The 121,896-nt window shown below is 42.9% G+C and overlaps 1 protein-coding gene and 1 non-coding gene across 2 annotated transcripts; one reads left to right on the top strand and one right to left on the bottom strand.

Moving 5' to 3' along the window:
* Positions 1–61,211: 61,211 nt before the first annotated feature.
* On the bottom strand, positions 61,212–121,462 carry IRS1 (insulin receptor substrate 1). Its single transcript, XM_006181755.3, has 2 exons — positions 116,630–121,462; positions 61,212–65,950 (listed from the first exon to the last, which is right to left on the bottom strand). The coding sequence occupies exon 1, from the start codon at positions 120,371–120,373 to the stop codon at positions 116,651–116,653; it is 3,723 nt and encodes a 1,240-aa protein (XP_006181817.2). The 5' UTR covers positions 120,374–121,462; the 3' UTR covers positions 61,212–65,950; positions 116,630–116,650.
* On the top strand, positions 85,162–85,233 carry TRNAA-GGC. The gene has a single exon. It is a non-coding gene; the product is annotated as a tRNA-Ala (tRNA).
* Positions 121,463–121,896: the final 434 nt, after the last annotated feature.

Here is a 121,896-nt window from a genome sequence, read left to right on the forward strand (position 1 = left end):
CAAAGATCCTGTGAGATAAGGATTGCTAGCCCCACTTTGCAGAGAGGTTAAGTAACTGGCCTGGTATCACACAGCCAGCTAAGAGGCAGAGGTGGGCTTCAGACCCACATTCATCTGACTTTAAAACCTGGAAGAATCTCATGAGAAGAATAACGGATTTGAAAGCTTAAGGAACAGAACAACACTGTCTGTAGCACATAATAAATTCTCTATTTCTAGGTTTACTAGGACTGTTATTATTATTACTGTTGTTCCACCAGTGCTGGTACTTTGTTACCATTATGTGAATACTCTGACCCTCCAAGCGTAACTTCCATGACTTAGAAAGAGCTATACTGTGTAGCACAGGGAATTATATTCAATATCTTGTAATAACTTATGGTGAAAAAGAACATGAAAATGAATATACGTATGTTCCTATATGACTGAAGCACTGGGCTGTACACCAGAAACTGACACAACATTGTAAACTGACTACACTTCAATAAATATATATGTTAAAGAAATAGCTATACTGTTAAAATTAGAAGTAAAACATTAAATGCCTTAAACTAGTAACAGTAAGTAAGATGACAAGTTGATAAACACATTATCAACATGTAGACTAAATAAATGAACTTTTTTTTTAAGGATCCTGCTCTCAGCTTGGTATTTTTAGGGGGCAAGGAATGTCTGCAAGGATCAAGCAGGGAAGTCACTGTGTGAAGCCCTCAGGGGCCCATCACAGTGTGGGCACTGGGGCCTGCCCGGCCCAGCGAAAAATGAAAGCAAACAACGAAAGATCAGAATTCACTAAAAGCATCAGTGCTTTCTACTTACTGCCTCATCTGGGAGCCATCACAGGCTTGGGAAATAGGAATATTATTTTTACTTTGTGGTTAAGGAAATGGAGGTTTTTGTTTTTGTTTTTGTTTTGTTGTTGTTGTTTTTTAATTGAAGTACAGTCAGTTACAATGTGTCAATCTCTGGTGTACAACACAGTGTCCCAGTCATGCATATACATACACATACTCGTTTCATTAAATAAATGAATTTAAATAACAACGATCTCTAAAGAGTTCACAGTTATTCATGTAATTTCACCTCCTTAATCAATTTTTCCATGAGCTATCTAGATGAGAAGTGTATTTATTCCCATTTAACAGAAAGTGTTGAAGATGGATAATTGTATGATGAAGGCATGGTAAAGGCACACTGGTAACTTTATGGCAACATGGAAGCAACCTAAATGTCATTGACAGATGACAGAGTAAAGAAGATGTGAGATACACACACACACACACACACACACATATATACATGCAATGGAATACTACTCAGCCATAAAAAAGAATAAAATAATGCCATTTACAGCAACATGGATGGACCTGGAGATTGTCATTCTAAGTGAAGTTAAGCCAGAAAGAGAAAGAAAAATACCATATGAGATCGCTCATATGTGGAGTCTAAAAAAAAAAAGACACAAAAGAACTTATTTACAAAACAGAAACAGACTCACAGACATAGAAAATAAACTTATGGTTACCAGGGAGAAAAGGGGGTGGGAAGGGGTAAATTGGGAGTTTGAGATTTGCAGATACTAGCTACTATATATAAAATATATAAACAACAAGTTTCTACTGTATAGCACAAGGAACTATATTCAATATCTTGTAGTAACCTATAATGACTATGAAACAGAATATATGTATGCTCATATATGACTGAAGCATGATGCTGTACAAAATTGACACAACATTGTAAGCTGACTATACTTCAATTTTTAAAAAAAGTTTATGGCACATAAGGGACAAAAGTTTCTTATTGTGCAAATCAAAGACCATATTCCAGCTTCATGACTGACATCCAAAGTTGATGTTTACATCAAAATGGCAAGAAGAACGGTAAGGAAGTCAATCTCAGCAAACTATTAAACACTGCGTCACTTTACCTAGAAAGACTGTCATTTTCCTTCCCTAAAAGTGTAGTTTCCAACCTACAAACAATCTGTTTTCCAAAAACGGGTCAGATGCTTGGTGTTCTGTCACTCAGAATGCTCTTTCCCACAGGGTGTGGTCGGGTCCTGGAGCTGATCCACAGAAGACCGTCACGCGCTTGACATAGCTGAAGCGCAGGGCTGTCACAGCAACCTGCACGTGAGGGGCAACGGCGGGAAGTGCTGCTGGGAGTCCAGCCCAGCGCAGCAAGAATACATGTCCCAACCCACGTCCCTGGTGCCAGGTGGCAGCCACCTTTCACCCCTTCCCTGCTAACCAGGAAGTAAGAGCTGAGGTCCACAGGACCTCTGGAGCCTGGGATGGTGGCTCTGGTGGAGAAAAGATCAGAGTGGGGGTGAAGGGCTCCTGCAGGGTTCCTGATGCCCACAGCCAGGAAAGGCTTGGAAATCCCTGGGGACCCCTCCTATTCTGAGTGGGTTCCTCAGCCCAGGTCCCCAGGGCTTCCTTCATCCAAGGGCTTCAGATGGGGTTCCCTCCTCCCCTTGCACATGGAGAACAGACTCAATTTCCCCATCTTTCTTTGAGATTCTCAAAGGACTTTCCCAATGTGTCTTACTACATCTGATGTTTCTCAAAATGTGAGCCGCAGGCACTGAGATGGAAGCTCTAGAACACAGTATGAGGACGGAGACAGTTAACTCAAGCCTGGCGTAAATGACAACTGTCTGGTAATGGGTTTCCTGTCATCCCCTCCCCCTGCTTTAGGTTATACCCAGTTGTTTGTGGGAACCCTCCCTCCCCATTGGAGGGACTTATGAATAAAGGTATCTCGCTCTGCCCTGGCCAAGGAGTGGAACTGAGATCCAAGCCTGACGTAATCCTTCCTTGAGACATTGGTTCTTCCGCAGATGATACAGAATGAGGAAAAAAAAAAAGCGGCTCCCTGTTCAAACGATGAGAAATTAATTCATTTATGCCAGCATTTATTCAGTCACTAATACTGAGCACCATTCCAGGAACTAGGGATTTGGGAGTGAACAAATCAGACCAAAGTCCCTACTCTTATGATGCTTACATTCTAGTTGGTGGGGGCTGGGGGAAGATGTCAACCAGTAAAAAGTAAATAAATAAAATACGTAGCAGTGCAATAAGTACTGTAAAAAATAAATAAAAAGCACTGTAAGAAAAATAGACAGAGGAAGGGAGGCAGGGAGGGAAAATGAATAAGGCTGCAATAGCAAACTGACATTTGAGTGAAAACCCGAAGGCAGTGGGGGAGCGAACCAGAAGACTAGCTCTCAAAGGAAATAAATGCAAAGGCCTGGGTGGAAGTGAGCTTGACCAGGTCAAGGACCAGGGCACCTGGAGTGCAGCGAGTTAGTTGTAGGGAAGAGGTCAGAGCTATCATGAGGACAGAACGAGCAGAGCCTTGTACCGTGTACCATTGGAAGTACTTTGGCTTTGCTCCTGAGCCCGTCTCAATCAGCTGTGTTTGGAAAGAAACAACCAGACTCTCAGTGACATGCTTTAAGCATTTAATTAATTCAATCACTTACCCACTGGTCAGCTTAGAACCAGCCCAGTCTAGGCTGGGCTCACCTGGACCACACGAAGTGGCAGGTTGAGCCTGTGTCTACTCCAAGTGACCCTCATCCTTTTTTGAACAACTGGACTAGCCACAGTGTGTTCTCACAGCGAGAGCAGGGTACAGAGAGCAAGTGCAAACACATGACGACTGTTGCCTCTGCACACCTCTCCTCGCTTCTGTCTACTTGCCCAGAGCAAGTCCATGGCCAAGCCCAAGTCAAAGAGGGGGCAGCAAACTTCCCCTGGAGTGAGAGCGACTGCGACTTCATACGGCAAAAGAGACGGGGAGTCGGGACTAATCACTCAGCCTAGCGTACAGCCATGGAAGGTTCTAAGCAGATGAGTGACCCGATCTTTCCTTTAACAACACCACTCTGGTTGGTATGTTAAAAATACACTGTAAGAGAGCCCGGAAGAGATCTGGGAGGCCGGTTGGAAGCTATGGCACTAGCTTCTAACACCCTGATTGCACAGCACAAAGTGATAGCAAATGCCTTAGTGAGAAGTGGTCAGTTCTGGAACTATTTTGAAACTAGAGTCAAAAGTTTCAAATTGATGGATTGACTGTAAAACACAAATCAAAGTCTTTGAGTTAAACAACGGTAAGTATTGAGTTGTCATTTTTTCATAAAATGGGTACAGGAAAACTGAGCTGGGAGAAGGGAAGATGGGGAGCCCCACTGGGGACATGTTAAATGTGCCAGGTCTATTAGACGTCCAAGTAGAGATGCTCCATAGGTGGCTGGATGTGAGACTGAAGTTCAGGAGAAAGAGCTGGACCAGAAATATAAATTTTAGAGTCATCCGCATGTAGATGGTATATATTTATTTTCTATTGTCCCATAACAAATGACCACAGACTGAGCAGCTTAAAACAATATCAAATTATTATCTCAACAGTCCAGACACAGTGTGGCTAAATAAGCTCCTTGGGCTCCCACAGGCTGAAATCAAGGTGTCAGCTGGGGCTGAAGGGAGGCTTTCGTCCTCTTCCAACATGGCTTGACGGCAGAATTCAGCTCCTTGCAACCATAGGACTGAGGACCCACTTTCTGGCAGGCTATTCCTCAGTGTCACTCTCAGCTCCTGGAGGTACCCACAGCTCCCTGCCATGTGGCCATGTCCAAGGCAGTTTTCAGCTTCAAGGTCAGCAAGAGACTCTCTTTCTCATCGAATCTCTCACTCCAGAGAGGGCTCAGCCCTCTTTTAAGAGCTCGTTGATTTGATCAGACAAAACCAAGGAGAGTCCTCTCCTCTGATGAACTTAAAGTCAACTGATTAGTCATCTGATCCTGGCAGTAACATCTCATCATATTCATAATCTCACCCGCAGTCAAAGGGAGAGGATAACACAGGTTTGTAGACCAGGGTGTGATGGCAAAATTTTTGTGTCCACTTGACCGTGCTAAGGGACGCCCAGAGAGCTGGCAGAACATTACCTGTGGGTGTAACTGTGACAGTATTTCCAGGAGAGATTAGCACTTGCATGGTAGACTGAGTAAAGAAGATGGCTCTCATTACTGCTGTTGCAGAAAAACGTGTTACAGCTCAGTGTTACAGGTCCATGTTACAGCTCAGTTGTGACAGCAACCTGGATCCGGGCAAGAGACCAAGCAGCACTCGGAGAGTTGGAGAACTCACGTTTATTACGCCAGCGGGACCAGAGGAGTTAACACTCCAAGCTCTAGACCCCGTCTGTAGGTTTACACAGGCTTTTATAGGCTGCCAGTTTACACTTTGCAACATCATATGCAAATAAAGTATAACAAAAGTTGACTAATTAGGAACAGGCTTGTAGAAATGGACCAATCAGGGGGGGAGAGAAATAACCAATCAAGAGTGAGGGAAATGGACCAATCAGGAGTGAGCTCCACTTTCCTAAAAGTTAGCTGTTTCAGAGGTAAAAAGTGAGATAAAGCCACTGGGCCAGGGAACCAGATGGTGCTGGCAGGAGAGTAGTGGTCCTGCCTGGGGGTCCTGCCAGTCTTTTTTATGGGGCTTCCCACCTCACTGCAAGCAGGCATCATGCAACCTGCTGAGTGCCTGAATAGAACAAAAAGGCTGAGGAGGGGTGAATTTGGTCTCTGTCTTGAGCTGGGATATGGGTGCTCCTGGTTTTTAAGACTTTGAGTTTGGACTAGAATTGCATCACTGGCTTTCTGGAGACTCCAGCCTGCAAATAGCAGACAGTGTGACTTCTCAGCTTCCCAATCATGTGACCCAATCTCTCATAATAAATCTCTTTGTGTGTGTGTGTATATATATATATATATATATAGATAGATAGATAGAAAGATAGATTCTGGGTACTTTTGCTATAAGTATCTTTGCTGTAGGTATCTTTGCCGCGAGCATTTTTGCTACAAATATTTTCACCACATAACTAATTGGCTGTAAGAAAATTATGCCATAGAAGATAAAATAACAAAAAAGTAAAAGAGGGAAATTAAAAAAGACAAAATGAATCATGAAAAAAATAAATAACAAAGTTGAAAAGACTTTACATTTTCACCACGTAACTAACTGGCCATAAGGCAGTTCTGCTATAAAAAAATAAAACCACAGAAAAAAAATGTTTAAAGGAACACTCAAAAGGACAGAGCCATGAAACATGAGAAATGAATAACAAAATTAAAATGACTTGATTGCAAAATATAAAATATTTGAATACATTTAACATGTGTGTAGATTCGTGGTAATACAACTCAAGTAACTTATTTTATCTTGTCGGTATACCTAAGCATTTGCCTTCCAAGTCTTTTCTTCATAGTACTTTATACTTTTTTTTGCTTGTTGATTTGTCTCCTCATTCAGCATAGCACTTATTCTTTTTTGTTAAATTTCTTCCTTCATTAAGAGAGGTATCAGTGTCCAAACACTACGGTGCATATCTGTAAATGGAGCTCTGTATTGCCTTGTGAAAGCCTCTAAACTGTTGTTTGTTCTTGGCACATTGTCCCACATCCATTGACAGACATTCCAAAGGTCTACGAGAAATGAGGGTTCAACTCTGGGCCTTCAAATCACCAAAGGATTTCAAACTGACAAATTATCATTTCCTCATAGTGTGCAATCATACTCGACAGTCTCTTATTTCACATTTCCAGTAGGTTTTATCGCTGTATTTTCTATCACGTCCATATCCATAGCTGCTCTCACCCAGTATTTTAAGACCACCATATCCACTCATCACGGTACAACCAGTGGAAGGGCTAAGACGTATGGGATATAAAAACAGGAGTATCACATCAATGGAGAAATGAAACCCAATCAGTTATTTTATCTTTTATGGCAAAATTACCTAACAGCCAATTAGTTTTGTGATGTAGATGTTTGTGGCAAAAATGTCTATGACAAAGATGCTTATGATGAAAACACCAGACACTATATTATATATATGTATATTTATCTCACATACATAGTGTTTATATATTTATATGTCCTATCAATTGTATTTCTCTGGAGAACACCAACTAATACATAATTGGTGGGACATCATACAGCCCATCTTAGAATTCTGACTACTATAGGTATATTTTAATCTTGGGATTTGAAGAGATTACAACACTGAGTGTAGAGAGAAAAAAATTAATTCCTCCTACTTATTAAAAACTTATTTTAAAATTATTAAAAAATTATTCCCCCCTAGAGCTGCCTGTCTCTCTCTTTTTCTGTCCCTGACATCCAGGCTTCCCTCTGGTTCTGAGAGCTGCCCAAATCCTTGCTGCTTATAGTAACCAGAGAAATTTCTGTTACTTGCAACCAAAGAACACCAACTGATTCACTGGATGACTCTTTTCCATACCAAGGTTTGGATCAGATCAAGAGAGTAAGACTGAGAGGCAAATAAATGATAATGGGTCTTTTTTACCCAAAATGTTGAAGTAAAATGTATCTACAGCTCACAGGAAATCCCATCTAACTGATTTCTTGATCATTTGCTCAGTGGAAAGAGCTAAGCCTCTGAGGTCAGAATGCAGAAACGCGGCAGAATAGGATTCTGAAGTTTACCTTAGAAAACAAGCTTCTTTTTCTTCTAAATCAGTGACAACTAGTATCTGTTTTTTGCTTCTGCCTCATTGTTTTCACTTGGGTGTGTTGGACGGAGAAGCAAGATGAAACTGTAACCGAAAGAGACTGGCACAGCAGGTGTAGCAGTACTGATTTCAGACAAAATAGACTTTAAAACAAAGGCCATAAAGAAAGATAAAGAAGGGCATTTTATAATGATTAAAGGAGTAATACAAGATGAGGATATTACACTCGTTAATATATATGCACCCAATATAGGAGCACCTAAGTACATAAAACAATTACAAACAGAGATAAAGGGGATATTGATGGGAATACAATCATTGTCAGAGATTTTAACACTGCATTAACATCACTAGACAGATCTTCCAGACAGAAAATAAATAAGACAACAGAGAAATTAAATGATACAATAGAAAACAGATTTAGTGGATATTTTCAGAGCATTACTTCCCCAAAAAATAGGATTTACGTTCTTTTCAAGTGCACATGGAACATTTTCTAGGATTGATTATGTACTTGGGCACAAAAGAAGCCTCAACAATCTTAAGAAGATAGAAATTGTCTGAAGCATCTTTACTGACCACAATGCCATGAAACTAGAAATCAACTACAGAGAAACAAAGGAGAACAAAAGGAAAGCATAGAGATTAAATAACATGCTATTAAAAAAACCAATGGGTCAATGATGAAATCAAAGTTGAAATTAAAAAATACCTTGAGACAAATGAAAATAAAAACACAACCACACAAAATGTATGGGATGCAGCAAAGGCAGCGCTAAGAGGGAAGTTTATAGCGATATAGGCCTTCCTCAAAAAAGAACAATCTCAAATAAACAGTCTAACCCATCAGCTAAAAGAATTAGAAAAAGAAGAGCAAAAAACCCCAAATGTCAGCAGAAGGAAGGAAATACTAAAGATCAGAGAGGAAATAAATAAAATAGAGATTAAAAAAACAATAGAAAAAAAATCAATCAAACCAAAAGCTGGTTTTTTGAAAAAGTAAATAAAATCGACAAACCTCTGGCCAAACTCACAAAGGAGAAAAAAGAAAGAGCACAAATAAGCAAAATAAGAAAGGAAAATGGAGAAATTACAACAAATAACATAGAAATACAAAATATCATACGAGAATATTATGAAAAACTATATGGAAACAAAATGGATAACCTACAGTAGACGGGCAAGTTTCTGGAAGCATACAGTCCACCAAGACTGAACCAAGAAGAAACTGACCACTTGAACAAACTGATCACTAGAAATGAAATCGAATTAGCAATAAAAAACCTCCCTACAAATAAAAGTCCAGGACCAGATGGCTTCACCAGAGAATTCTAACAAACATACAAAACAGAACTCATACCAGTCCTTCTCAAACTCTTCTGAAAGATTGAAAAGGAAGGAATACTCCCAAACTCATTCTGTGAAGCCACCATCACCCTGATAACAAAACCAGGCAAAGACACCACCAAAAAAGAGAATTACAGACCAATATCACTGATGAACATAGATGCAAAAATCCTTACCAAAATACTAGCAAATAGAATCCAACAGCACATAAAAAAGATTATACATCATGCTCAAGTGGGATTCATCCCAGGGACACAAGGATGGTTCAGCATATGCAAATCAATCAATGTAATACATCACATCAACAAGACAAAGGACAAAAACCACATGATCATCTCAATAGATGAAGAAAAAGCATTTGATAAAATTCAACACCCATTTATGATAAAAACTCTCACCAAAGTGGGTATAGAGGGGACATACCTAAACATAATAAATGCTATATATGACAAACCTACAGCCAGCATAGCACTTAATGGTGAAAAACTCAAAAGCTTCCCAGTAAAATCTGGGACAAGACAAGGCTGCCCACTATCACCACTCCTATTCAACATAGTCTTGGAAGTCCTAGCTACAGCAATCAGGCAAGAGAGAGAAATAAAAGGGATCCAAATTGGAAAAGAAGAGGTAAAAGTGTCACTATATGCAGATGATATGATACTATATATAGAAAACTCTAAAAGGTCCACACAAAAACTACTAGAACTAATTGAAGAATTCAGCAAGGTAGCAGGTTACAAGATTAACGTTCAAAAATCAGTTGCATTTCTTTACACTAATGATGAATCAACAGAAAAAGAAAGGAAAGAAACAATCCCCTTTAAAATAGCACCCAAAGTAATAAAATACCTAGGAGTAAATCTAACCAATGAGGTGAAAGACTTATACACAGAAAACTATAAACCATTGATGAAGGAAATTAAAGAAGACTTAAAAAATGGAAAGATACCCCATGCTCCTGGATTGGAAGAACCAATATTGTTAAAATGCTCACACTGCCCAAGGCAATCTACAGATTTAATGCAATCCCTATCCAATTACCCAGGACATATTTCACAGAATTAGAACAAATCATAATAAAATTTATATGGAACCATCAAAGACCTAGAATTGCCAAAGCATTACTGAAGAAAAAGAAAGAGGAAAAAGGAAGAGGCTGGAGGAATAACTCCCCCAGACTTCAGACAATACTACAGAGCTACAGTAATCAAGACAGCATGGTATTGGTACAAAAACAGAGATATAGACCAATGGAACAGAAGAGAGAGCCCAGAAATGAACCCAGAAACTTTTGGTCAACTAATCTTTGACAAAAGAGGCAAGAATATACAATGGAATAAAGACAGTCTCTTCAGCAAATGGTGTTGGGAAAACTGGACAGCAGCATGTAAATCAATGAAGCTAGAACACTACCTTACACCATACACAAAAGTAAACTCAAAATGGATCAAAGACTTAAACATAAGACAAGATACAATAAACCTCCTAGAAGAAAACACAGGCAAAATATTATCTGACATACATCTCAAAAATGTTCTGCTAGGGCAATCTACCCAAGCGATAGAAATAAAAGCAAGGATAAACAAGTGGGATCTAATTAAACTTACAAGCTTCTGCACAGCAAAGGAAACCATAAGTAAAACAAAACGACAACCTATGGAATGGAAGAAAATTTTTGCAGACGATGGAACTGACAAAGGCTTGATCTCCAGAATATATAAGCAGCTCATATGACATAATAAGAAAAAAACAAACAACCCAATCCAAAAATGGGCAGAAGACCTAAACAAGCAATTCTCCAAGGAAGAAATACAAATGATCAATAGGCACATGAAAAAATGTTCAATATCACTAATTATCAGAGAAATGCAAATCAAAACTACAATGAGGTAACACCTCACACCAGTCAGAATGGCCATCATTCAAAAGTCCACAAATGACAAATGCTGGAGAGGCTGTGGAGAAAAGGGAACCCTCCTTCACTACTGGTGGGAATGCAGTTTGGTGCAGCCACTGTGGAAAACAGCATGGAGATTCCTCAAAAGACTAGGAATAGACTTACCATATGACCCAGGAATCCCGCTCCTGGGCATATATCCAGAAGGAACCCTCTTCAAAATGACACCTGCACCCCAATGTTCATAGCAGCTCTATTTACAATAGCCAAGACATGGAGACAGCCTAAATGTCCATCAACAGATGACTGGATATAGAAGATGTGGTATATTTATACAATGGAATACTACTCAGCTATAAAACCCGGCACCATAACACCATTTGCAGCAACATGAATGCTCCTGGAGAATGTCATTCTAAGTGAAATAAGCCAGAAACAGAAAGAAAAATACCATATGAGATCACTCATATGTGTAATCTAAAAAAAAAATAACATAAATACAAAACAGAAACAGGCTCATAGACATAGAATACAAACTTGTGGTTGCCAAAGGGGCAGAGGGTGAGAAGGGACAGACTGGGAGTTCAAAATCTGTAGATACTGACAGGCATATGTAGAATAGATAAACAAGATTATACTGTATAGCACAAGGAAATACATACAAGATCTTGTGGTAGCTCACAGCAAAAAAAAAAAAAAAAAAAAACAATGTGACAATGAATATATGTGTGTTCATGTATAACTGAAAATTTGTGCTCTACCCTGGAATTTGACACAACATTGTAAAATGACTATAACTCAATAAAAAATGTAAAATAAATAAATAAATATAAAAAATAAAAGTTTTCCAAAAAAAGAAAATGAAAGAGAGTGGAACATTTATAGACAGACTTGTGCAACCAGTGGCCCCCGTTTCATCCCCTACCTTCTCAAAACCTTGCTTTTCAAAAAGCAGCGGAGTCGCTAACAAAGGCACCGGCTCCAGCAGGGGCCAGTCTGGGCTCACAGCCTTGCCGCTGTCATTCACCAGCCATGCAGGTTCGGGCTTATTCCCTAGCACTTCTGCATCTCCTCCTCCTCATCTGTCCGATGCAATAACACTGGTTTTCTCCCAGGTTACCGCAAGGCTTAAACGAGATCGTGGACATAAGGCGTTTCTACTGTGTACTGGATAACAGGGACTACTTGCTGCGGCTGCTGTCCCCCATATTCTGGCTGAAATAGGAGCTGGAAGGATGACCTCCCTCTGTCTCTTGTCATTGCCAAACACACACAGATCAGAAACCGTAAGAGAGAAAAGCTGTGAGTAGCCTGAAGCTGCAGCGCGGCGTTCTCATGTTCCTTGACCTAATCATGACTCACTGGTCTTACCCAGCCCACATCCCTCTTCTCAGTCTCACTTTGGATTGGATAGAAAGTTAATAAGTGGGGGGAAAAAAATTTTTTTTAAATCCTGGACAACTGAGCTATGCTATGTAAATGCATACCAAGGCAGTGAGGTAAGAATCGTGACGTCCAGAAGAAGCAAACGCAGACTGAAGCATTAAAAATCTTTCATTAAGTGAATGCGAATTCTGAATGGAGGCACAACTGAGGTCGTCTCTCCAGTTACCAAGTTCCCCTCTGTCAGGACGAAGCAACCCCTCCTAGGGTGAGCAGGGCATGGTGTCTGTTCTCGAACATTTTTTTTACAACACAAATATCCTGGTAGGACAACTTTAAAAATGTTACATGGATAAACCTTGCAAATGCTTCCCCACACTTCTCTACACTGTAAGTCTTTCATCTGGCACCTCTAAAAATCTTTCCTTACGTTACCTTCTGCATGTGGCCAATTAAGAATTGTGCCAAATCCAACTTTTAATTATTCTCAATCAATCTCACATTTCTACCTATGAAGCTAATCAGATGAATCCACCATTTCATGTTTTATTTCCATGTTCCTTGATTCCAAGGATTATTGTCGTCCTCAAAGTAAAGATAAGGATGAGTCAAATGTTCCCTTTCAGAGTCCCTCTTATTCATCAGTGCTTTAAATAAGTTGGTGGCTGCCTGGTTATAAAAGCCAAAGTGTAATTATGTATACAACTCATCCTATCATTTTTCTCGAGTGTAGACACCCCAGCACCCAAATCTCCCACATCAGGGGATTCAAAGACATCACAAGCCACAGAGAGGGGCTGGAGGTCTAGGACAATACGACTGGAAGTTCTCTTGACCCAAAATTTGACCTATTACTTCCTAACCTTTACTTCCCATTTTAATTTGGAAGGGCTTATCGGGAGAAAGAAGAGGAAACTACTCTAGGCAATGATCAACACCGCTTGGTAATTTATCTATATTCTGTACATGCGATTAACCAATAAACGTAATAGGTGTTTGGGGGCCAAATCAACTGGTTTACGAGTCAGTAGGCTATTGATTACAGCTACCATTTTGTCCGCTGCTAACTCCATTAGCCCATCACACAAATTACTGATTTAATGCACCCTATGGCACTCGAGAGCCTCTGTGGAATGGCTAATTGTGCTTACCAAGCAATGCCTAATTTAACTCAAAAACGAGAGAAAAATTTTAGAGGTTAGGAAATTATCTCATATATATATATATATATATATATATACATACACATATATATATACACTCTGACTCTCAGTACTTGTATACATTTATGTTTATTTGTTATTTTTCTTCCTTTCGCCTGCTTTTTCACTCCGCTTCATTTTTTGTCTTTCTTCCATATTTATGGTGAGACCTCCATCATCTCATGGGTGTTATTAAGAACCAAAGTGCTTTTGCCCTCTCAGCTCATACTAAGGATCGCTTTCCTATTGTTTCATCGCATTTCCTGGGAATTACTTAAGATGTAATGATCCACTAATTTCACCGTTCTGTAGCCTTCATTCAGTTGAATTCCCTTTGAATCCAATGCAGAAATTGACTCCAGTTGTCGACCCAGGGTGTTCCTAACTCAAAACCAACAGGAAGCCCCGTGAAGTAATGGAGAAGAGGGAGTGGATAAGGAAGTGGATTAGATGCCAAGAAATAAAGCCCTTTTCATGGTAAGAGAACTCTAGCAACCACAAACTGATAAGGAAAGCTCTAGGGCTGCCTCCCTAAATTGATGCCAATAAGGAAAGCTGACTCTGAATTCAGAGGAAGAGGCTGCCTGCCAAGGAGCGGAGAGGGAGAGGCTACGTGGAGTGGCAGAGAAGCAGTGTGGGGAGGTTGAAGCCCTGAAGTCCCCGAGGCAGAACTCCAGCCTTAAGTCCTGGAATCCCATTCACCAGCCAGGTGGTCCTGCACCATACATCTCCCTGAGTCTTAGATGCCTCATCTGTACAATGTAGATGATAAAAATTTACTCCACTAAAATATTCTCAGACTCTAATGAAATTAATCAGTGGCAGCCCTTTGCAAAGAGGAATGTGGTTTATAAATTTGAATGTTAGGTCTTACTGTTATTTGCTGGACTTGTGGCCTGACCTTATGATCTTTGCCTGGAAACACTGGGCAGGTCTCTCCTTCAGTGCAGCATGATTTAAAGGACTTCAAGGAAAATGACAGAAAAAGGAGCCTTTATCCTTGATTAATAGAAAAAAAAATCATGCCTCGAGGCTACTTGGATAGAGTGCACCTCCCAGCACATTGTAAGTCTGGAGAGGTTCTTTCCTGGTGTTCTGCCCTCTCTTTCTCTGTGTTCCAGCCTGTCCAGTCCCCTTCTGGGAAATGTCTTCCTTGTACCTCCTGCCCTGCTCAATTTATTCTCCTGGACTCAAAACCGGATCCCAGAAAAGAACACAAACAAACCGATTGTATTAGTTACGTGAGCCTTTTTAAAATCTAATGGTTCTAACACAGAATTATGACTCACTTATCTGGAAGTCTTGATAAGGGTTGGACAATCCAGTGCCTGGACAGTGTCATGAAACACTCAGGTTCTTTCTGTCTCTCCGTTCTGCTGAACATGATGTCAGCTCCATCCTAAGGTTGTCCTCCCTGTGGTTATAGGATGGCTCCGTGAATCCATCTGGGCCCTGTGCTTCTGTGTTCATGTCCACAGAGGGACAAGTGAGTGGGAATGGGGGAGGGAGGAAGAGAAAGATGCTTTCCCCAGCCACTGAACCAAAGCGTCGCTTTCCATCTGTTTGGACAGACATACGTCATTGACCCCTGAGCTGTCAAACAGGGAATGCTGTGCTCTGAGTTCCTGAGCCAATTGCTGATAAGACCACCATGACTGGTTGAGATGAATCAGCCGCCCTCCCTCCCTGGAGCTGGGCTAAGTTGCCGCTGCACAGGGAGGCACTGGAATGGAGACAACACTCAGCATGCCCCAAGGGAGACGTCACTGCTGAAACTTCTTGCGTCACTTCTCCCAGAGATACCGGCATTTCATCAAAGGAGGAAAAGAGACGTGGCAACGAATCTCTGAAATTTGACATTTCAGATGCCTGACTGGGACAGGATCCCTTAATGAGTCTAAAGTCATATCCTAGAAATGACAGACCGGATTTGGGAGGCAAGGCAACTTCGCAAAGTCGGCGTGAGGGCAGGAAGCATCCCAGAGGGCAGGTCAGTCCAGGAGGAGTTTTACCTAAAGAATTGTTGTTAACCAGGCACAGCCCAGAAGGGACAACAGTTTGGCGGTGGGGACAAGGGGACCAGAGAATAAATCAAAGCTGAGAAATGGCAAAATGCAGACAAGGCGAAGATGTGAATCAAGCCTAGAGGGCTGGGGGTCAGCCAGTGGGATCAGAAAATTTGGGAATTAAATCAGAAAGAGCTGGATGTGGGGTCTTTGGGGGCAAGCCCAGCAGTAGTAATACATCCTCAGAGGAGCCGCTGAGACAAGACTCAGCCAATTTGGAGACAGTGTTTATAACCAAATGAGAAAGGAGGGTGCTCTTTTGCTTTTAGTGTGCAGCTTTTTTTCTCCCTTATTACCTTGTATGTGTAATTCAACTAACTAGCTGGATGATTTCATGAAGAGGATCCTCTGGATAAAAATAGTGTTTAACTGAAGCAGAAATTACGCGGCAACGTAGTGTGAAATGGTTTCCGGAGCTCTCTAACAACACTCATCAGTATCTTTTGTTGCATTTGGCGGGACTGTCTTCCAAAATGTATCTTCCACTTCGTAGAAGAGATCCCAGTTTGGGTGGGATTTGTTGGTGATTATACTTCAGCTTTGTAATCAAGGTGAGTCTGCTTTGGATGTTATTAACACACAGGTAAACTTCTGTATTAATCATGATGCTTTGAGTTTCGAATGACAAAAACTCAACTCAAACTAGCTCTTGCAAAAAAAAAAGGGCAATCTCATATTTCCGGAAGATCTAGAATTATCAGTGATTACAGGCACAGCTAGTGTCAGGACTAAATGATGTCTCCAGGACTCCATTTCTCCATGCCTCATCTCTTTTGTTCTAGCCAGGCTTCACTCTTCAACCTGTGTCTCTCCAAGATGACCTCCGGCCATCAGCCACATCCCCTCAGTTTAGCGACTCCAGCAGAAAATGGTTAACTCCACGTGAAACATTTTAGAAGAGGCTGTTAGTGATTGGCTCAATCTGGTCCATGTGCCAGTCTCCGAACCAATCCCTGCAGCCATGCCAAAGGGTTACTCTGAGCCATGCGCCTGGCTCCTGTGGTCAGGAGAGGACAGGCCACTGTGACCGCCAGCCCCGCCAAGTTCACATGGAATGGCAGGGTCAGCACCCACAGGAAAACAAAGGGCTGTTATCAGAAGGACACTGGGACAGCAGGCAGGGCAACTGGAGGCCACAGTTACCACAATCTTACCTGCTCTCTGAATCTTAACCTTTACTCCGTGACTTCCTGAAATGTCATTTAAATATGTTCAGTCTCCCACCTTGAACATAAAGCAGTGGTAATTCCCTTCCCCGCACATCAGAGTGATATTTTAAAATCACCTAATAGATTAAGAGTTCAGTAAATTTAATATAACAAACAGTTTAATAATAAACATCATAAAGCAGGCCAAGAATACTACCGTGATGAAAGTAACCTCAAGCAAAGTTTAGCCTAATTAGATGGTAATCACGCTGGGCTAGAACACAGTGTTCATACATAGGAAATAGGCGCGATCAGCGTTTGATCTGAGCTCCGATAATCCTGGCTGGGTTCTCCTTTTAGACACATACGTCTTCAAAGGAGGTAACTTTTTACTTAAGTATTTTTGTATGTGCTTTATGATTAGCTTGAAAGGAGAAAACATTCACCAAATCATACCCTCCAAGTCGAGACGTGTTCTAGTGTGCCTAAATGTCTTTCAAACAATTCTCCATTAAAATTTTGCTATCAGCCCTCCAACAAGTGAGCAGAGCTGGGGAGGCGTAACAATATTGGTTTTATTGACAGATTTTACTGCTATCTGTTATCCAGCTGTGGGTTTCCCTCGTCGTTTATCACAGGGCAATTAAAGACATTGCTCCTTAGACACCTAGCTAGATTGTTTATTTGAGAGTCATTCTGCTAATTAGAAATTAGTGCATTTAATAGGCATAACTCTTGGTAAAAATCCTCATCCAAAGACTAACTTCACATTAGCATCTCCGAGAAACTTCACTAACCAAAAGTAGTTTAGACACAAAGACGTACAGTCCATTTCTTCTACAGTCTCTTCACCCGGTAATATACAGCAGATACATTGCTCTCATTAAACTAAGAACTGCTTACGTATCTGCAACAGTGAATCACACATAAGAAATAGACTTCACCAAATGGTTGCAAAAATGAGCCAAGTGCAAACAATTTTTTAAAGCGCATTTACCTCGAAAGTGAAAAATGAGGCCCCAGAATTGTAAAATTCAAAACATTTTGCATTAATAAAACTATTTGTTGTATTTCCAGAAAAAAAATCAGTGCAGGCTCTTTATTTTGGGCAAATGAATATTACAATATAATTCTCCCTGAAAAGCATTGGCCCCGAGCCCAAAAGAAAGCAAGAAGCAAATGGCAACCTATTTGTGGGGCTGCAATGAGCTGCCTTTTCCGTAATTGCCTCGGCCCCAGGGAAGCCTGACCTTGCTTATCTAAGCGTGAGCTCGCTGCTGAGTTCAGTCTGGACCCTCCATATCTACACATGCTGGCTAGTAAATTAAGCAGGCTTCGCCTCGCAGGTGGCCTGGCTTGCATATGCGCCGCCTTTGTAGCCCGGTGACAAATGCTTGGTGTTATCGTGGGAGTTACAAAACCCACAGAGTCGTGGGAGAAGTCCGCTGGGCTTCAGTCTCAGGGGGAAAAAGGCTCCTATACGCTGGGCTCTTTTAGTTCGGTTTGTTCCTATTTTATACCAGAGTATGTCAAGGTCTAGATGGAAGAGTAGTGATTACAATTCTTCATTTGGAGAAGGAGGGGATTTTTACAGGGAAGCAAATATATCTAGTTCTCATTCCATGTGTATTTGTGTTTTCACGTGACCTTACGAAAAGAGAGAGGTTAGCAAACAGCGTCACAAAAAGTCGTGCCTCCTTCGTGAATGGAGAGAAAGACCTAGATTTAAAGGGTAACTTAGGAACAGTGTCTCTGAGGGCAGAGACTGTGTCCTGCTTAGTCATTCTATCTGCAGTGCCTAGAACATGCCCTGGTACATAAGTATTTGCCCCATGAATGATCAAACCAGAGTTCTCACAAGTATTTGATACATAGCAGAAGCTCAACCCGTGTTTATCTCCATCAGTCCTCTTCCTCCTCCAGGTGCCGTCTTTTGAAGAAGGAAGTTCTGAGCTGCGTGTCCCCTAGTGAAGGCAGCCTGTGTGCAGTCTTGATGTGATCCTGGAACCATCAGGTTGTAGAATCTGCCTTGTGAGGCCTTGAGCAGGAAGTGGCATTTGGGCTGAGTTGCACCTGTCAACAGTGACTGGCAGAAGGGAAAGATACTTCAGGAAGGGAAAAAGTACCAAACACACAGAAGTGGAAAAATCACGTGGGATGGCCCTAGAGGCTCTGAAAAGCCGAGATGATTACTTTTGTGGTCTGCTCTTCCAAGTTCGCTCAGATGTCAGATTGGTTGTACTCATAAGATGACTTACACGGTGCCAGGAAGCAATACTAAAAATCCATCCACTGGTTCAGTCTGTTTCTTCCTGCACAGACAGGAACTTCACACCCCAGGAGCCTGTCCTTAGCTGGTGGGCATACGTGCAAGGTCATAAAATGACATTCAGACCCCCCCAAAATATAAGAACTTCTGTTCCAATGGAGGTCCTTCCATGTAAAAATGTGAGGCAATAAAAATGGAGCCCCCACCCTAAGAGATGTTAATAAACCATAAATGACAGAATAATCTTGTTTCTCCAAGTCTGATGTCTCCTCCACCAAAGCCCTCAAAAATCAAGGCTGTGTAATAGAAGTCTCTTCTACTAGACTGGTAGGTTGGAGATTTTTTTTTTTAATCTTTGTATCCTGTCTTTCTGGGATCACAAATTGCTTTAACTGTGCAAAAGTGTTAAATGTATATTTTTGGTTTATGTATTTATGCCCTGCTTTGCTCCAGAAATATTTTGAGGGATTATGAGATTCCACGCCTTTTAGGTTCATCAAGGTCATCTCCTTCATTGTGAGCGACTCTGCAGCTACACAGCATCCTGGCCCCAGGATTCCATTCTCGCTCTGTTCCCAGCACAGGTACAAGGGCAAGTTCTTCCTGAGAAACGCCAGGTACCAACAAAGAGGGACGCTTCACCTCTAACTGATGAAAAGTGGATTTAGATATTCTTGCTGCAGACACAACTTTTATTTGAACTGCATGTTTACATAAGAAGAGTTCTTTCCCACCAAACTCAGAATTTCTGTCTCACTTCGTTGTACAGGTCTTGGTGGAGTCAGACTCAGCTCTACGACCAAACAGGGTCCCTGCTTCCCTCCTGTCACCGTAATTTCTCATTGTCCAACAGGGAAACTGAAATTAAGAGAGAGGGGAAAAAAAACCTGATGATTTAATGCTGACTTAAAGTCTTCACCTGTATTTGGTTGGTCTTGTACCAGCCTCTTTGGGGGTGGGGGTTCTTTTTTTCTTTTCTTTTCTTTTTTTAATTTAAGTAACAGCCCAAATATTTGCTCCTAAGATTTAAGTTTTGGCCCTTTTTCAATCATATCATGACATCCAATTCCAAATCATTCAAATTGTATCATGATATCTAATGACATCTAAAGACATCCAAATCATTTACATAGCTATTTAGAGTTAAAAAAAAAAAGAATATGTAAATGAGTTTCCTTCCTTATCTCTGCCAAATATAGGCCGTGAGTACGTGACCAGGAGCAAGCGAGCTGTCGTCCTAGCCTAGCGTGGAGCACGCCCAGGCAGCGCCAAGCCTCATCCAGGCACACTCTGGAAAGACCTCTCCTTGGTTGGCCTGCTGAGATCTGAATCTCCTAAGAACTTAGCTGATTCCTCCTGGAAAAGATATGTCTATAAAAAAAAATCTGAAGAGACTCTTTAACTCAAAGCTTTATAAAAAGTCCATTGAAAGTGATGAAACCCACACTGTGAAATGAAAGACTAGAGAGAGAGATTACTAAATAATTAATATAAGCTTGTACACACGCACCAGCAGGACCACAGCCACCACCGCCACACCCAGAAAACAAGCTACAGACTCTGTTCTCTAAACTTCTGGTGTTCACTTCTAAGCCTTTCTCACTAAGGAACTTGTGAAAATTCTTGGCCAGGCAGGGCTGAGGTGCCCGTACCTGGCCAGCCAGTCCCAATTCTGTCACTTGAAGACCCCACGCCGGGAGTTCTAGGGGTATCTTTCTGTAGCAAGGCATTTCATATCAGCTGCAAATGGTTCTCAGCCTGCAATTGCTTTTAAGTGGCAATGTCAGGTGTCCAGTCTTTATCAACCAGAGCCCTCCTGCAGTTGCTCTCATTTGATGCCCTCTGAAATGCTGGCACCTGTTTGATGGGGCTTGGTGGTTGGGTTTGCTGGAGAAGCCCTCTGTTTTCATTCCGCATCTTGAGTGATCTCACCCCTAAGGCTCTGCCCAGCCTCCTCCAAGGGACAGCAGCGTTTGGGAAGGGTGTTAAAGCAACTTACAGACTGGATCCAAACTGAAAGAGGTTTCCCAGACATGTGGAAGTCTGGAGTGTCCCCGGCAGGCTCACTATACATGCTCCCGGGAGCCCACGCTCAAGGCTTTAGAGTTTAACCCCTTTGTTCCCATGGACTTATAGACAACACCAAGGATTCTCAACAGTAGGGTCAGGACACCATGTATATTGGGTACAAGATGTACTGGAAATAATTCATCGCTGACTTTGGAAAACTACTGACTTCTTTAATAAGAGCCGATTCCAAGTTATTCCTGTAACAATAACAATTCTGCATACCCTTTCTTTTGTGGGAGAGTGAACTGTGGGTGTCTGCCCCGGGAATAAAACGTAGCCGAAGACCCATTTTATCTCTGCCACAGGCTCTTAATTCTTGTGATTTATAAAAAACTTATTGTTGATAATTCTTCCCTCCCCCCTCCTCCCATTCCAGTATTTCAATAAAATCTAAGTATATCCAGGGAGTGTGTAGCATGTGGAAATGTGAAATTTCTTTCTCAGCTCTGGACCCCTCATCACTGCTTAAAAAAACAAAAATGCATCCACAGAATTTAATGGTTGGTCTAAGTCCTCTAGAAATGGAAAGCTATTATTTTAAATTTTCCAAGGAAGCATCTAACAGAAAGGAATAAATTATCCCCTCACTTGAACTTTTCTGAGTTTCTCCATCAGTACAGGGTGATATTTCACCTACCTTTATAAATTGACCCCAAAATACAGTGAAAAATGAGGCAATGTGCATGAAGGGTTTAGAAGAATGATTCTGTTCTTTTCCTATTTTTGTTGTGTTTTCATTTCTCAAGTTAATCTGTTGTTACAAGGATGGCAGTCACCAAACACATTATACATAAACATTACCACATTCAAGATTCTCCAGTGTGGGAAATTTTACTTCCCTGATGTATTTGCCTGTATACAGGGAACCAGGTCATCCTCCATTGCCAAGATCATAACAATTACTATTTCCAAACAAAGCGGGACCGACCTTAAGTAGTTTAAACACCGGCGGCCTCACTCTTCCTCTTTTTAATATTAACCTTCCACAGACTCAGAAATGCTCAGCTCTTCAGGTCTTGCCTTTTAGTTAAAAATTAAAACCTGCACAATTTGGAAACACCGTAAACATTTTATCAAGTGAAGGCCAATGAGGATCAGAACATGTATTGGGAGATCTTTTTACCTGTTAACATTTCCAAAAGATTTCAGTCTTCTAGGAGGCAGGGAAAGAAATAAATGGAGAGGGGAAAAAATGCTTAATCGATCATTCCTGGATTACCGAAAAACCAACAATAACCATGCAACTTATCTTTTCAACACAACAGTGACAATGTTGGTTGTATTAGTCTGCTTGGCTGCTGTAACAAAATGCTTTAGACTGGGTGCTTAAACAGCAGACATTTATTTCTGGAGACACAGTTCTAGAGGCTGGAAAGTCCAAAATCAAGGTGCCAGCTGAGTCAAGAGATCTTGTTGAGGGACCTCTTCCTGGCTTGCAGATGGCTGCCTTCTTCTGTCCTCACATGATGGAGAGAGAGTGCTCACAAGAGAACTCTGGGGTCTCTTCCTCTTCTTATAAGGGCACTAACGCCATCGTGAGGCCCCCATCCTCATGACCTCATCTAACTCTACTTCCGAAAGACCCCACCCCCAAATGCCCCACTTTTAAGATTAAGGCTTCAACATATGAACTCGGGGGTTGGTGAGGAGACTTGTGGTGGCGGGAGGATCATTCAGTCCATAGTACTAGTTAACACAACAAAAAAACTCTAAAAAGTTCTCATTCATCTTAGAAAGCAGGTTTCCAGATACCTAAATTGAACAAATATTAATAAAATACAGAGATGGCCATTCTAAAACGAATGTCTTCAATGTTCTGGATAAATCTCACATCTTCAGTAAACTGGCTACATACCAAGAAGTTGATATTACCTTTTCCCTTTAATATTTATGTTTCCTTACTTTATACTTACCATCTCTGTCTTTTTTTTTTTTTTTGTAAACAATTTGGCTTAGTGTGCTAAAAATAGCTTATGTGCACTGTTTTTCCTCTTTAGCTTCATTGTTACAAACTGATTTCTAATTGTGTTTGAGACTCGGAAGATCTTGTGTGAATGCAGTAAGAATATTTGATTGAGAGGATTAATGCAACCCTGGATTTGGGGTCACAGTTCTGCAGACCCCTCCAGCACTGGCACTCCACCCCTCCTTAATCATCCACCCTTTGGGGATTTATTTTTGCCTGGAGAGAAACTGGGTATTAAACGCTCTGAGTTGGTATAGTTAGAGAGACTATTTTTAGTTACAAACTGTTTCCCTGAGATACATACAGCTGCTCATTAACACTGGGAACCTTTTTCACAAAGCTTGCGATCTCGACCCTCCTTTTCAAAGCCCAACAGGCTTACGAGGGAAAAGACAAACACTGGTTATATTTAGTTTTCTCCTCCACCATGTCAAGCCCTAAATTGAGAGGAAGTTATAAATACACTGCAAGGCGAGGGTTCTTGTTTCCTTTAAGTAGCATTTAAGTGCCCTGCAGTATTATCGTAGAAACGAGGGGAGAGGAGCCTGTATTAAAATAAGAGATTAAGTAAATTAAAATTTAACTTTTGGAAGGCATTGTCCTTCACGTGAAGCTGGTGTTCACACCACTTGGCGTGGAAGGGCATCGGAGCCAGAGTGGGCGTTCCTCCAGGATTTACGGAATGTGGATGGATTGCCCGTGTGTAGCAGGTATTCCAAAAAGGCTAATTGCTCGAGTGAATATATCATTTTGCATAGTTTACCCTTTGAGATCAGAGAGAACTTTCCCAGAAGCAAATTCCTCTCCAGGTGGGCACGGCAAACCACAGAGCAGCCACCGCGATCCCAGCAACGGGTCCAGCCGTCCAGATTTGCAAGTTGTCCCAGCTGCTTCCCGGGTGGCGGCGAGCTTTCACTCACACAGACACCAGAGGCATTCCTGGGTGTGGAACTCCCGACTTGTGAAAATGCTGATAGCCACTGCCAGCCAGTTGCCCCATGATCAATCCCATGGCACTCACTCCTCACCAGCTCGTAACTCATTTCCTACGTTCTCCTGGGGGCCTGGTGACGAGCGCCAGGAACTCATCCAACCCCCTCTTGGACACCGCCTTCATCCTCCTCAAAGGGCCTGTATACATCCTGACCTCCCAGGCTCCCCGTTTTCCAGCGGGCTCATTGCAGCCACGCTCACTTTAACACAAGGGCAGGGGCTTGGCACTCAGCAGGCTGGCATTTAAATCCAGACTCATCTACTTTGACCTGGAAGGGGGTGAGGGAGTCCCTTGAGCCAGTGGTTTCATCTCTAAACTTTTCATTTCCCCATCCAAGGCATGGGGGGGGGGGGAACCTACTTCATACGATAGTTGTGAGAATTCCATGAAATGATTAATGTAAAGAATCTAGAATTAATATAAGTAATTGAATTCAGTTCCCAGTGCTGGAAGGAAATGGTCTATAAATGGGGACCATTGTTATTCACAAGCCTGTGTATTTCACCTCCAGCAATCATCCGAAACTCTGACTTCTTCCTTTTTTCTCTTTCAATTTCTGTCCATTATGTATTAGTCTCTTTTTTCCCTCTGTGTTTCTTTCTTCCTGGCTACTTCGTGAATCTAAGAGCAGCATCACCAGTATACCCTCAGACAAGAAAAGGGAAGCCATCAACTTTGAGATAAAATATTTGAAGTATAGGACTGGGGTTCCTAAGTGCAAACACCCTTAAAAATAAGTCCAGGATACCCCCAAAAACTTCTTCAGAATGTCCCCAGAAGTCTCCCACTACTTCTGAGTTTAACCTGCTTTTCTTCAAGCAGTCAGCTCTTCAAAATAAAACAAAAAATTTGTTCTTACTCGATTTTTCAAATTTCATACTTTAGTATCAAAAAACTCGTATCACTGAGTTTTGATCTGGGTTTCCACTAACAACTAGTATTCCACAGAAATATTTTCTAGTATTCTTATTCTAAATATACCATTTATCATGATGGGGAAATAGACTACTAGAGTTTAGCCTTGGAAAGTAGCAAATTATAAAAAGCCCTTCCAAGAGAGCATGTTCCAAATTCCAAGTAAGTGAGTTACAGTCAGGTGTGGAACCACTTGTTAGCAAGTTGAAACCTGCATAGTTAACGCATTTTCCCACACTGAGCACATCTTCCCTTCTCTATCTTATTGTTACGATGTTTTGTTTTTCTAAGAGGTGGCTTGGAAAGGCGTAAGACAGCTCTCCAACAAAGACAAAAGTGCAGGAACCCCGCATCCAAAAGTGAATGACGGCAGGAGAGCGACCACCTTGCTGAGACGTTACCACTTTGCATCACAGCAAACATTTGCCCGAGAAAAAATCATCAACCCTTCTCTAGGAACCCCTGTAATCTCAGGTTTATTTCCTTTATCTTTTCATTTCTTTTCTGTTTTTTTTCTTTCTGTCTTTCTTTTTTTTTTTTTTTTTTTTAATTATTGAAGTACCATCAGTTACAATGTGTCAATTTCTGGTGTACAGCACAGTGTCCCAGTCATGCATATACATATAGATTCGATCTTTCTGATTTTTAATGAGGGACTTATCACATTGCAGGAACGTGTATATTTTTATGATCAGCATTGCTGCTTCATGGGGAAGTTAAACGGAATCTCCCAAACTGGAAACACGTATGGCAAACATTGTCTTCATCGACTTTAAACAGCACGTGCGGTAGGGGCTCATGTACATCCCTGCCGCAGTCCCTCTAGAACTGTGCTGTGCAATGTAAAATCCATTAGACACGTGTGGCTGCTTGAATTAAAATAAACTGAAAATAAGTGAAGCTAAACCTCAGTTCCTTAGTCTCGTAGCCACATGTGGTTTGTGGCTACCATAGTGGACAGTGCGAATATCGAACATTTACTCCCTTGGAGAAGGTTTTTCTTGATCAATACCACTGTGGAATATGGATTTTTTCATTGAAGAGCAGAGCTGGAGATCTCCAGTACACCCAGAGGATGAATTTTGGAGAGGACTTTTGCTGCTCTGGACCATCGTTCAAATAAAGACCTCTCTATTTAACTGCACAATCTTTTGCACTTTCCAGCTTGTAGCACGAGAGAGAGACGTCACTCTGCTCTTTTGACGTATTAACTTGTTGCTTCAGAAATAGCTAACGTCACAGATTCAGACTTCTGACTTTCTTGCACAATTCCACAGGCCACGAGCTGCCAAGGAGTCAGCCTTTGTTCTCAACCGCTTTGTTTGCAAGCGCATTGAGCAAGGATAACAGCCTCGTTATCGTGTTCTCCCCAAGTGCAAGAGGGAATGTGGGTACACAGCCAAGGTCATCACACAGTTCTAGATATAAGGCTTCCTTAGTTTCCTGGGTGGCACTTATGACACATATAAAAATGATTCTTGACATTTTCAAGAACCTCAACACGTGGACCGCCTGCTCAGAAAGGGAAGGCAGATAGCCGAAAACTATGTCAGCCCAGGTCTGAGCCAGTCTTGTGCAGTAGTCGTCTCAGTTCAAGCCCAGAAAATGTTCTCCTGACCTACCTCCCTCGCCTTTATTATTTGGACACACTTTCCACCTTCTAAAATGCACCTATTAAATGTGGTAGCCCAGCAAGCATTTTGTTAAACGTGGGTTGAGTTGGCTTGTCCTCAGCTCTGCCGTGAGCTTATTAAATGAAAAAAAGCGTGCTAAGAAGATCAAAGTTCCTTCTTTTAATTCCTTTAGATCCTTTGGGGAAACCAATGTTTATCTCTGTAAAGTTCAAGTCTGCGTAGTGGAAAGTCAGCCAAACCTGACATCCAGCCCCTGAAACTCGCAGACGCCCTCTCCCCCTCCTCTCTCGGTCTCATCTTCCCAGCCCCTGCTTACACTACGCTTTGGAAGTGGCTGAATGAATTCACAAGTACTACCGTTTGCACTTCCACACACTGTTTAAAGGCAGAAGGATCAAGTTTCGTGCGCTGTGAGGAAGTTGGCAACCACTTCAAAGCCACACTGAGGCATCGATTACTTTATTAAGCAAGGGCGAGGGTGATGGACAAAGTGCCAGCTTGCTCACGTTTTCCTGCTCTTCCTGTTTCACTGCACACACCAGTCTCTCTTCTCCTGCTTAAACACCAGCGGGTACACTGCCTTTAAAATTGTAGATCTGACAGCAATTGCAAATAAAGCACTAAAACCACATAGCTCGATGACTTACACAGCTACGAGAGCCACGGAGGGACGGAAAAATCTACCGTAGAATAACTTGTCCCTCGTCACTTTGTAGCTGTATGCACTTGATTCTCCCCCACTCCCTTCATTTTTGTGCTCTGTATATTTCTACAGGTATTGTGAGACCCAATCATAAGTACAAGTGATTAGTCCCTACAGTAACTCAACATGTATTTAACTGTGTGTTTCCAACTAGTCCAACACTTGATAACCCAAGTGAAAACAATCTAAGTGCAAATATTCGGTGCCATATGTCCAGGGAATACACAATCCAGTCTTAGAGATCAGTCTAACCCGTATCAAGCAACAACGACAAATTACAGATCCATTAACCGTGAATTTGGGGAAATGATCTTTTCTGGTCCCTTTCTACTTGAATGGCACATGAATTCTAGGACGGTATGACTAGAGGGCTCCACTATGCCATAAAGGCTGTAAGTCTTATGGATGTTAAGACCCAAGGTGACAATTGAACTGCCATTCCTGGAACTTGACCTTGTCACTTTTAACAAGGCTGCTTCTTACCAAGTGATCCCTCGCACTTAGGATGTATTTGTCAGCGGCTTGTGAAACTCTAGCCGGCTGATATCTGCGCTTAACTCTCCTCTCTCTGATGGTCCACACTAGGGCGGATGAACGGACGGGAATGACTTTCAAAGCCACGGTAACCACGTCTGTCTTTTTAATGTTATGCATTTAGCACTTGGTCCTATCAAAATCTTCTATACGTGCCTATAAATGAATCAATCATATGGATTCCAGACATTAAATCTGATTCTTGGTCTTCCTATTTTTATGTAAAATAGAAAGGGTTTGGTGATCACAATGTCTCTATCACCAAAAAAATCCAGTGTTGAAGAACATGGAGGTGGGGTCTACCCAGGAAAGCTGAGGTAGAGTTTAGAGACGGTCATGAGGATAACTAGCCAGTCACCTGAGTATTTCAGAACCCGGGCCTGAGGCCCAAGTCTGTTTGAGGAGTATCGCTGGGGGTGACAGAGAACAGAAGAATAGAAGAAGCAGAAAGGGTTACTGTGTGTCCCCAAATCTCTCGTCCACATGATGTGGCCACTGCCTGCCTTTGCTCCTTCATTAGGCATAAAGTCAAAGTTAATGATCTCCTTTGACCACGCCACTAATGCTCATCTAATAATTAAACAAGAGCTGCAGTTTTGCTGTTTTCCCTATCCTGTTCTTGAGTCAAAGAGGTCATTTCTCACCATCACAGCTAATTGGTTCAATTCCAATAAATATCGAAGCAGAGAACACATTCCCATATGCAAAGGGCTAATGGAAAGAATTCAGAGGAATTAGAAAGAAACCGTATTCACAACTGTGAAGAGTGACTTATTGAAGATTAACGCTGCTTTTTTAAACAATTATACGTTCAAGTGGGAAATGGCTTTCAAAACAATCAGCTTAGTGGGTGACATGCCAAAGACACAGTTCTCTTCAACATATTTCTAAACCCTGACTTTGGAGTTGCTTTCAGCTCCAGCGTATGAAGCATCTCTGAAAATCTAGCCCATTACTTTATTTCTTTTTTTTTTTCCTTTTCTTCTTTTTTTGTTTTGTTTTGTTCTTTTTTTTTTTTTTTTTTTTCCTTTCTTTTAGCCCATTACTTTAAAATCACACTTCAGTTGAGGCCCAAATTGTATTGCCTGGTTTGATCATTCAGTTTGGTAACCCTGTGTCTCAGTTCATTCAGGTTGTTATAACAAAATACCAGAGACTGGGTGGTTTCAAAAAGATAAACATTTATTTCTTACAGATCTGGAGCCTGGGAAGTTCAAGATCAGGGCGCCAGCAGATTGGGTGTCTAGTAAGAGCCTACTTCTTAAGTCTTAGACTGCCATCTTTTCACTGTCTTCCCGTGGTGGAAGGAGTGAAGGAGCTCTCTGAAGTCTCTTTTACAAGGGGACTAATTTCATTATTAATCTCTGGAGAGCCCTTACGACCGAATCACCTCCCAAGGGCCCCACCTCCTAATACCATGGCCTTGGGCTTTAGGATTTCACACACAAACAGGGGGAGGGGGCGGGTACAAACATTCCGTCTCTCTGTCTCTAGCACCCAGCTTGACCATGAACTACTGTTGGCTTTTCTCGAAATATTAAATGTTTTCCAATAACAAAGATGCCCCCAGGGAGAAAGTTCAAAAGCGGCAGTCAGTCTCTGAAGATCATTTCCAAAGAGGCATTTCACAATGGTTGGAACAAAAGGATTATAGTTGGAATAAGTCTACTGTTTCCCAAGATAACTCCTCTGAAGAACCCTCGTGCAAATATCTAAGGGCTGTTCCATGCCACAGCGTGCCTCCAGGCATCGTGGCTCTGCACAGTCTTCCCCGTAAGTGATGTGCCCCGCAGAGTACTTTTCTCTGCCACCTTCTCTCCTGCACTACGAGTTTCATTTCTTTCTCCATAAAGCCTGCATCCAAGGTCAAGTTTTCCAAGAAACTTTTTCCTGACCAACCAGCTTACTCTCAGGCAACTCAGCCAAGATTGCTTAGACATTCCTTTATTTTTTTCTCTTTTTCTGCTTAAGATAGCTCATATGATTTTCCACTGTGTTGTTATCTTTTTGTACGTGGTTTCATATCTAGCTCACCGATTAAATGATAAGGTATTTGAAGGCAAAGATCTCTCTCGAGCATCTCTGTGTATATTGTTTTCCAACAGTGTGCCTAGTATGTATAGGCAGTCGATAAATACTAATTAGTTAATTGCAAGATGACTCTTTTTCCATCTAACTTTTATCTAAAATTTTCTCCTTAGTATTTTTTGGCTATGTAAAGAGTAGCAGTAAAATGCCTGGGCCATTAGGTACATCCTTAACTTGGTGCAAATGACACAACTCCTCGTCCTTGCTTTTGGTCAACAAAGGTTCACTGAGCATCTCCTGTATATAAAAGCCACACTTCTAAGTGCTGAGAATACAACTGTATATATGTATGTATTTCCAGTTAGGGGAGAGGGGAATGGGTGATTAATAATAATAATAATAACAAGTAAAAACTAAAACATATTTCATATTCCATGGTGACAGTTGTTGGAGAGAAAGACATAAAGCGTGGAAGGAAGAGTAGGGAGTACCAGAAGTGAGCAGGCAGAGGTATGGTTTATAATCAGATGATCAGGGAAGACCTCAGTAGGAAGGTGATGTTTGAGGAAAGACCGGAAGAGAATGGAGTATCAAATTTTGTAACATGTAGAGGGCATTTGGGGTACTCAAAGAAATACGGATCCATAAAGACAGTTGTAGAAGTCTTTGGCATTTCCGTGGATGATCTTCTGAGCCTGGTGCTCCTATCTGGAATCCCTAACGTGGCTTCATAGCCTCCCGTGCTTACTTATGCCTAATGTTAATCGCAATGTGCCATCAATCTTTTATTAAGTGTCTCCCTCCCTCAAGAGACCATGAGTGATTTAAAGACAGGGATTATCTCATTTATCAATACAAACCTCATAGTATTTAACACCATTCCCCGCCAACGGTGAGAAATCAATAAATGTTTGTTGAATGTTGAATAAATTTTCATTCGACTAAGCAATTCACCGCATCTGAATTCAAAGCATAACTTACCCTAATTTGAGTCAAATGGTGTTTGTGTTGATATGTTTCTTTTTAATGTAAACACTTGGCAAATTTTTTTCAGAAATAAGGAATTAAATCTCTCCTTAAAAAGTCAAATAAAGCTGGCCCCATCACCTCTTTTGGCACTTCTGTCTGGACCACTGAGAACTTGCCAAATACGGATTTAAAGCTGGGTAGCACATTTGCTACTGTTCAATAATGGAGGATCAGCCAGTACAGGAAGAGACAGAGCAGGTTCCCAAAGGAAATTTTTAAACTAGAACACACAGTCCTCATTTGGCCCCAGAATTATTAGAGGAAACAATAAAGTTCAAGTCCTCCAAACACTCAAGGACAAATGAGATGACCACACAGTTTCCTTGGGGTCATCAATCGGTCATGGTTGCGTAGAGACGTGACTTTCTTGCTGGCTTTAAAGTGGGGGTGGGGGGAGGGTGAGCAGGGGAAATGCGAGGAACGCCAGTTTCTTCTTCACCGTGATCTACACCTCATGGAGAAGTTTTCTTTCTCTTTTAACTCATTTTCAGTTCTCCCCCTTATTGACTGCTAGAGCCCCCAAGGCAGAGAAATCCAGCTCTCTGCCATCCAGCCGTCTGTCCAGAAGGGCGCTGCCCCTGAGACAGGCCATCTACTGACCAGCCCTGACGGCTGACGTCGCCCTCCTGCTGAGGAGTTCCCTGGCAACAAAGCATCATGAGGAAGTTTATGCCCATCGAATAAAGACTTTCACAATTACAGTTGACAAATCAGGCCCACGTCATTCGGTATCACTCGAGACACAACTGTGAGCATCCTGTGGCATCTCCTGAGGTGCTTAGAGGGAACACAGATGGCGCAGGGTCCTGCCGTGCGCTCCTTGGCCCCGAGCTGGGGTAACAGTTCCCGTGAGATCTGCTGCTGGCTTGCGGCCAGCCAGGCGCCTCCTTGCTACTGCGGCTCTAGTCGTTTCACTGTGGCCAGCTCCAGCTGTTGCTCCTGGTGGTGGCTCATCCGCAGAGGTAACAAGGTGCCTGCAAAAGAGCTGCTTTGGCCAACCTCCCAGCACAGTGTCTACCTCCCTTCCGCTTCTAACCCTCCTGACTCCTCTGCTTCCTCTCCCATTGACTAGACTCTGTCTCTGCCTGGGTCCTGCAGACTGGCAAGCTGGCTGCATGCTTTTATCTGATCTTATTTTCAGTTTCTGCCCCAGATGCTGCCTCTCTGGCTGTTCCTTCACTGGCCCTTTCGGTACCATCCGACAAGCATCCCAGGCTGCTGCTCGTCGAGGAGAGGAGGCGGATGGGCTGTTGTCCATCCCCCGACGCCAGAAAGTTCTTGTAAAACAAATGAAATAAAAGGAATGTACTCAGTCTCAGAGCAAAACCTGACATCCTGTCATCTTAAGACACACTTTAAGCCTGGGAATAGTGTAAAGGGAGTCCACATTGTGCTCCCCAGTGCTCTGGGCTCTGGGTCTGGCCAACACTTCAGGGAGAAAATAAAGTGGTGCGTGGGCATAAGGTGAATGGAGGCCTGATTTTTCCAATTTTTATTATAAAAAGGTTTTTTTTAAATCCTAATGATGAGCTACCTTAGGAAGATTTCTAAGTTTTCTGCTTCTCTGTGATCACAGAGTCCTGCCTGTAGAGGGAAGTGACTATTACTGGGGACCCTAGTGGTCTCCCCTAAACCGATACACAGACCCCTGAAGCTTAGATTTCAAAGAAGGCTGCAGTGGGTTTGAAATTATAATTCTTCATCCTACAGGTGAAAAACCAAGGCCTTGGGAAGTTAAACGGTGATGCTAATGCCTCTGCTGGGGCGTCTCGCTGAATCTGTTCAGACCTCTGTCGCTAACGCTTTGAGATCCTATGGGGGCACTTTGAGTCTCATCTCTCTCCAAGCCCCATCTAACGATGTTGACTGTCCCTTCCATAAGAGAAGAAACACCGCGTATTGAGAAAGAAGGACATTCCATGTAGTTTTCCCCAATTTACTTGGAGAAATGGACCCTGAGGTCTCCCTCTGACTCAGCACTCCCCGATCGTGCACGTTCACAGGCCTCTGCGCCCCCACCCCCCACCCCCCCGGCCAGCTGTAGGCCCCACATAGGCAGAAATGATCCTCAGCATCCTTTTCCCCAGACTGAGCACATGATTCATTATCAGCACTCGATATGCAATTATTGAATAAATAATAAATCCTCCTAGGGTTAACTGTAGTGTGGTCAGCATTTAGATGTATTGACTTTACTGCGGCCCCATCACCTCTAATTAGTAAGCTATCTCAGTTAAATTATTTCAAGAAAGTCACGGTTTAATTATCTTATTAGCTGGTTATCTATGTTCTTTCCATAAAGATAATTTTCGCCTATAATCCCTACTAGTCTTCTTGAACTTGGGTACCATAACCGGAAAACAGTTTACATCAAGGGACATAGAAGTGTGCTGTTTGACTGGACAGTTAGGCTTTAAGAAATACAGTTTCAGGAAATAACTCACAAGGTAGGTGATTCATGAATGTCCCCCAAAGTGTTCGTGGTGATAGAATTTATAAAAGAAAAAAGTTGTCCATGACCAAAGAGTGAAGTAAACTAGAGTATATGTATAATGCATAGAGCTTTCAGCATCTATCTAGTAAGTGCCTCCTACCCCCCGGCCCTGGCCTTGGCTCCTGGTGGACATCAGTTAGCAAAACAGATAAAGATCTTCGCTATCATGGAGTTTGAAGCATTTAAAAATTCTGTTCTTAAGAGTTTTTAGTTGCACAGAGAAATGCTTAGCATGGAATGTTAAGTAAAAGTCGTCAGATACAAAATTACATATTTAGTCTGATCTTTATACATTCATATCTCCACCGGTAACATTTTAAAAGTCAAAATCTTAAGAGAAGTGGTCTCTGAGTGTGGAAATTGTAAGTTATTGTTGTCTTCCTTTACATGTCAATATTTTAAAAATTATTTTCAAGAAGCAGCTTCTATAGCCAGATAAACAATGGAGCAGGCAGGACCGTGAGTGACACACGCATCTGGGCCACAGGAATCCAGGACTCTTGTTCTAAAAACTACTATTTTGTGGTCCTTATAAGTCATATCACTTTTTTAAAGTAGAATTTTCCCAATCTGCAAAGCCCCTTTCAGCATTCCTTTATCTGGCAGCTGAGAAGAGCAAGCAGTAACCTGCCATGAACAATTGCTGTTCGGTGTTAAATGTGTTTGGGGCTGATAAGTTAATGAGTCGATGGGTCGATGTAAACTGCATTTTGAGATATTACATATTCTAATGCCCATGGAATTATGTAACTAATGCTACCTGTATATAAAGTAGATTGACCATCTGTGAGCACCACACACACACACACACCCACACACCCCAACAGGTAAAAAAAAGTGATAGCCAGGTACTGAAGATTTTCTAAAACAGTCCTAATGTCACTGAATTTTCTTACTATCAATAGAGATAACTTTGAAACTAAACATTCTTTAATTTGTATCCCTTTGTGATACTTTGACCAAATAGATACTGAAACATCAGGGGAAAAAGATAGTTTATCAGACCGTGTGTTCTCATTTTTGTTTCAGAATCTAAGGTCACCTGAACAAAGGAGCAGTAGATGTGTGTTCATGGAGTAACTGAAACAGAGAGGCTTACATTTGTTACCCCAAGCAGATTGTCAAAGGAGTGCAAACACACCTAATGGCTCTACTGTCATTTTCCCATCTGTTTGCACGTCTTAAATACACACACACACACACACACACACACACACACACACAAATGAAGTTGAGAAAGAAACTAGCTGAGCAGGAGGAAGGTGCCTTGAAGGCATAACAAGTTAGGTGACAGTGAGTAACAGGGATGGTAATAAAAAGGACCAGAAACTGTAACATCTCAGCTCTAGTGAGTGGGGTGGAGGAGGTAAAATATAGGGCAGAGGGACAGCGGGTATTGGAGTTTTCCAAAGTACAGGGAACTGATCAGTAAACACCTATGAAGGCAAAATAAAGAAAAGAAAAAAAAAGCCTCAAACACTTGATTAATACCCAAAGCAGGATAAGTTCAAGATTATCTGTCTAACTAAAAAATTTGCTTTCAGGGTAGAGCTCATGATAACCCGAAAGGGAAGACCAGCAGGCTGGACTTACTGCAGCACGTTCAAGTGTGACAGAAGTTGTTCAACAAGTAGTGACAACTTACGCTGCCCCCCAACCAGGTGGCTTGCAGAAGGGGGTCACTCTGGAAGGACAGGATAGTAACACAAAAGACTGTGCAAATTTTGCTCCAAATCAGGAGCTGAAAGAAAAGCAATCTCTTTCTTCCTGGAGGCTTAAAGAGTTTCCTGACTATGACATGCAAATAAGCCAGGCTTAGAGAAAGCTGTGGGGTCAGAGAGTCTATATGAGGTAGTGCCACCAAGGGCTCGATTCGGAGGACACAGGTGTAGGAAGAGGGTGGCAGTCCCTGGGGGGTCTGTAGAGCTTCCCGCCCCTCAGTAGCTTGACCCTGTACCAAGCAAGGAACACAGAGAGTAGGGGGAGGGGACAGGACAGGGACTCAGATTATTTTTTCTTGTTCTATTCATCTTTCCTATTTGTCTTTGTTTTATTGGGCTTTTTTCTCAATATAACAGAAAGAGATTAATATATATTAATTGTGGAAAGTACATGGATGCGGAATAATGCAAAAATAAAAATAAAACCCACCTGTAATCTCATCCCTCTGAGATACTCAGCTTTAACGTTCTGACTTACATCCACCCAGCTGTCACGTTTGTTTTGTTTTCTTTCTCATTTGGGGATCATTGGAAACATAAAGCTTTGTAACTTGCCTCTTAAATTTCAAATTCTATCCTGATCATTTTGCAATGTCATTAAATATTCTTTTTTCTCTTCTTCAGAATTCAAAATGTAGGATAGATAAACAAGATTGTATTGTGTAGCACAGGGAAATATATACAGGATCTTGTGGTGGTTCGCAGCGAAAGAGAATGTGACAACAAATGTATGTATGTTCATGTATAACTGAAAAGTTCTGCTCTACACTGGAATTTGACACAACATTGTAAAATGACTATAACTCAATTTTAAAAAATGTTTAAAAAACAAATAAAATGTAGGAATTCTAAATTCTAAATATTCTTTTAAAAAGTGATTTTTAATGGCCGTGTGCAACACTGTCACATGGCCACCGTCTCATTTAGCCAAATATCATCACACTTGCCTTTCAGCTGATTCCGATTCACACATAGTTTGTGTCTTTGTGTCGCACTCCTTGTTTGTGGGGCTGTAACAAATCTCTGTTTTGTTTTCCTCCTAGATCGCTGTCCTGAGGTGAAACCGGGTGAATGGCTATGCATATTTTTCAGGGAGTTGATGTCAAACTGTCCTCCAGAAAAAGTCTGCTGATCCGGCTTTCATCAGCAGTGTCCAGGTCTGCCCATTGTCCCCACATCCTCAGTAACATTGAACAGCCCAGTACTACCGTGAAAGGGCTCTGATGGGTTTCTATTCAAACAGAAGTGTTGCAACTGTCGTTTCCACTGCAGTTTTAAACCTTACTGGTGAGCTCCCCCTTGCAGTTGCTCACTTCTCGTGTTTGAACGTAAAAGGAAAACCACCATGCACTTGTCTCCTGCACACGTTCTTCTGCACAAAAGCAGACCGAGCGCACACTTACCTTCACTCCTCCCCAGCTCCTGCGGGACTGTTGTCCCCACTGTCATTTCCCCCAATAAGGTGTCAGTGAAATGCTTACGAAAGAGAAGAGAGGGGAGAATAGCAGGAAAAGGTGCCAGAAAGCTTGGGAGAATGGCCTGTGTTTCAGCTTTGGTGTCCCCAAAGGAGAGGACTCCACAAGGAGTGAGTGGATTTTTACCAGAAAATATTGGAAACACTGAGAAGTCGGTATTAAGAAGAGTTCAGTCTTCACGCTCCATCTTCCAAACCCTCGGTCTGAGAGAGGCCCCTCCCTCAGAGAGCCAGTCCTTGTGCCCGAGCAAGTGTCCAGGCAAAGACACTTGACTGGGTGCTGTCCAGTTTGGCACTGTCAATCCTGGAGTGCCTTGTTTTGTACAAAAAATTGTTTGGTCATTTTATTGGGTTGAATTGTGTCTCCCAAAATACATCTGCTTGGAATTCAGAATGTGACCTTATTTGGAATAATCTTTGCAGGTGTAGTGAAGGGCAGGATCTCGAAGTGAGACCATTCTGAATTAGGGTGGCCCTAAATCCAATGAGAGGAGCCCTTCGACGAGACAGAAAGGAGAAGACAGAGACACAGGGGAGAAGGCGTGTGACAGCTGAGGCAGAGAACGGAAATGACGTTGCCACAAGCCAATGGACGCCAGGGATTGCCAACAGCCACCAGAAGCGAGGAGAAACGTGCGCAGTGGCTTCTCCCTCAGAGCCTCCAGAAGGACCCAACCCTGCCAACATCTTGAATTAGGACTTCTGGCCTCCAGAACTATGAAAAAAGAAATGTCTGTTGTTTTAAGCCTCCTGGTTTGAAGTACTTCGCGACAGCAGCGCTAGGCAAGTAACACCATCACCCTGATGTGGAGAGGCCATCGGGATGGGGGTGGGGGGAGGTTGAGACTCTCATGCCACCCCCTGGCTATAGGAAGGCAAAGAGAAATGTGCACACTGAAAGGTCAGGCATGACCATCAGCCTCCTTTTCCCACTTTGCTCCGGAACTCGGTTTCGGGGTTAATACACCCAGCCCTTCCTGGCACAGGCGCAGAAGAGATTTCTCTGCAGAAGCCAACTGCCCTGGCTGGTGGCCCTACCAAACCCTCTCCTGTGAGGCCAACCAAGTCAACCAGCTCCGCCCAACAGACACAGCGCCCAGTCCTATTTCCATGCCACCCTCTTAACTGTAAATGGACACCAAATAATCATAAATGGAAACAAATTCAGAGAATTAAGAGAATGGTGTGCAGAGATTTGCAAGTCACCAGGGCCCCACATTCTCTAGGAGACTGTCTGTCCTTCCCACGGCCCTGAACCCTTCTATCTGGCTCTGGCTTCCTACCGTCTGACCCAGCCGCCTTCATCCTGTGGCATTTACAAAAACTTTGATATCTATTGCCCTCTCTCTTTCAGACACCAAGTTCTATATTTTATACATCTCTGTCTTCCCCCCAGCACTGACTCATGTCAAAAGTCTCCAAAAATATGCCTGAAAGTAGGACTTGGGAGCAAGACATTTCACCCACACACATATATTCAGCATCATCTTGGTGAATCAACCAGCAAACCCAGGTTCTGAAAGTCCCCCGGGCTGGACTCATTACTCACGAGTGCTTCCACGGACTGAGTGCTTCCAGATGCCAGGCATTGTGCTAAGAGTTTGACTCAAGATTATAGCATTCAATCTTCGCGGGAACCCTAGATGAAAAATGCAACGGTCCCCCGAGTTACAGGTAAGGAAACCAAGGCTCCCAGAGGTTTCTCAACTTGTCCTGGATCACACAGACCAGCTTCAGGCTTAGGGGATCTAACTCCAGATCCTGGATCCTTCGATTGTAAGCCAGTTTCCTCCTCTGACATCATCTGGATCATTCACGGCATAAGATTCACTCACCCCTCCTCCAGGTATAGCATCCCTGACACCAGACCTGACGGGCACTCATGGGTTAAATCTAAAGCCTGGACCGAGAAGACGGAGAAGGAGTTCACTGGCCAGTGACAGAGGTGGGGCTCCCAACTGCAGAGTGGAAAGCAGCCAAGCCCAGAGCTTCACACAGGATCCTTCCAGGTCCCGCTGAGGTCCAGAAGGATCCCGGCCAACAAGGCTTCCAGTCAGTGCTCCTGTGCAGTGATTAGACTTGCATTTGGGAAAATGAAGAGCACAGAGAAGAAAGGAAAAATCCCTCATCTCTGCACAGAGTCAGACAAACATGGCCTCCTCCAGAAGCTGTGCAGACTGAATATAAAGTCTTGGTAGTGGCCAGTATGGATAAAAATCTAGTCCGGTTCCCACGCCCCAACTTGGATATAAATTACGCCTTTTGGAAAGTAGATGAACTTCTTTGGGGCTCTAGGATCCCACAGCATATTGAAGCAGTGGTTATACCCAATGGCCCTGTAGAACTAATCATGCTTAAAATTAGGCTTAAAAAGAGGGCGTTCATGTAAACCCGTGAGGAGGCTCACTGACCTTGCAGACTGTGGTCGGTTGAATGATGGCCCCACCAAAGGTACTGAGGTTGTAATTCTTGGAACCTGGGAAAGTTACCTTATATGGCAAAAGAGACTTTGCAGGTGTGGTTAAGCTAAGGCTCTCGAGCTGGGGCGATTATCCTGAATCGCTCAGGTCGGCTCTGAATGTGATCCCTCACTGGAAACACCAAGGGAACTGACATCTTGATTTTGGCCCAATGAAGCTGAATCCAGGCTTCCTTCCTCCATCATCAGATGCTTTGTGAACAAAGAATGCCAACAGCCGGTCTAGGAAACGCCACTGCTGACTGCTCGCAGACTGGCTCCTCATTCCTTCTGACTTTTGATGTGTTGGCTTGGAGGAGGGGAAGGACAGAGCAGGCTTCTATAGGATCCATGTGGGCCAAAGTCCATTAAGATCATCCTGGTCCTGAACAACAGGTAGCAAGGTAAAACGCTGCAAATTCACAACTATCAACAAGCTGCTGCAGTCCCAGACCGTCCAGGTGTAGAGAGGCTGAAATCACAGTGTCGTGATGATGTCTGCCGATCCAGGGCGAGCTATAAAGTTCTTTTCCTCTTTTCCTCAATAGGAAGGAACAAAGCTAGCAGACAAAATGGACTTAGCCAGTGTAATTCCTACTGTTTGGGCCAAGTTGACTTTGAGTAAGAGCTTTGAGGAAATTGTTCAAGACGTCTGATGGATGGTTTTGGCCACATTCCAGGTACTTCCAATCTGCTGGCAGCATCAGGCGCTGGATGGTGGGCTGGCCTTAGAATTAGACAAACTCACCTTTGACACTTCACATCTGGGCTTCAATGTCCTCCTCTGCAAAATATGAGGACTGGACTAGATCAGGGTTTACACACCAGAATCTACTGATTCTGATTTCATTGGGCTGCATGGTCAAAATAGTGTAAATATGATTGCTCAATGTGTAGCTTAGAAATAGTTTTCTTTTTAGAGTAGGTATGCAGTGAAAATTATTTTTCCCTTCACTGATAAAAATATGCAGAATGAGAAGCATCCTTTCTTAATCGTAGGTAGAGATGACTATTTTTTGAAGGGAGTACTTCAAGAGAACAGTCAAGGTGGGGGAGGGTATAGCTCAGTGGTAGAGTGCATGTTTAGCATGCACAGGGTCCTGGGTTCAATCCCCAGTACCTTCATTTTTAAAAAAAATTTTTTTAATTGAAAAAAGAGAGCAGTCAAAATAATGCCGCCTGAAACTATCTCATTTGTGACCGTGAAGTTCTGTGCTAACTTACCAAGTATTTAACCAAATATCATATTTCAAAGCCCCTCCTTCCACCCTAGGTAGAAACACGTGTGTGCACTGCTAGGTCCTTTGCCAAACTTTAATGAATGACATAAACTTGTAGAAGCTATCACGACATACACTTTGTTATTATACCCCCTCCGGAAATAAACCTATGAAGTCTCTAACATCAAGACACTCTGTAGAAAGTGCTGATCATTACTTGTTAAAGAAATTAACGTATGCAGTAGTAGAGGTGCCACAGGTGAGAAAGTGCTTATCGGTGAATATTTTCCACAGTCATCAACCTGCTAAGAAAATGCTAAGGAAACAGCTCATCAGGCTGTTAGCTCTGTGTTATTTTCTTGGCAAGCGCTTCCTCTTTTTCTTTCACTTTTGTACAGTAAAGTGTTTATCTTGCTGGAAGGCAGAGCTGGACATTTGGAAAGACCCTCCGCATGAATGAACATTTCCTGGAAGACGTGGAGATTAGAGGGGCACTGTAGGTCCGCCCAAGGCGGCGTTTCCTTCCTGCTCCGTTCGCACAATGGCTCTTTCTTCTGTGTTACATCACTGCCCTGCCGTGTCTGCTCTACATTCACTGCTAGGAATCAAGGGTCGATGTCGACTGGAGAGAGAGGTTCATTGTCACTCCCAGCACAGCAGCATGGCTAAGGGCTTTGAAAAGGGATCCACCAGTGACCAGTGGTGTGTCCTCCCCCTCCACGAGTCTCGGTGGGACCACTTGAGATGGGGCCGTGGGGTCATTCTCATTCTCTCTCCACCCGCTACTTCCTTCCTGACTCACCAGCTGCTCTTTCCCAGCCTTGCCAAGATCCAAGCAGGGATGGAGGAGGGGTACACAGGTGAAGAGTTCTGACTTGCTTAGTACTGTCGTAAAGCGGTACCATGTCCTCTGGGACTATGGGATGTTTCAAGCTGACACTATCTCTTGAGGATGTTTTTATGGGTTCAGTGGAGACCAGCTCCTGGGATAGTCTGGATATAAATTTGTCAGGAGCAGAGCCTTCTTTTCAGGCCCAGCTCCATCCCTGTCAGCTTCCTTTCCCAGAAGGACTCTCCGCAGCTGGGATCCCCAGGATGCTATTCCAGCCCAGGGTTCCACAGCTGGGCTCTGGAGTCATCAGAAGGCAGGGTCAGTAGTTCCTAGACGTAGTCCTTCATCTGCTGGCACAACCACTTTGGTTTGCTGAGGTCTGTGCCAGGCACCTGACCCCCGTGCCCAGGAATGCCTGACACACAGCTCTCCGAGTGAGATTAGATTTAGCTCAAAGGGGAAAGTACCCTGCACCCCAGCCCTTGGAGGCTTGGGGCTTCCGGCATAGCTCTCACCATCAAATTCCTCCTGACAAATCATCCCCTAATTTCCACGTCCTTGACCCTTTCATATCCTTCCTCCAGGTGAGAGTCACTTGGGTAAGAGATTATCACTGGTTCTAGAATGTATCTTTTGAACTGCGCCTATGGGTGGATGATCTGCTCGTAGCTAAATTTGGTATTGGACATTTATTGCATCTTTTTTTAAAATTAAGATATAATTCATAAATCATAAAATTCATTTATTTAAAGTGTGCAGTTCAGTGGATTTTAAGCATATCCATGAGGCTGTGCAGCCATCACCACTGACTCCTGAACATTCCCATCACCCCGAAAAGAATCCTGGTACCCATGAGCAGACCCTCCTCATTCTCCACTCGCCGCAGTCCCTGGCAACTACTAGTCTACCTCCTATCTCTATAAATGTGCCTATTCTGGACATTTCACACACGTGGAATTATACAACACGTGGCTTCTTTTACTTAACATAGTGTTTTCAAGTTTAATCCATATTGTAGCACATGTCAGTATCTCATGCCTTTTTGTGGCTGAATAATACCATTGTATAGATATACCACGTTCTGTTTATCCACTCATCAGTTGATGGGCATTTAGGTTGTTTTCACGTTTTGTCTCTTATGAATGATGTGTACAAGTTTTTGTGTGGACATATGTTTTCAGTTCTCTTGGGTTTATACTTGAGTGGAATTGCTGGGTGACATGGTAACTCTATGTTGACACTTTCAGAAACTGCCAGCCTATTTTTTCAAATTGCTACACCGTTTTGCAAACCCACGTGCATTTGTGTCTTCGTTTGTTGTCTTCTCTGCATTTTTGTCAACGTTTGCTGTTGTCTGTCTTTTTTATTACAGCCACTTTTGGGGGTGTGAAATGGTATCTCATTATGATTTTAATTTGCATTTCTATGATGGCTAATTGGCCATTTGTATATCTTCTTTGCTGAAATGTCTATTCAAATCTTTTGCCCGGTTTTTAATTGAGTAATATGTCTTTTTGTTGTTGACTTGGAAGAGTTCTTTACTCTCAGTCCCAGACGCCTATCAGATACATGATTTGCAAATTCTTTCTCCCATTCGGTGGGTGGTCACTTCACTTTCTTGATAGTGTTCTCTGAGGCATAAAGGTTTTTAACTTTGATGAAGTCCAATTTATCTCTTTTTGTTTGTTTGCTTGTGTTTTAGGTGTCATAGCTAAGAAACCATTGCTTAATCCAAGGTAATGAAGACTTACAACTATGTTTTCTTTTAAGAGTTTTATCATTTTATCTGTTACATTAAGGTCTTTGGTTCATTTTGAGTTAATTTGTATTTGTATATGTATGTGATGTGAACATCTGTTATATCTTGACACTGCATTAAAACCTCCAACTCAGCATCCTGCTACATAAGTAAATCAACCATATTTTTGTAAATAAGAGGTGGTCAAAAATATCGAAGCCATTGAAGAAAAATATTTTAAGCCCTTTAAAATATTTATTTGTTATAAACATTAAAATGCTTACTGGTGAGTACATTATAAATCATCTTTATGTATTAAAGAGATCCCCTAAGATCCTTATTTAGACAGACGATTATTGACTTTATTTGACTTACTGTTTTGACTTAAAATCATTGCAAGCAGCATTTCTGTAAAAGTCATAATGCATAACCTTTAATGCATTTGAGTTATTTTAACACTCAGGAACCAATTTCTTTAAGGAAAAAATCTTTACAAATTAACATATTGCTCTTATGGCTATAACCTAACTTAGTCTCATGTTAACAAATGACTATCACTCAAAATTGTTCTTGCCAAAGTTCCTGACAAAGAGAAATAAACTTGCAACCTTCTGATTTCTTCTTAAATGGAGTCTTGGACAAGATGAAGTGTCAATGAATAGAGAACTGTTGGTAGACTGCCATCTGAACCCACTGAATTCAGAAATTCATGAAAACATAAATAGAAGACGTTTCTAACTCAGTAGGTATGAGAGGAGAAATGGGGAAGGAAACTGGATCCGGAGATATATTTAAAAAAAAAAAAAAAAACCTTATGACAGAGGTACCCAAAAAACAATAAAGGATGTAATTTTGGTGTTAGACCTCCTACGACTGCAACTCCGCCCTACTACTGACCAGTTGTGTGAACTTGAGTTGAGTTAGCCTCTGTAAAGCCTCAGTTCCTTCCTCTGTAAAATGGGTTTCATGACAGTATCTGTTTCATAGGGCGGTTATGAAGATTGAATGGGTTAAGGCACATAGAGCACTTAACTGAGTTCCTTTCTTATAAAGAGAACATGCTAGTTTTATTATTTATTATTGTTTTTGTTAAAGCAAAACAAAACAAAACTCTCACGGAGTCCTCAAATTACTAGAATCAATTTCCTATTCCTTGGAGTTTCATATAATTCATAACTTCAGAATAGGACCCCAAGCAAAATGTTTCTGTATACAGGTAAGTTTAGTTGTCGTTCAATCTCTGGCCATGAATTTCAGGACCTAATTCCCCACTGGGAGAAAACGAGTTTGGAAGAAACATGAAGTAGTTACTACACAATAAATACTGAGAAAAAGCCACCTAACTAAGAACAGGGCGACAGAATAGCCTAAAATGAATCATACAAATTGTAACTAAAGTTGCCAGGAAGCCAGTAAGAAAATGCAAGACACATGAACTCTGACGGCAGGTAAAACAGGCCACTTACCTTCTCTGGGTGTCACTTTTCTCACTTGGCAAATGAGGCTTTGGGGTTCAGCAGATGATCATTCAAGTCCACTCCAGGTTTTACAATCTGACGGTTACATTTCCAAAAGAATCATGACCATTTATTTATTTCTCAATTTAATCCAAGACTGTATCAGAAAGCACCACTGGAAGGACTACCACTCAGAGTGACAGACAGCACAGGTAATCATCGTAGCACAAGTTTTTAATTTCTTTTTCAAGTTATCTATTATTTTGAATCAGTAATAGATTCATTTAACTCAAACAACAAAAAGTACAAAAAAGTATACTATAAAAAGCCTTCCCTCACCCGTTCGGTTCCCACCCCTCCCCCAACACACACGTGTGTGCGCACACACACCAGGAACCATGATTTTCACTTTTTTTAATCCTTCTGGATATTGTTTATAAATTTATATATGCAAGGAAGCACAAACACATCTTTTTTTCCTCCTCTCCCTACATACTGTTAATATACAATACTTCCTTTGATGCACCTTACTTCTCCATTTAACAATAAATCTTGAAGATCTTTCCACATCAGAAATAAAGACTTTCTCATTCTCTCTCTTACTGGCACAGAACGTTTCATTATGTCTTCATCTTAATTTACATAACTGGTCCCACTGATGACTATACAGGTTTCCAGTCCTTTCTGTTTTGTTATGGAGCCTTTTTGAATTAAAAAAATGAATATTAAATATTATCAAATACCTTCTCCATATATATTGGGACAAATGACCTTCATAGTTCCAACTACTGATTTGCTAAATTATGTTAAACTTCCTACCTGAAAATCAACCTTCTGTCTCCAAAATAAACCCTTCATTGTGATGGACTATTTTTTTAGTGTGTTGTTGGAGTCTGTCTGCTAATATTCTATTTAGGCTTTTTGCATTTGATAGCCACATCATATCATTCATGGCTTTCTTTTTTGTGCTCCCTTTGTTGGGCTGTGAGGACAATATTATCCTGGCCTTCTAAAACTCACTTTAGAAGCGTTCTCTTTTTCTGCTCAGAAACAGCTGAGCAACTCAGGAGCTATCTTCTGTTCCTTAACGCTGTGGTAGGACCTCTCTGTGAAACCATCTGGCCCTGGGGCTTTCCAAGGTTTTGCTTTCACAAACTTCTCTATTTTGTTTACATTATTTGTCTAGTTTATATTTCAGTTCTGTTCTGTTTTTTTAAGCCTCAGGAACAGAAGGTTAGGTTTATCAGACCCTTCGATTCATGACACATGATAATCGTTGCTTTCACAAGGCCCATCTAATTTATTCTTTCCAAATATCTCTTCCTTTTCACCCTCATGCTCCCTCCTCTCCCCCTCCCCCTCATCGAGGCAACCATTCTAACATGTTGAATGAATGTCTTTCTAAAAAAATACGTCCTTGAAAATTGTGCATTGTTTTTCTGCGCCGGCATTTTTTGATTCACAAAAATGCTATTGTTCTATCATCATCCCACGGAATCTGCAGGGGACTGGTTTTGGGGATGCCCATGAATACTAAAATCCAATGATGCTCAAGCCCTTTGCATAAAACGGCTCAGTGCACTCGGCCCTGCACATCTACGGGTGCAGAACCTATGGATACCGAGAGTCGACCTGTAGGTCTCAATCCATTTGTCACCTTGTTTCTCAAGCACTGTGTTTTAAGACCCATCATATCACTGTGCAAACATGGGGTCCACTGCCTCCAATTGTGCAGTAAACTTCAAGATGTGCACCCACCTGATGATCCATCTCTATTCTTGGCTAATGGGCTCCCAGGTCCCCTGTCACCACAAGTGGCTCTGCAATTAACATCCTTGTACATGGCTCCTTAGGAACCTATGTGAGAATTCATCTGGTGGACTTCCTAATCATAGGGTATGTGTCTGTCTAAGCTGACTGAAATGGCTGGCCAGCCTGTGGTCCCACCAGCAGTATATAAGGATTTCTATTTCCTGAACCCCTGACTATCTAGTTTTCTAACTGTTGTCAGCCCAGTAGGTATACACCATATACTACTGCTGCATTAATTTTGATTTTTATTCCTCTTCAAATACTAGTTAGCTTTTGAGGTGTCCTCATCAGGATCCTGCCTGTTCATATCCTTTGCCCACTTTCTAATTGGACTTGCTATGTTTTTCTTTTTGCTTTTCAAAAGTTTCTTGATTAATCTAGATATGAGTCCTTGGCTTAGACATTGCAAATACCATCTCTTATTCTGTCATTGATCTAGCCACTTCCGTCATGAGGACCCTTGGTGAATAGAAATCTTTAATTCTGATGTAATCAAATAGCTCAGATTTTTAGCTTATAATCTTGCTTTTGACATTTTATTTTAAAATTTCTTCTCTGTGCTAGGTAACAAAGATAACCTGTGTTTTTTCCTACTAAATTTTCTTTGCAATTTGATTATCTAATTAAACCCATTTAAAATTCACCTTTATTTGAGACACCTGGAAAGGATCTACATGTTTTTTTCTCCAAGTTTTTCTATATCCAAGTTTAATTGGATGTGTAGAGGTGAGGGTTAAGTTTATGCATCGGTTTGACCAGGCACAGTGCTCAGATATGTGATCAAATATTATTCTGGATGTTTTATGTGAGGGTGCTTTTGAGATTAACATTTAAATTGGTGGATTTGAGTAAAGCAGACTGCCCTCCATCATGTGGGTGGGCCTCATCCAATCAGTTGAAGGCACAATTAGAACTAGAGCTGGACCTCTTCTGAGCAAGAGGGAATTCTGCAGCAGGTAGTCTTCAAGCTTAACCTGCAGCATAGGCAGCTCTTTCATGGATCTCCAGTTTATTGGTTCACCCTGCAGATTTTGGATTTGCCAGCCTCTGTAATTATGTGTTATGACTGTTAAATCAACATTTGTTAAGTAGAGCCCCAGGGTGCTGGATGGTGAGCCACAGTTCAACAAAAGACCACAGGAGAAGTTGAAATAGAGATGTTTATTACTCATGGGTCCTGGAGGAAGTACACAGCAGATCTCAAAGGGCCACACAGGGAGGTCAAAGCAGGGGGGAAGGGGAGACAGAGATGGGACCTGGGGCAGGTGCCTTTATTATTATTAAATGGGTGGAGTGCTTTGGGGGACCTAGGCTAAGGCCAGACTGGTCAATTCAAACCAGAAAGAGTGGGGTTTTGATAAGTTCTACAGGGGTCTTATGTAAGGGGTGCCCAGGGGAAGATCCTGGGAGTGGGGAAAACTGTAACAAGAGCCTTGAGGAAGTCATATCAGGAACTTGAGTTTATTTGGGACCCAGCAGGTTGTTTTCTAGGGCATGTGCTTACATGAGGGGCTATCATCAGTTTAAGGCCCCCACAGGCAACCTGGCCAAATAAAATGGATGCCAAGACAGCAATGACATGAGGTAGCTTAGCTAAACTCTTGACATCATTTGAACCAATTCCTTAGAATAAATCTCTCTATATATGGATAGATAGATAGATAGACAGACAGACATCCCATTGGATCTATTTCTCTGGAGAACCCTAATATTGTAGTTTTTCTTCTTTAAATATAATTTATAAAAACTAAACATTCCTGGCCTTCAGCTCTTCATTCTGATCATTGGTCTGATGAAATGATTTGGTATTAATATTTCTCTTATTTTTCTAAATGTAGGAAGTGTGTCATGATAACTGATAGGACAAGTCCCACACCTACTTTCTATTTTTTAATTAACAATCTGTAGACCTTTATTCCTCCATATACATTTTAGGATAAGTTTATTAAGTTTCTTTTTAGAAATCCGAATGTAATTTTGATTAGAGTTGCACTGAAATCGTAGGTAAATTTGTCCCAACCCAGAGAATGGATATCTCTCCCATTTGCCTGAACGTCTTCTATGTCTTTTACTATTTTCTCCATAAAGGTCTTAGGAACTCTTGGTCAGGCTAACTCCTAGAAACTGTATCATTTGCTATTGTGAATAGGGCAGTTTTTCAATTACATTTTCTGGTTGGATAATATTGTTGTGAACTGCTATTGATTTTATGGGATGACTTGGCGTCCAGCAACCTTGTTCCACTCTCTTGTATTAGTTCTAAAAATTTGCCCAGGCTCTTATTTTTCTATATTGGTGATCATATCAACAGCAAATAATGACAATCATATCTCTTTCTTTATCTAAGTGGAATCATCTAGGATGTACTCTTCTATGACTGATCTTTTTTTCTCCGCGTAATGGTTTGGGGCTTCATCCCTGCTGTTGCATGTACCAATTGTTCTTTCCTTTTTATTTCTAAATATGATTCCATTGAATTTACCACAATGTGTTTAGCTGTTCACCTGTTGATGGACATTTGATTTGTTTCCAATTTGGGGTTCACGTGAATAAATCTTCTGTAAACATTTGAGTACAAGTGTGTGTGTTGTCCCACAAATTTTGGACTCTAGTATTTTCATATCTTTCAGTACTAAATATTTTTAAATTTTCTTTATAATTTCCTTGTTAACTTGGGAGTTATTTAATAATACATTTACTTAGTTTCCAAATTATGAGTTGTTAGCTTTCTTTTTGTTGTCATTTTCTAATGTTCCCATCTCCTATCTATTTTGGGGTCAGTTTTCATAAATTGTTATCCTAGAAAAATTATCCATTACAACCAAGTTTGTAAATCTGGTTTGTTTTTTTACTATAATCTTTTTTTTCCTCATTAATCAATTTTGCTTTCTTCTTTGATAACTTTCTCCCTCTACTTTTCCTTTGGTTTATTTTCTTCTCTTGGTTAATTTGTTTTCTTTTTTATTTTCTACAAATAGAATGGAGTAGAATGTATAGTTTTACAACGTAAGTTCTGGTATGTAGTGTTTTAACTTTCATTATTTCCTAATTCTGCAGTTTTGGTTTTGTATTCCTCTTTGACTTTGTGTTACCTAAGATACTTAAAAAAAAATTTTTCCAGATGAGTAGTCCTTTTGTTATTTGTTTTCTTCTAATTTTTTCCATTACAATCAGGAGATGATTTTTGTACAGATTCTGCTTTTTGGACTTCACTTAGTTTTCTCTGTATCCTAGTATATGGTTATTTTTTGGCAAACACTCCATGGCCACCTGGGGAAAAATGTCTGCTTCGTATTCAGGGAACTGAATACGATATATATCAATTGGATTTCCCTTGTTAATTTTGCTATTTAGGTCTTCTATAGCTTTTTATTGCTTTCCATTTACTTGATCTGCCATGGACTAAGAGAATGCACAGAAGGCTCTTCCTATAAAGCATTGTGCCTAATCTCGTACTGAAATTTTTTCTTTATACGTGTGGCTACTACGTTATGTGGACTCAAAACTGTAGGATCCTCGCTCTTAATTGCTCTCCTCATCATGTTAAACCGTGACAGAGTTGCAGTTACAAAGGCAACCTGTAGATCAGAATTATTATACTTACTTCCTCCCTCTCCCATTATTCAATTTTATATTTATCTTTATACCTCTACTTTAAATATACTTTTACTTCTACCATTTTCTTTATCAGCTATAAAATGATACATTTCATCTCTTCACCTGAAAGGTCAGGAAATCACAGCGTACATGACCTCCATTCCATCACACTGTCACTGTCACCTTGACATCACTGGGGTTTATAACATTCATCCTCGGTTCCCTAACCACAAACGGGTATCAGTCTAAATGGGATCTGTTATGATGCCAGTCCTTTGGCTATGCTTGGGCTTCTGGTTCCCAGCCCTCCCCCACAGGTCTTAGCCCTCAGAAGAGAGGATGTCTTTGTCCCTGTCCTGTGAGGCTCCACTGCTGGGAGGACTGAAAGGAATGCAGCCAATTTGGAAACTAGGGACTCTGAGTTTGGAGCCGTAGGCAGGGGGCTTGGTCCAAAACACAGAGTCCAAGGCCCTGTGAAGACTGCAGTGTCCGGCAGAAGAGGGAAGGCACAGCCGTGCCAGCAAGGATGACTGGTGTGGACACAGCTGATGTGCCTTCCTCGGGACTAAAGGGAAAAGCTGGGCAGCGATTCTGCAGGGGACATAAATCCTACTTGAGTAGATGGAGACACTGAATCACGAAGGTTTGGGTTTCAGTGGTAAGGTGGCACCACGTGACCCCATCCCCCGGGCTAGATAGGCCTGGGAGCAGTTAGCCTACATCTGACATTAAAATGTGACTCGGTAGGAAAATACATTTTTTTTTTTGGTAGATAAATAGCAAGTTCTGCTAAAGCAGCAATGTGGGATTATGCACGTTCAGAAGCAGTTCTTACTCTCACTTACAGATGGGCGCTTTTGTCTTTAAAGAATGGAAGTTAGAACTTAGATAAAAGAAGGAAATACTCCCATCTACAACTGCTTACAACCTTTCTCAGAACAGCATTTAAAGTCATATTGTCATTCTCGTCTCGCTGCTCTCTGCGATACCACACACGCACCCTAGCCTCCTGGTGTCTTCCTTCAGCACACCCTGGGGTTTCACACTCCACCTCCAACTATGCAAATCCTCCCGCCTCTTCAGAAGTCCAGAAAAACAAAATCACCTTGTCACCACCCTTTGCTGTTGCCCTCGAGGCCACGTCTTCCTTCTCTGAATTCCCGTGATATTTTATCTGCATCTCTCATGGAGTTGCTCTCTCTCTGGTTTGTGTTATGGTTGTTTACCTGGATGAGACATCACTGCCAGGAGGAAGGAACCCTGCGGCCCCGGAGTCAGACCTGCCTGCGGATGGAGCCCAGGTCATTCCCTCACCAGGTGGGTGGCCTTGGGAAAATACCAACTCTTGGGAGCCTCCATTTTTTTTTTTTTTTTTTTTTGGCAAAATGTAAAAGTAAGACTCTCATAATTGTTTGGACGATTGGAGATGGAATACATAAAACACCAAGAAAAAAGTCAGTCGTTACCATGAGGACTATGATCATTATTTATGATGTTATTTTTGTATTTCTTATGTCCCCCGATTAGATTTATTGACCTATTCATTCAACAGATACTGACTGAAGACAACCTATGGGTCAGGCCCTGGGGGCCACGGGGAGAAAAAGACAGAGAGTTTGGGGGCAGGTAAAGGCAGGAAGGAAACAAGCAAGCAAACAAACACAGAGATGATTTCAGATGAAGATTTGTGCTTTGAAGGAACTGAAACAAAATATGCAATCGTGGTACAGGCAGACTGAGACGGGCAGAGGTGTCTCTGCGAGGGGAGTGTCTGGGCTAAAGCAGGATCAGAGGGAAGCACCAACGACAAGTCCTGGAGCCGGAGGTTTCAGGAGGCGGGGGCAGTGCACGTGGAGGCTGGGGCGGGGGCGCTGAGCGCAGGAGGAGCAAAGGAAGGCACGCGTGGGGGATGGGAAGAGACAGGCAGGGCCCCGACCCCCAGGGCTTTGCTGGCCCTGATGCAGAGCATGGATTTTATTCTCACTGAGATCAGGCACCTCCTGGAAGACATGGCTCCCCGGCTTGTGCTCAGTGTTACAACTGCCATTGTATTTGCTCCTGGAGAGATGTGACGCAGCCCCAGGTCCACAGATGGCTGTGAAAGGTAGACATAAAGGGAAGGAAGGAAGACAGGAGGGGTGAAAAAGGAGACGGAGCAGGAGGGAGGGAGGGAGACCACAGTGCAGACATCCCAGCAGAAGCTCACAAGGCCGCCGTGGTAGGTGGAGAAGCCTCCCACCCTCCTGGGAACATCTGGAGTCGCCCTGGTCTCTTTCCGGGGGGGGGGGATGGGGGGGGGCCTGGGCAGCCGGGAGGTCCCTGGGAAGAACTCTGGCTCTCATCGCTGGCAGTTCTGTCTCTCGGGTCGGGACGCAGATAACAACGGTCAGATGGTCTCTCCGTGAAGCAATAAGCTTCCCCCAAACAGAAAGGCCGGCCAAGCTCCAGTAAACCTACAGTCTGGACACCGCACACAAGCCTGGAAAAAATTAAAAGTTCCCGAGCAACTGAACAAAGGACGTCAGGGGAAAAATACAAGGGGTTAAGCGTCAGCACGCGATGGTCCCCACGCCCTTGGAACCACGAGCGGAAACCCCATCGAACATCCTTGGTAAAGGGAAAAAGAAACCATGAGAGAGAGAAGCAAGTCAGTGTTTTCGCAGGAGAACTAAAAATAATGCCGAGAGGGGTTGGCCCAGCCCAAAAAAAGGAGGGAAAGAGATGTGATGGGCAGTGGGGGGAGGCGAGAAAGAAGACAGGGGGAAGGGGACCTTCGTCCTCCTGGGAGAGCGCTCCCTTCCCAGCCTTGGGGGGCCGGTCTCCCTGGACCCCTTCCTCGGTAAGAACACTGGCGGGGGAGGGCAGGATCTAGACTACACATGAAGCAGAAACAACGGGCTCCTCTTAAATACTTCTCTTCATTAATTTTTCTCTTAGATATAAAAAGAAGTGAACTCAAGGCTGGCCGAACTCAGGGCTGAATGCTGCAGGGGGTATTTGCTAAGAGACAGCATCTCCAAAAGAATGCTTATGGTTCAGAACAACCAGCAGCGTTTAGATGAGCAAGAAGTGTGAGACGGGGAGACTCAGCGACTGTATTTGAACCCAGCATGTCTGGATGGAATGAGAGTTTCTAGTCTCAGCTCATATCCTGAAGAAAGTCGTGCAACAGTTGGAATTCACAGTAGAACTAGCCAACATGTTCATCGTCCATAACGTCCAGTTTCCTCATTAGTGCCAGTTCTGTGCTTTCTCCTTTTAAACATCACAGCTATAAAAAGGTAGACCCAACTGTTTTGGCACAAAGGAAGAGGTTTTTTGTCCAAAAGTTGTTTAAAAAAATGTTTAGAATAAAATTATTCTACAAGGTCGACAGTGTATGGGGTGCCAGCTATGGGCAAAGTGCTATTCCAAATGCTCTGCATATGGCGAGAGGGCTTGAATGCGCTCCAGACCTCTGCAAAGCACATCTCATCCTCCTCACGTTACAGATGGTGAGACTCCGGCTTGGGGAAGTTAAGACATTTTCTCACGGTCTGCCAGCTAGTGAATGGGATTTCCATGTTGGCCCGGACGGTGTAATTCCAACACTATAGCCCTTTTCTAGAATGAAAACTCATCGCTCTGCTGCCACATAGAAAAAATTAAATGGCAGTTTTCAACCACAGGGTTATTGTTGGTGAAAATCTTTGATAATTGATGATTTTTTGTTGTTGTTGGAACACACACAGTGGGTACAGTCTTCTTCCCTGAAATACTGTTGTGTAGTTTCCTGGAGAAGCTCTTTTGAGTTTAGCATCTCCAAAGAGAAATGCTCTTTTTGAATTTTTAGCTGAGGGTTTCTTTGTGTCATGAAATCAGCTCCATCACTGGGGCATGGAAGAGTGAAAATAGGTTTCTCGTTAGTTACAACAGGTAGGAGTTGTTTGTCAGCCGGAAGGAAATTCTTTCATTTTTTTTTCTGTGTTAGTTCTTTTTCTGCCAACAATTAAGCAAGGTTCGTCAGAGGGCGGGTCAGAGCCAACTTCACATCCAGGCGGAGGAGGTGGTTACCCTACGAAAGATGACTTCAGAGTTGTGAGCACAGGGGTGTTGATCCCAGGCAAGATTTGAGAGCAACAGCCAAGCAGGGACCCCACCCCCTGAAAACAAAGGAGAAAAGCTTTAGCTTTGATGAACTTATCCAGAATTAAAATTATTCAGAAAATCTAGAAATAAAGTTTCTTGACTACAAACACCCAAGTGTTATGCCATTGTCAAAGAAAGTTTTATTTTCATTACATAAAGGGAAAAGCGACCAGCTCACCATATTCCATGTCAACAAGTGCCTATAATCTGTGAAAATAGATCCAACTAAACTAAACACCTTCTACTAACTATCTCTCCATGTGGATACTGAAAAAACCCCGCTATCAGCAATGAGTTCCCATTTGCTAAAGTGTCCTCCTCTTTCTGGTAGATTTTCTTTCTTGAGCCAAATGCCCTGGGAGCTAAAACATGAATTTCATGTACCTTTCGAGGAAAGAATAGTTTATCAGATGTGTTTTCTCCACTCCAGAAAGACCCTGGGTCCCAAGAAAATATTTGGTGAAGAGGGAACACCCAGCTTCAACCCATGTGTAGAGTTGAGGGGAGAAAGAAGTAGGGACAGACTTTACTGACCTAATATTTTGCCCTAAGCCAGTCCTTCATTCTATAAAATTTGCTAGGGCATCATAAAATTCATGAAATTCTATGATTCTGAGAAATCTCTTAGGGGGAGGGAATAGCTCAATGGTAGAGTGCGTGCTTAGTATGTACAAGGTCCTGGATCCAATCCCCAGTATCACCATTAAAAATAAATAAATAAACCTAATTACCTACCCACCTCCAAAAAAAAAACAGAATGGAAAGCTCAAAAATAAATTCAAACTTGAAGAAAGAAAGAAAGAAAAGAAAAGAAAAGAAAAGAAAAGAAAAGAAAGGAAGAAAGAAAGAAAGGAAGGAAGGAAGAAAGGAAGAAAGAAAGGAAGAAAGAAAGAAAGAAGCCATCTCTCTACTTTGAATCTTAAACAGATCTACTGGAAGTCATAGCCTCTCCTCCCCAGAAATTAAAAAATGCACACAGCCATACCCAGGAAAAACACTGCATTCAAATTTCTGAACCCAGGTGAAGATCAGATAACCCTCATATTTTATAAACAAAGAAGGAGAGAGCAGAAAGACATACTTTGCTCAAAGTCACTCAGCTAGTAGCAAAGTGAAGACGAGAACTGACGTATTCCACAGTCACTAAAAGAAATACCCCCATCAGACTCCCATCTGTCAAACATTTCAGCAAACACCAATAGTAGGGTTACTCTGTTCAGGAAGACGTTTGTTTAGCTCAGCCAAGCTTATTTTATTTTTCAACAGATGACGTAAGCCAGATTCAGAAATCTACTTTTTTTTTTTTTTTTTTTTTTTTTAACATATGGGCATGAGACCCCACTAACTGAATAGTTGGTATGTGGTGGTGATGAAAGGGGATGTAAAATTAAATGAACAGTTTGAATTTAAGCCAGAAACATGCTGCTGATGTAAAAAAACAAGTTAGCTGTTTTAGATGCATCATTAACTTCTCCTCCTTGAATTTTACGGTGGGGCAGGGAAGGAGGGGGGCTGTGTGTGTGTGTGTGTATCTGGATGCCATCTTCTGTGAAAAGCAAATGGGAAACTAGATTTAACGTGATGAGAAAAAGCTCTTCTTTAGGAATTGAGCTTCGAGAGGTTAATGAGAGACCGCTAAGGAGCGCTTTCATTCCCAACTTAACCAGAAGCCCCCAAAGGCACAGAGAAGAAAGTTGGACTTGAGAGGTGGGAGTGGGGGGGGGGGGGTACTGGCTGTGGCCAGTAATGGAACTTCAAATCAAGAACCTTCCACATGGCTGCATAATTAAACATCTATTAGTATCAGTGGGAATATGCGGAAGCCAAAAGTTTATTTTTAAATAGATTTACCATTTTTCTGTGAGCACCTGAAGATCAGCAGTTTAAAGGACGCCAGCAGTTTCAAACAAAAGAAACTAACAAAAAAAAAATACAATATAAAAAAAGAGAGAGAGAACTTTCCAACATGATATTTCCTGACCACCCACTGTCATATATGTATATTGGGATTTCAAAGAACACTTTTTCCCCCAGTTTCCATGTCTTTCAATCACTGCAACTCTAGGAGGAAACTCTGGAGTTAGATGGAACTGAGCTGGAATCCCAGCTCCACACTTACCCACTGAGTGAAGCTTAGATTAGCTCCTTTCTAGACCCTAGTTTATTTTACTCCGCAGAATGGTGTTATGTGTGGCACCTACAAAGCCTTGGGAGAGAGTCCCGAGTCCTAACCACCACACCAACAGGGAGCATCTACAGACCTTTGGGATGAGAGCACTTGACCTGATCTATGACCAGCGACAGGCACGCAGCAGAACGCCTGACAAACGTGAGCTGTGGGTGCTACTTGGGTTTTCAGCATACTTGATCCTGCAGGAGTTCTGAATTCGTGACTAGGAGGCTGGGGACCTTAGGTTCTTGACTTTGCCCAAGAATAAGGAATTAGATCGGATGGTGAATAAAGGATTCGGCCCAGCAGTAATGCTTCGTGGTTCTGCGATGCTTTCTGGTCTCTTTGGAAGCGGGCTATGGGAGCCCTTCCCACCTGGCCGCTCTGACTTCCTCACTCCAGTTTTCTGGTCCTTATGTCTGTCCCATTTCAATACTATCCCTGTCCATCTCTCGCCACCTAGCCGAATCTCCAGGCCGACTTCAGCAACCCACCAGGACAGGACGTCTCAGTCTGTGCACCAGCTGCATACCAGGCCATGAGATACCCCAAAACTCAGCAGGAGGGGCCATTAAAGCCCTTTTGAAATCCATTTTAATCAACCTGGTATAAATATGATTTTAAAATAAAGTCACGTTAAATGAGGGTAGAACTGAAATCCAGTGTTCTTACCCATCAAACAGGGGGTCCAGATCACTTCCAGCCTCCAAATACGGGCACTCCAAAGGAGAAAGCACTGGGTTGTTGGGCCATATCATAGCATATGATAGTTACTCAGTAATTTCACGGGTGCGATAAATGAAAAAAAAAAAAAAAAGTGGAACTTTATAATTTAAAAATACCAAGGAATTGTGTTCCTATCTAATGACAATTTATAACAACGGGTTCTTTTTTTGAATCAATCATCCTCAAATATTTTATCTTTTAGCCTCAAATATTTTGTCTCATGGGTTATCAGGTGTTATCTTCCTGACCAGAATTCATGCTTCAGGCACTGTTTCCATTCTCAGCACTGCCGCTGACGGCTGGTTGGAAAAAGAGACCGGAAAAAATGCCTGTTTACTGTCTCTATTGGTCAAGGTCCCACTGTTCTGGAGACCACAATCTACTCTGAACCTCCTCTGGAATCTTTTGAGGAAACCCAACCTCTATTCGAAAAAGAAAACTTTTAACTGATGATTTCTGCTCTTTCTCTCTCTCTCTCCCTCCCTTTCTTTCTCCTCCTTCCTTTTTTTTTTTTTTTTTTTTTTTTCGGCTGTTCATCTAGAAAAACTGAAGCACCAAGAAGAAAAAGTATCATCCTAGATTCAGTCTGATTCAGCTCTCCATGCCTAACTGCACTTAGTGTTTATAGATGAAACTGAAGAAGTCCTTTTAGCACTTCAACCATCAACTCCAGAGAGATTAGAGCGAGTAATCAACCATCCAACACCACTGAGCTCCAGAAAGCTCCCGAAACAGATCCAGGAGAATTTCGGAAGCCTGGGGCAAGGGTCTTTGCCTCATCCCAACTCTCTCTCTCGAAAAACATCTCTCTAGGACTGGGCAAACATTTTCATAAAGGATCAGGTAGTAAGTGTATTACTTTTGGGGCCATTTGGTCTTGGTCACAATGACTCAACTCTACTCTTGTAGTGTCATAGGCAATATGTAAATAAATAAGCACAGCTATGTTCCAATAAAACTTTATTTACGAAAAACAGGCTGCACTTGGCTCTCAGGCCTTAGCTGGCTGACCCCTGATTCACTGATCGTGGAGTGGTGTGATGTGGGCTAACACCAACCTACGGGGATTCACTAAGATTCTCATCTAAGATTCTCATCTAAAACTCTGGTTTTTTGTTTCCTTTCTCATTCTGAAAATGAGACACAATCATTGTCAAAACTTACAGAAAAGTAGAAAATATAAAATAAAAACCATCCCTAATGACATCAGACGTACCACTTTTTTATACTTTGAGATATTTTGTTTTGTCTTGTTTGGGCTTTTGCTTCACAGAATCAGGAAAATGCTACATGTACCGTACGCGCAAATTTAACCAGTTCTCTTCTTTTTATGCTGTTTCCTACATAAGTTTAGACTAATTTTATTAATTTCTACTTTGTAGATTTTTTGTTTGTTGGTTTGTTTGTTTCAGAAACTGTGAGGAAATCCAGCAATCATCACTTCTCTCATATTTACAGTTAGGGGTTGTGGTGCTTGAGATTTGGAACAACTTAACGGAGAGAAGGGAGCAGAAAGCATGCTGCCGAGAGACTGCCAATAACACACTCCGCCAAGGTCAGGGTGTAGAACAGCCCTGGAGAGGAAAGTGTGCGTGTGCGTGTGCGTGTGTGTATTTGGAGGAAATAACTTGTTACTAATGTAGTTTCCTGAGGCTCCTGTTCAAATCTCTGTGTTATAAGCCCTTCAGGAAATTCTGTACAGGTAGTGTACAGTCCAAGCTTTGAGAAACACTGTCAGGACCTGACACCCCCAAATACAGCCCTTTGCACACTGAGTATTTTCAGCTGAAGGAGCTTGCGAAAACAGCAGAAGCAGAAAGGTCACTGTGACCTTCTCCTGCTCGTCTCCCCTGAAACAGTTCATAAAACCCTCATGTGAGAGGTCCCCTCCCTACACCCAGAGGGAAGGAGCATCCTTATCTCCGAAGACAAGGAGACGCCAAGAAGAATGCAAACAAACAGGCCCTGCTAAGTTTCCCCGTTTGGGATGCTAACCTCAAACTCCGTAACCTCTCATATTCCTCCTCGTGGGTCCATTCCTCATCAAACCTTGAACGAAAATTCTCAGCAAGCTATTTCTTCAGATCTTGGTTTCCTTAGGAAGTCTCCCATGTCGTGTAAAACTTCGCAGGTTAAAGTTGTATGCTTTTCCCTTGGTACTTTGTCTTTGTCAGTTTAAAATTCATTCCGGACCAGGGATCTTAAGAGAGTGAAGGGAAACCCTTTTTCTCCCCTGCAGGGTATATGAGAGGCTGAGGAGGGTTTTTGTTTTTTTGTTTTTTCCTTTTTATACTGCTTTATTCCAACCTGAGCATCTCAATGTAAAATTAAACCGTGGTGGGCTGTTCTCCTTCCTAGTTCTGAAAGAGTGTGAATGTACACGTTCTGCTGAAGCAGTTCAACACCGAAACTGATTGGATCATCTCTGACACATGGTAGATTTCATGTAATGAGAAGACCTAACACAATTAGTGCAATACATTGAACTCATCCAAATAAAATGAACTTCGGAAAACAAGGCTGCAACACTGTTACTAACATACGTTACAAATGCCTGGTACATTGTTTACTATGGTTCTAGCCAGGTGGAGGGACTTCATTCCATCACTTCAGGTCAGGACTCTCCCCACTTCGGATGACCCCACTTTTTTTCTATCGCCAGTCTTGATCATTTATCTAATCACCGAATGTAAGGAGTTCTGATTTAAAAGGTTGACAAGAGGTGACATGTAAAACCTGATGCGTAAAAACACAGGCGTTTGGAATTTTTATGTGTCTGTGGCTTTCACATTTCACCTACTGCCCTGGTGCATTCCTAAAACACAGCTGAGTGTCTCTATTCTGTTGCTGAAAAGGGGGGAATTTCTTGAGGAAACGGGATTGGAAAAAGATTTTTGACACGAATGAACTCAGCTAGACACAAAGAATGGAAATGAATGTGCTAAGGGCTTGTTACTTTGTTGGGTGAAAGTTGTAAGTTGGACAGAACATTCCTCTCGGGCTCATGTGAGATCCTATTTGCTCAGTAAAAGTAACACAAGGCAGCTGGAGTGACAGTATTTCTAATGTACTGAAATTAATTTTTTTGTTAAGGATTCGGAAACCAGAGACTTGCAGTGGCGTCAATGAGAATACAGACTGCCATCAAGCAGTCCAGGGTTGAGAGGCTGCTCCGCCCCACAGCAGCACGTGACAACTGTCACACCCTTCCTCTCTTCTGCTTGCCTGATGGGAAATGGCGATAATGACCGTATCCACCGCTGGGTTGCGGGAAGGAAAAAATGAGATAACTGATGTAAATCCTGATGGCTAACCTTAAACAAATGCAGAATCAACACTGCTATTGTTTATAACAAAATCAGTGAGTAATTACAATTCTCCTTGACTTAACTCTCAAAGGCATTTTATTGACAGCATTTTACCTGCTATCGTTTGTTTCTGTATATGTGTCAAGGTAATAGCATGATTATGCTATCAACTGCACCATTAATTCACTCAACTAGACTTCCTTCAAATTAATACTAATTAATGATGTTTACTTACAATTTCAATAGCGGGTAGAGGGATGTTTGCTTTGCAATACCACTGGGAGGGAAAAAAATCAGTTTTTTTTTTTTTAAGAATAAATGGAGGAAGCTAATATAAAGTGAAGATGAAATAATGACTTTAAGCATTTATTCAATCATGTCATGTGTTGCTTCTTAACAATAAAAATATCATTTACAATGCCAGGCAGAAGGAAGACTTCTCTGGCCTGGTGCACCAAACAAGGAGAGAAAAGACAGAAAATTCAAGTCTTTTTACTCTCAGTAGAACATAATGCTCATTAAAATTAATTAATTAATTAAAAAAGTAATCTTGAATCTGTTTCCAAAACATTTAATAATTTGAGTCCACCCTAACAACACAAGACGCGTCAGTCATCTATTTAAATTGTTTAAGCAAGAAAGCTCGACCGGGGAGGAGTAGGCTAGTTGGCTGTTTCTACACCGGCAGCACGGTTTTATTATTTTCAAAAATCACTGGTGTTCTTTCTATCCCTTCTAGTGGTGAGACGATCCAAAAGGGTCCACTTGTTCAGAAATCAGGATTTCCCAGACTTGCCAACCACACGCGTCACCTGTTGAAACACGTGTGGAATCGACATTTCTAACGCATGCCTCTCATCATCAGACAGGTTTGGGCAACACTTCCCTGCAGTGGTTCTCAGCTCTGACCATGAACTGGAGTCTCCTGGAGAACTCAGAAAGCAGCAGCAGCACCGAAGCCTGGACCCCACCCCAGACCAAGTAAGTCAGCATCTCTGGAGTTGGCCTGACCATTGATGTTTTTCTGAAAGCTACCCAGATGATGCTACCCATCTCAGGCCCCGTCCCCAGACCCCTCAGTGGCAATCTGCATCAGGACAAGCGCTTGGGGCATCGGTCTGCAGACTGGAGGTTAATAAGGCAGTCCTGGTGTCTCTCAGCAGAACACATCTCTCTGCCCCTGGGAAGGATGGATTTTCGTTCCCCTTTCCCTCTTCCCATCACACCACCACCACCAAAAGCAACTCAGAATCTTTTCAGAGGTCTTTTTCTTTATACTCTTGGCCACTGAAAGCCAAGTGAAGAGGGACAGGGTTCAGGCAAACCTATCTGTTGCAAAATTGTTTATTAAAGTACGTTACAAGGTGTTACACTGCTCTCACCCAATCAAATGCCCCCGAAAACTTTCATCAGCAGTTTCTGGTTCATGTCCCATAAGCAAAACCATGAAGGAGCACTAGCATTCACATCCGTGAATTCATTTAGACAGTTTTCTTTAATTAACGATGAAGACACTACAGATCTAAGTACCAGACAGAATCAAGGAGGGGAGAAAAAAACTGAAAATAAGCATAACACTATAAAGAAAACTTGGAAAAAGAGGATCTAAATAAAATATATACCTGGCCTGGTACCCATTACATATATACATAATACATATGTTATACACATATATACAATAAATGTTTTGGTAGCAATACAGACCATGCATTGGTCCTTTTGAACACAGATGAAGTAGCACCATAAACAGCACCACCATCTTAAGATGATAAACCAAACTGCACAGATGTTAAATGAAAAAAAAAAAAATAGATATGTATTTAATTTGGCCCACCCTGCAGCCAAGAGGTGTAAGGAAAGAACTTTGTAAGAAAAATTGTTCTGGGAACTACATTCTTAAGCCAAACAGCAAAGTTCTAAAAAAGAAAAGAGAAGAAAGAAAGAAAAACCAAAAAACCCAGCACTAATGATGTCTATACACATACAGACAAGTTTTCCTGTTTCCCGAATTCGTCCCAGCAAGTGGCGTATTGGTTAACACTGGGGAAGTTTACAATGAAGACAATGAGATTGAAACGCCAGGTAAATAGCAAAAGTCTACAACACCAGATGACTTGGTGTGGACATCACAGAGCCATGTCATTGACGGATGAGAAAAAGGAAGATGACTCTCCAGCTACGCTGTATATTTTTCTAATCGTATTAGATAATTCTAAGCTCTTGATTACTGATTAGAACTCACTAGAGTCAGACACCTCCAGTATCACTCCATGTCCTCCCAGTGCCTGATTTGATGCTCCGGTTACAAGCAGGGAAGGAACTCAACATGCCTTCTGACTCACACCTTGCCTCTCTGCCCTTAGGGAACTGATCTGCAGGGCTACCGAAGGACCCCCACTATCTTCTCTGGCTTGTCTTTGAAGGGACCAAAGGCACCAGTGATTAACCCCTGTGTTCTGCTGACCACAAGGCTATATTTGCCCTCCATGACTAAGCTCACTGAGCGGCCGTCTTTCTCTTATTATTGGCGAGGTCTTATTTCCTCACATCCCTGGAAGTGCATGCTTCTTGCTCTCAAATTTCCCAATATCCTATACGAATGCAGCATTACCTCCAACTAACATAATGAGGCCCCAGGAACACCCACTCCCCCGTCAAGTCATTGCAAAGGAGAGTCCATATCTGGCTCCTTCCCATGCCTTCCAGAGGGTCCTGTCTCTCCCCGGTCAAGGTCTTATTTCCCAGTGTTTCTGCTTTCAGCGCCTTCTTGTGTGATGGGCTGACCTACAGACCTCTGCCAAAGTAGTCGGAACACTACACATGAGCCCCACTTTCCCTGCTTGTTGTCAGTGGACGATGGGCTCCCCTCTCCCATTTTGAAACTACCTGCAGTAAGTAAGTTGTCCAGTACACAGCATATTGCGTTCAGGATGCAAGATGGGACAAAACAGGGCTTCAGCATTGTTCATTACTATTTCTTACAGTATCGTAACATTGCTTAGTACTTTAAATGTCTCAGATTTAAAAGACAGCGAGGAGACAAGAGGTAGGGAAAGGAAAGTTAAAAATCTCTACTTCTGGCTAGATGATTTTTGGAAAATCTAATTTTGCAGTCAACCTAGATTAGTCAAGAGAGTCCCTGACCTTTGAAAGTTAGCAAGAAATAGCCACAAATGTAACATCAGTACTGAACTGTCATTATTGACTCAGGTGGTTGATCATTAATGGATTCTCTTCAATTTTAGCTGGTTCTGGGACTTTTTTTTCACTCAGAATGAAGATTATCATCAAAGTGGTGAAACATATTTGTTCTCTCCACAAAGGAGAATTTTAAAACTCTGCCTAAGTCTCTTAGAAAGAACACTGTGAATGGCTGGTCTCATGAAGAAAAAGCCACTAACTTATAGGTTAACCAGAGGCCACCAGAAGGCCCATTAAGGTAAGCCCTTGGCTGGCCTGCAAATACTTTGAAATGGATAAAAGGCAAGTCTCCTTAAGAGGAACCGAACACAAGAGCTTAGCAGCTGTGTTGCTCCATGTCCACTCCTCATGTAGACAGAGCATGAGTTTTTGCCTTAAATACCAGCAACTTCCAGTTTTAAAAAGGGGTGAAGTTTGAGACCACCCCCAAACCCAGCTCAGGGACCACTAGAAGCAGCTTAAATAAGAATTTCTACCTTAATTCTATTTGACTTCAACAAAGCATCAGAGAAACAGAAACCAAGAGATGCTTTTTCCAGTCTGGTTCATTTCTTGTTCTCACCCAGAATAGGTTGATAATCCCACACGCAGAGGTATCTTGGTAATATATATTCAAGGCTTAGGTTCCTAGAGAAGTAATAACCACCTTTGCAGGAAAATGATTGGGGCTGACTCTGCTCATTGATTTCTCTCTAACCACTTATGTCCTCAACGGAAGACAGCGGGACAGCTTGTTCTCTTGCTCTACAAGCAAGAGTATGAGTCAGAATACTTGAAAAATGAAAGTTAGTTTGACTAAGAAAGTCTTTTTTTATAAAAGAGTGGAAAAAAAAAAAAAACCACTTTCCTATCAGATTTTTTAAATTGGTAGTGTTCTCTCTTGATAGGAAATGATGTAATTCAGCAAGTTCCTTGAAAACAATGGATTCTTATGACTACAGACCTATTTATCTTTAGAAACTGATGAGCATGCAGATGACTAGGATCTGCAACAATGAACACTGTCTGTGAGGTACATGCCATCCGGCTGAATTAACAGTAACACAGGCCTCAGCAGTGGGAGGGGTTCTGCTAGGCTCCACGCCCTGGATTGTGGAACAGGGTCCCCCACTAGTTGGTGAGGGGCAGCGGCCACTGCAATGGCCCCCAACCCTGGCCGCTTCCTGGGGGCCCCGCCCCCACCCAGGGAGCTGCAGCCTTCAGGGCAAGGAGATGTCCCTCCTCGCAACGGCAGGGCTGGGAATTCCGAATGGAGAGTTTACCTGGACTCCGAGGGAGCCCAATCTTAGCATTAATTCACTTAAGCTTTAGGAAGTTTCCTGGTAAAAGGATGAAAAACTCCGTAGGCAATTTCTTTAAGTACCTTCCTTGCCATTTCTTTTTCACAAGGAAAAATTCCAAGATGTGTGGGCTCTCCAAACCAGAAAAGGGTGAGTATTTTCACCACTGGCTGCGTGTTTCAATGGCAGGTCATGATGCTTTGATGTGCTCCCTGCACACTGGGTTTTATTAACTAATCAGCAACAGGCCAGTAGCCACCAGGGCAAATGGACCAAATTCCACTCAGTTAAATAATGTAAAACTGGATGTTCTCAAAAAACAGGAGTTAAGAGTCTTAAGGAAAGTGACATGCAGCCCTGGGCATGATTTAAAAAAAAAAAAAAAAAAAAAAAAACTTTCTGGAATTTTAATTTCTGGTTAGAAATTAAAGACAAGTACTCACTTGTCTTGCATCTTTCTCGAGACAATGCAGGAAATGAAATATCCTAACGTGTGCATGGGGAAAAAAAATGGTGGCAACGGAACAGGAAGCTTAGAGAAGTGGGGGGAGGGGGAGAAGAAAAGATCAACAGTCTCTAGTTTATTATGAATAGAAAGAAATTTCCAGAATTTACAAACACCCACATTGTTCATTCCAAAGAGAGCTTTTGATTCAAAGGGATCCCCCATGTCTCCTCCTTTTTACAGTATATACAATGGAAGACTCTGATTTCCTTTTCTTGTGATTTTGCTTCCATTCGATTGCCAATTTTAAGCTGACACTTGAAAATACCCACCAGAATATAGCCTTCTTCAGTTTAATTAACATGGCCTATTGCCTTACAGAAAAAAAAAATACAAAATTAAGATCAATTCTTGCAAGGATCTCAGCTCAACATCAGGGCTATATTACAAGAGACATTATCAGTAAATATAACTATACAGTTGAGAACCCTCTATGGCACTATGATTCTTATTATATTATTTTTTCTGAATTACAATCTTAAAACAAGGATCGTACCCTATTCTACTCTTGTTAGCCTTGTTTTAAGCATTTGCTCCACTCTTTACAACAGAACATTGTATACCTCAGTTCCACATCCCAAAAAAAGATGTGCTGTAAGAAAAGTTACATTTTAATTAAAAAAAATTACACATATAAATCAAAAACCTATGTTAAATATTTAATACTCTCTCCACCCGACGCAAACAGTTCTGTATGAAATAATTTACAAGGACGCTTTGTCGCACACAGTTGCAGCAGCAGATGAAATGGGTCTCGTAAATGCAATGAGCGTAAACCCCTTCTCTCGTGGCGTGGCGGGGGGCACGTCAGCTCACGTAGCCAGCTAAGTCCTTAAGGTTGAAGATGAAGTTTATGCAGACTCATTGTTCCGGTGTCACAGTGCTTTTTTCTTGGCACGACAGAGAACGTGCAGTTCAGTTAACAAACTCCTGAGGATTGTGTAAAGTAAACAAACTGAAATGAATGCATCGTACCATCTACGGAGGAGGAAGGTGAGGTCCTGGCTGTGAATCGTGAAATATTTAGAGTCTGGGTACCCATGAGTTAAAGGAGGATTTGCTGAGGTCATTTAGGTCTTCATTCTGAAAAGGAAAATGAAAGAATGTGTCACCACGGGCATCTCAAAATGCACGTTCACTCACTTTTGGGGCGTTTTTTCTTTAAAAAGGGACAGCACCAGATAAACTGAAGTTACAGGCACAAACAGTACTGTGTACTTAAGTAAAATCAACAAACTCTATTTAACTTCTTTTCTTTCAAAACTCAAGAGTCTAAAGCGATCACAAACTCAAAATAGTCAATATTAAGTCAGTAAACAAATCGATGTGGTTTGGAGGTTTCAGAGGTTTAGCAATACAAAAATACAAAACACTTTGATGTCCTTATGATCAAAACAAAAATGTGCACTACAGGTATTGTGTAAAACAGCTACAAAACAAGGTAAGCAGGTTACAGGCAGGCTACGCTTGATCTTCTCTTGGTTAAAAATCAACTGCAGATTTTAGAATTTGAAGTTGCAGGACTTAACATTGCAAAATCTGAAATCGGTTTTTAAGGTGACATGGTTTGACAAGAGAATTTGAGATGCAAACGGAGATGCAAGCAAAACAGACCCAGTTGATCATTAAATAAAGAAAAGGGTTCCAATTTGGTCCAATGGAAAGAAGTCATCCTGGCAGGAATGCAACATTTCTTCTATGCAATTTAAAAATTCAGGCCTCAAGGGAGGGATGTTAACCACTTGCCTCCAGAGAGGAGACACTTTTTCAACCTCAGAAAGCTGCTTTTGTTCTCAAGTACTAACATGGGATAGTCCTTCTGAGGTCCCAATTTTTCATGCACCCAAAAGGTATCAATAAATCTCAAGACTGATAGACTGTTAGGTGGTACAGAGTAGCAAATCAGTAAATGCCTGCTGAAGAAGTATATGGTTGCATTAAAAATGATAGAGGATACAAAGGTGAATTCTGCTCCAGGCCCTGCTTTCTAGAAATTCTAGAAAGGACAGTAAGCTCTGTTCACAAATAAAATGCAAAGTAGAGACAGGGTGAATCCCAGAATAGATGCATGCAGGCAAAAAGCTCTAAGTGCCCAGAGGAGGGAAGAACGCTTCTCGCTTAGAATGTAAAGGAAGCATCTCGCCCACACACCTGGCTTGTTTTGGAAGAAATGGAATCATCTGGGGAGGTGGAAACGGGGATGGTGTCTGTGTCGCTTCAGCACTGTGTGTCCGGAGCCCAGCACAAGGGCAGGCACACAGCAGGAACTCACTACCTATGAGCGGAATGGATGGAAGGGACAAAGCACACTTCCCACAGAGGGCACAGGACCAGACAAAGCCCAGGGGGCTGAGAGCGCAGCCCTGCACAGCCCAAGGGGGGAACATGGTTTTAGAGCACGAGGTATCTGCAAAGGGCTAGAGGGCGTCAAGTCTACAAGTGTAGGCTGGGGTAGAGGGGAAGAACCTTGGGTGATGGGCAAGACGTCTTTCCCAGTGAAGGGGCGGCGACAAGGCCACGCCTTGTGTTATGATCGACACGCCGCAGTAGTGATCCACATCCGCCCCAAGGAGAGCGACAGACTAACGTCCACACAATCAGTGTTGACCAGTGCCAACTTTGTTTTTCTCTCTCTCTCTCCTCTTTGAAGAAGAGTATGGCTGGGACCAGTCAGCATTCACCATCTACATAATGGCTTTCAGGTAAGCTGAAATCCACCAAATGAGATTTTTGTTTATTTCACAATATTAACTCCACCCCTAAGTGACAGATAAACAGTCTATTTTTCTGCTCACAAATAAAGACTTGACATGGAGACACCAAGGTAAAAACAAAACGAAAACTCCAGGCTTATCTCTTTAATTGCCAGAGAAATAGGATTTACTTGATGTGGTTTCTGCAAGTGAGAGGAAAATCTAGCCTTTCAAAAGTCCCAGAGATCTCACTTTTAAGTTTCTCCTGAACGCGTGTTGCAATCTATCCAAATGTTCCTACCAGGGTTTCTAGATACAGCTCAACACAGCTTCATGCATCTGAGCCCAAAACTGGGTTAGGAAGGCCATACTTTATTAAAAGGCTTGAGTCAAACAAAGTGCCGATTTATATAAAATGGGGAAAGTTAAGGGTACACGGCATGCTTTTCATCTCACATCTGGCTCTTATCCGGAGCGGCTGAATGGACAGCTTAGCACAGTAACAAACTATATCCAGCTTTGTTATCACATGTGCCAACCTGAATGGCTGCCGAAGGGTGGAGACTGGGGGCCCGATGAGGAGAGACAGAAAAAAAAAATGGTTTCACCAGATGGGGAAATCTACTGCTTTGGGCCCCTCTGAAAGCATCCTTGTAATCTTCTACAAGTAGTATGTTCAAAGAGCAGGAAATAAAGGGATATATCAGTTCTTTCATATACCTTCCCCTCCAAAATCTCTGCATACTACTTTTCAAAGCCCATATTATATGTCCTGATCAACACGTGTCTCAGCCACTAATGCTACCGACTGGCGCCATCAACTTAGGAGTCTCGGGGAAAGAAAGAGGGAAAGCGGGAGGTAATGCTGACACAGAGGGGATGGGAACAGAACCTAAAAACAGGCAACAGAGGCCTGGAAAAACTTAAAGAGTCTGAGGTTCACAACTGTTTATCTTTGTGCAAGGGTTGGGTGTGTGTGTGTGTGTGTGTGTGTGTGTGTGTGTGTGTGTACATAAAGTTGAGCTACTGAGTAAACCACATGGATTTTTAACAGACATTCTCGGTGAGGACTGTCCCCCACGCAGCCACCCTGGGGTCTGCACACTTATTCCAATCATGCAGCCATTGTTCGAAGCATTTTGGAGGAAAGCCTTCTTAAGTTCTCGTGTCTTTCTTGCAACTGCCTTCTCAGCCTTGGGCATATTCTTTTGAATGGTCTCTATAGCAGCCAGTTTGGCCCTTTGAGGGCACATTTGATCTTTGCAGACAGCCAAAAAGCTTCGAGAGCCAAATATGGTGAATAAAAGAGCTGATTAAGCTGGGTGATGGTTCCCAGCGAGGTATTATTCTAAAGCCAAAGAACTCCAAAACTAAAGTTCCAAAAACATAGCTGTTCACAATGGCTCTAATGAGTTTTGTTGGAAAGGAACGCTCATAACACTACAGACAGACCTTAGCGTAATGCTTCATGGGACTTCAGTTCATCTGCCTGTATCCTTGCCTCTACATGCTTGCAATCAGGAAGGGCTGAGCTCAATAAAGCAACTGGCTTGGAGAAGGGCAGTTGCATATATATGTGTTTGCATGCATATGCATAATGTATGAATGTATATTCATACATCTTTGTAACTCAGGAATATGTTTAAAAAAAAAAAAAAGCCATACCCATACTAGACTCCCCCAGTCTTTCAATGCAATAAACGTCTGTTGAATGACAAATAAAAATACAATGATAAAGATTGTAATGCCCACTGAAAAAGAAGGCATGGGTGATGTGTGTTTAATGCACTTTATATACGCAACTCCAACTGACTGACACCAGCCACATGAGGCAAATATTGCTATGATGTTTTACAAAAACACATTTGTAGTGCTCATAAGCTAGGGGCCAAAAGAAAGTGAAACATATCCTTGGAGAAGAGCTGTGCAAATATCAAACGGTGATGTTCCTGTGATACGTTCTCTCTAGTTACAACACTGGGGAATAACTTCTGAACCCAGAAATGCGATGCACCTGTCACAAGATTTAGAAGCAGGAAATTACATTCTGACAACATTCCATCACCGCATCGGCATGTACTGTACCCGTCCGCCTGTGTCTGCTCACAGGATAAACCCCCACCTAACCCTGTGGCCAGTAATGAAAAATGTAATTTTTAAAGCATTATCAAATAAGTCAACACTCGGGCAATGCTACTCGAGACCTATGGATTATTGCATTATTGCATCCGGTAGGAATTCACATCTTCTGGACTCGACCCACTTAAACTATGTCTGCTGGAGCTGAAAAGCAAATAAAGCTTCTGATTCCTTTCACACTGTCTCAGCCTAGTGATTAGTTTCCACCACGTAAGCAGCTGAAAACAGCACAAGGTTATGATATAAGTACGAGAGGGATCTGCACCCTTTCAGCAAAGCATTTTTAGTCAAACCCATTGACGAAGTTTTTATTTTGTATTTAAATGCCTTGAAACTCTTCAGGCCAATTGGTTGAGTCAAGGGCAACACAGTTAAAATCCCTGGTTAGGGCATTACTAGTAGTTTCTATTTTTACTTTAAAAAAAAAAAAAAGGAGTAAATACTGTAAGTTGCTTGGCTATTGTCATGCACTAAAATGTAGCCAGAAAGTAACTCTGGCTTGCTTTCAGATCTCAATGGGGATCATTGTTTGAAATCATACACTGCAGATTCAACTAGAAAAATTCATATAAATAAATTCCTCCACTTGAAGAAATGTGTCAAAACAGCGTATTTCCTTTTCTCTTAACATAAATTGCTAGGACTTAAAAAAAATCTTGAGTATAATACAGAAAATTTATAAAATACAGTTAATGTAAACAAGGAATAAATATTCCTCAACATTCCTGTCACCCAGGGAAAACCACTACTCGGCTATGGTTCTGACTTCACTCTTTACTTAAAGGATTTGAACTTTCAATATTCTACATTTCGTGTCAAAAATGTTTAAATAGAGAGGCAAATTATCTTTTACTCAAATTTAGATCTTTCTCATTCTGAAAAATCTGTGAGGAGAAGAGAAAATGGTACGCAACTTGTTAAACCTTCTTGGTCTTCCATCCCTTCCCCATTCTCCCAGTGGACTATGTATGGGGAGAAGCAGGACCATTTGAAAGCAAGAAAAAAACTTCTGGCTTTCTGGTTTCCAAAAGCCTAAATCTTTAAGGGGATGGTGCAGGCAAACTATTCTGAAGAACCAGAAGGGGAGTACTCCTCTCAGAGCAGAAAAGTTTCCCCTGGGCGTGGGAATGGGACGAAGAAAAAGGTGGCAGGGATGTGAGAGTGGAAAGGTCGGTGGGTAGCTCTGTACCTCGCAGGATGCTGAGCACGGCACCTGTGACATCTCTATATCCTGCTTCCCAGGTCTGTCGATTTCTTATTTCCCACAGTTATAAGCAAACTGCATACACTAACTTTGGCCACAATCCATTTCTTCAGCCACCTCATTGATGGTGATGCAATTAATGCACAGTCCTGCTCATTTACAGCCAATCGAGTCTTCTAGAATGCTTGCATGTGAATAAAACAACAATAAATCACTGCAAAAGGACTCTGTTTCCAAGCTTACCTGAAACCTGGCAAACGGATACAGTAAATTTTTTTTAAAATCATCAGCATCAAACACATGCATAGTTCTGGTGGCGTATAGGTGGTCCTCATTTTAACATTCACCGCGCAGTCTCAGATGGGTAAGCGAGAGCATGGATTGTCTATAGACTGTGAAACCCCTCAGGAAAGGAACTGCCTGGCTCAGAGCTTGGGTCCTACCACGACGGTTAGCTGACAGCATGTAGGGAGGAAAGCATTACCAGCCAGCTCTGCGGGCTATGGGAATCACCTAAGCGAAAAAGGGGGGAAAAAGAGAGCTTCAAGTTTGGGTCCTGGGGTCATCTCTCTGCTTTTCGCAGGGTATGGCTGGGAAGTGCGGGGCAAGCTGAGATTTGGGGAAAGGACAGACCTAAACAGTGAAAAAGCACTCTGCTTTAAAGCCTTCAGACTGTAATCACCAAAAATAAAATTAAAAAAAAAATCAATTAGGACTGAACTACAGAAGTAAAGTGAGAGTTAAGATCTCCTTTACGTTGAAAGGAGAAAGCCGTTTTAGCGAAAGAAAGGAAACCAGCACCTTTTAAAATAGGCCAGAATTGAGCTGGAAAGCCTTGGTTTCATGGTCTTAAATGGCAAAGGGTAACCGGCCGGCCAAGCCAGTGCTTTAACGGAGCTGCTTAAATAGCACTTCTGCCTGGTGCGAGTCACATGGGGGAGGGCTGGTGAAAATAACAAGGTTGCCGGCCAGCGCTTCCAGAGCGCAGGGCTGCCAAGGCAGGAAACGCAGGGAGAGCTGCCAACATGTGCGAGGCCATCTCGCTCCAGGTCCCCTTTTGTCCCAGGGGAAGACCTTCCGCCGGGGCCGGCGACTTCAGGAGGCCACCAGTGAAGCAAGGCACACGCATTACGCAAAGGAAGGGTGGGAGGGGCGGCCCGATCTGCTGACCATCACGCCCGCGGGCTCCCGCTGTGGTCCCGCGGGGAGAAGGTCCACACTGTGGATATCTCCTTCCCCAGCAACGAAGGGCAGAAGGAGGAGGCTCTGGAAACTTTTCAAGAGACTTGGGATTTAGGCAGAAGATAGATTTAAACAACAGCATATGGTTCTCAACAATTAAAAGTGTTCCATCAATGATATATTGAGGAAATCTGAATAAACATTCAGAAATCTTTAAGCCAAAGAATACTCACTTCAGTTACTTCCTGTCTCCTCTCATTAAAGATGGAGCATGCCGATAAAAGCAAAAAGGTAATTAAAAGATCCAGCAAACGAGGATCAACACCATAACAGTCTCCCGCCAAAATGTCAATCAAAATGTCTCAGATCTCTCTTCTGCCAAAATTGTAACATGTCCCCATATACAGGACAGTCAAGGTGGAGGAACTCAGAAAGACAATCCCTTGAAATTACCAAGTCAGACCACACGTGCTGGGGGACAGGACACTTAAATTTTAACAGAGCTCAACGAAAATAAACCTGTTACTTGAAAACATGAAAGTAATATATCATCTTCCCTACCTGAGCAAGAAAGTCATAAAAGTCTCTTTCTTCTGCTTCCATGGGAGCTATTTCTGCAGTATATTCTGCCCCACAAGAATTGCAGTTCCAGCTCTGAGGTTTATATTGTAATTTCACATCAGTTTGGGCTTTTTATTTTTGTTTTTGGGGTTTTTTTTTTTTTTTTTTTTTGGTAATGTTCAGAAATACAGGACGTAGGTTTTACTTGTCTGGCTCTGATACAAACCAGCAGATTTAAATTAAAATCACAACTTCATTTCCAGTGTGCTGCAGAGATAGTAAAAACGTGTTTGCAATACTGTTTCTGGAATTAGGCAAAAGGAAATTAAGCAACCCTGGTCCCCCTACCTTCACTTCTTTTAAACACTAGATAGATGTCGCTGTCTTTGCCTGCTCCCTGGAGTCATCTCATAACTTGTGAGAAAGCAAGTGCCTGACTTTACCTTCGAGTAACTGTCTGGCTGCTCAGTTGCTCCTCCTCATCCATCGTCAGCTTCTCTGCAGCAGCAGAGGAACCAGAACGCTGAACAAGGGTTCACTCAGACGGCCCTCAGTCTGCAGAGGGCTGAGGTAAGGACCATTAATGCCACTGACATCACTTTTGGCAGCCAGAGAAAAGGGAAAACCTGTGTTTAATCTATTTCCTGCTCACCGCAAGTTTTAGCTGGAGTCCCTGATAATATGGGTTGTGGTTGACTTTATGGAAGAATTTGGTAATGCAAGAAAAATGCACTGAACTGAACAGGCATCTTTAAGAGGAACCACAAGGTACCTAAGCCACGTGGCCCTGATCTCCTTCCTGTAGGTTTTTTGGTCATTAAATTGGCCTAACAGAGGACAGAGCCATTCCCAACCGTTCCTACAAAGGTCCAGCTCAGTTGTGACTTTCCCTACTACACACATCAAATTAGCATCTCCTGATATAATATCACTTATATACGGAATCTAAAAAACAATGACACAAACTTATTTACAAAACAGAAAGAGACTCATAGACATAGAAAACAGATTTATGGTTACCAGGGGGGAAAGGGAGGAGGAGGGATAAATTAAGAGTTTGGGATTGGCTGATACAGACAAGTAGGTACAGAATAAACAACAAGATCCTACTGTGTAGCACAGGGAACTATACTCAATGGTTTGTAGCAACCTGTAATAAAAAGAATACAAAAAATAATATGTGTGTGTGTATATATATATATATATATATGTGTGTGTGTATATATATATATATATATATATATATAAATAATTGAATCACTATGCTGTACACCAGAAACTAATATAACATTGTAAATCAGAAAGAAAGAAAGAAAGAAAGAAAGAAAGAAAGAAAGAAAGAAAGAAAGAAGAAAGAAACCAAAAACCAAAACAAACAAAAAATCACCTCCTGACAGGCATCGTCATACATCATGAACAAAAAGGTCCCAGCCCTTGTCTCCCTTCTTGCTTTGAGAATACCAAAGGGAAGTGCAAAGAATTTCACCTGGGATTCTTTGAGGTTAAGTAAGCTTTTTTTTTCCCCTCAAGCAGTCTAAATAATGAAAGAACACTCTGAAACCAATTGAAACTGGCCATAAATATATAAGCATATGGCAGCATATTTCAAATGTATTCAACCCACAATTCTCTCTCATTTTGCCTTAAGAATTGTTGTTCAAGAAATGCAAGCCATAAAGATCTCTGGGTTATGAGAGAAAAAAATTAAACAAAAGTCAATGCCAAGGAGAATGGCAACCTGTACCATCCACTGTAGACTGTAGAAGGCCACAGGTTCTAAAATAACTGGGTTACTTTGAAGATGAGCGTAATACTGCTTACAATAAAGTAACAGAATAAATGTTTTCCCTTGAGCTGCTGCTACCGGAGTGATACCCGAGTAACCTATAAGCAGTTTTGAATTCTAAGATGTAATTTAGGAAACTCCATCCAGACAGGTTATTTTGAGAATGAAAACAGAGCTATTGTGTGGCTGTCACGCTTTTTAAAGACTGGATCAATTTTAACTCAAAGCCTATTTCCAAGTTAATATTTTTTTAAAAGGTCAAGATAATGTACAGTGTCTCTTCTCTTGTTCTTCTCTGTAATTTTGGGCAAGTTACTAACCCTCCCCAATCTCAATGTTTTCACCTGTAACCTGGGGACACCCCTACCCAGTCCATAGGGGTACCACTGAGTTAAATGAGATAATACACGAAAGGGTCTCTCATCGTGCTTGACACATAACAAGCCCTCAAACAGTAGCTCCTATTGGAACCACTCTCACGACGAACTAGAAATCCTTGGCTCTCATATCCCCTCCTGATACCTGAACACACACCAGCCAAAACACCCTGGTGGGAGGCGCAGGCAAGAGTGAATCCACAGACCAGATGGCAGCCAAGGACCGAAGCAAAAGCCAAGATGAGGACGTGTCTTGAGAAGAGAGAGACAGAGTTATTTCAGAGAGGAGGTGGGTATGGGGGAAAGGCCAGAACAGCACGAAAAAGTAAAAGTAGCAGCAGTGGTGGTAGTGAAACTAAAAATACAACCCTGTGATACAATGAAAGGCAAAGACCTGCTCATCTGCAAAGGGAACAGCTCGAGTCAACTATGAGAGCAGACCTTTGAGCAGATCTTAAATCAATGCCATCCAGAGAAATACCGCAGAAAGGCCACTTGTGTAGCCTTCCCATAAGATATCAGACGCTTGCAGCCCCCCCACCCCTTTCTAAGGAGGCTAACGAGAGGCTTACAATGCTGTGAAAGCATTTACAAGGCACGCTCAGGAACAGGCCTAAATGGATGCTCAGTGGGATTCTTCTGCACTATTTCCAGGTTCTAAAGCATGTTTCTGATTGTTGGGGAAGGAATCAGGTGGCTTTTGTTTCCAGATTCTTTCCCCCACCGTCTGTCATGTGAAGGAACGGAACAGGGGCAGGACACAGCCAGTCTATGCTGCCGGAGACACTTGATGGAAAACGGAAATTGCGGCCAGATGCCCACGTCTAATGTCTGGCAGCTGGAGGAGGAGGGAAAAAAATCGGAATGATGATCTGAAATAATTGATAATGTACACATTGCCTGCGTCTCTAAGGTCTTCGAAGCAGACAGTGGTGCAGATTTCTAACTGCAGACACTTCTTTATTATGTCAGATAAGGAGGCAGAATTCTTCCAGTTGACAACGAGGGGTCGACCTTTCACCCGCTGACCCCAAAGCTCCTAATCCTTGGCTTTCAGCTTTCAAGTCTCCCTTCCACGGTGACCTTGTTCCTCTCTCTTTTTTGCCACTATCTGACCTCTCAGCCTTTTCCTTTTTAATTTGGAAAATGGTATTTGCTGAAAAGTTCCTACCAGCATGCTGAATTCAGGGCATCATGTGACTGGGGTCCCATGCTGGCCGCCGGGCTGAACTAGAAGCATCTTGAGGACAGTTGTGCCAAATCCCTAATTACAAGGTGGTGACAACTCTTAACTAAGGGATCTTTATGAAGAATCTTTATCAGTGACTCTGAGGAGGTCACAGGCCCAAGGGAGTAGACGACTTCAATGACAGTGACCCCCAGGCCCACTGGAATGCCAGGCAGGGGTCCTCTAGATCAGCTGAAATGTGTTTGTGGGGCAAAACCCACTCCTCCCCGCAGAGAGACCCTCTAGCCTCCAAGCAGCCCACGCAATCTCTGGAGCAACAGTTCTCAGTTGGAGTCAGCAGGAATAATTTCTCCCCTCAAGGGGCAGGCTTGAGCAACGCCTGCAAACACTGGGTTGTCACAACTGGGGTAGGGGGAGGTGAGGGAGATGCTATTGGCATTTATCGGGCAGAGGCCAGGAGCGCTACCAAGCACCCTCCCGTGCACAGGATGGCCACCTGCAACAAGGAATGACTTGGCCCCATGCTTCCGCAGTGCGGAGGCTGAGAAGCCCTGCTCCAGAGCAACTGCCTGCAGCAGAGGAAACAGAGGAAGCCACCCAACCCGCTCATCAGCTGTTTATGGAACAGTGGGAGGGAGGAGGTGTCCCTGCTCTGAGGCTTCCCTGTATTTCTGACTGTCACGTCGTGGCCTCAGAGTCCCAGTGGAGGCCAGCCTCCCCACGCTCGTAGCCTCTCCCAGTGTATTACTGATGGAAAGCTACCTGCACTGCATCCTGCTCCCTCACGACCTTTTACGAGAAGACAGCTCATCTGAGTAGCCAGTCCTGGCCCATGTTTTCCCATGTCCCTGAGCCAAAGGAAAACAGGAAACTCCTGTGTGAAATGCAAAACACTGACTGAAGAGGAGAGCATATTAGGTGTTTCTGAGGCCAAAGCCACAGAGTCTGAAGCTGACTAGCAGGGTGTGATGCTTCTCCACCTTTCCTGACCACGGGGAAGAGATCAGCTGCCCGAGGAAACACATCTCTTCGCGTCCAAGTCTGCGTCTGTGCCCAGCTTAGCCATGGCTTTCTGTGTGCTCCTGGACGAGTCGTTTGACCTCATTTTGCCTCCACAATGCGAAACAGTGGAAGAAATACTTAGTCCTCCCTGACGTTTGCAAAACTCAGTGAGCTAACAAGAGGACACTGAACCAGCAGACACCTTCCTAATGTCACTTGTGACCATTAGTCCTGTTCATTGCCCTTCAAATTTCTAGGAGTTAAAAAAAAAATTAATGATGAAGTCTCCTCTGTTCCAGAATTAGTCAACTTTTAAAAATTAATCCATTAAGTTTGCTCTCTAAGAGGCTAGTCCTAAGTCAGAAAATTGTTTCCTACAGATTTTTTTCCAACTTACAAAACAAATACCCACCTTGGAAGATGATTTATTACAAAAAAAAATACATATATATATATATATATATATATATATATACAGTCAAAGTACAAGAGTCAGACAGAAACAGCAAGTGGAATTCCTAAATATAAGATGTCTTCCCAGGAAGACAATCTGAGGTCTTAATTTTTCTCTAAACTTAAACTAGAAGAAAAATTGGGGAGGGCGGGGAGTGGAGGGGGTCAGGGCACTGCACGTGTACAATCATTACTGAGAGTATATAGGGTTCTAAATTCTAAAATCTAGACAATGAACAGAAAGAACAAGTTGATTTCCAGTTGGTGAAACACAAAGTTTTCCTGACTGAATCCCAAGGGAATGGCAGTAAGAACTGCCCCTCTCTAAACACAGCCGCGGAAGCTGCTGTGGTCCAAAAGCACACAAAGAAAACAATGGCTGCTATTCTGTTGAGACTGTAGCCCGAGATGCTGACAAAATGCCTTCAAAATAATACCGGACCTCGCAATTCACCACTGCTATCCACCAGCGACAGGCTATAATTAACACTTAATTAACAGCTCCATGATGAGCTTTGCTCAATTCAGCTCAAAAACTGCCGTACATTTTTTTCCGTAAAACCACGTCACCTATGGACAATGGCCTACCTGTCTGCTTGGTTTCTCCATGCGCTCCTCCCTTAACAAGACAAGGACAAGCGTGATTAGGTTGAGGTCCAGGCCGAGACTGAATCTTCAGAGATGCTCCGTCTTTCTGTCTTCTCACTCTCAGCTCTCCTCACTTCCAACCATCAGCAGTTCCTAACAGACCCCTAAATTCAGCTGTCGACTCGCCACACATCATTTCTTCCAGGATCCTCCCTAGAGAACTTCCAGTAGAAATAAAAGGCTCTCCCAGAGTCTTTCAACAGAGGTGTGAGCATTGAGAGCAGCCAGGTGCTTGCTGATGTCCCATTCTAAGTCACAGCTAGAGAAAGTCAGCAGGAAGGGGACTTGGGCACCACTGGACGTCAGTAACTAAGCTGGGACCCGTCCCGCGGTGACCTGCTGGCTTCGGCCATTTAGTGGTTTGGTAGCACTTCTGCCCAGGATAGATCCAAGATATAAAGGAGAACTCAACCAAAAACTCAACTCAGCAAGTTTTCCCTCCTGAGAGTTCTATCAGAGTGGTAAGGAGGACCATATACTCTAACCAAAATACACATCTAGATGACAACTGTCAAATTTTTGTTTTAGATGCCCCATTCCTATCTCCACAGGCAACTTCCACTGCACAACCAAGTCGCTGTATAAAGGGTTCATGGATTATAGGAACAGAACAATCAAAGCATCCCAGCCCTGGTATTAGGTGGACTTCCATGATCGTGTGGTTATGGGCAAGAATTACAAATCATCATTAAATGAGCTGCCCGAGCTCATGAAACTGGTTAGTAGCACAGAGGTGAGACCACAGAGGTGGCGTCTCCTTACCCTCAAAGTAGTTCTCTTTCTAACTACGAGTCTTTAAAATCTTCACAGCCCAACTCTTCAGAAAAGCAAAATGATTCTAACAGATGAAGAAAAACAGGGTGGTATTCAGTGTAAGTGCAAAGCAAGATTCCTGGCGGCCAAGCCACTCAGCTACAAAGTGGGAGTTTCCATAGGTGATGGGGGAAAACACACAGCAGAGAAAGGCCTCCCCTGAAGTCTCTGAAGATCACACACTGACTGTAAACAAAGATTACACATCAACTTAGTTTGAAAGATTGTAACATCACAGGTGCTCACAGGAATTGAGATAGACAAGTACTTGCTAAAAGTATCGCCACTGTTGTTCCACCATGTCTCTTAAGGCAGCCTTAGAGAAAAGTACAGAGAAATTAATAACCAAATTATGAAGAGAAAAAAAGCGGTGCCTGTCAAACTTTCACGTGCTTAGGGTCTCCTGAAGATTTGGGTAAAATGCAGATTCTGATTCTCTAGGTTTGGGCTGGGGCCCAAGAGTTTGCATTTCTAACCAGCTCCCAGGTGACCCCAGTGCTGCTGGTCTGAGAACCACACTTTGAGTAGCAAAGGAGTAAAGAATCTAAAAAGAAAGAGAAAACGTACTATTTAATTTATAGGAAGAAATAATAAGAGGGCTTAACTGGTGAGTTGTAAGGAGGCTACACTATAAGCCATCTGTTCCCTGTCTCCATAGAGTAAATGGGCTTAAATGGCAAAAACAGCTTTGAACTGAAACACAAAGAACTATTTCCAGGTGGAAAGGGTCCTAGAAGAGAATGAGAAGCCTCTACCTCCAGGGCTCTTAAACAACACACACGATCTGGATGGCTGCAAAGAGGACCCGGAGGAAGAGGACAGTAGTCAGAATTCCCTAACACTGATGGGTTTGCACCCTGCCGAGTGTTCTGGTCGGGGAAGCCTGAGACGGCTGGATTGGGAAAAGGGGGATGGAAACTGTGACTCAATACATTTCTCTCTCTTTTAAAAATGAATGCTGATTACTTTGATGTCTGGCGATCTTGGGCAAGAGGAACAGAGGAGGGCCATGTGTGTTAGCTCACAGATGATAGAACCAAATAAACAGGATCCCCCACAACTCAATGAAATGCTCTCCACCCGTCTTTTACCAAATAAACCACAAGGCACAAATTAGAGGTTAGTTGCCAGCATCACGTCTTTAGTATCTGAGGGGACCTGCTGGTAGTGAAAGCCACCAAATTGCCAACTCAGATTTCATCTCAAATAAATGAGTAGAATCAACACAACAATTAAATGACTATAACAATCTATGGCACCTTTAACTTTGAAAGATCAAAGTACTGATGTCAGAATACACTTCCATTTTTCCCACGAGTGTTAATTCAGCCTCCAAAACCCTTCTTAAGAACAAGGAAGGTTCCACGTGCAGAAAGCTCATCCCCAGAACCACGGACGTGTGCAGAGGAAGCCCAGGAGTAGCACATTTTGTAGCATCAGGGGAAGCAGCCAAGCCATCATGACTGAAAGGTATCAAAATTTTAAGAAGACTTAAAAATAAGCACAAAAGGATAGTCAGTGTGTGCTAATAACTTCCATTCGGGTCAACAGACAGTATCCAACTGGTCCCAACGTCTAGAGGAAGGCAAACAGCCCCCCAAGTCAAGAGCATGCTCTTCAGTCTGATTTATTAGGAAGTCAGTGACAAGACTTCAATTTCCCATCAGTGAAGTCTCCCAGGATGACAAAGGCCTTCGCTGTTAGACGGCAATTTCATTCACTGGGCTGGACTCTGTGCTGTGACCTGGTGGTACGAGTATACTGGTCTGGAAGAGAAGCCAGGGCAAGACAAGCATAGATTTCTAAAGACTTTGGGAAACAGTAGGAAAATGAAGAGGTGGCCAGAGATACTCCCCTTCAAAAGCTAATTCCAAAACCACTGCTGGGCAGTGCAATTCACATGCCGTGCAATTCACGAGTTACTACCCTAACCAGTGGGGACAGGGCTCTGGGATACGACAGGAAGGGACACTTCCTGCAAGGCACTCACTGCTGGGCCATGTGGCCACCGCACTGTGGTAAGACCCTGGCTCCCCCAGTGCCACTTTCTGGGACTCAGGCACTTGATCAACCTTAACGAGCAGCAGTTCCTGGTAAAATGGCATTAAGAGTGCCTAACTCATTGGTTTGTTCTGAGGATTAAATGAGACGGTGACTATAAAACACGAGGCCCAGACCCTGACAACTGAGCCAAGGTCGAACAATTCCTTCATTCGATCCAGTAGCGAAGCCACCAGAAAGCACGTGGGAGGGGGACAGCAGAAAGAGGAACGAAAGGGGAAGGAAGGTCCTTGACACTGAGGCTCTCTGCGCTTGGCAATACCGCAGACATGTCTGCAGAGAGGAGCACCTCAAAAAAGGCTGTCAAGGAAACCCCAGCAGTCACACTCACCGCATGAAACCACTGGTCTCAAATTAGGGATGCTGCCCAAGTTACAGCTGTTCTAACACTGGGTGCAAAAGGGCTTCCCGTTTTGCTTTATAATTCTAAAAGTTGATCTGTTATGAAAATGGATTGTCCTTCGCAATTATAAAGCACCTCTAACTTTTGTAACCTGAATTTTCGTACTTCACTAGCTGCAAGGAAAAATTATACCCAGGCTTGGTAGACTCACACCAGATCCACGTGTGCTGTGAAGTTTAATTTTCTGAGACTGTGACAAAAACTTTCATTTGATTAATATCCTTTACCCAATAGTTCTTGAGGTTTCTCACCTGCAGCTCTCTACTTGATTTATCAGTGTTTTATACACAGTTGGCACTCAATAAATAACTGTACAGTCTAAAAAAGTATCTACAGAAAAATCATACATGCACATAGATTCTAAGGTCCGTAAGACTTGATTAAGGGTAATTTCAGCCAAAGAAAAATGGGCTCAAGTTTTTGTGAGGTTCCCCTCACAGAAAGTTATCCCCTTTTGATAAATATATGTGAAAAAAACCCACAATTTTTTAATGCTGCAAATTAAATATCATGACTAAGAAAATAAAGATATTTTAATATTGATTATGATTCTTTTCAAATGATACTTGTATTCTCCCTCCCTCCCCAAATATTTCAGTAAACCATTCTAGGCGTGAGGGTAGGGTGTGTAAACTTACCCAACCTACTAACACAGCCTAGTAATTTAGTCTCCATCAAAAACACAGCCAACATCTGCTCTCTGTTCTAATATGCACTATTTCATTTAATCCTTACGGCCATCTTGAGATTGTATTACTACCCCTGTTTTAAAGATGAGGAAACTGAGGTTCAGAAAGGATGAGTGAATTCCTCCAGATCTCAGAGCTAGTAAGAGGGGCAATTGGGATTCAAAAACCAAGCTCTTGACCACAAATGTACAGATAGTGCTATAAAAAGCATGGGTGGCAGTGTTGTCAAACCTCTCATCACAGAGTCCACTGGAACGTACAAAGTTATTTTTATAAAAGGAAGCAGGGTGAGCTTTGTGTCTATGGAGGGTAATGAGAAATTACATAGCGAAATGCCGTTCTGATAAAGCCAAATGAAGTCAGCTAAAACGACACTTCACATAGCAGGCACCTGGCTATCAGGAATGCCTTCGCTTCTGGAAAAGAGTCTGCAAATGAGACTGCCATCATAAAAGCACACTCTTCTCCCTTAATCTGTGCCCTCCTGTAAAAACACTAAATATGAAATCTCTCATCCTTTGAAGAGTCTAGACAGTGGGAGACGCAAGCAACTGGGTGTGACTAATAGATTCTGACAAACACGCACGCACAGCCCTCAGGTAAAGAGCGGGGCCGGGCATTTATTGGCCCCATAAAATAGAAACCCTCTTCACTCGGGGACCACAGCTCTTCTGGCCCCGTGCTTGCAGCACGAGATCTAGTAGACTGGGGGCTATATTTATCTGTCGACTTTTCCTTCAGTCCTTCCATCCTTTATTTAGCAAGCCAAAATGAAAACCAGAAAAAGCATACTCACAGGGCCAAAAGCTATAAGCTGTAATAGGTAAGGAGACGTCCTTCGGCATCAGAAGCCACGAAAGAACAGAGGATTAAAAAGTAAATCATAAACAGCTGCATCTCCCCTCCCAACTGTTTACATTCTCAGACATCCACTTTTTAAAAATACTCCTTATGTGGATCAAAACACACTGTGCTTTGAGAAAGGGGAAAACAATGACGTTAGCTTTCAGATATGACACCGTTTACATATCAACAGAGCTGAGCTGATGCCCATTACTCCGGCTGGTGATAACCGATCTGAAAGGAACAAAAGGAAAGCTGTAATTGTGCTGATTAACTGTCTACAGAAAACTCTCTAAAATCTGTATGTCACCGTTAAAATGTTATACAGCTCAAGTGTTATGTTCCCCATGGTACATACGGTACAGGACACGACTGGTTCAACAAGTCAAAATAATCCACAACTATACATAAAATAGATAAGCAACAAGTTCATGCTGTGTAGCACAGGGAACCACATTCAATATCCTGTAGTGACCTATGGTAAAAAAAGAATATGAAAATGAATATATGTATGTTCCTATATGACTGAAGTGTTGTGCTATACACCAGAAATGGACACAACATTGTAAACTGACTATACTTCAATAAAAATTTAAAAAAAAATAACCCAAAACAATCCAAATAGCTTTTTCAAGTTGAACTTGGTGGGGGGGGGTGCAAGGCTTGGATGACACTGGATGCAATTATTGGGGTTCTCTGGCCCTTCAACCCCTACTCCCCTCCCTCCTCCTCCCAACTTTCCTATTTTCCTTTCCCTTAATCCCTTGTCCCTGTCGCTTGGTGCCACCCACAAATGCTTGTCAGCATTGCTGTTGATACTCAGGCTTAGAAAACCGAGCAGCCCCAGACCCAATGACCATTTTTTAAATTCTTGCCTCCAAGTATTAAAACACTAATGCAACACTGAACAAACCCTACAAGTGTGGATCGCCCGCTCCCAACATCTCGCATGAACATAGAAGAGGAGCAGGGAGGAGTTTAATCTCTAAAATTCTAGTTTGTTACATTTTCAAGACGTCAGCAGTTGGCACAAAGTCTTTAAAACACAACATCCACTCACGGACCTCACGCATTTGTTTTCAATTGTCCGGATCAAGAGAAAGACTTCATTCTCAAACATTTCAGCTTTAACTTCACGCAAGCCCATTTCCATCAGGAGCGCCCAATTAATATCAGTGGTAAGAGAGCCAGTCAATTCAGGCAGATGAAAGATTTGGCTGCCCTGAGCTATCATTAAGAAGTCATTTATCCCATACCCACGTGTCTGAGGTACAAGCCAAGGTGAGTCACCAACTTCATCCCACTGAGAAAGTTCTGATGTTAAAATCTGGCATCGATGATCTCATTGAAATCAAAACATATGCTCCGCTGAAGGTGGTGAAACCGTCCTGGAAAGGCAGCCCCTGTCAGTGCAATCACTGTTTCCCCAAAGTTACCAAGCACTGTTTGTAAACATTAACCCTATAACTAGGTCAATGTCTTAATATCCAAAAAGGTGGCTCTAAGTGTTACACACCCAAAGGCTTAATGATGAATAAACAGGAACAATATGTTTTACCGTTAGAATGTAAGTAGGAAAGATAGTTCTGAAATCAGATGACTTACTGAGCAATTATATCCTTATCAATGCATTACAACAGCAATGTGAATGCAGGCTCAATGATCCAAACCACAACTGGAATAGAATTACAGGGCAGCACCGAACTGTCTCCTTTAAGACATGAATGGGTCCTCTCCTTAACAGCCTTCCGAGAAGGCAGCCGCGTGCAGCCAGAGAGGTCTAGACACTTATGCGCTTGCACTCAGTGATGAAAGGCAGATGTACAAAGTAAAAATTTGAGTATTTATAAAGTACTGCAATGAATGGGTCAGGGCAATGACTCCAAGTCATACAACATCTGGGGGAACCTACAATACACAGAGTAAGAGGGAGTAGCAGAGGATGGTGCATGTCCCTTCTGCAGACCCTGGCCTGGGCGTGCAATAAGCACGCAGTTCCAAAACGTGTTCCATAGAACGAGAGCTCCACGAGAAAGAAGGTTCTACGGCCAGCGACATTTAGACAGTATCTCCCTTTTACATAGAGCCGTCACATTTTGTTTAACCACGTGTTTCCTAAACTTCTGATCAGAAACTATGTAGATTTTATTTCACACTAACAACTCTAACATCCTGTGAAACACACTTTGGAAAAGACTGCCAAAAGCGTTTTCCGCTGAACTTTGCCATTCTGAAAGCATTCTGACGGAGGGAGGAGGTAGCTCAGTGGTAGAGCGTGTGCTTGGCATGCATGAGGTCCTGGGTTCAATTCCCAGCATCCCCACTTAAAAAAAAAGTATTCTGATAAAATATTAGACAAAATAATATACAGACATAAACAAAAGAAATGTATTTTGGATGGAAAAGTTGATAAAAATTGAGCACAAAAAATATACTTTGAGAATACCACATTTGTTTTTTATTCCTAAATTCCCAGCATGATTTGTAGTCAATAGGATATTAATGCTTCAATAATTTACAATTTGGCATACGATACGTTGAAACTATGGTTTGCCACTTTGATTTTGAAAGAAAATGAATATATAGAAAGCGAGAAAATGAACTGAAGAATGCAGAGAGCAAACTTCCTTCCCTAATTATTCATAGACTCAGTCTGAGTTCAGAAAACCATCCTTCAGTTTTCAGGGCTCACGTATGAAACATGTTTTATTTTTCCCTTCATGGCATTGATGGATGTATGTCATATAAATGAAATGGTTTATTACTGCACAAATAATTTAAAGTAATACTTGAAAAAATGCAGACAAAGTAAAAATATTTTACATTACTAGAAAAACCAACTGTCTCTACCACTATGACCAAACACATATGATGAGTACTTTCAAAATTATAAAAAACATCATAAATGAAAATGCCACACTTTTTTTCAAAATATTACACAGACTATTGTATTATTTTTAGCCTAAATATTTTCTCAATACATTGTTGTATATATTGGGAAAATGTGAAGTTTGAATGTCTAAATGTGAATATTTAGACTTGGGTAGAATTTTACCTTACAGGGTTAAACACTGACAAAATATAGAAAAAATTAAAATGAATCAAGACTATTATTTTCATTTCCTTCTTGGTTTCCAAAGGGCTGTGATGATATACATTTTTTTCTAAGATATTTTTATGTGTATAAATTATATACTGTCAGAAATATGGAAAGGAAACATAAAGAGTGTCCTGTTTTAAAGAAAGCAAGTGGGAAAAAAAAAAAACGGTGGCTGGGAAGGGGAACTTAAATAATCAGATGCAAATGGTAACTACCCCACAATTAGTCACAAGGACATAGTCCAATTTAAGATTCCTAAAATGTCCAAGGAAATAGAAATCTAGAAATTCTACAGATAGATACAGGGATTGTCTTGAAGACATTTTTGTAAATTCCTTTAACAAAGATGGTCAGGGCACATTACAAAGTATTTCATCCAGTAATTGTGGAATAAGAAAGGTTGTGCAATTGTACCTTCACTTCTGTGTGCCTAGAAGATGACTCACAGAGGCCCAATGGGGGATAATGAAAAAATAAGCCCTAATATCCCAAACTGCCTGTTTCAGGGGGAAAAAAAATATTACCCAAGGCTCAAAGCACAAATAAAAGTCACAAATAGCAAGTAGCATTTATTAGGCACCCATGTGGTTCTGAAAGCCAAATCCAAATGCTTATGTACAAACACAAGATAAAGTTGCTGTATTTTTCACAGTGCGATGCTGGTGAATGGAAAGGTTCTTTCCACAAAGCAAAACACCTTGTCCAAAGAAAACTTTGATGGAGGTCTGGAACAAATGAACTTCTAAACATGGTACCTGCGTCTAATAAAGGGGCAAGTAAGTACTGCGTTCTCGAGTCTGAAGTTACAGAGGTTTTGACATTGCCAGCAAACGACATGAACCATTAACCACCAAGCAGCAGCTGAAGCGAGTCACATTCCAAAGCCCTGTAGCATTTCCTATAATATAGTAAAATGTTGATGGGCAGGGAAATTTATTGCCTTCACTTGAGGCTGAATGAAGATCACGTGAGCAAAGAGCTACTACGATCAAAGCAGACATTTTCCAATGTATTGAAAAGGTGAATGAAAAACAACATAGAAACTTATTTTTTTTCAAAATTCATACAAAGGCAAATACCGTTTTTAATATAATTTAAAACATGCCACTCTCTTTACACTAGAGAAAACTCAAGAGAGTCAAAAGTCACAATAAAATGTAAATGTGCCATGAATCACGAAGCCATGAAAATACATCGAAATGTTTTGTCTCCTAAAACTCTGTTAGAACATGTTACACAGGCTTAGATGAGAAAGAAATGTCACTGGCAGAATAAGCCCATCCTCCAGACAAAAGTCTTTTAATTTATGTGCATAAATTACATTCGAGGTTGATTTTGTTTTGGTTATTTGTTTTCTTGGCATTGTTTTTTGTTTGTTTGTTTGTTTTTTTGATTGTCTTTTGCCCTAAGACAAGATTAAAAGTTAATTTTAAAACCAAGATTCAGTACGTGGCCATACTAAAAGGTTGCCTGAAATATGATTTCAACAGAAGGTAGCATTAAGAATCTCTCTATTCCTTGGAGTGAGCACAAATACCCAATTCGTGTTTATAAAATGTCAGTAGAAGAGGATCTCAGAGAATAGCAAATGTCACGGTGTCCGGTCCACACTTCCCTCCAAAGTTAAGCAGTCACACTTTTTTTTCCCCTCTTAATCTGCTGTGGCTCCATTAGTAAGCCCCTAAAAATGTAACCTGGCATTTACACTCCTGTCCATCTGGAATGCCTCTACGTCAGAGGAAAACCCTCACCCTCTGTGAAAGATGAACAGGCACACAGCTGGTCGAGATCTGGGCACTGAGGAAGGAACCGGCTGACGGGTGTGCACACACATGGCTCAATGCTTAATCCCTCCTGCACCCTCTTCGTCCCACTTCTGGATGAAGCTAGCAAGGAAATGAGCTGTTTTTTTAACAACTGAGTTCGGTACTATGATCAGATACCAAACAAGTCCTTGTGGAAAAGCTATTGCAAGAACAAAGCTCGCAAACTCGCCATCGAAGCTGTCTGGAGTCCAGGGTGCTGTCTTTTACCGTCACTAGAAGCCTTGGAAGCACATGTGCACAAGGCTCAGGCCAGTCTTGTGAAAGGAGCATTGTGAAATCTAACCCTGCAACCCTGCCCCGTCCGAGCAGCAGCAGACTCACATGTGCGCCTTTCGGCGGAGATGCGGGAATCGCTGAGGTTTTCCACGCCGCTTCCATGAAAACCAATACGTGCAGGTTTCACTGCTGGCTTGAGCAGTAAAGCTAAACTTAGAAATCGAGCTGGGTTCTCTATCAAGCTACACCGCCTAACTAGCTGTGGGCAGGAATGTGAACATACAGACAGTTCCAGTTCTTAACTGTTGGTTTTAATGAGCAAAAAGCAGGGCAATAAAATCCAACTCTCCAGATAATTTAACTACAACAACATAATTGCTTTGAAATGCCTTGGGTGTTAAATTTGACTTTCGTTAAAACTGAGGTTTTGACGGTACAACCACAGGGGGCGCTATTTACACCATCATCTGTGTGAAACCGTCCCAAGGAGATGTGCCTTCCGCAGCCCAGGTGGTTGTGGGTTTTATTAAGTCCAAGCCAGTTTCCAAAAGCCATACCAGAAAAAGCTGGAAATTATCCATTTTATCTTTGATACTTCCTATGGAATTCTTCCCAGCCACCTTCTCCACACTAGTCAACCATTATTTCCAGTGACAAAGTTTTGCTTCTTATCAAAACTTATACTTAATAAAGGCCAGTTGAGGTTTCACAGTGCTTCCATCTTCCTACAAAGAATTCTAAATTGCAGACGATAAGGTTCTAAAATTTGAACAGAACTAAGATTTTATAGGGACTTCAATAAATCTGAAATTCTCCAAATCCATAGAATCTGCCCAAGGAAGAGGTGTTCGACCGCACTAGTTAAGCCCCAAATTGTGAGTCTTGAAACTTAAATGAATGTTTCATTAATGTAATTTGGAAATTATGACAGCCATTAGCATGGTTATGGATAACAGAGGTTGCCAAGTGACACTGCTTTTCATCATAAACTATAGGAATATTAAAGTTCCCCAGTTTTTAGCAAAGCCCACCTGGTTATTGGCTTGCTCGGGCCCTTCATTCTGATCTTCAGAAAAGCATGTACGAGGGCAAAAATGACTAATCTATACAAAGGGCTGACCTGTACATCGACGCAATCCTTGCTTACTACAGAAGCCCTCTAAATACAGATCGGAAGGCTCCCTAAGGCTCACTTTCTTCTAACAACTGGCAATCATTATCTTCCAGAACAACATAGATTTGAATTTTGTTTCATTTATTAATATAGCAAAGTTTTTAAAAACCTTGTTCCTAATGAACAGAACGCACTATCACCATTTGAATGTGGCATCCTGACTTAGAATCAATGCCCCCAAATTACATATGTCATATTGTACTAACCATTAAAAACACATAACTCATGCCTGCTGTGACAAAACCATCTAAAATGCCATGAGACCATAGAAAAGTTAAAAAAAGATAAAGAGCAAAAACAAGATCACAGTATCAGTTGCGCCTACCAGGTCTGCCTATAATCTCTCTTGCGACAACTCAACTGCTGTTACAGCTGGAAAGTGGCCAGGATAATGACCCATAAGAAATAGGTGTAGCTGCGCCTCCAAAAACCTACAGAAACAGGTGATGGCCGGATTTTGGCCTGTAAGGCTAACTTGTCGACTCCCTGTAAAGTCCAGAAAACCACATATTTCACTGTAAATCAGAAGGAATACACACAAGACGGGCTGCACACAGAAACCAAATCAGGTCATGGAAACAACCCTACAAACAGAAAACACCGTTCTAAGGAATCAGGCGAGGAAAACAGCTAACAAGTGGTCTGCCCAAGTATAAACAGGCATTTGTTATTCTGAACGGAGTATCATTGAAGGCCACTTTGATCACCAAGAAGAGAAGAGGACTGACTTCAGAACATTCTGTGTCATTCTCTTCCTTTAAAGGCTTTTACAGTAGAGAAGGCACAGTAATTTCCTGAATGGGAAGATAAGAGGAGGAAAGAGTACTTTCAAAGGCCAGGAAGGGAGATTCTGAGTGTGAGGAATACCAGACCTGCGGCGACCGCATGGTGGACGGCCTTACACTGGACGGTCTTGTTAGCTTCAAATCCACCATTCTCTCAACATTTCCCATACGTCCTATTTTGGGTTCCTTTTTATTCAAATTACTACATTTTGGGGATTTTTCTTTTTATACCATGTTGTGGGTTCTTCAGTCCTAGAATTATGCAAGATCCTGAGAGTCCTGTATCAAGGCTCCCAGGGAAGGCGGCTACGATGCCCTTCTACAACAAAAATATTACAAACAAAACCCACAAACAGTGCCACAGACGCCACATCTCAGGTCCTGGTGGTGACCCATCTTGGAATGCCAACATGACAGTGCAATGAGCAACTCAGCATGAATTTCAAGGGTAGTTTTTAAAAGATGCCATCTGCTTTCCAAAAGCCAAACAGCAGCAGAAATAGCTCTCCTCTCCAGCACCAGCAGCCCAAAACATTAGCTCACAGTGCATCTGACTTCCCACGGCCAAGGTATCCATACTTCTGTGGTTTTTCTCTCTTGGTTTCTATAACTTTTATTCCACCTGGAATTATTCATCACCCTCACAATAATTCCAAATCAACTTTAAATGCCATCAAAAAAGGCCGTACATAAATCCCCCATTCACATAAACGTTGACTTCTGAACTGAATTTCTCTCCAGCAACTCCCAAGCTGCTCTTTTCTTCATTGTCAATACCAACAATGAGCCTCAGGGTACTAATATATCCTACTTAATGTGATAATCTATGGACCAGTCACTAAGTAGTCAGGGCTTCAAAACGCGTTTGTATCAATTTTATATGGGAAATGAACTCCAAATACTAATACTAGACTGAAAATCCCTGCACATAACTCCAGTTCACGCCAAAAGCTGAAAGATGGAGCCTGGACAACCTTTAACAGCACACGATCCAGTATCATTTCTATTCCATCTAAAAATAGGTTTTATGATTTCTCCCCATCCCATATTTTCTAAGGAATATTTTGCTTTTGCTTTTACTGCACTAATCAAAGAGTGTGTTCCTTTGACAATAACAAGGGATCAGTAAAGGACTGTGATCAAGAATCAGATTTGAAAATACGGATTTTTTTAAATTGCTATGCAAAGTACTCCATCCACCTGACACGGGAAGATCAGTAAAAAGAGAGAGAATGAATGAGGATGATGCTTTGAATCCAGAAAAGGAGCTGAGGCAGGCATGCAGTGGCAGTCACAGCGTCCCCTCTGGACCAGGATGATGTACCATTTGTCTTGGTGTCACACCGGTCAAGGTTGAGTGCTCATCTATCTACCGTGTGAGCAGATCAGAAACAGACCAGCCGCCTAACTGGTTTTCCTACAAGAAAATGTACCAATGAAGTGTTGCCTAAAATCTGAAAAATACAGCAAACTAGTAATAGAACAAAAAAGCAGCAGACTCACAGATACAGAGAACAAGCCAGTGGTTACCGTGGGGAGAGGGAAGGGAGGTGAGCGATACAGGGGAAGGGAATGTAAGAGGTACAAGCTCTTCAGTAGAAAATAAGCTACCAGGATATATTGTACAATGTGAGGATGAAAGCCAATATTTTATAATAACTATAAACGGAGTATAACCTTTAAAAATTGAGTCACTATACTGTTACATATACTTGGAACGTATGCTATTGTACATCAGCTCTACTTCAACAATTAGTAAAATAAATAAAAATAAAGACTAACAGTGCACTATCACACTGACATGGTGGTTAGAGAGACACCATCAATATAGTACTCAGAACTCGATCGCACAAATTTTGTGTCTCAGTAGGTCTCTTCAAAGCTAAGAAAATCTGCTTCTATTTCCATTTCCCTCCTCAATTACATCCGTAAGTATCCCAGCCTCCCTCTATGGCTTGATCAATTCATATTCCTTTCTTAGAAAAAAAATCTGCTCAAACTCACCTCCCTCTGGAAACAAACGGTTGAGCTGACCTGGGAATTAGCCGTGTGATAATCCCTTTAAGATGTAAACGTGTATTGACTTAGCAAGTAGCAAGCTCTTCATGAATAGCTATTTGTTGTAGGACAGACTTCTTTGGAGGGTCCTCTTGATGCAGCTGTCTTCAGGATTAATCCATATCCAGCTCTAAGGGCCAGGAATAATTTTTACTGGGGCCCCCTGAGGAATCAACAACTTCCTGGTGTTTGTGACAAGGCTGGCAAGCACCACTGTTCCAATGAGCTCCTGAAGACAACGCATAAGCACTAATGGTCTTTCCAGCAAAACATCCCTAGAATTCTGCCATCTGCCTGCTCCACAACTGGCCTCACAGCACTGGGACAACAAGAAACTCTAGTTTCTACTTCGCAAAATTTAGGGAAACAACAGGAAAGGGCAGCCAATGATTGTCTTCCACCATATCCCTAAACGAAATATGCAGGATATCTTTATCAGCTGAACATAACTGGTACCAGAAAAAGGCCATTTTAAAAGTAAAATCGGGGCTTGGGTAGAGCTCAGTGGTAGAGTGCGTGTTTAGCATGCATGAGGTCCTGGGTTCAATCCCCAGTACCTCCATTAAAAGAAAAACAAAAATCAATTTAACACAGGGACCTGATTTTCATAGTTTAAAAAAAAAAAGGTGGGGGGAGTTGGATGGAATTGGGAGACTAGAATATTGTAAATATTGAAATTAAAATATATGGGAACAAGCTCTTTAACGTTACATTTAACAAAATGTAAGTCTTAGTTGCATCTGCTGGCAAGGTCTTGGAATGAACAGAGGATGATCAAGTGTTCAGTTTGGGGATTATTTTCCTTTCATGTTTCATCTTTGAATTCTCGTTTGGTTTTCACAGAACAATCATAAAAAGGATCATTTCTATAGAAATATTCAAAGGCTTTACCAGTTTCCCGCAAAGGTCCCTCTAATCCTGTATTTTTACCGTGTGTTTTAGAAGTACGGCATCTTTGATTTGCCTCAGCAACAGCTGACTCATCTCATTCTGCTAGATCCTGGTCATTGACTATATGTGAGTCTCAGCCATCCTTTAACATTACTTTCATTGACTTCATGAAATCCTGCACTTTTGTAAAATGCACATTTTCAGTGTTGACTAAAAGTGATGGAGGCGTAGTCCCTGGTATTACGAACAGCAAGGTGATAAGCAAGGAGACAGTCTGAAGGTGGTTAGTTCATTAGTGCACATTTTTATAGGTTCTGCTTCCCTACTAAATGCTTAAAATTGCAGGAGTTTAGATCATGACGATCACTCTTCCACCACCACCCTCCCATTTAGGGTTTCATCAACCCACCGCATGTCCCCATGAAACCACTAAGAGCCAGCTGTCCAGAGCAGCTCCAAACAAGAATGGTCACAGAATTAACACCTTAAAGCAAATGGCATATCAAAACATCCTTAAAAGTTAACTTGGCCAACATTTTCCAGGAAGTAGGTAAAATCCGGTTTGGAAAAAAAAAAAGCAATAAAAGTCAAAGCTAACTCACTCCACCTGAATGATGCCATATGTTTCCATTAGAGGTCTTTCATGTCACAGGAAGAATGCTATGCAATGCAGGTGTTGGGGCAGACTAGTATCTCGCAAACAGAAAGATTAAAGGATTTAAGTGAATTAATACTATACTTCCTGAAACATACAGACTTCCACTCAGTGCCAGTCAGTTGGCAGCCAAGTGTTATCAGCGAGTCTAAATTTGGATCTCATAACCTAAAAACCACTTACGATAAAAAGAGTTTTGAAATACATGCAAGTACTAGTAGGGTGACTATGTGAACAGGTCATGTTGGGTGACATGGATTCCAAAACAAAAATGACCAGATCAAGATATACAAAAAGTGGATTAAATTCTTTACAGTTAGAATGCTTGTTAGTGGCTTACACCAAGGATCCCACCCAAGAAGGAAGGGCCGTGGCCATTCTTTATAGAAGAACTGGGATCTGGCTTTGAAGAAACCAGAGTAGGCGTGTCTTGTAAGGAATGTGTCAACAATCATCAGGTGTGTGGCCAAGCAACCAGACCGGCCTGGAACTGAGACCAAGCTAAAGTCACCCAGTTTGGCCAATGGGCATCCCAGGGGATTGAGCAAAGAGCAATGTGACAAGACTAAAGAGGAAATCTCTTTAATGTACCCCTAAAATAGGCCTGGGTGATGCTGGGAATGAACGTAGGAAAATCTAGGTCACAGGTGGCTTTGGTTCATATGTAAGAGGTCCCAGCTGATTGCCTTAATTAACAGAACTCCACAGAGAACTCATGTCTCTCCAATATGAAGCGTGGTCTGCATGTTGGGTGGTCCTGGCACACATGGTAACCTCCTTAATGTGCTTCCGTCACCCTTAGAATGAATCCAAGTGACTCACCACTGCCTATCGAGCCCTCCAAGATCTTGTCCTAACTACGACTCCCGTCGCATCTCCCATCCCTTTCTCCGCTGCTCCAGAGGCACTGGAACGTGCCGGAATTGTTCCCACTGCAGGACTCTGTCTTCTCCTGCTCCTCCTGAGAACACTTCACCAGCAAGCGGATGGAGAACTTTCTCCTCCGCCTCATTCAGGTGTTTGCTCAAACACTGCCTCCTTTTCTGACTTCCCTTATCAAAAACAGCCCACCCCTCTCCTGTATCACTTTACGCTACTTAATTTTCTTTGTAGTGCTTACTCTCTGAAATTATATTACTTCCATTTACTTATCATTCATCTCTTCTACAAGAATAATATATACTCCATGAGGACAAAAACCTGTTACTCTGCCTGATTCACTAGAGAATCTCCGTTTTCCAAAAACATATCTGGTCACAGAGGAGGTACTCAACATGGAAGTATCTGCGGAATGAACGAATGGAGATATATTCGTTGCATTGATGCAAATACACTTTATGAAATAATAATGAACATAACAAGCAAATAATCGTTGATAAGATGAAAATAAACCAAACCACAACCAAAGGGCTAATCAAAGTCATAAGTGTTTTGTGCACTGCACAACATGCCAAGAGTTGATTGGCAAAACTGCCTTGAGCAATGCTCTGTATTTACTGACCTTAAAGTCCATTTGAAACCAGGTTCTGGCTGTTACCAACTTGGATGACCTCAGAAGTTCACTAAGATCTTGATTCTTCTTTAAAGTTATCAGAGCTGGCTGAGGCAGTGGATGGTTCCTTCTGTGACCCATTTTCCAACAACAACATGATAAGACTTGTTTGCGTAACAGGGCCACTCATATTTTATATATTTTATGTAACTCTATTCAATATATATCAATATTGTTTATGAAGCAGAAGAAACAATCAGAACCCAGAAATGAGTACTAGAATTCTGATTCAATGCTACCACCATCACCAAATCACTCTATGACCACAAGAATGCTCTTAAAGCATTGAAGACATGCCAAAGATTGCAATCAACTGTGCAGAGTCAGGAAAGAGTTATGAACAAACAGTGAAACTGAAGACAGCTAAGGACACTGGCCCTTGCCCAGCCAAGAATGGACACTGGCAATGCAGAACATGGACATTAAGATTACAACAGTTCAGGTTCACGTGGTCAGGGACTGACAAGGAAAAGCAGGCTGCCCAGAGTGTCTCCAGAAGTTCACACACTAGACCACAGGAAGGCAAGCCTCCCCATGGAAACACAGGGCCATTTCTGGGCCTGGCCTTCCAGCTGAGGAGTCCATGGATAGAAGACCTCCACACGCAGGACACATCATTTTAGGCTTCCTAAGAGTTTCATGGGAGGCTAGGGACCTAACTTCTATTTGAAAAGCAACAACTTATCAACCCATCATTATACCATCAAAGCAGTTAAAGAAAGTAATTCTTTTAGTGGCAACAGGGGAGAAAATAGGGAAGAACTCCCCTGGTCATTATCTGTAGCAAACTTTGCATCGATGGCTCCAGGAAAAACAGGTACATAAAAAAAAAAATCAGAAGCCAATGGAATAGAGTCTTCCAACGTTTCTGAATAAACTCGGGCCACCCTGACAATAAGCATACATTTATCTTAGTTAAGACATACCATCCATGATTGCCTTCTTATTATATGAGATATGCCCTTTCACGTTGTACAAAATACAGCATCATGGTTTCAAGTGCCTTCCTGTGTGAGCAGAGTAGGCACGGAAATACATTCCTCTCCCAGAAAGGAAACGGGAGGTTGGAAAGAAAGCATTTATAGAGTCCTGGTAGTCATAAATGCATTTTTAAAACTTTATGGTGAGGGTTGACTAAGTCACAGATACAGGCAGTTAATTACCGTTCATAAATTATTTCCAAGCAGTGCTAATAACCAAAAACACTCTACATATAAAAGAGGAAACTTCATGTAACAAGCAATCTTTCAAATCCTTTCATTATTCTCATAAATTACAACTTTTCCCTAACATATCTTTGAAAACTTTGAGTGCTTCTTGCCCAATAGAATTTTTTTTTAAATCCTCAAAAATAATAAATTAAAACTAAATGTGAGTGTGGTCTCTTTAGCTTCTTTGATAAATTTATGATTATATATTTTGCCCACACACTCCTCTATTCTGCTTGGTTTTTCCTAAGAGCACTCAGAACTATCTGAAATAAGTTTATTTATTACCTGCTTGTCCCATGGGAATATAAACTCCACGAGGGCAAAGACTAAGTCTTATTCCCAGCTGTATTCCTAGCATCCAAAGCAGCGCCTAGCATTATAAATATGTGAGAAACAAACAAACGAACAATTAAATCTCTAACACACACGCACACACATACACAGCTCACACACAAATGTGAGTATGTAACATAAATGTATGTAAATATAAACTAGACAAAGCATTATATACATGCACGTCTGTACGCAGGACAGCATGCAGGAAGTGCACCAAGCTGGAGATTACGCACCAGGAATCTCTGCTGACGCTACTGTAAACCAGCTGGGTCATCTTGAGCAAGTTACTTCGCCCCCTGGGTCCAAGTTTATTTATCTATACAATGAACATTTGAAGCTTTAAGGACACTTACAGCCCTAATATTTTCCTTAATAAATTCAAAAGACTCATACAAAGACTCATATAATCTACTCTGCCTAGAAAATAAAATAGCAAAATAACTAAAATTCTAACCTCTGGGTAATTACAAATCATGAACTCTAGTCATTGACTATTTACAAAAGGGTCATGCAATTTTACTCCTCCTCCAACTTACCCCTTGGTTCTCTCTCTCTCTCTCTCTTTTTTTTTTTTCTATTTTCTTTTTCCTTGACCGATGGAGCCAAATGCTCTGAAATAGTTTTGGAATACAAACGTGCCTGGTGAGCCCCTGAAAATATTGTTCTGGACAGCTGACTAATGCTGTGCATATGAGTATGGGAAAGGGCACCCTGCTGTAAACTCCTCTACAGCCGTGTGTACCCTACCGTCATTATCCTCCCCCTACACCTGTGACTTTGACCAACGCAAGTCAGGACCAAGAAGGAGCTCACACCTAAACATCTACATTCCCCCGTTTAAAAAAAAAAAAAAAAAGTAACCTTTAAAATCACAACACAGCCAACACTACCAAAGTCATTTTATCACAGCAAGAATAAAATAACACCCTTTTAGCTAGTTTTCACTCTCCAAAGCTTCCTTTCCTTAGGACAAGTAAATGGCACGATTTCGATTCTAGGACCAACCTTAAAGAGCTGATCTAGTTCCTTCACTAAGTAGGACTCATGCTTTCCTTTCCCCACCCCTTCAAGACAGCAGTCCCTTCTGCCCAGCACAGCACAGGACACCAGGTCTCTCCGGCAAACAGTGTGAGATGCAAGAATAGAGAGATTTATCAACAAGAAATTTGTGGACGAAAACATTCAGTGCTACCCAGTCATACTTTTATCTTCCATGCTTAGTAAATAATTAAATCCACAGGAACTATAAATGTACATTCCCATCTCCTTCTAAAATTTAATAAACACATTTCAGTCTTTAACCCTGATGGATACTTTCAGCTTATGAAATATTTTAGCCCAAGTGCAGAACTTTTTTTTTTTCCTATGCCAAGCTAATAAATGCAATCCAATTTCCTCGAATTTCACAGTGCAACACACCCATACTTCATGAGACAAACACCTGAACTGAAGCATCCAAGTCAATGCATCTTTTCAGGCACTCAGTCACAATACATTCGTCCAGCCAAAAAGTCAAGGAAGCTGACTGAATTTGAAAGATATTTTTAGTAAGGAAGGAACATAAACCAAAAGCACCCATGTGTTCTAAGGGTGAAAGGGGAGTGGTGGGATCTAAACTCAAACCACTGCCAACCTTAAGGCTTGGAAGGCAATTCATATTTCCCAAAGGCACTTTTCCTCGATCCTCGGAACAACACGGTCAGATTGGGGAAATATCGCTACGTCCAATTTTATGGACCAGAAAATTAGGTCAAAGAATGGTGGATCCCAGGAAGTGGCAGATTCAGGAATAAAATTCACCTCTCTTTTCTTGGCCATGCTGGTTCTATAATATCATTCGACCTTTCATGTATGACAGTCAACCTAGCCTTGCATTACAACAGATACAGAATCAATCCTACATGTGCACACGACACAAGAGATACAGCCAACGGAATGAGTGAACAGCCGTCCACAGAGCTTCTCTTGGCTGAGGAAATACTCGTGAGTGGTGGGAAATGAAAGCATCTTATCAAGACAGGAAAAACGATGCTGGTAAATTCTCCCCAGACCCCTCAACTCCCCATCCTTTTTTTTTTTTTTTTAATTTTTAATCCTCTTATAGAAGCTGATTACAAGAAAAGAAATCAGGAAAGCAGAAACGAAACCTAAAGCTTATCACACTGATAAGAATAGTTATACAGGAAGCAATAAATTACCACTGCTTCCTGTTTTAAGTATTCTTATCTGTAGGACACTGAAAAATTTTTTTTTTTTAAAACCACAGAACCTCACATTTAGGACAGTTCCCAAAATAGAATCTTCTGATCTTCAGCTGTCAGCTGAAGTTGTTTCATAAATAGCCCAGCATATGTACTCTGGAGGCTGGCTAACACTCTAAATGCAAATATAGTCCAGTCACACCAATTCCTCTTAGACTTGGGTGACAATTGAGAATGCGCAAAAGCCAGCAGCCCCAGAAATCCATGGATGATACCATGACTGTCCCTAGTCAAAGACCTGTGGAACTCCATTTGGTTATTTCTGGAAACTTTGAAACAAAAGCCATTAGCAGCTATAAATTCCTATTTTTAATGTATGGTTCGCACAAGCATGTAGGATTTATTTCAGGTCAGTTAATTTTTAAACAGGTTTAAAAACAGCTTTTAACCGGAGATTCATTTCAGTGAAAAGGTTGTATGTCAAGAGAGCCCTGGGTCCTGTATTTTAAACAACTTTTCCAGAAGCTTTCATAGTCAACAAGTACTGACAACAACAAAACTGATTATAAGGGAATGTGTTTGAAAATTACACATGTAATCCGAGGTTAAATACACACACACACACACACACACACACACACACACAGGTATAAAAGACGCCAAGCTATAAGCTTTATGATATAGTATGTCAAGAATTCTATCACCAGGATTACACAACAAGCTGAGGCCATTTCAGAGAGAAGAAGAAGAAGAAAAAAAATCAATGTCTGTGTTTAAAAGGGGAAAGAAAAAAAAAAAAAGGACTGTGTGGAATGGAACTTTGGAGCATAAATGACCTGGGACCCTATTTGTCTTTTGTGTCCTGGTATTTGAACAAAACATCTGTGCTTTTCCAGCCCTCTTATCACTTCTTCCTCTGATTAGCCCATCCCCCAGCACTCCGACCCCAGGTGGGTAAGAAGGGGGTCTGCCTTCGTCAGTGGGAGCCACCCTAGGAGGGAAGCCCTAAGGCTGATTTCACCTTGAATGGAGTAAATGCTCAAAAAAATTGTTAAGTGTTGAAAGACTCTGTATAAACATGCTTTTCAAGCCCCTTTTAGCCAATTGCTTAAGTAAGTGCCTTTTTCCAAGCCAATGTGATCAGCAGATTGACCTCAGTGTGGCCCCTTTAAGAGCCCAGGAACAATTCTGCAGTCAAGCAAGGAAAGCCCCGTCCCCTAGACAACAAACCCATACAGGGAAGAACCCTGAGGCTGCCCCTGTGAACCATGCTGTGCCCAGACCAGGCAGGAGTGCTGGATCAATCAGTTCCAGGTTCCCACTGGATGTCCAGAATTGATGATGACCAAGCTCACATGATATGGAGGAATTTAATTCCTTGAGACCTGGGAAACAATTATGGTAAGAAAAAAAAAATGGATTTTATCAATATCTACCATGAGGCCACATTATAAAATCACTTTTAAAGAGACTACCAGTAGGATTCAAATAACTGTTTAAAAAATCCAAATAGCTAGGTCCTTGAAGGAAGAAAGCTTAAGGAAGTTGTGATCACAGTGGCTCCAAGGTGATAGAAAAATCTAAAATGTTCTGCTTTCACTGAGCAAATAAACACTGACACAGAGCATACTAAAATGGGAAGAAGGTGGAGAAATCAGGAAGCAAATCTCTAACTGTACCCTGGAATGTTAGCCAATTCTGGGCAGGAAAGAGATACAGAATACTTTATACGTTTTGGAAAGAACTGCAAAATTGATTGAAAGTTTGAGAAATCAGAATGATGACTAAAATCTAATAATGGTTAATATTAAGGAAAAACTAAGATACATGCATCCCCAATGTTCACGGCAGCACTATTTACAATAGCCAAAACACGGACGCAACCTAAATTCCAACAACAGATGACTGGATAAAGAAGATGTGGTGAATGTATATATAGCGGAATACTACTCGGCCATAAAAAAGAATGAAATAATGCCATTTGCAGCAACATGGATGGACCTGGAGATTATCACACTAAGTAAAGGAAATCAGACAGAGAAAGACAAATATCATATGATACCACTTATATGTGGAATCTAAAAAAATAAATGACATAAATGAACTTACTCACAAAACAGAAACAGACTCACAGACATAGAAAACAAACTTATGGTAACCAAAGTGTAGAGGAGGGGCAGGAGGGATAAATTAGGAGTTTGGGGTTAACAGATACACATTATTATATATATAAAACAGAGAGACAATAAGAACCTACTATATAGCACAGGGTACTGTATTCAGTATCTTACAATAACCTATAATGGAAAAGAATCTGAAAAAAGAATAGATATATATGAATCACTTTGCTGTAACTGAATCACTTTGTTGCACAGTTGAAACTAACACTACATTGTAAATCAACTATACCTCAATTAAACAGAAAAAATATTAAGGGAAAATTGAGAGCTGACTTCACCAAAGTCTTCAAACACATGCAGAAACACATCTCATAAAAGGTCAGTGGGCTGAATAAAGAAACTGTTGCACATCCATACAATGGGATATTATTTACAATAAAAAGAAATAAGCTGTCAAGCCACCAAAAAGGACATGGATGAATCTTAAGAGCACACTGCTAAGTAAAAGAAGCCAGTCTGATAAATGCATATACTATATGATTCCAATTGTGTAACATTCTGGAAAAGGCAAAACTACAGATCAGGGGGTTATCCCCAGAGGTTGGGGAGAGGAAGGAGGTTTGAATAGGGAAGCACAGGTAATTTTTAGAGTAGTGAAACTATTCTGCAAGATACTGCAATGGCAAACACAAGACATTAAGCATTTGTCAAAACTTAAAACTTTACTAGCAGGGAGGGTATAGTTCAGTGGTAGAGTCCGTGCTTATTAGCATGCACGAGGTCCTGGGTTCAATCCCCAGTACCTCCCTTAAAAAAAAAAAAAAAAGATAAATAAATGAACCTAATTGCCACCCCCCCCCAAAAAAACAAACAAAAATTTTTTTTAAAAAGAAAACATTTTTTAAAGTGTTTCAAGATACTAGTCTTTCTCCAATTTTGTACAAGGAATAAATGTAGAGAAAAGCAAACATATTAAATATTTTTCCAACAGAATTTTCCAACAAAATTTCAGCCAAAGATTGGTATGACACATTACCAGTTTTGCGTAGTGGTCTCCCACAGGAACCTCTTAACATCCAGTGAAAATTACTGACATCCACTACCACACACGGCATTAGCTGTGGCTCGCGGCCCAACACACAGTGGTGGCCACATTTGTCTTCCTCTTCCTTCTCTTTCATATCCTGCCCTATGACGTCAGAAGAGTGTGACTTTGCTTCGTTTGTGAGTCACAAGGTAACCTTAATCATGACTGAAAAGCCACGAGGAATACAAATGACATACTTACATCCAGGTAAAAAGAACGTGATGCATTTTAAGGTGAAAGTACATGCACAAATCAATGCCAACCCCTCAAGGCCACAAAAGGGGCCAGTAGTCTCTCTTATTTCTCTCAGTGGGTCTCAACTTGTCCTCCAAGGAAACCGACCCTCAACAGCCTCTCCTTCCAGGAGTCCTCAAGAAAAAAAGCTCTGTAAGGGCCTGAGTTTTTGTCTGCTTTCTTTAAAGTTGTAACTCAAGAACTGAGGTACATGCCTGGCAGTAACCCCTAACTCCTTGTTGCATTAATTAACCAGAACATTCTCTCATGTCTGGTCTACAAACATTCGCGTCTTCGGGGATTCCCCACAACTACCTTCAAGACCACTTATCATTTCTTCAGGTTTCCAGGTTCAGTAATTACAAGAGCTTAATTATGGAATGAAATGGAAACATTTAAGACAATAAGTACCCACCAAGTGTCAGACAGTGGTAATGTAGTTAAGAAAAACTCCCTGTCCTGCTGAAGAGTATGATTCCGCTCTACAGATAAATGAGGTGTTGGCACATTTCCCCTGCTGTGGTCTAAAAACACATGGTCCCACGTTCAGTCATTCAGTATATACAACACATAATGTCTACCGAATGTCAGACTCATTGCTCTAAGCATCTTAACTCAGTCAACCACCCTGGCAGAGAGAAAACTAGCCCAGCTCAATACCAGACACATACCCGTTGGAAACACTTTCAAGTTTTACAAAGTAGCATACATGCCAAGTGACTGCAGAACTAAGAAAACGGAAGTCCTAGTTACAATGAAATTAAACACCTTCGTGCTACAGATCTTGGGGCATTGTGGGCTTTTATATTAAAAGATGACAACTGTTTTGCTATGAGTAAAACTGCTTGAATGCTAAGTTTCAGCCTAATACTTAAAATCTCAAGCAACGGTGAAAAAAGAATGGCTATAATAGCTGATAAATTAGTTCAGAGCACACATTCTGTTCCTTTGATCATCCAAGTAGCCCAGCCTCCATCCAGAATGCAGGGGACTTAAACTTAAAAAATCTCTGGAATAACTAATTAGAAAACATTACAATGACATGGCTTATAGATCTTCATAACTTGCCTCGACAACTATCTATAAATTGCTTATAATAACTATGTATCACTCACCATGTAAGAACAAATATATCAAAGTTTTAGGATATGTAATTACATTAAAACTTTTTCAACACAGAAAAAAAAAAAAAGGATGCAGGGAAAAAGTCTCATGTCTTGGCAATGAGGGTCAACTCCCCAGACCAAGGTAGCTTTTTAGCCGAGTCATACTAAGTACCACCTTGACAAAATGGACTTGCTTAAATTTAATTTCTTTTCCCAGGCCTTACCCATATTTTAGGAGAAGGACTAATTAGCAGCAATATACTCCAGGGGAAGAAAAAGAATGAGCATAGGGACAAGTTAAAAGGGGACTTGACGCTTCACGTACTGAACAACTGGCCTCTTTGAAAAAAAAAAAAAATAGAGGTAACTACGATACAATAATTATTTTTCAAATAATTTTCTCATTGCTTTTGATATCTTTAAGCCTCAGCGTAAAATGCTATGCTATGACCTAGATCGGTAAGCTACAATTAACATCAGAAGAACTCTGTTAGGAGGATAAACGTTGATGAACTACTGTTGGCAGCAGAGAAATAAATCTTGTCAAAACAAAGCAAAGTTTCTGTCAATCTTGAAAAGAATGGTTTGAGGGAACAGAGGAAAGATCCAAGGATTTCGGACACAGCAACAAGGCAGCTGTAGTTAACTTCCCCCCAGTTTTCATATCCAGTCACATCGCATTGCAAAGGCTCTCGTAATCTTGTTTGACTATTTTTAATGCATTGTTCAATCTGAACTGGATTTTTAAAAAATATTTGGCAAATGAAATGGTTTGAGGTACTCAAAATATACCCACAGTACTGTTTTCGTTGGAGGTTTTCCTGAAGTCCTCTCCTTTGTTCCACAACTCTCTCCTGAACTGTTGATAAACAAATTTTTACTTCAGTGTTCTGTGAGCACCTCCCCAGATACTGGAGTCGTGAGATGATTGGTGAGACTATTCTCAAAGAGCTGGCAATTTTTAGTGGGAGAGTAACGTGAAACCAGTACCCACAGCCAGGACAGGGGTCCCCATCATCTGTTAAGAAGGAGTCAACTTTCTGAAAGAAAGGAGAGAGACAGGGTGCTAGGTACACAGGAACCAGCAAACCAAATACGCTAAATGTTGTCTTAAATGTATTGATTTTCCACTGCAAATGCAATTTTTCTTTTGGTGAAAATCCATTCTGAGATCAGATCTCTTTATTTATGTTCCTAAGTACCTCCTGCCATTATTTTTTTAAAATTATTCCCCAAGCCAAAAAAAAAAGAAAAAAAAAAAGTCTGACGTTTCCTTATCTCATGAGCACCAATAAATCATCTCAGCTGAGGTGGAGAGGGAGCGGTGGGGCTCTACTCTTAGAGAAGAGGCATTCATTTAAAATCCACCTAGAAGTAGTGAGTGGCATGGGTTTTTGTTGAGGACCTGATCAAGCAAAGACGCTTTCCGAAAGGCCATCTAACGCATGGTGGGAAGCAGGCTCTCAGGGCACAAGAACATTCCTCCGGCAAGTTTCAAGCTGGAGGCTAAAAACACCAGTCATTCGTTTTTCCATCTTGAGACACATTCCTCACCCAGTTCAAAGGCCTGGAGAAACAAGCCTGCACACTTTCTGAAGGTCGTCCCTTGCAGGGACTAAACGCTCAGGCTGCAAAATATTTTAAAGACCTAGTTTTAGGCATATAACCCTTTTTGTTGGCCATAGTTTCCACTCCCTAACCATCTGCCCCAGCTCCCCACCTCCCCACCTCCCCCCACACACAAACCAACACACACATACACACACACACACTCACCAACTTGCAGGATACCCCACCAGTGGAAGTGAAATATTGTCAGAAATTCAGTTGTTACCCACTCTTTTTCAAAATGTAGTATTTCTATTCCTTAACCTAACCAGAGGGATGGGCTCAACTTTGAAAGGAAGTTATTGTTTAGTTGTGGTTCAAAGAGAGCCCTGAAATGGGAAGGCTGGCAGAAGGCAGGGGTCAAGGGAGGAGTTGGGGGTGGGTGGGAGTTGCCAAGAGCAGAGTATCAACACACCACCCAGCCAGCCCCTCAAAACGCTTTAGGAGCCTCCCTCCCCTCCTCCCACCATGATGTAATTTACACAGGGTCCCATTTTGTTTTGTTTTGTAACCTCAGGAACATTTAAAGCACTGGAGATTCCAGTAAAAGAAAAATGTAAATACTGCCTGATAGAAGATCTGGGGCAGAGTTAAAAGTACTGCTTTGGCTTTGAGTGAGATATTGCTGACCGTTTGGTTTGCTTTCCAATAATTAGCAAGTCTGTATTACCAAGATCGGGATTGGTGCTCAGGTAGGAAAAAACTCTTTCAAACCATTTAAAAGTCTTTGACTCCATTTCAGTCACTGCTCCCCATCTCACCCCACTCAAGTGTAAGTTCTCATCTGGTCCAGCCTGCTGCGTCCTTGGGGAAGGGCAGTCCTGGTGAAGAGGCAAAGGGAGGGTGGTCCGAGATGTCTAGTGTCTGTCCTCTGGCTCTGGGCACCTTCCCAAGACCAAATTATCTTCCGGTCCTATGTGAGCCCTGCAGACGGTCAGAAAGTGTAATCCTCTAGTCTAGGAAAAGAGCATGAATATTTTCACCAACCACCAACAGCATTAAAAATATACACAGCAGCTTCTGGTACTAGGAACCTCAGTAGCCACTTTTTACGGTTTTCGCAGAGGTGAACTTGCAGCTTTCACTCATCCAGTAAGAGGCATTCTCAAGAGGGAAATCTAACTCTTAGAAAGAGACGCCATCCCAAGACCGGAATCTGCACCTGGCCCCACCAACACGCGATATAAAAATATGTGTTCCCCCTTCACAAGCCTGAATGGCAGAACTGCATTACGTACTATTTTCTCAAATCGCTTTCTGCCCCCACATGGAAAGCAGTTCTCCATTATTCTACTCCGTGACCCTGCATTTCATCTTCATGGAGCTGTGTTCTGCAGGAGCACAAATTTGTTCACAGCTTTGTTGTCTGCCCCATCTAAAAGCACCAGAAGGGCAGAGACTCACTCACTCCTGTCTTCAGGGCCTGGCTCCCAGTACAAACCCAATAAAGCTTTATTGAGAGAACATCACCTTTCATGTTTTTCAAAGAAAAATTGAGAGGCAAAAGGTGATACCACCTTAATATGAAGGAAATCCAGATATTTTGCCCAAAACTAGGAATATTCATTATAAACATCTAAGAATAATGTTATGCTAAATATTCAGCATGTAGCTGATAAATCTCTCTTAATGATGACATAAAGAACTGTTTATAGATGCATTTATATCCTGTATAAATCAGAAAAAAAATGGCTTCTCCCATCAAGAATTACTATCTATTTTTCCACCCCTTGAAACTGGGCATGGCTTTGTGACTTGCTTTGGGCAATGGGAGAGTAGCAAATATGATGCAAGCAGAGGCTTGCAAAGTGCCTGTGCAGGCTTGCCCTCTTACTGCAGAGACCTCGTCCCATATCGGGTTAGCCTGCGGGGACACGTGGTACAGTCAGCAGCAATCACCGCCTGACAGCCAGCATCACCCACCAGACAAGTAAGGGAAGCCATCCCAGACCAACCAGCCCCCAGCCGACCCTCCAGTCACCGCAACCGCATAAGCTCAGCGGGGTGAGACGCAGAACCGCCCAGCTGAACCCAGCCCCAATCACCAAACCCTCAGAATTATGATCTAACAAAGACTGATCATTTAAGGCGATCGGTTTTGGAGCGGCTTGTTACACATCAAAGCTAAACAATGCACACTGTTAGGAAACGAGATGGCTTTATAGTGAAAGACTATTTTAATTAAAACATTAAGTCTTTTGAACTCTCAAAACTCGGAGACATTAGTGTCCAGGAAGTCGTCACAAAGATCCTTAACCTTTATACTTAATCCTACTACACTATATTAAGAACTAGTTATTTGTGCAGTCTTGGAGGGGGTAAGGGAGTTGGGTGCTGAATGCCTGAGTACTACCATAAAAGTGAACCGGGGAGGTAAATAAAGTAATAAAGATTAAAAATGCTAGTATTTGAAAACTTAGACACCTTTCCCTTCTCAATCAATTGGCACAAACGCTTCAAAGCTAGAAAAGCAGATCATTTCTTAACAAGCTTTCCCTCCTTCCAGGGTTATGTACTTTTTTCTTTAACCTGAGGATCCAGAAGAGGCATGGAAAATAAAGAGTACTTTGCTTTTTCCCTTTAACAAAAACAAAGCAGGGAGTCTATTGTAAGAGGGCTGTTGGCTGCTGTGTTCCCTCAGTGCAGCAATGTGGGATCTGAGTGTGTTCTGCCATGGAAGACTTGGAGCTGTTGGGCATTTAACCAACTTTCTATTACTAAGCTTCAAAATTTATGAGCAGCTCATCTCTGGAAAGATAAACAAAAAACCAGCGTTGGTGGTGGCCTCTGAGAAGAGAAGCTGGAGAACAGGAGTGGGAGAAAGCCTTAATTTTCACTCTATATCTTTAAAAACAATTTTGTTAAACCACTTGAAACAGCATGAGTCTGCATTGGCTACACCAAAATATTAAAAGAAAAAAACATTATGTAAATAGATCCAGAAAACTACCATAAAACTTGGTGGTCTTAAAAAAACTGCTTTTTTTATGTCTCTGGAAGAAACTACTATAAACTTAAAAACAAATATGACTGCACACCGTCAAAACAGAGAGAGATGAAAAGCGAGCAATGAGAAAAACCTCAAAGTAGATTATACTTCCCGCCAGCAGCAAGCACAGGGTCCAGAGGTCAGAGGGTTAGAGGTTTCGCTACTAAAAATAAAAACCACCCACCCAAAGGGGAAGAAAAAAGTCCTTGAATAATAGAGCTTCTAAGACCAAAAGATTTTGCAATTTCTTTCGCAGCCCTCATCTTCACCCCACGTTTCCTAACACTGACTAACCCCTAACAAGGACTCACTAAGCTCCTGACCATTTATCACCTGGACCCGTCTCCTGGCTGCTTTAGTTTGACCAAAGATCTCTTTTCTCCTTGCTTCTTGTAAATATTATGTTTGCTAGCTGCATATCCGAAAACGGACCACTCTGTCCAAAGGAGAGTTTGGACAGCCTTATAAACTATTTAAGCATGCTGGTGTTACTGTGAGGCAGGAAGCTATGGTTAGAATGATTAAGAAAAGCAGACAACTTTAAGATAGGTGGGCACTTCGGCCCAATGAGCAGATGAAAAATACTGACTTCCATACATTGCACCTTCTGAATCTTAATTTTTTCCCAGATAAGTTGAGCCGTAAGAAATTTGGTAATTACTTAGATGAATTCCCCTCCCTCCCATTTTTGTCCTCATTTCCATGTTCCCATCACCATCCTCTTAACAAAATCTGTGCTGTTGTAATGTGATAGGTGCTCACTGGTGTTTATTGAGGCAAAGGAGGGAGGGAGACCAATAAGAAATCATAGTTTAGTGAGGAGTGTATAGCTCAGCAGCAGAGCATGTGCTAAGTATGCATGAAGCACAAAGTCGTGGGTTCAATCCCCAGTACCTCCATTTAAAAAAAAAAGGAAATCATAGGTTAGGTGTTGGGAGCTAGGTGGCCCCTATCAATACACTGGAGATGGAAAGTTCTTCTGATCATTCCCACAATCTCTTAAATTCAAGGGTAAGTATGATTATTTCTCATATCTCATAGAGCCCTGTCAATAATTTTTAAAAGAACAGGGAAATGATCACTGGAGAATACTGAATAATAGTTAGATACATAGTAATTACCAGATATTTCAGAGACCTTCAACTACTGTATTTTTTAAAAATTTTTGCCTGTCTTATTTCAATCATAACCTTCCTAAAAGTAAGAATCATGACTTTCTGTGCAGAATATAATTTGTTTGCCACACCACATATATTTGAAGGAAAAAAACCAGAAAACAAAAAGAAGGCCTCTTTGATCATTCCAACAAACACAATACAACTATCAATTTCTCAAGATTAAGTGCTACTTGTTCAGCAACGTGACCTCAAGATGTCAGGGAGGATCAGAGAACTAGCATCAAAGTATTTTTTGGTCAAAAAAAGAAGAGGGAGGAAAGTTTATTAAAGTCTTTTTTCCTTACTACAACTTGGCATCTTCTTCAGCCCAACCGACTAGCATCCAACGCACATGGGTTTGGCTCTAACAGGGCCAGCGGTAGATGGTGGAGAGTGTGACACTGAGTGGACAACAGCAGCAACAAACATGGAACAACAAGGGAAAACAGTGAATGCAACTCAGCTTCCTCCGTCAGACATGCAGGGTAGGGCAATAAAACCACAAAGATGGATACAATTAACATAATAGTCTGACTCATATTCAAGTCCACTGCCATCATTAATGCAAATGCAGAAAGGAGGGGTGAAAAAGAAAGTGATGTGTTTATGTTTTCAACCTAAACACATCATTTTTAAAAGCTCTAATATTCAAAGATCACTGACTCACTGAAGAAGTACAAATAACATAGACCCAACTAAATTTCTTTGAATAAATAGATTGTAGCAGAGCCTGCAGGAAGATTAAAATGGAAAATGTTCCTTTTCCCATAGATGACAGTACCTGATATTTATCTAATCTATCTCCCCTCTAGTCTCATAAATTAAGAATGGGAGAGAGACAACATTTTCATAATGTCAGACAAGAACAGAACCAAAAAGAGGAAAAGTTTTACAACTTTTTGGAACTTTCCCAACAGTTTGAAATTAGTGTACTACTATACCATACTAATATTAAAATGTAATTCTGTTAAGTTAAAATTCAATGTGATTACAATTTATGAGCATGTTTCCATAACATTTTAAAAAGAACGTTTCAAGTTTGCTGCGTAGCTGTGGACTCATAAGATAATGAAATAATACATCAATTGCATAACTATAAATGTGGTAGACTATCTGTTATTTTAAACACAAGAAAAGTATTAGTGTGAAAAAAAGTTACAGAATCTTTAGTGTGAAACTGACTTCAAACTGAATCCGCAAGAAGCTGTTTTCCTTGAATACAATTTCCAGTAACTCTGTAACATGAGGAAATAATTGAGGAAATGGTTTTCTTCAGAACAAAGCAAAATAAAACCTTAAAATTGTGAAGTGTCCCATTATACTGAATTACCAACCCACCAAAATAAAAGGAAACATTTATATACTATACAGCTAAGAAATACATCTGATGATAGCAGAAAGAGTAGAAAAGTAACTGTCAGGTCAATGAAGTTTTGAATGAAAGCATCAATAGACTTTTCTAATTTATGAAATCCACATGGAGGTGCCCAAATGGGAAGGCAATTCTGAATACATTGGCAGCCGGACAGCCAGGATTACACTGGGTCAGCAAAGCACTGTGCGGCTCAAGCAACCAATCAGAACTGCTGAAGCACAAAAAAGCTGGGCAACACTGATTTTACCAGCAAGAGAAGTTTTGAGTTTGTTCACACACCCAACAGAGAAAAATAAAACTAAACAAAAAATTGTGAAAGACTTCTTATAGTTCCCAACTGGCCTCTCAGATTTCTTCCCCATTCATTCAAGTGGATACTTCACCAAAGGATTCTCATGGTACAAATGAGAAACATTATCCATAAACAGACCACTGGCGCAAGAAGGGGTGATTTCCAGCACAATAAACAGAATAACGCCACAGGCGTGGATTGCTTAAAGCTTTACCTGTACTGCCAGGTGGGGACGGATGCTTCCAACAGCTGACCTTAGGAGGAAGGAACCAGCGGGTAACCTGCATTCTCACACAAATTTTGTTTTTAAAAAGGGAGGAGGGGAGAGAAGCCAAATCCAGTCTAAAAAAGGTTCCAAAAATTTAGACTGGTAGAGTCAGCAAGGTTTGTCTGAAGGTCTGTTAAAGTCTGAAAATGTTCCCCCGACTCCAGATAAGAAAGGTTAAAATCAGTCTTAAATCAAGCCATAAAGAGTGATCCAGAAGCTAGAACGGGACAGAACCGAATATTCTAATGCACTTCATTAGGACCCCATCAATAGCTTCTTCAGAAAGAATCCTCATTACAACTGACCCATTAAAGAATATCATTTTCTCCAAAATATCCCTATGTTTAGAGCTGCAAAGGAGGTTAGAATAATTAAGAACAAAATTCTCAACTTACTGATGAGGAAATAGGTCCAGAGAAATTAAATGACTTTCTCAAGGTCACTCAGCTTAGTGAAGGGCATAGGCTGTGTTATAACCCAAGATCTCTGGCTCCCAGGAGCTGCTTTTTCCATTGTATCATTCAAGATAACATTAAGCTATTTTCCTGGAATTTTGATTAAAAAAAAAAAGGAGAGAGGAGGGAAGTATGCCCTTTTGGATTCTGAGTCTCTCACTCTAGAACAGTATTGGAGAAAGTATTTATTTGGAAGGCAATCTGATAACTGACTACAATATATGAAATTTTTATGGCTTTATTTCTAACATAAAAAGCTACCTAAACAATAGCAGAAATTAGGAAGATTGTTAAATGCTCAAAGTTTTCTGGAACAGCAGAGCAGCTCAGAAGCAGTATTGGGGCATAGAATTTTCAGGGGCAGTGTTTCTTCCTTACATTTTCACCTGTGACGTTTCAATCAACACCTAAAGAAAAATGCTGCCTTTGGGGCTTATGATTCAGTGATTGCAACAGATTGTTAGCTGGTGAGAAACGCTTATCTGAGAGGGATGGGAAGAAGGAAATACTTCCATAGTATTTATCTTCGTTATTTTCCTTCTTTATTCTAGAAAGAATAAATAAACAAATGCCGATCGCACTTGGTAATACATCCCACATAATTTTGGTTATGTGAGGAAGCACAACATAAATCTAGCAAGCTTTCGAAGTCCGTTCTCCCTGCCTGCCCTGATGAGCTGTCACTCAGGCTGCCACAGGTCAAAACACAAATCTGTTTTTGAGAAGCAAGCAGCATTACCTGCAAGCCCAATAAGGAACCCTGTCCAAGCCCTCGTAAGGAATCTCTAGATTCTCACGATTTGCAAGCTGTATCGACGTTTTCATTTCACTATGAGCTTCCTTGGGCTGAGGATGGTCAGTTTTTGTGGGTCTTATCCTAGCTCTGTGCTTTGCAAACTGCAAGCACGCAACAGTGTTGACCCTGATGCAGTTTCGAGCCAAATGGATTTTCCGAATGATCCCCACACAGTGCCAGCCACAGCACTTGGATTTCCTACTCAGTTTCTCTCTCCTTCCTCCCAATAGTAAGAGATGTAAATGTAAAAATCTTGAGCCAACCCAATCAATCCTACAACCACGTGCTGTAGCTTCCTCCTGTTCACAGATTTCAAGACAGGAAGATTAAGGAACAGGAACGTGGCGTCGTAGTAAATCGTAGTAAAGAGAGGAGGGAAACAAAATGGGGCACGTCACATGGTCACGGCCTGGATTTTTCTCAATTAAATATAAGAGGAAGTGTGTGTTTCCGGCCTCTGTCAGTGGGCTGGTTGGACTTTCTCATTCTTAGGATTCTGGTCTAGATGCACGAGTAAGGCTGAGCTCATAACATCCTCTGGGAGGAGGATGGAGGGGGCGTGTATTTGGCTCAGTTCTTCGAGCGGTAGAGGGAGGGGGCAGAGGGAGAAGGGTGGGCGACCGCCTGGCTGTCTGGCCGGCTGCCACCACCGGACCCTGGACCCGGGACCGAGGCCCCCACCCAACCCTCGCCCGAGGTCCCGCCCCACCCCTGCTGCAGCTAGGCCTACGCTCGCGCTGATTGGCTCCGGTGGGGGCCAATCAGCGCCCGGCTGCCCCGCCCGCCCAGGGGCCAGCCTCCCCGCGGCTCTGGCAGGGGCCAGGGCTCGCCCGCCACTGCCACCGCCACCTCCCACCACGCCCGGGAGGGGACCCGGCCGCCCCCGCACCCCCAAGCGACCGGGGGTGAGCAGGGTGGGAGTCTTCTTAGGGTGGCCTCAGCCTCGCTGCAGATTCCCCAACCTCGGGCCTAAGGGGGCTTAGAGGAGGGAGGGGGAGCAGAGCACCAAATAAACAGGGAGGGATGCAGGAAGCAGAGGTGACCGGGGAAACGGTGAAGTGCCAGGGCCGAGAGAGGGTTTGCGCCAGACAAAAAAGGCCACACAGCGAGGGGACAGGAGGGAGGAAGAGAGGGAGAGATGGGAGGTAGTCGTGGAGGTAGGAATCCTTGACATCACAACGAGGAAATGGGGTGAGAGGAAGAAAAAAGGCCCATTTTTTTAAGGGGACATAACCAAATGACCAAAAAAAAAAAGGAACCTAAAAAACTATGGCTTGAGTCTGTCTTTACCAAAGCCTGCTCTATCCGCTCAGCTGCAGCTTCCAAACTAAAAAACAAATTTGAGGTAAATTCTGGGTGAAGATAGCTGGGCTGCTGTAAAGCCCTTTCTGCCCTCCGATTTGGGCTCTCAATTTACTCTCTGCAGAGAGTAGGCCACCAGTACTGCAAAATTCTGAAATGGAGCCGAAAAGAAAAGACAATGCCAGGAACATAAGAGGTGGGAAACAAGGGGACTGGGAGAGGTGGAGACTGGAAAACGATCTGGCAGGTCAGAACCAAGAGGAGACCCAGATGGACAAGAGGGAAGAGAAACAGAAAATGTGGTGGGACAGGAGGTGAATCAAGGGCAACCAACAGTCCTGCCCACCTGCACGAAATGCCTCAGAAATGTCCTGTAACAGACCGTGGAAAAGAGTAAACAGGCAGAGATGTTTCAAATGAGGGCTTAGGAGATAGAGCACACATCTCCTGGCCCCTTATGCCCTTTCCTGTTTCAGGTTTCACCTGAGAAATAGGAAAGAGAGGCAAACAGCAGTTGCTGAGGAAGTTAGGAAAACGATGTTTTCACAAACTAACATGCTCTTTCATAGGCAGAGTGCTTTGCTGTGGACAGGTTTGACTTCCTTTTTGTTTCAGATGATAATTGACTATCAAATCACATCTTTAAACTCAACAGAGCAAAGGCAAACTCAGCAAGAAAGAGAAATAAGCACAAGTCAGGGTTTAAATGTGCCAAGTAGCATTTGGTGCCTCACTTAAAACACACACACATATATACACACTGGCGCATGCGTACACACACACACACACACACACACACACACACACACACACACACACACAGCTCCCACTCCCCCCATCTCTCATCTCTCTGCATTTACATCTTACAAATACTGTAGAATTTTTCTGGCATATTGCTGTCAAAGCATGGTCAATTGCTACTCCAGGATTATTAAGGATATGATTATATGGTTGTTGCAGAGTATTATATTTTCCCTCAGAAAGCTAAGAATAGAAGATTCTTTGGTTTTGTTGGTTTGTTTTTAATCTATCCTCCATATAAGGAGGATTTTATTTTAAAGCCCTTTTGAAAAATAAAAACTTTATTTGTCAATTTCCTTCCGAGCAAATATTATTTATTCTACTCTATAAAAAGAAACCTGTTCAAATTAGGAAAACAGGCAAGGAAATCTTATTGTTTCTTAGCCTCTTCTTTCATCTCTTTAAAATCCAAATCTTAGTTCTGCAGGGGTTTTTCTCCCTTCAAATTCTCATTCCTTTATAAATGAAACATTTTGCAACACAAATGGCTAATGTGTTAGAGGGATTCACATTCCCAAAAACATCCCTGGAAATAACCAAAATTTTTACTGTTGAGGTTGCTATACACAATTAAATTTCTCTTCCAGAGAATGAATCATGAAAATAAATTTTGAATACTTATCAAATAAGTGCTTTGTATAATATATCACCTTAAATCTTAGTTTGAATGTTTGTATACCTGTACCTTGTTCTACAAAAGAGAAAATGATATGGGTCAAATATTAGAATCAAAGAGACTATGACCACATAATAAATAACCTATCAACAGGAACCCACTGCACACATGAATGTCTTATGAATGGACACATATTAGGAAGAATCGTGCTTTTTAAAGCTCATTTGGTGAAGCATATATAAAAAGACTATCACAACAAGATAATCAGTTTGTCAGAATAAAGTGTTTCCAAATGCTGGAAACTTCTACATTGCCAACTCATCACATTATTTGCAAACTATACTCCTCTCTCCTTCCCACAATTATGACCACCAGAAAACAGGCTCAACAGAATGAAGGGCAAGCTAATTTCCTACTACAAACGTTTTTTGTTTTCAGTACAGCCTTAGCCCCAGAAGACCTGAAGCCAACTTTCAACATTCACTATTGAACTTAGAGGCAAACAGTAAATATCCTAAAAATGAAGAGAACAAGGTCTAGTCCTTACGTTCAATGCAGAAGAAAACCAAACCCTTCCATTTCCCTGTCTTAGGACTCCTTTTCAGCATAAAAATGTTAAGTAATTTTACAGAAGACATACAGTAGCCCCCAAATGATCTGTATGACGTCTTTGTGCAGGCCTTTGCAAGAACAGGCAACTGTAAGGCAGACACGCTGGGATGAATTTTCATAACTCTTAACTCAATAATGGGTCCCAGACGCATACAGACTTCACTGCCTATCTGTATAAAAGCAGCCATGCCTGTGAGGTGGTGGGTCAGTGTGTGAGTAGTATTTCACACATCCTGGTTCAGGAACAAAAAGAAAATGTCACCAATAATTACCTTCTAAAGAGAGTCACCAATTAACAGGTACTTCTCTAAGTACATAAGCCTAAGCAAGTCCTGACTCAATCTTTTCAGGGCAACAGGAATAAAAATTGGTGTTTCCCATGCTATTTATATTGCCTTGGTGTTGTGAAATCACAGAACTAAAGTACACAGAGCAACTTGATAAGATCACCCTTAAGAACTCAGAAACACTACCTTCAAATGAAGGGCTCAGTCCCTGTATTAACAGTTTTTTTTTTTTTTTTTTTGTGGAATTGTCCCTTCCAGAGGCTGACCTAAATATATAGTCAAAAGAAAACTTCAATAGAGGTCAAGGTTCTTACATATGAACTTCACAAACCTCAGAACTAGTAGTATAGGAAATATGCCTTGTAAATACCAGTGAGTACTTCACTTGGGAACCTCAAGTGAAAAAGCCGTCCTGTGTGTGGCTGCTGCTACAGACTTAACTGACCATCAGCCAGGTGTCACCTTGTGTGCCCTGACCTCCCCCCTCCCTGAGTACACTCCCTAAGGAAGCAGTGGGGAGGAGAGGGAAGGGGTGGAGGCAGAGGAACAGAATTCCAGCACAAGGTTAAAAGCAGTTTCGTCTTCTGACTTTGTCACCAGGAAACGCACCTGCTGTGATGTCCAGTTGAGCTACTGGAGGTCCTCTGGCTGCTTCTGGAAACTGATGCTGGCATAGGCGCTTAAATCCTCGCTGGAGCGGCTGGTGGAGCTGCTCTCGCCGCTGCCCAGAGGCTGATGGGGGGGCGGGGGTGGAGGAGGCTGCGGTTGAGGAGGTCGCTCCTGAGGGCGCTGTTTGAAGTCCTTGACCAGATCCAGGTCTATGTAGTTAAGACCATTCTCCAAACCCCCGGCTGCCCCGCACACTTGAGCCAGCTCCTTGGGGGCTCCCCCCAGCTCCCCAGGCCTCAGCCACACGTTCTCAAAGGAAGCAGAGCTGTGGCGCTTCACATCCTCAGCGCTGCTGCTGCCACCACCACTGCCCCCGACTGCAGCCCCGCCTCCGAAGGGCAGGGTGTTGCCCGCCCGAGTGGCACTGGGCGTTGAGGAGAAGGTCTCGGAGCTGTGCCTCCTCCTGCACCCTTGCGGGTCGGCACGGATCACTTTGGCACTCTGGTTACGGCTGGGACTGAGGTTCACCCGCGTGAAGGCGCTCGGGCCCCCAGGTCCCTGCGGGCCCCCCAGCAGGGACGAGCAGGCCGCCAGCTCCCCTGCTCCTTGAGGCTCTGCAGGGGAAGCAGAGGTCGTGGAGGATGAGGAGGGCGCGGCCGCTGTGGCCCCGGGAAGGCTGGCCTCCTCCACAACGATTCCGGTCCGCATATCGGCGTAGCTGATGGGGGCAACCGGCGAGGTGTCCACGTAGCTCTGATGGGGGCAGCCCACCTGCATGGTCATGTAGTCACCCCGGCTGCTAGGCACTGCCCGGGTCGGCCGGCACACGCTAACAGCTCCGGGGGGGGCGGGGCCCACCCTCCCGGGCTGGACCCCTGCGCTCTCCTGCCAGGTGGCCCTCCTGCCGGGCCCCAGGTCCATGTTCATGTACTCTTCCGCGCCAGCCTCTTCCTCTCTGGGAGCTGGCTGGAGCTGGGATGGGCACCTGACAGAAGGCGAGCTGTGGGGAGCCACTGGGCCAGATAAGTAGCCGGGCTGATCGCTCCCGAATTCAATATTCACATATTCCCCTGGGCTCTTGGGCTCCGGAGGGTGCAGCAAGGGCGGCGGCTGCTGCTCTCTGGCCCGAGGTAAGGTGCTGGCCTTGGGATCCCCCAGGGACAGCCTCGTGGGCCGGGCCAGGCGGTTGTTGGTCTGGGCAGCTGTGTCCACCTTTCGAGGCAGATGGGGCTGCAGGACCTGATGGTGGAGATGCGGGAGGCTGGGCTCCAGCCTAGCCCCACAGTATCCCCCGCCCAGGCTGTCGCTGCTGGTGGAGGAGGAGGAATCTTCTGCCGCTGTGGCATAGAGGAGTCGACCAGAGCTGGAGGAGAGGCGGAGGTGCTGGTGCCGGGCGCTCTCCTCCAGCTCTCCCGGGCGCTGGGTGTGCTTAAAGGACCTTGGCAAGGAGTAGTAGGAGAGGACTGGCTTGTGCTGGGGATCCTCAGGGCCATAGTAGCAGTCGGAAGGGCTGCTGGTGTTGGAGTCCCCCACTGGCGACATGTTCATGTAGTCACCTGTACAAGACAAGAGCTTGCCACTACTGCTCTCCACGGGGAGTTTGGGGTGTGGCAGGGCGTGAGAGTGGTGGCCTCCTACCCCGTTCGTCCACAGCTTGCCATAGCTGCTCCCAGAAGGGGCTGCACCGCTGCCGCTGCCGCCACTGCCAGGCCCACCTCCAAGGTCAGGAGAGCAGCTGCCGCTTGGGGACATCATCATGTAGCCATTGGGGTCCACTCTCTGAGGATGGCGTCTGATGGGGTTGATGATCTGTTGTGGGGCAGACACGCTCTTGGGGCTCATGGGCATGTAGTCTCCACTGCCCTTTCGGCTGCCGGGCACTGGAGCCACCCCTGGGGACATGGGCATGTAGCCGTCATCGGTGTGGAGACTGGAGGTGTCTGGGCGGTGGTGGCCCCCACGCCGCTCCAGGGGGTGCATTTCTAGACCCTCCTCAGGGTAGGAATGGGTGGGCACGAAGGCGGAGTGCCGGTAGCTGGGCACTCGGCCTCCGCTGCCACCTCCTGGCGGGTAGGCAGGCATCATCTCTGTATATTCCTCAATGGAAGCCACAGAGGACTGGGATGGGGTCTTCTGGTGGGAAATGGTAGGGGATGTGCCAGCAGAGTGAGTTCGCTTTCGGAACCGATTATCCAGATCCGCGGCACTGGCTGCTTCATCTCCAGTCAGGGCTGGGCTCGTCCCCAAACCAGCTCCTGGGATGTAGCGGTGACCGTTGCCACCCCGAGGCAAAATGTAGTGACCGTTGGGGGCAGCGAGGGTGGAGGGCCCCTTGCCTCCCATGCAGATGTAGTTGCTCAGCTCCTCCTCACCGCGGGCCGGTGGGGTGTGGCCCAGGGAATCCGGAGTGACACTACGAAAGGAACTTCGGAAATCGCAGGGACTGGAGCCATACTCATCTGAGGAGATGAAACCGCCATCGCTGGGGGAACCGGACACAGAAGCACTAGACCGCCGCGGGAAGAGACAGTCCGAGGTGGATCCGTGGCCACTGGTGCTGCTAGACGACAGACTGACCGGGCTGGTGGCAGAAGGTGAGCAGCGAGAAGAAGGCATGGGGATAGAGCGGCTGTGGTTGAGAGGCGGGTGCAGCCGGGAGCTGCCTCGATGCCGGTGGGCGTGGGTCCTGTTGGTGCTAGGACTTACAGGACTACCGTCCACAGAGGCGGGGCGAGACATGGTGCCTTCGCCATCACTGGAGGCACGGACGCGGAAGGAGCCCTGCTTCCCGCCCACCAAGCTGGCAGGGGAGGTGGCAGTGATGCTCTCTGTGCGAGAGCGGCGGGTCAGCCCTACCTGGCTGGGTGGAGGGTTGTTGAGGTGGTGCCTGCGCAGGGGGACACTGATGGGGTTGGAGCAGTTGGAGGAGGACTGGCTCTTGCTTCGAGGTCGAAACTCATCGCTCATGGCCCGCATGGCCTCCAGGATTGTCTCATGCATGTTCTGGGCCACCACAGAGTCATCCACCTGCATCCAGAACTCCCCGGGTCCCGTCACTGCGGAACGGCCCACCTCGATGAAGAAGAAGTTCTCGGAGTGCCCACAGCGCCTGATGTTCATCAGCTGCAGTACCACAGCCGCCGCCTCCGAGTTCAGCTTCACAAAGCTGATGGTCTTGCTGGTCAGGCAGAGGCGGTAGATGCCAATCAGGTTCTTTGTCTGACCCAGGCCCTTGGGTTTCAGGATCACCTGCCAGACCTCCTTGAAGGCGGGTCCTGGGGGCACGTCCCCGTAGCTCAAGTCCTCCCCAGCCTCGCCGAGGCCAGAGCTGCCACTGCAGCTGCCCCCGCCGCCTCCCGCCCCGGGGGCCGCGGCCCCGTCGTGGTGGCCCTTGGCTCGGTTGTGCAGCTGCAGGAGGGCCTGGTACCAGCTGTCCTGCTCCGCCTCGCTGTCCGCCGCGATGGCAAAGTGCTCGTCCCGGGTGTAGAGGGCTACCAGGTGCTTGTTCTTGGAGTCCGCCCGCTTGTTGATGTTGAAGCAGCTCTCGAGGGGGATCGAGCGTTTGGGGGCGCTCGACTTGTGCCGCCACTTCTTCTCGTTCTCGTAGTACTCGAGACGCGCCGGGCCCCCCGCCTCGCTGGCCGCCCGCAGCACGAAGAAGCGCTTGTGCATGCTCTTGGGTTTGCGCAGGTAGCCCACCTTGCGCACGTCCGAGAAGCCGTCGGTCTCGGGAGGGCTCGCCATGCTGCTGCCGCCGCCGCCGCCACCACCGCCGCCGAGCAGAGCGAGGCGCCGAAAAACAACCGGGTGGGGGGCGGAGGCTCCGAGCCGCGGCCCCGCACATGCAAACAGGGCTGGAGGCGGCTGAAACCCCGACTCCGAAATCCACGCCGCCCTCTGCGCTAGGGAGGGGCAGCCAAGGGAGGACGCAGCAGCTGCGCCAAGGAGATTGCCCCGACCGGAGTTTACTGGCGTTTCATGCCCTGGGGGAGGCAGCGCGTCCGGCGTGAGTTGCAGCCCGGATCCTCCGAGAGCCAAGTCTCCTCTCAACCGCCGCGGCCGGGAAGGAGCAAAGATGCATCTCTCGCCGCCGAGGCGAGAGTCCGGCGCAGGCAGGCGGCGGCTACGGCTGGGGGTCCCCGCGTTGCCCCTCCAGGCGCGCGCGCCTTCCCTCCTGAGTTCCCCTTTGGAAGTAGCGATTCCCGAGGCAAATTAAATATCCTTGGGCAGGGGGAGGCGAGCTGCCAAGTCCCAACGTTGCACGGGGTTCTCCCTCCTCCTCCTTCGCCTCCTCCTCCGCCTCCTCCCACCCCCCAACCGTCCCTGCCGCCACCAGCAGCCCAAATACCAGCTCAGTCGCAGAGACCGCGGCGCTGCGGCTGTTGCTGCTGCTGCTGCTGCTGCTGCTGCTGCTGCTGCTGCTGCCGCCGCCCGCGGACGCGTCCTCTGCAGCCCCCATTCGGGCCCATCTCGGCAGGCGGAGAAAGTGGCTTTTCCACGACAAACGCTACTAGGCAGCTTGGGGAGCTGAGGATAAGCTGGAGGGACAGGCTCATCCCTGCCCCTCGCTCCAGTCGGGAGGGGAGGGGACGAGGGCGGGAGGCGAGGGGGGTAGGCTGGGGAAGGAGTCGGGGAAGACGCCTCTTCCCCGGGAGGCGCTGCCGCTGCAGTTACTTCTCCCCTCCTCCCTCCTCCTCGGAGAGTTGCCGAGAGCCCCAACCAAAACAAGCGGCGGCGTCTGGCTCTGCGCGCCGGCCCCCTCCGACCGCGCCGCCGTCTCACTCCGAGGAGAAAAACACGTGACGGAGCCTCTGCGCTCCGCAGCCCGGCCGCCACCGCCGCCGCCGCCGCCGCCGGGAGGCTCCCGCCCGGGTCTCTACATTCCGGGCCGAGCCCGCCCCGCGCCCGCCCCTCTCCGCCCCCCGGCCGTGCCGCAGCGGCGCCCGCGCCCTGCCTCGGCGCAGCGCTCGGGCAGCGCCCCTGCGCGGCCGCCCGCCCCGGCGCAAAGCCTTCCTCCCCACGCGCCACCCAGGGCGCCCCTGGCCCGCAGGAATCCCCGCCGCGGGCGCGGGCGGGGGTGTTTGGATGGCAACCCGAAGGCACGAGGGGAGTCTGGGAAAACGGGGGGGCGAACTCGGGAAGACGCAGGAGTGAGGGTGGGGGGCGACGGGGGGGCACTGCGGCTACAGCGCCCTGCGTGGGAGGGCCCCGGGAGGAGGGGGCGCGGGAGTGGGGCTGGATCTTACCTAACAGGTAAGATCGACCCC

Source organism: Camelus ferus, chromosome 5 (assembly GCF_009834535.1).
Source record: "Camelus ferus isolate YT-003-E chromosome 5, BCGSAC_Cfer_1.0, whole genome shotgun sequence".
Lineage (NCBI taxonomy): Eukaryota > Metazoa > Chordata > Mammalia > Artiodactyla > Camelidae > Camelus > Camelus ferus.

What these genes read in the sequence shown, in the direction of transcription:
- IRS1 (XM_006181755.3), bottom strand. Translation starts at nt 120,373, where the DNA reads ATGGCGAGCCCTCCCGAGACCGACGGCTTCTCGGACGTGCGCAAGGTG.